Below are 144,179 nucleotides of genomic sequence, written 5' to 3'. Positions count from 1 at the left end.
TATCACTATATAAACCTTGGAGCAGAATAATTAAATCAGGGATGCTAAGGTTTCCGGAGTTTCCGCATCCAATTAAACAACGACTAGCAAATAATGCAAAGTAACGCAAAACAGGAAAATGTATGCTAGTGATTCGTGCATCGGAAACCTTCCTGGTTTCTCCTACAGTGATATTATCAATAAACCCAGCCACATCATCATGATGTGGTTCTTCTGTCTTGCCCTCAAAATGGACTAAACAAATCCGACAGAAATCAAAAAGTGACATCTCCTTAGGCTCATCATATAAATGAAATTCCACCGTAGGTGGTGAGTTCCTAGGATGAAAATAAAAGTTTTGCACAAAGGTATTTGTGAGTAAGAGATACTGATCGCATTAGTCATGGAGGAAAGCGGTGAGGCCTGCATTGTGAGCCAATTCATGAAAATCTTCATAGATACCGGCTGCTCTCAAGAAATCTTCAGAAGGCCATTCGCACGCCCGGATCTCCGCGGTGCGTGGAAAATTATACTTAGGCTTAGGTTCCTTTTCCTTTGAGCTTTGGCTTGATGAGACCCTCAATAATCTCCTCATCATTTTTCTGAAACAATCTGAAATTTTTAGTAACTTCAAAAATAAAAGTAAACCAAACTCAATAAAACTGATAGTAACTACTCCTACAAGTGCCTAGAGCCTATATCAAGCATTAGAACTACTTGGAACCATATAAATTTGACATGCAAGCTCAAGAACATGGTCACCTATGCAGCACAAATTTGCAAAGAATAGAGCACTAGAACAAAAACTAATTGGACCAATGGAGGAGTCACGTACCAAGGAACAATCTCCCCAAGCAGTTTTGCGAGAGGTGCTTTGAGCAAGGAGATCGAAAATCACAGCAAAAGTGGCTGGAACTCGTGCTTGAGTTGGTTTTTCGGGTTTGTGTGAGATAGAGGAAGAAGATGGGTGCTGGGATAAGTGGAGGAGGGCCACCATGGGCCCACGAGGCAGGGGGGCGCGCCCTATAGGGGGGGCGCGCCTACCACCCTCGTGGCCAGGTGGCAGCTCCTCCCGCGGTAATTTTTGCACAATAAATCCTCAAATATTCCCGAAAAACTCATATTAAATTGGCATGGCATTCTGAGGACTTTTATTTTCAGGATATTTTTATATTGCACGGATAAGTCAGGAAACAGACAGAAAAAAAATACTATTTTTACTTTATTTAATATAAATAACAGAAAGTATAGAGAGGGTACAGAAGTTTGTGCTTCTAGTTTCATCCATCTCATGCTCATCAAAAAGAATCCACTAACAAGGTTGATCAAGTCTTGTTAACAAACTCATTCCGATAATCATGAAATCGGAGAAATTTCGAATAACACTAAGTTACCTCAACGGAGATATGCACATCCCCAATAATAAGAATATCATATTTCTTTTTGGCAGTAGGAAGAGGAAATTCAAAACCTCCAAATATAATTGATGGAATTTTTCCAATAGAGTTGATACTATGAACTTGAGGTTGTTTCCTCGAAAAGTGTACCGTATGCTCATTACCATTAACATGAAAAGTGACATTGCCTTTGTTGCAATTAATAACAGCCCCTACAGTATTAAGAAAAGGTCTTCCAAGAATAACCGACATACTATCATCCTCGGGAATATCAAGTATAACAAAGTCCGTTAAAATAGTAACGTTTGCAACCACAACTGGCACATCCTCACAAATACCGACAGGTATAGCAGTTGATTTATCAGCCATTTGCAAAGATATTTCAGTAGGTGTCAGCTTATTCAAGTCAAGTCTACGATATAAAGAGAGAGGCATAACACTAACACCGGTTCCAAGATCACATAAAGCAGTTTTAATATAATTTCTTTTAATGGAGCAAGGTATAGTAGGTACTCCGGGGTCTCCAAGTTTCTTTGGTATTCCACCCTTAAAAGTATAATTAGCAAGCATGGTGGAAATCTCAGCTTCCGGTATCTTTCTTTTATTAGTAATGATATCTTTCATATATTTAGCATAAGGATTTGTTTTGAGCACATCAGTTAATCTCATACGCAAAAAGATAGGCCTAATCATTTCAACAAAGCGCTCAAAATCCTCATCATCCTTTTTCTTGGATGGTTTTGGAGGAAAAGGCATGGGTTTTTGAACCCAAGGTTCTCTTTCTTTACCATGTTTCCTAGCAACAAAGTCTCTTTTATCATAATGTTGATTCTTTGATTGTGGGTTATCAAGATCAACATCGGGTTCAATTTCTACATCATTGTCATTACTAGGTTGAGCATCATCATGAACATTATCATTAATATTTTTACTAGGTTCATGTTCATTACCAGATTGTGTTTCAGCATCAGACATAGATATATCATTTGGATTATCAGGTGGTTTAGCAATAGGTTCACTAGAAGTTTGCACAGTTCTATCATTTTTCTTTTTCTTCTTTTTAGAAGATCTAGGAACATCAATATTATTTCTTTGAGAATCTTGCTCGATTCTCTTAGGGTGGCCTTCAGGATACAAAGGTTCCCGAGTCATTCTACCAGTTCTAGTAGCCACTCTAACAGCATAATCATTTTTCTTACTATTCATTTCATCAAGCACTTCCTTTTGAGCTTTAAGTACTTGTTCTACTTGGGTGGTAACCATAGAAGCATGTTTGCTAACAAGTTTAAGTTCACCTTTAATATCAGCCATATAATCACCCAAACGTCTAATCATATAAGCATTTTCTTTTAATTGTCTACCAAAATAAGCATTGAAGTCATCTTGCTTATACATAAAGTTATCAAACTCATCCAAGCACTGACTAGCAATTTTAGTAGGAGGGACTTCAGCTTTATCATATCTATAGAGAGAATTTACCTTTACTACCTGTGTCGGGATATCGGAATCAGGAGGTTCTTCAGTGAATAAATAATTGAGATCATATGTTTCTTCAACAGGCGGTGAATTAAGACCATGTATTTCTTCAATAGGAGGTAAATTCTTAACGTCTTCAGCTTTAATACCTTTTTCTTTCATAAATTTCTTTGCCTCTTGCATATCTTCAGGACTGAGAAATAAAACACCTCTCTTCTTCGAAGTTGGTTTAGAGATAGGCTCAGTAATTGGAGCAGGAGTTGGCTCAGGAGCTGGCTCAGGAGGTGCCCAATTATTTTCATTTGTCAACATATTATTCAATAGAATTTCAGCTTCATCCGGTGTTCTTTCCCTGAAAAGAGAACCAACACAACTATCCAGGTAATCTCTGGAAGCATCGGTTAGTCCATTATAAAAGATATCAAGTATTTCAGGTTTCTTAAGAGAATGATCAGGCAAAGCATTAAGTAACTTGAGAATCCTCCCCCAAGCTTGTGGGAGACTCTCTTCTTTAATTTGCACAAAATTGTATATTTCCCTCAAAGCAGCTTGTTTCTTATGAGCGGGGAAGTATTTAGCAGAGAAGTAATAAATCATATCCTGGGACTACGCACACAACCAGGATCAAGAGAATTAAACCATATCTTAGCATCGCCCTTTAATGAGAACGGAAATATTTTGAGTAAATAGAGGTAACGTGATCTCTCATTATTAGTGAACAGGGCAGCTATATCATTTAACTTAGTAAGATGTGCCACAACAGTTTCAGATTCATAGCCATAAAACGGATCAGATTCAACCAAAGTAATTGTATCAGGATCAACAGAGAATTCATAATCTTTATCAGGAACACATATAGGTGAAGTAGCAAAAGCAGGGTTAGGTCTCATTCTATCTCTAAGTGATTCTTTGTTCCGTTTAATTAATAACCTCTTAAGCTCATATCTATCTCTGCAAGCAGAAATAGCAGCAGAAGATTCCATATCAAAAAGATAACCTTCAGGAATAACAGGCATATTTTCATCATCACTATCATCATCGTATTCAGATTCAATAATTTCTTTTTCTCTAGCCCTAGGAATTTGTTCATCAAGAAATTCACTAAGGGGCACAGTAGTATCAGGCATAGAAGCAGTTTCATCATAAGTATCATGCATAGCAGAAGTGGCATCATCAATAACATGCGACATATCAGAACGAATAGCAGAAGCAGGTGTAGGTGTCGCAAACTTACTCATAACAGAAGGTGAATCAAGTGCAGAGCTAGATGGCAGTTCCTTACCTCCCATTGTAGTTGAGGGATAGATCTTGGTTTTTGGATCTCTCAAGTTCTTCATAGTGTCCAGCAGATATAAATCCCAAGTGACTCAAAGAATAGAGCTATGCTCCCCGGCAACGGCGCCAGAAATTTGTCTTGATAACCCACAAGTATAGGGGATCGCAACAGCTTTCGAGGGTAGAGTATTCAACCCAAATTTATTGATTCGACACAAGGGGAGCCAAAGAATATTCTCAAGTATTAGCAGCTGAGTTGTCAATTCAACGACACCTGGAAACTTAGTATCTGCAGCAGAGTGTTTAGTAGCAAAGTAATATGATAGTGGTGGTAGCGGCAACAAAAGTAAAGACAGCAAAAGTAATGTTTTTGGTATTTTGTAGTTATTGTAACAGTAGCAACGAAAAAGTAAATAAGCGTAAACCAGTATATGGAAAACTCGTAGGCACCGGATCAGTGATGGATAATTATGCCAGATGCGGTTCATCATGTAACAGTCATAACATAGGGTGACACAGAACTAGCTCCGATTCATCAATGTAATGTAGGCATGTATTCCGTATATAGTCACACGTGCTTATGGAAAAGAACTTGCATGACATCTTTTGTCCTACCCTCCCGTGGCAGTGGGGTCCTATTGGAAACTAAGGGATATTAAGGCCTCCTTTTAATAGAAAACCGGAACAAAGCATTAGCACATAGTGAATACATGAACTGCTCAAACTATGGTCATCACCGGGAGTGGTCCTGATTATTGTCACTTCGGGGTTGCCGGATCATAACACATAGTAGGTGACTATAGACTTGCAAGATAGGATCAAGAACTCACATATATTCATGAAAACATAATAGGTTCAGATCTAAAATCATGGCACTCGAGCCCTAGTGACAAGCATTAACCATAGCAAAGTCATAGCAACATCAATCTCAGAACATAATGGATACTAGGGATCAAACCCTAACAAAACTAACTCGATTACATGATAAATCCCATCCAACCCATCACCGTCCAGCAAGCCTACGATGGAATTACTCACGCACGGCGGTGAGCATCATGAAATTGGTGATGGAGGATGGTTGATGATGATGACAACGACGAATCCCCATCTCCGGAGCCCTGAACGGACTCCAGATCAGCCCTCCCAAGAGGTTTTAGGGCTTGGCGGTGGCTCCGTATCGTAAAACGCGATGATTTCTTCTCTCTGATTTTTTCTCTCCGAAAGCAAATATAGAGTTGGAGTTGGCGTCGGAGGGTCAACAGGGGGCCCACGAGGTAGGGGGGCGCGCCCTAGGGAGGGGGGGCGCCCCCACCCTCATGGAAAGGGTGTGGCCCCCCTGGTCTTCATATTTGGCGAGGATTTTTTATTATTTTTTCTAAGACCTCCGGTGGAGTTTCAGGTCATTCCGAGAATATTTGTTTTCTGCACATAAAACAACATCATGGTAATTCTGCTGAAAAAAGCGTCAGTCCGGGTTAGTTCCATTCAAATCATACAAGTTAGAGTCCAAAACAAGGGCAAAAGTGTTTGGAAAAGTAGATACAACGGAGACGTATCAAGGGTTAAGGCAGATGGCATGGGTTCTACTTTTCGACGTAGCTTTCCGCTGCTTAAGTCTATTTGGTATTCGGCCCTTGTGGCTTTATCTATGCAAGACTTGACAATAATGGTCATAATTTGTGTAAGACGGTATGTATGGATGTAAGACTCTTGTTATTCAGCTTCTGTGTGTTAAGTGAGCATTGATCTCTGGGATCATTGTACACGTGCATTCGGTGATCACGACTCATGAGTCGGGGTCCCCACATGGATGTAGGGATTGATAGGTTGGGTGAGATATTATGCTTCCCCTGTATCCCCAACACCTGATGGCATAACCAGAAAGTTTCGGAAGTTTATAAGTGGGAATTCAAGTATCACGTAGGATATCTTTCCAACAGACACATGATACGATATGGGATCTATCATATGTTTGTTCCGGCTTATTCTGCAAGCCAATCCTTTGTTTCTGTTTTGGTTTGTGTTATTCGAGTTGCTTTGAAGTCAAGTGTTGATTCCATACCTTTCCTAAGTGGTGTTCTCATATTTCTATGAGAGTATTAATCCTTCTTGATCATCAAGGTTGTCTTTTCAATTCTTTCCAACCAGTGTGTGTTTCATCCGTCCCCAAGTTGCCTTTGTTTTCCCACCCACCCACCCCTTTTTCTTCAAGGAATCAGATGCTTTAATCAAGTTTCCTTTTATTAATGGGAAGTCTCTCCATTATTTTCCGTCAATGTTCTTACTCGGCAGTTCTCATGAAGATGCTCTAGAAGTTTATCATTCTTCATTCTTTTTCTTCTCCGGTGGATTAAATTCAAGCTTTGTCGATCATATCTTTTCCTCGTTTCAAATGTTTTCTCATGCTGGTGCACCTCTTAATCATCCACTTCTCGCTATTCAATTGTTCCAGAGTGCTGAAGATATCTCAGAAGATTCAAGTCTCCATTCTCAATTCGCTCAAGTTCTTTTAAGGATGTTATCTCATTCAAGCCGTTTAAATCAACCGGTGCAATCTCCCTTTCAAGTAATCATTGAAGGTGTTTCTTTTGAGTGGGGACTTAACCCACATGTCTTTTTCTAGGATCTTACCTAACTCTTCTTTTTCCGGAGTTATTCTCAAATTCATTTCAAAGTTTGACGTAAGAATGAATTGTCATCAGTCAAATGTCTTTCTCTAAGATCTTTCAAATTCTTCCATCGTTGGTTCAACCTTTCTAATTTTCATCCTGGAGTATCTCAACAATTCATGGTGGTCTTTCTCATCGTCATTCTCTACATTTGAAGACCGAAGAAGAGTTTCTCTTCGATCTTATCCGTTCTTTCAAAGATTCGTGGTTCTAGCTTCATGATATCCTCTCATAATTGTATTCGATTGTGAGAATTCTTTTCACCCTTCCGGAGCAATTCAAGAGTCTTTTCAGTTTGACTCTCCGAAGCCCATCATCTCAGAATTATTCATTCCAGCTGTCAGCTCTGGTTCTCCAAATCTTACCGGCGCATCATTCAAATATTCACTAATCAACTCGGGATCTCCTTGTTCACTTGTATCAATTTTCCTCAAGTATCTTCGTTCATTTTCTAATTCTTCCCGGCGATTCGTTCTCTTGTCTTCAATCATTTTCAATCCTTACGGTGGTTCGTTCAAGATTTCCTCTTCCTTTGCTATCATATCAATTCATTTGTTCTCGCTTAGTCCTACCGGTGGTTCGTCGAAGACTTCTTCAAGTTTGGCTATATCTCTTCAACCTTTTCAAGAAGAATAAGTAGTATGCCAAATCAGTTGCTTTTCATCAATCTAAATTGGTGAAGGATACGCATAACATAATTCTTATTCTTGCTTCATCCAAGTGATTGATTCGTTCTTCCGGAGTAAATTCACAATGAGTAAATTCTCGGTTCAAGTGAGTCATCTTTCTTTTCCAGAGTTCCAAGTTTTCCGCATTATCTCGCGCGAAGCTCCACCTAAATTATTGCAAGGCTTCACCTTGTGTTTTAAACTTCTTTTTCCTTTCGTTTGATCATTCTTTTGTTATCGGAGTTCTTCATGGAGGCTCTACATGGTGGTTCGTCAAGGATTCCTTTCATCCTTCAATTGTTCTTCAAGATTTCTCTCGAAGTTAAGATCCGCCAAGCTATACTCTAAAATAAACATCGTGCTCAACAGATGTTTTGTTGGAGGAGCTCAAGCATTCTTCATCGTGCATTCTGAAGTGCAATTCTTTCTACCTTATCTTTTGAGGTGGTGTTATGTCATTCCTAACAATTTCCTTTCATGTTTCATGATTCGCAAGTTGTTAAGAATGAGATATATTAAACCCATTTTTTCTCTTCATTCAGGAGATCCTTTGCAACCTATCAATCTCTTCATTGGAGTTATCTTGGGTTATATTTCACCTAAAGCCTTCCATTGGGAATGTTGCTCTTTGTGATGATTACCTATGATCCAAGTTTTCTTATCACCTCGGTGGAAGAAGCTTTCTATCTTTTCTACCTCTCAATCAGATCTTTTTCCCGTGAATGGTAGGTCGTCACCTCATAATTTTGAGATGTCTTTCATAAGCCCACACCAAGCTTATCTTTTCGTTGTTGGTTTTCCAACAACTCCGTTATAACTTTCTTGCAAGGTTGCTCTCTAAGGTCATTTGTGGCATAAGTTGGCATTTTCCTCTCCATTCTTTTATTCCAATGATCTATCTTCTATTTTCCCTTGCTTATTCCGTTTCAACTGGAGTGGCTACTTGTCCTTCCTTGTCGCTGGAGCTCTTCATTCATGTCTTGCAACCACGAGGTTCTCATAATGTTCCTTGTTCCTATTTTCTAACGGAGTGTTTTCAACTTCGTTCATCTCCGTTGTATTCTGTTCTCGAATTGTTTAACCTCTCAAGGTTCTTTGGTTTCACTCGTTTGTACAAGAAGCAACTTAGTTTCCCTCTTCTCTTCCTTTTCTACTTCTCTCCGGTGCCATCCTGGATCTCGGGACGAGATCCTCTCGTAGTGGTGGAGTGTTGTGACGCCCCAAGACCGGCCCTCCATATGCCTTCCATGGTTTCAGAGTTTCGTCGTGTGATTTGTTTTGCTTGTTGCATTCATCTTTGCATCTTTTTCATTACATCATGTCATCATGCCATCATTTTCTCAAAGCTAACTAAAACTCACTTAAATAAATTGCATGGATTTCTGATCCATTTAAATTTAGGGAACTCACATGGTGCTTTCTCTTAAAAACACACTCTCCCGATATTTAGGGAGCTATTATAAAATGTTCCACTATTTTGGAATTCACCTTAACATACTTGCATTTTAATTCTCATACCCATTCTATCTCAAGTTCTTCCTCAAACTTTCCCAACAATTCTTGCCACTTCTTATCGAGGCTCCTCTAAAACCTCATCAATTCTGGACCTCCCTCACCCACTTTCTATCCAAACCCATTTGAATTAAATTCAAATGAGTGTGGACTTAGTTTGCCAAAACCTCTTCCAACCATTTTTGGTAAAACCTTCATATTTTCTTGGTCCAAGGAAAATATCCCTGTTGGTCTAATTCTTTTTCTAACTCTATCTTTCTTTTCTCCAAAGTTCTCTTTATTTTTTTAAAATGGAAGCCCAATTCAGCTTTCCAGGCCAACCCCTTTCTTTCCTCTCCCTTTTCTCTCTTTGTTTTTCCCTGTTATGTGAGGAGGTCAGCAGCACAAGCCCACCTCCCGGGCCATTTGCTCCTCTCGGCCCGCAGCCTCCCGCAGCCTCCTAGGCCCAACAACCCAGTTCCTCTCCTCTAACCCTAGCACGGACCGATACCCCTACCCCTCTCTCTCTCTCTCTCGATCCCATCCCTCGTCTCCCTCCTCACGCCGCCAGGAGAACCCACGCCCGAACCCCCATCTTCATCGATCCAATCTCTCCCTCCGTCCGCCAGTGTCGGTGGGAAAGACACCTATGGGATCACAAGAATCCCTACTTTGGTTAGCGGGGCGCGGGGTCGTGAGAAGAGCGGATCAAACAGATAGCACACGGTTCGTTTATCCAGGTTCGGGTCGCGAGGATGCGTAAAACTCTACTCCTGCTTTGGTGGATTGTATATCTGTGTTCTTGAGCTAGCTATGTGGCATGAGGAGCTCCAAAAAGACGAATCCCTCCTATGGTCGCCTCGGGCCTCCTTTTATAGAAAAAAGGGGTTGCCAAAGTGGCACACAGGAGGTGGAAAGGGTACAGTGCTGCAAGGTTATCCTTCGCATCACATGACAAGGCGCATTTAATGCGTCTTGCTTAGGTGTCCTTGCTTTATCGGGGACGGGGGAGAAACCTATCTCGTCCGTCGCTCCTTCTTGTGTCGACATGCGCCCTGGCCAGCGACGCCTGCGATGCCATGTAGGTAGGCAGGCAGCTGAGGTGGCGCAGTGGTGGGTCTTCACGAAGATCTGCATGCCGCCACGCGGGTGCCTGCCCAGCTGGTTGGGTCGGCAGCTGCATGCATGCGGTGGTGGAGGTTTAGTCGGCGCGGGCCTGATGGTGGCCCTGCGGGTGTCCTCGGCAAGGGCCTTGCTGGGGATGTCTCCCGAATCCTTGCCCTTTGGGGGCAGTGGACTCAAGGGTGATTTGCTCCGTAGGCGCGGGACGAGTTGCCGCGGCAAGGGTCTTGCCGGGGCTGCTAGAACTGTCTCCCGGCAAGGATCTTGCCGGGGGAGTCCGCTTCGTCCCCTTTGCTCTTTGTGGTCTTGGCCTTGGCATCGTTCTAGTTCTCTTGAGCTTCGGTCTTACCCTGGCTCACCTCCCTTGCCTTGCTTGGTGTGGTGGTATCCGCGGCTCAGACTGCCCGTGCACAGTTATAGGGGTACAAAAACAAAAAGTGTACCCCTCTTTTTGTACACCGACAAGAGCCCCCGGGCCTGGGCCACACATAAGCGCAACGCGTTGTTGGGCTAGGCCCAAAAACGGTGCGCGGGCAGGCGGGGCGGTTTTTACCGCGGTAAGATTCTTTGCGCGCTGCGCTTCCCACGATTCCCGCGCGTGGCGCGGCATGGGGAGGCGCGTGTGACGTGGGCGGCATGCGTGGGGTTGGTTCCCACAGGCATGCGTCACATCGTAGTAAAGGGGCGGTTCGCGCCTTCCCCATAAACGGAGGGAGGCGTGGAGGCGCGGCCCATTTACTGAATGGGGCTGAGGCACGGTCTTCAAGGCGTCCACTCCCCACGATCACGGGGTGGGGAGTGGTCGTCTCACTCGTCCCCTCGGTTCTGCACGTCCGCCACGTGTCTCCCATGCGCCTGGGGTGGCAAACGGTAGAGGCGGGAAACCGGGCCGTCGCTGGTTGGGGCGGCGGGTCGGTCCTGGCTCCCTGCGCCTTCCGTATCTTGATTGGCCGAGCGGGGCGGCCGAGCCCCAACCCCGATCCTTTATAAAGAGCGGGAGGGGTGGATGGCGTCCCGCATTCTTTCATCATCTTCTTCCTTCCCTCCTAAGCTTCCGCCGTCGCCCGCCGTCATTGCTTCGCCATCCCCCTTCCTCAGTCCTCTAACTTTCTTAGCCTCCATGGCGCCCAAATCCACCAAGGGCAAGGGGGTGGCTAAGGGCGCTGGGACTGTGGAGCCGCCGGAGAGTGCGCTATTGGGGGACCGAACGAAATCCGCCTTCGTCTTCCCCTTGACGGTTGATGTTTGTGAGCTCCGGGCCTCCTTCAGGCCTCTATGGGGAGTGAAGACGGGGGGAGAGAATTCGGGACATCCGGCGACGCGCGTCATTCCTGCCGCTTGCGCCGATCCTGCCCCAAATCGGTATCCCTTTTTCGTCGATTATCTTTCTTGCGGGTTATGTCCCCCTTTTTCCGATTTTTTCTGCAACATCATGCACACCTTCGGCTTTCACCTCTTGGATTTTACTCCGAACGCGGTGGAGTGCATGGCTTTCTTCGCGCATCTTTGCGAAGGCTTTGCCGGGGTGCAGCCCAACACGGCACTCTTCCGCCATTGTTTCTCCCCTCAGATCCAACCGGGAGGTGCCGTCTCTGGTTGCGTCACCTGGATCCCAAGATCCAAGGGGGCGTACCCGGACGGTGCCGTGAAGGAGAGGTGGGAGGAATGGCGTGGCCGGTGGTGCTGGATTGAAGATGAAGACCAGCCGGAATTCTGCAAGGTCTGCCGAGTGCCGCCGGTCCGCGGCAGCGATTGGAGTGATGTCGACGTCGCCGACGGGAGGCTCACTGTCGCCACCACCAGGATTCTTCGGCTCACCCGGGCTGGACTCACCCTTGAGATGATCGGGGCGGACTTCATTCGTCGCCGGATCGCCCCGTTGCACAACAAGGGGAGGCCAGCCTGGCTTTTTACGAATCCGGCTGACATTATGCGACTCCGCCCCGGCCTCGACCACAATTTCACGGTGATGGCGCATGCCCACTTCTGCCAGCGGCTTTTTCAGCTTGATGTGGGTCGCGACGGCGAGGTCGAACGGACCGGCAAGGCCGGAGGGCTGCCGCAAAGGTCGGCAAGGCCATCAAGGGGCCGTTTTTCAAGTTGCCAGCGGGGGTGGTCCCGTTGTGCAATAATTCACGTCGGTCCGAGATCATCGCTATGATGCCGGACTGTAACGCACACGGTCCTATCCCGAGCTGGAAGGAGCTGAAGGATGCTGATGTGCAGCAATTCTTTGACACCCTGATCGAGGTGTATGTCAATGCTGACGCCGAGCGGTGGCTTATCATGGACACCACCCAGGCAGAGCTGGACTACATCGCCACTAGGGCGAGGGAGGCACATCTTGCCATGGAGGCCGGCAGCACTGGGGGTGTGGAGGACAAGGCCGCAACAACTGCGGAGGAAGAGGAGCTCACCCGGTGGGCGGCGGCCTTCGGGGAGGTTAGCAGCACCGACACGGGAGCTCCGCTTGTCGAAGATGCGGCCGACGAGTCGTCAGGGGAGGAGGATGTGGCGGCGGGCTCGACGCCAGCCAGGGGAAGAGGGCAAGTCCTGCGGCGGGCTGGCTCTAGCGAGCCGGTCCGGCCCGATAGGGCTGCGCGGCCTCAATTGACCCTGGAAGGGTCTGGGCATCATACGAGGGCCACGACAGTGAAGAGGATGACGAAGGCCGCTGAGAAGAAGAAGACAACTGCCCCTTCCCCATCTGGGCGCGCGCAAACCCTGCCTTCTTCGCCTCCTCTAGCAGATGTCGACTCGAATGTTGACGTGGAGCTCCCTTTTGATCTTGGGCCTCTCAGCCCGAAGAGGAAAAGGGGAGTGGTGGAAGAGGAGGAGATGGATGACGAGTAAGTACTCCGTTCCTTACTGCCATTTCCATTCCTCTGAATTAAGTCACTCATCTTGATCCGTTTTTGCTTTTGCAGGGATGCAGAGACATTGGCCCAGAGGGTGAAGAGGGTGAAGGCCTCGACGAGCAGTCAGCCTCCGGCTGGGGCTTCAAAGACGCCACTGGTGGTGTTGAGCAGCCCGGACAGCAGCCCCCGGCATAGCCCCCAGCGTAAGTTCGTCACCCTCCTCTTATTCGACACGTGGTAGGCATTCGATGCTATGGTGTTGACCTTGTCGGGTTTGCAGGAGGGGAGCAGCAGCAGGAGGAGCCGCAGAGGGCTACCCCCAACACACCACCCCCATCGACTACGCCGCCACGAGGGGCGTCCCCGGCAAGGGCATCAAGCACGGAGCCCACATCCATGGAGGAAGAGGGGAACTTGGGCGCTGGTGACTCTGCCACAGCATCAAATGCTGGCGGAGGGGGGGGGACTTCTGCTTCACAGCCTGGCACTGGTGAGTCGCCTGTCCTCCATCTCTGTTTTTTCCTTATTCTTTTTCTTGGCTTCAATGCTCCCATTACTACCCAGGCCCTCCTTCAATAGGTATGGAGGATGTGGATACTGTTGTTGGGAATATTGCTGAGGAGGCCGTGGCGGAGGCCGACAGGATTGCCACCGAGGGGGCCGCCAGAGATGCTGACGAGGCCGCCGCTGATGAGGCCGCCAAGGATGCTGCCGAGGACACCGCTGCGGGGGCCGCCAAGGCGACCGGCGAGGCTTCTGCCGAGGGCGCCAGCGGTGGGCCCGCCGGGGAAGCCGGCAAGGCCACCGCCGAGGAAGAGGTGGTTGATGATCAGCCTCCTTCCTCCTCAACCTCGGGCCCCGGTAGATACCTGAAGGTGGGCGACGATCTTTTCGTCCATCTTCCAGGGGCGTTAAGTTCCCGAGCGCCCGCCGAAGGGGAAGTCTTTGACGGCGAGGTGCTTGCCGCCACCAGGCTCGAGGTTGTCGATGAGCCGGGCATTGGCGGCGATGGTTCTCCAGAAGAGCAGCTTTTTCGTGCCATGGGGGCCAATTTCCGGAAGCTCCAAGCGCTCTACTGTGCTCGCCTGGACAAGGTCAAGTCCAGGATGGCAACGGTGAACAACGCGGAGGTGGACTTCAAGGCGCACATTGCTGAGATGCAGACCTGGTTTCACCAGACTCGCGAGGAGCAGAGGGCCTTTCAGGAGGAATTGGCCAAGCGCGATGTAGAGCTCACCATGAAGATGGCTGACATCGAGAAGGCCCAGGAAAAGGCGGCGAACTTGGCTGCCACGGCCGAGGCCGCCCGGAACCAGCATCAAGCCGCATTGGATTCCCAGGAAGAGGACCTCTCCATGCGTGAGGCGAAGCTTGCCGCAACGCTCCGCGGCAAGGATGAGGAGCTCGAGGCCCTTGTCATTCGACGGACTCGCGAGCTGGAGCAGAGGCACAAAGAGGCACTCGATGCCCAAGCTCTGGCCCATGCCGGCAAGGTGAAGGATTTGGAGGTAGAGCGAGACGAGCTGAAGGAGCAGGCCCTCAAGCTGTCCAACGAGAAGAGCACGCTCAACAGCGCCTTGGTAGAGGCGCAAGGAGCGGTCATCAGCAGGGCTGGGGAGCTCTTCGGAGCGCAAAACTCCATCAAAGATCTCAAGCTGAAGCTGGAGAATCTCGAGAAGATGTTGTCAGAGAGCATGACTTGGGAGGAGACCTTGACCAGGAGCCTGGAGGAGGAGAAGAAGCTGCGGGCAAACGAGGCCGCCTCCCACTAGGAATATGTGGCGGGCGAGAACAGATGGATCAGCCGTCTGGAGGACGTCGCCGACAGGGTCACCTCGCAGTTGGCCACCATGGGGATGCCAAACGTGAGGTATGCCCCTGAGCGCAGCGGGACCGTCAATGCCAAGCTGACCCAGTTCTTCGAGGGCGTCCTTGGAGCCTTGGCTTATCTTCACTCCAGCAGATCGGCCACGTTGGCCGGGGAGGCCCGGCGACTTTGCCGGAGGGTCGTGACCAAGGTCCTCACCAAGATGGCGTACTGGAATCCCGACCTTGACTTTGAGGCCGCTATGGATAGCTTGCCGGATGGTACTGACCTCACGGTGCTCAAGGAGCGCATCAAGCCCATCATCGACTTCATCAATGAAATCAAGAGGGTGGAAGGCCAGCGCCGGGATTAGGCATCCCGTTCTTCTTCGCCGCTGCGGGTTCTCGACCAAGACAAATTTTATCTTTAGTTAGAACCGCAGCAATGATGTGATGTAACATAACTTTTGCAGTACTCTTAATTTGAAGCACGTTATTTTCCCCGTTCAATTCCTCTTTGTATGCGCGCCCTACGTCGATTGGGTAGGCTCGCCGGCGCGGAAGCCCCTAGCGGCATTTTGGGGACGGATCTCCATGGCCCTGCTGGGTATGCGTGTTGCAGGACGAGCCACCTTTCCGTTCTGAACGCGGCCGCTCGAACTGTCGAGCTTGACTCGAGTCAGAATCGAGGGCGTTGTTGATTGCGGAAGGCTACTCTGCCATCCTTGATGCAGCCGCTTGAGCTGTTGAGCGGACTCGAAACAGGGCAAGGGCGTTGCCGATCGTGGGAGAGCCCCCTGGCGTGCAGGTTTCTCATACAAAGGCGTGACATCTTTGGGGGGGGGATAACCTCATATAAGAAGGATAGAACAAATAAGGGTTCAGTGCAACTTAGGTTCTGTTTGCAATCGCTTGAGTGCCGATCTTCTGGCCTCCTTTCTTCTCCAAGGGTCACGAAGATGAAGGAGTGCCGGGCTAACTGCTAAAGCCGATTCTCACAACTGCGTCCCCCAACCTGGCGCGCCAAAGATGTCGGTGGGAACGACACCTATGGGATCACAAGAATCCCTACTATGGTTAGCGGGGCGCGGGGTCGTGAGAAAAGCGGATCAAACAGATAGCACACGGTTCGTTTATCCAGGTCCGGGCCACGAGGATGCGTAAAACCCTACTCCTGCTTTGGTGGATTGTATATCTGTGTTCTTGAGCTAGCTATGGGGCTTGAGGAGCTCCAAAAAGCCGAATCCCTCCTCTGGTCGCCTCGGGCCTCCTTTTATAGAAAAAGGGGTTGCCACGGTGGCACACAGGAGGTGGAAAGGGTACAATGGTGCGAGGTTATCCTTCGCATCACATGACAAGGCGCATTTAATGTGTCTTGCTTAGGTGTCCTTACTTTATCGGGGACAGGGGAGAAACCTGTCTCGTCCGTCGCCGCTCCTTCTTGTGTTGACACGCGCCCTGGCCAGCGACGCCTGTGATGCCATGTAGGTAGGCGGGCAGCTGAGTGGTGCAGTGGTGGGTCTTCATGAAGATCTGCATGCTGCCACATGGGTGCCTGCCCAGCTGGTTGGGTCGGCAGCTGCATGCATGCGGTGGTGGAGGTTTAGTCGGCGTGGGCCTGATGGTGGCCCTGCGGGTGTCCTCGGTAAGGGCCTTGCCGGGGCCCCGGCAAGGGTCTTGCCGAGGCGCCTGCTATCATCCCCGGCAAGGTGCTTGCCGGGGGCCTTGTGGTCTTCCTCGGCTGGGATCCCGCCAAGGGTTGTCATCTCCTTAGTGCGTATCTGATCTTGAATGTCTTCACAAAGATCTGCATGCCTCCACGGGGATGTCTCCCGAATCCTTGCCCTTTGGGGGCAGTGGACTCAAGGGTGATTTGCTCCATAGGCGCGGGACGAGTCGCCGCGGCAAGGGTCTTACCGGGGCTGCTAGAACTGTCTCCCGGCAAGTATCTTGCTGGGGGAGTCCGCTTCGTCCCCTTTGCTCTTCATGGTCTTGGCCTTGGCGTCGTTCTAGTTCTCTTGAGCTTCGGTCTTACCCTGGCTTACCTCCCTTGCCTTGCTTGGTGTGGTGGTATCCGCGGCTCAGACTGCCCGTTCACAGTTATAGGGGTACAAAAAGTGTACCCCTCTTTTTGTACACCGACAGCTAGCCTCGCACACCCACGCACGCAGGCCGCAAATCCCACCGCACCCGATCACCTCGTCCTTCACCTCCATCCGCCACAGGCTTCCTCGCTGCATCCCCGCTGCCGCCTGACCTTGCCCGGCCTGCTCCTCTCTGCTCCTCTGCGGGAGTCGTCCCGAGCTCCTTGCCCTGCCGCATCGCCAGGGATGCCGAGTGCCACCTCGCAACTTCGCCGGCGACTTCAACATCCGCCCGAGGCCCCTTTGTCTCCTCCTCTTTGCTTGGCCGTCGCCCCGATGCGTCTTGTTGGACTGCACCATTCGACCGTTCCTGCCCACCTCTGCCTTGCCTTCTCACCAGAGATCGCGTCGTTGCATCTTCTTCACCTCCTGCCTCGAGCTCCACCCGCTGACCTTCTCTGCTGCCTTGGCCGCCGGCGACCGGAGCCGCCATGTGTGTCCTTCCTGTCCCTGCCGTCCCTGCCGCCGGATTGGGCCAGCTCCACCCGGCTCCTCTCACCCCGACTGTCCGTGCTCACCTCCCGCCGTAGGATCTCGTCTCTGCTTCGATCAAACGTACGAAGCTGTCGCCACCCGCTTCATTAGTTTCAGTACGCGAGCGTTGCTCGCGTGACCGCACTGTGAACCGCCTGAGTTCAACCACCTCTGCAGCCTCCTGTTGCTGCTTTGTGTATTTCTAGTTGCTGTTGTGGTTGACGCTAAGGTCGACCATCGAACAGGAAATAACGCCAAGTACCAGGTCAACGAGGACCGCCAAGTTTGTCTTCCACCGTCTCCGAAATCACCAAGTATCACGACGCCAAGTGCCCCTTCGGAACGCCAAGGTGGATCTCTACTGTTGACGAGGTTCTGATAAGACCGCCAAGTTAACGACTACCTCCATGACGATACAAGACAACTACAGTCGACGTGCATTTGGCCATGTACCACTACTGTTAGATGCTCGAACGACTACAGGCCGAAATGTCAAGTTCCTCGATGAACCGTGTACGACTACCGTTTCCCGTGGATTCGCATAAGTACCACGAAATTGACGACCCTACAAGTTCAACTACAGTTGCCGTGTACAACCACCGTCGCCTCGGAGACGTTGGGTAAATCAAGTTCCTCTCCGGAAAAGTACCACTACTTGTACGACGATCCGTGAACATCGTCCGCCTCAAAACGCACGTTTCGAAGGTATAACCGCCAAGTCGACCCGTGAATGAAACCATGTGTGATGCATGAGATGCTCGTGTTTGCACCATGCTCGAATTGTCGCTTGCACGTTGTTCCTCCTCGTTTCCATGCCGTCGTCTTGTGGGAACCCGGTGTAACACCCACAATGCGGCTATATCTCCCACGCGTTGGAGCACGACTTAGAGGCATAGCCGCATGGTAGTTTTGTTGCAAGAGGGGTAATCTTCACACGATCCCATGTACTGAATAAGAAAGGGATAATGAGTTGGCTTACAATCGCCACTTCACACAAATACAAGTTAAACATACATCATCCAGAGTACAATCAAGGTCCGACTACGGAACCAAAATACAAGAAGATAACCCCAATTGCTAGATCCTCGATCGACCCAACTGGGCTCCACTACTGATCAACCAAAAAAGACACAACACCACGAACAAGATCTTCATCGAGCTCCCAGTTGAGCTCGGTAGCATCACCTGCACTGGTATCATCGACACCTGCAACTGTTTGGTAGTATCTGTGAGTCACGAGGACTCAACAATCTCACACCCGCGAGATCAAGACTATTGAAGCTTATGGGTAGGATAGGGTAATGAGGTGGAGCTGCAGCAAGTGCTAAGCAAATATGGTGGCTAACATACGCAAATAAGAGCGAGAAGAGAAGCAACACATCGGTCGAGAAGCTAGAAGTGATCAAGAAGTGATCCTGAAACTACTTACGTTCAAGCATAACACATGACCGTGTTCACTTCCCAGACTCCGCCGAAAAGAGACCATCACGGCTACACACGCTGTTGATGCAATTTTAATTAAGTCGAGTGTCAAGTTCTCTACAACCAGACATTAACAAATTCCCGTCTGCCACATAACCGCGGGCACGGCTCTCGAAAGTTTATACCCTGCAGGGGTGTCCCAACTTAGCCCATCACAAGCTTTCACAGTCAACGAAGGATATTCCATCTCCCGGAAAGACCCGACCAGTCTCGGAATCCTGGTTACAAGACATTTCGACAATGGTAAAACAAGACCAGGAAAGCCGCCTGATGTGCCGACAATCCCGAATGGAGTCGCACATATCTCATTCTCAGGGCAACACTGGATGAAACAAGCTACGATTAAAACCAGCCCTCAAGTTACCCCGAGGTGGCCCCACATGCAGCTCGGTTCGGACCAACACTTAGAGAAGCACTGGCCCAGGGGGTTAAAATAAAGATGACCCTCGGGAGCGTGACTCCCAAGGGAAAAGTAATAGGTGGTGGTGGCAAATGTTAAAACCAAGGTTGGGCATTGCTGGAGGAGTTCTATTCAAAGCGAACTGTCAAGGGGTTCCCATAACACCCAACCGCGTAAGGAACGCAAAATCAAGGAACATAACACCGGTATGACGGAAACTAGGGCGGCAAGAGTGGAACAAAACACTAGGCATAATTTCGAGCCTTCCACCCTTCACCGAGTATATAGATGCATTAATTAAAATAAGAGATATTGTGATATCCCAACATATCCATGTTCCAACATGGAACAAACTTCAGCTTCACCTGCAAGTAGTAGCGCTATAAGAGGGGCTGAACAAAAGCGGTAACATAGGCAAACAACGGTTTGCTAGGAAGGTGGGTTAGAGGCTTGACATCGCAATATGGGAGGCTTGATAAACAAGTGGTAGGTAGCGCAACATAGCGACAGAACGAACAACTAGCAAGCAAAGATAGAAGTGATTTTGAGGGTATGGTCATCTTGCCTGAATCCCGATAGGAAGAAGAACGAGTCCATGAAGACGACAAATAGACGTAGTCGAACGAATCCTCACAATTCCGGAACGAAACCGAAGCTAACGAGAGAAGCAACCCGGAAAGAAACAAGCAACATGGTAAACACACAAGCATAAACATGGCATGATGCACAACCAAGGATGATGCATGTCCGTTTTAAATATGCATGGCATGGCAAAGTGCACAACCAACACTACAAGTTAAGTGGAGCTCAATATGCAACGAGTTGCATATTGACGGAACACCACATTCGATTATTTAGTTCACTCCCGTTTATGTACCCAACAATATTAAATGTTGTTAAACATGGCAAGAGGTGAAGCATAAGTAAACTAAACATTTAGGCAAGTTTAAATGAGGCCGGAAATAACAACAACCATTCCGGAAAATCCCCATGTGGATATCTAGAAAATGAAGCAAACAACAATTTAAACATTTTAAATGTTGTTATCATGATGCGGATGACATTTGCAAGTTTTATGCAATATTTATGAAAATGTTGATAAGAGCATGTTATGAAGCATTTGTCATCGTGGCGGAAACGAAAGGGATGCCACGGCAACGAATCCGAAAATGATGCCACGACAACATATCGGTTCCGGTAGCTCATGGAGATACTGATGCAAACGGAAGTGTGGCGGGAGCGTCTCATGCAAGGAAGGTGGGGTGATCCCGGTTACCAGGTGTGATAGCCTGGTTAGGGATGATAGACTACTGATATCAATAAGGAATTCCTTCTTTTCCGAGCCCATTTGGAAAGAACTCTAAAGTTAAGCGTGCTCAGCTTAGAGTAGTTTCAGGATGGGTGACCGACTGGTAAGTTGCTCCTGGGTGCGCATGAGTGAGGAGAAAGTGCGTAGAAAAGACTAGTGTTGATCTATGGGGCCAGTCTAGATCCCGCTAGGAGTAACGACCACCGGTGGGCGTGTCCAGGGCGTTACAAGTTGGTATCAGAGCCGACCCTCGCGGTTACATGGATGTTTGTGGACAGGTGCACGGTCACGTTGTGCATGGCATTTTTGACCCGTCGTGGCACACGGCATGGCACATGTGCCGGACTAGATGCACAAACGTATGTGCCAAGAGGGAATGTTCCTATGGCCCGACGAGGACGTCGGTTCCTCTGAGTGGGGGTGTATGTGATAGCCTAGCTTATTAGGGATGATAGACTACTCATATCAATAAGGAATTCCTTATTTTCTGGGAGCCCATTCGGAAAGAACTCTAAATTTAAGCGTGCTTAGCTTAGAGTAGTTTCAGGATGGGTGACTGACCGGAAAGTTGCTCCTGGGTGCACATGAGTGAGGACAAAGTGCGCTGAAAAGACTAGTATTGATCTGTGGGGCCAGTCTAGATCCCGCTAGGAGTAACGACCACCGGTGGGTGTGTCTAGGGCGTTACACATACCCTTCGATACTAGCCATAGATTCATCAAAATAAGCAAACAACACACGAAAAAAAGAATCTGTCAAAAACAGAACAGTCTGTAGTAATCTGTAGGTTTCGAATACTTCTGTAACCCCAAAAATTCTGAAATAAATTGGTGGACGTGAGGAATTTGTCTATTAATCATCTTCAGAAAGAATCAACCTAATCGCACTCTCCAGTAAAAAATGGCAGCCAATCTCGTGAGCGCTAAAGTTTCTGTTTTTTACAGCAAGATCGCAAAAACTCCCCCCCCCAAGTCTTCCCAAAGGTTCTACTTGGCACAAACACTAATTAAAAGCATAAAACCACATCTAAACAGTGGCTAGATGAATTATTTATTACTAAATAGAACCAAAAAGCAAGAAGCAAAAATAAAATTGGGTTGCCTCCCAACAAGCGCTATCGTTTAATGCCCCTAGCTAGGCATAAAAGCAAGAATAGATCTAGGTATTATCATATGTGGTATGCAATCCATAAGTGGCTCTCATAATAGATTCATAAGGTAATTTAATTTTCTTTCTAGGAAAGTTTTCCATGCCTTTCCTTATCAGAAATTGGAATCTAATATTCCCTTCTTTCATATCAATAATTGCACCAATCGTTCTAAGGAAAGGTCTACCAAGAATAATGGGACATGTAGGATTGCAATCAATATCAAGAACAATGAAATCTACGGGCACATAATTTCTATTTGCAACAATAAGAACATCATTAATCCTTCCCATATGTTTCTTAATAGTGGAATCTGCGAGGTGCAAATTTAAAGAACAATCATCAAATTCACGGAAACCTAACACATCACACAAAGTTTTTGGAATCGTGGAAACGCTAGCACCCAAATCACATAAAGCATAGCATTCATGATCTATAATTTTAATTTTAGTAGTAGGTTCCCACTCATCATGAAGTTTTCTAGGGATAGAAACTTCTAATTCAAGCTTTTCTTCATAATATTGCATTAAAGTATCAACGGTATGTTTGGTAAAAGCTTTATTTTGACTATAAGCATGCGAAGAATTTAGCACAGATTGTAACAAGGAAATACAATCTATCAAAGAGCAATTATCATAATTAAATCCCTTGAAATCCAAAATAGTGGGTTCATTGCTAAGTAAAGTTTTGACCTCTTCAATCCCACTTTTATTAATTTATGCATCAAGATCTAAAAACTCCGAATCATTGGGACGCCTTTTAACTAAAGTTGACTCATCTCCAGTCCCATCATTATCAAGATTCATATTGCAAAACAAAGATTTAATAGGAGACACATCAATCACTTTTAGATCTTCATCCTTATTATCATCAAAACTAGAAGAACATGTTTTTATAAATCAATCCTTTTTTGCACGCATCTTAGCGGTTCTTTATTTGAACTCATCAATGGAAATTCTCATGGCTTTGAGAGACTCATTGATATCATGCTTAGGTGGAATAGATCTAAGTTTCAAAGAATCGACATCAAGCTAATTTCTATCCACGTTCCTAGCCAACTCATCAATGTTAGACAATTTTTCTTCAATCAAAGCATTAAAACTCTTTTGCGAACTAATAAATTCTTTAATAATAGATTCAAAATCAGAGGTCATCTTATTATAATTTCCATAAGAATTGTTGTAGGAATTACCATAATTATTAGAGGAATTACTAGGATACGGCCTAGGATTAAAGTTTCCTCTATACGCACTGTTACCATAATTATTCCTACCAACAAAATTCACATCCATAGATTCATTAATATTCTCACTCAAAGTAGACAAAGCATATCATTAGGATAAGAAGAAACACTCTTATTAGCAAACAATTTCATAAGTTCGTCCATCTTTCCACTCAAAGCATTAATTTCTTCTATAGCATGAACCTTTTTACTAGTAGATCTTTCGGTGTGCCATTGAGAATAATTAACCATAATATTATCTAGGAGTTTGGTAGCTTCCCCTAAAGTGATTTCCATAAAAGTGCCTCTCGCGGCCGAATCTAAAAGATGTCTAGAAGCAAAATTCAGTCCAGCATAAATTTTTTGTATGATCATCCATAAATTCAAACCATGAGTAGGGCAATTGTGAATAATTAATTTCATCCTCTCCCAAGATTGTGCAACATGCTCATGATCTAGTTGCTTAATGTAACGCCCCGAGACCGATGTGCCAGGTGTCCTCTAGTTATTCGCTGTTGTTGCCTTGTCATTGCTTGCGTGTCATGCATTGCATATCATGTCATCATGTGCATTTCATTTGCATACATGTTCTTCTCATGCATCCGAGCATTTTCCCCGTTGTCCGTTTTGCATTCCGGCGCTCCGTTCTCCTCCGGTGGTCATTTCTACCTTTCTTTCGTGTGCGGGTGTTAAACATTTCCGGATTGGACCGAGACTTGCCAAGCGGCCTTGGGTTACTACCAGTAGACCACCTGTCTAGTTTCGTACCATTTGGACTTCGTTTGATGCTCCAACGGTTAACCGAGGGACAGAAAAGGCCTTGTGTGTGTTGCAGCCCAACACCCCTACAATTTGGCCCAAAACCCACCTAAACCTCCTCCATCATCTTGGTCGTTCGATCATGATCGCGTCGCCGAAAACCACACCTCATTTGGACTCTCCTAGCTCCCTCTACCTATAAATATGTGCACCCCGTTCATTTTCGCGGACGAAACCCTAGCCTCTTCTCCACCGCGCTGCCGGACACTTCTCCACCGCGCCGGACATGTCTGCGCGCCGCGCCGGACCAATCCCCGCCTGCCACGTCACCCAACCCCGCCGCCGGTCAACGCGCCCCGCCGCGGGCTGAGGAACCCAGATCGGGCCCTCCCGGCCCGAATCGCCGCCCGCCGCCGCCAAGTGCGCCCGCGCCTCCTCGCCAGGCGTCCCATGCCGCCGCTCGTCCTTCGCCGGCGTGCTCTGCCGCGCCGCCACATCGCTGCTTCGCCGCTGCTCCGGCCGCCTAGTAGCGCCTCCGCCGCCGCCATGGGCCGCCCCCGCCGCCGCTCGTCGCGGATCCGGTCGGGCCGGACCGGATCCGGCCGCCCTCACTTCTCCGGCGCTGCCCCGCGCCTTCCTGCCTTCTTTCCCATCTCCGGCGAGTCTCTCCGGCGAAGATCCGGCCGCTTCGAAATCCGTGCCAAACCCTAGATCTGGAGGTGGTTATTTCTCATGTTTCCCATGTTTCAAATGCACATGTTCATCGCATCATATCTCCGCATCCGTAACTCCAATTTGAGCATATAGCATATCGAAATGTTCGTCTCAGAGAATACATCATGTCATCTCATTGCATCATTTTCATTTGAGTTCATCTTGGTGCCCGAAATGCTGTTAGAAGAGTGCTATTTGAGATAATTGTCAGATCTGCTGCTCCAATTAGATATTTGTCATTTTTGCCATGATTATTGTGTGCATGATATGCCCATGAGCTCTACATGTGTTTTGCTATATGTTTTGCCATCTATCCAGAGGTGCAACCCATGTATTTTTGTGATGTGTGTGGTGACTAGCACAAGCTTGCAAAGTGAGGCACTTGGTAATGCTGATTCCAGGGACTTAGTATTTTCACTAAGTCTTTGACCTGTTTATCTCATATGGCCATATGTTCATGTTGATTCCTAGTGAACCGTGCCTCTTTTGAGGATGATCACTAAGGATGTTTTGTTAATCTTGTAGTGCTCTATCCATCCATGTCTTTGTTTGCAATTATGGAGCACCCTAGCTTGAGTCAATCGAGCTCTACTTTTGCTATTTCGTGAATCTGGGCAGATTGTCTACTTGTTAGCGATTTTGCCGAGGATGTTGTAGTTGATCCGTGCATGCCATGTTATTGTTCTTGCCATGTCTAGCTTGTATAATGTGTATTCTTGAAGGGTGTATGCTTAGATTGTCATGCATTGCTCTGTAGTGAGTGCATCGAGCTCGTAAACATGCCTACTTGATATCTGTTTCAGCATGCTCCAGTTTTCACCAAGTCTGAGAACTGATTATGTTTTTGCCATGTTCACATGCTTGCAATTGTATTTTCTGATCCCTTTTGGCTCAAGGTCACTAAGGGACTTTTGTTAAGATCTTTAGCTCCATGCCATGCTTTACTTTGCTATGATCAGGTCCTGTAGCATATTTTTTTCATGCTCCAAAGAGTGCTATCTGATCTGAAATTCCAGACAAGTGTTAATTTCACTAAGTGTGAGATCTGTTTACCAATTGCATTTTTGCCATGCTTGTTTGAACCTGTTAATGGATGAATTGGCCGTAGCTCAGTGTTCATCTTTTGTTAAACTTCATGAGTGGATCCCTGCCATGTATTTTGTTGCCATGTTTGAGTGCTGTAGCATGTTCATCTTGTTGCATTTAGATGGCTACTTGCTGTAAATCGCAGACCGGTGCCATATTTGAATTGTTTGCCATTTCCAAACCGTAACTCAGATTCCGACGTTCTTTATATTGTTTTCAAGCGATTTCATCTCATCTTTCCAGTGGCACACTTGGATTTCCAAGTTGAGGCCAGGTTCATTCATTCCTTTATAAATCATGCATATGCATCGCATACCGCATCCCGCATATCATACCATGTTCATGTGTTGGTTGTTTACTATGTTGTGTGCTTCTTTCCGGTGTTTGCTTCTTCGGATTGGTTCCGGTAACGTCGCGTTTGTGAGGACCCGTTCGTCTACGTCTGTTTGACTTCTTCATGGACTCGTTCTTCTTCCTTGCGGGATTTCAGACAAGATGATCATACCCTCGAAATCACTATTATCTTTGCTTTGCTAGATGCTCGCTCTTTTGCTATGCCTATGCTGCGATCCCTACCACTTGCTTATCATGCCACCCATATTGTTGAACCAAGCCTCTAACCCACCTTATTCTAGCAAACCGTTGTTTGGCTATGTTACCGCTTTGCTCAGCCCCTCTTATAGCGTTGTTAGTTGCAGGTAAAGATTGAAGTTTGTTCCTTGTTGGAACATGGAGATGTTGTTCCTTGTTGGAACATGTTTACTTGTTGGGATATCACAATATCTCTTATTTAATTAATGCATATATATACTTGGTAAAGTGTGGAAGGCTCGGCCTTGTGCCTGGTGTTTTGTTCCACTCTTGCCGCCCTAGTTTCCGTCATATCGGTGTTATGTTCCCGGATTTTGCGTTCCTTATGCGGTTGGGTAATAATGGGAACCCCTTGATAGTTCGCCTTGAGTAAAACTCTTCCAGCAATGCCCAACATTGGTTTTACCATTCGCCACCCAGCCTTTTCTTTTCCCTTGGGGGTCGCGCGCCCAAGGGTCATCATTATTTTAAACCCCCGGGCCAGTGCTCCTCTGAGTGTTGGTCCAACTTGTCAGCCGCCGGTGGCCACCAGGGGCAACTCTGGGCTGGCCTACCGGAAGTTTGGACAATCCGGTGTGCCCTGAGAAAGAGATATGTGTAGCTCCTATCGGGATTTGTCGGCACATTCGGGTGGTGTTGCTGGTTTAGTTTTACCCTGTCGAAATGTCTTGTAGAACCGGGATACCGAGTCTGATCGGAATGTCTCGGGACGAGGTCTATTCCTTCATTGACCGTGAGAGCTTGTGATGGGCTAAGTTGGGACACCCCTGCAGGGATTTGAACTTTCGAAAGCCGTGCCCGCGGTTATGGGAAGATGGGAATTTGTTAACGTCCGATTGTAGAAAACCTGAAGTTGACCTTAATTAAAAAATGCATCAACCGCGTCTGTAACCGTGATGGTCTCTTTCCGGCGGAGCCCGGGAAGTGAACACGGTGTTGGAGTTATGCTTGACGTTTTACTGGAGTTGTTGCCACCCCAGGCGTGTGTTGCCGTGATGGTATGTTTTCGGCGGGGTCTGGGAAGAGAACACGGTCTTGTGTTATGCTTGAACGTAAGTAGTTTCAGGATCACTTCTTGATCACTTATTGCTTCGTGACCATGCGTTGTTTCTCTCCTCGCTCTCTTTTGCGTATGTTAGCCACCATATATGCTAGTGCTTGCTGCAGCTCCACCTCACTACCCTTTTCCTACCCTTAAGCTTAAATAGTCTTGATCGCGAGGGTGCGAGATTGCTGAGTCCCCGTGGCTCACAGATACTTCCAAAACTAGTATGCAGGTGCCGATGAGTTCATGCAGATGACGCAACCAAGCTCAGGAGGAGCTCGATGAAGATCTTGTCCTTTGTGTTGTTTAGTTCTAGTTGATCAGTAGTGGAGCCCAGTTGGGGTCGATCGGGGACCGTGTCGCATTTGGGGTTCTTTTTTTATTTTGGGTTCCGTAGTCGGACCTTGATTGTAACTGGTTGATGTAATGCTTTATTCATGTAATTGTGTGAAGTGGCGATTGTAAGCCAAATATGTATCTCTTTCCCTTATGTATTACATGGGTTGTGTGAAGATTACCTCACTTGCGACATTGCTTTCAATGCGGTTATGCCTCTAAGTCATGCTTCGACACGTGGGAGATATAGCCGCATCGAGGGCGTGACACTTAAAGTTCATAATATCGTTTCTAAGATAGATGATCTTAGTGGTAGGAAAATACTTAGAGATAAAAACATCTTTGCACTTATTCCAAGAATCAATACTATTTTTAGGCAAAGAAGAAAACCAAGTTTTAGCATGATCTCTAAGCGAAAACGGGAATAGCTTCAATTTAACAATATCATTATCCACATCTTTATTCTTTTGCATATCACACAAATCAACAAAGCTGTTTAGATGGGTAGCGGCATCTTCACTAGGAAGGCCAGAAAACGGATCTTTCATGACAAGATTCAGCAAAGCAGTATTAATTTCACAAGATTCAGCATCGGTAAGGGGAGCAATCATAGTGCTAATAAAATCATTATTTTTGGTATTGGAAAAATCACACAATTTATTATTATCTTGAGCCATCGTGACAAACAATCCAACACACAAGCACACAAGAAGCGAGCGAAAAAGAGGCGAACGGAAAAAGGGCGAATAAAACGGCAAGGGTGAAGTGGGGGAGAGGAAAACGAGAGGCAAATGGCAAATAATGTAATGTGAGGGATAAGAGTTTGTGATAGGTACTTGGTATGTCTTGACTTGTGCGTAGATCTCCCCGGCAACGGCGCCAGAAATCCTTCTTGCTACCTCTTGAGCACTGCGTTGGTTTTCCCTTGAAGAGGAAAGAGTGATGCAGCAAAGTAGCGTTAGTATTTCCCTTAGTTTTTGAGAACCAAGGTATCAATCCATTAGGAGACTACACGCAAGTCACCTCGCACCTACACAAACAAATAAGAACCTTGCAACCAACGCGATAAAGGGGTTGTCAATCCCTTCATGACCACTTGCAAAAGTGAGATCTGATAGAGATAATAAGATAAATATTTTTGGTATTTTTATGATATAGATTGAGAGTAAAGATTGCAAAGTAAAATAGACTGGAAACTTACATGATAGAAGATAGACCCGGGGCCATAGGTTTCACTAGTGGCTTCCCTCAAGATAGCATAAGTATTACGGTGGGTAAACAAATTACTGTCGAGCAATTGATAGAAAAGTGCATAATTATGAGAATATCTAGGCATGATCATGTATATAGGCATCACGTCTGCGACAAGTAGACTGAAATGATTCTGCATCTACTACTATTACTCCACACATCGACCGCTATCCAGCATGCATCTAGAGTATTAAGTTCATAAGAACAGAGTAACGCATTAGGCAAGATGACATGATGTAGAGGGATAAACTCAAGCAATATGATATAAACCCCATCTTCTTATCCTCGATGGCAACAATACAATACGTGCCTTGCTGCCCCTACTGTCACTGGGAAAGGACACCGCAAGATTGAACCCAAAGCTAAGCACTTCTCCCATTGCAAGAAAGATCAATCTAGTAGGCCAAACCAAACTGATAATTCGAAGAGACTTGCAAAGATAACAAATCATACATAAAAGATTTCAGAGAAGAATCAAATATTGTTCATAGATAATTTTGATCATAAACCCACAATTCATTGGATCTCGAAAAACACACCGCAAAAAGAACTACATCGAATAGACCTCCAAGAAGATCAAGGAGAACTTTGTATTGAGATCCAAAGAGAGAGAAGAAGCCATCTAGCTAATAACTATGGACCCGGAGGTCTGTGGTAAACTACTCACACATCATCGGAGAGGCTATGGTGTTGATGTAGAAGCCCTCCGTGATTGATTCGCCCTTCGGCGGAGCTCCGAAAAAGGCCCCAAGATGGGATCTCTTGGGTACAGAAGGTTGCGGCGGTGGAAATAGGGTTTTGTGGTGCTCCTGGATGTTTTTGGGGTATATGGATATATATAGGAGGAAGAAGTAGGTCGGTGGAGCTGCGAGGGGCCCACGAGGGTGGGGGGTGCGCCCAGGGGGCAGGCGCGCCTCCCTACCTCATGGCCTCCTCGCTCCTTTCTTGACGTCTACTCCAAGTCCTCTGGATCACGTTTGTTGCAAAAATAACTCTCCCGAAGGTTTCATTCCGTTTGGATTCCATTTGATATTCCTTTTCTGCGAAACACTGAATTGGCAAAAAACACCAATTTGCACTGGGCCTTGGGTTAGTAGGTTAGTCCCAAAAATAATATAAAAGTGTATAATAAAGCCCATTAAGCATCCAAAATAGATAATATAATAGCATGGAACAGTCAAAAATTATAGATACATTGGAGACGTATCACGAACCAAGGTGGAGAACGATGGTGAGGCCTCGGATGGGAAGGAACATCAGCCGTGGAAGATGCGGCAGTGTAGTGGCAGGTGGAGGGGAGTACGAGGGAAACAACACGCAACTGAAGCTTACAAACGGTACTAAAAGCCCAAGGATTAATTGGTCATCAAATTTTTAGACAAAACCTAGATTGAACATGGCAGTAACATCTAACCCAACCACTCTTTTTCGCAGTCACAAACAAATGGATCGGTCTGATCCATAAAATCAACATCCCGTGCATAAAAATTTATTGCACGATGACTACAACTTGTTGTAAATAGAAGCCGAGCACGTTTAGAAGCCCATTTGTCCACCTGAAACTTCTTCTTTTGCTCTTCAACATGTCCGTCCATGAGAAATCTCTTGCGGTAAAACTTAAGCCTCAGGGACAATAGTAACCTCGCATTCAACAGGAAGAATGTGACAAAGCTTCTGTTTGCCTGGTTGGATGCATATCCTTCCATCGTTATTGTCCTCAAACGAATGTCATGAGAACCGAGAAAATCTGGTGCTTATTACGCCACTGATTGGTTATACGTTTTTGTCCATGTGCTTGCAGTACCTAAGTAGATATGAAGATTTGAAAACAGTTAAGGTCTGAAAAAAGAGTATGTCGAAAGAGAACAGCTGAACGGTTAATTCTAGTACAATATATATACAGTCTTTCAATGTGCATGAAATCATCACCTCCATACATAAATTCTCCAGAGACTGAAAGCATCCTAGCAAGCCAATAATTATGTTCAGATCATAACTATACATTCTGATATATAAGATCTTGATAGAATCCAGCATCATTGATAGGCTATCCATGGCCGAACTCTTCATTGAGCATATAACATAATATTAGTACCCAAAGTGTACTCCAAGATGATATAAAACTTATGCGCACAAATGAAAAATGCAGCTTATGATTACAAATGTGTAGATGATAATATACGGTACCCGAAAAAGTGAGGAGCCAAACACCAACTCTTTGTGATCATTAAACGGATCACGAATTACACCCAAGGTCTCTAGTTTGGGCGCAGAGACGACAGTTATTTGCGAAGGTTTATAACAATTATCAAGGAGCAACCTTTCAAGTGAAGGGGCATCTTCGATGATGAGTTGATGTCCTTCAAAACAAATTCCAATGCTTTTAAGGTGAGGAGACTTTATTTGGAGACAACTGATAGGGATTTCTATTCCCAAAACAATCAGCAAGCGCTCCAGGGCAGGGCAACTGGAGTGGATGATGCTGTGCAGCGAGGCCTTTGACAGATAAACCACCACAAGCGAAAGTTTTTTTAGCAGTGGGAGTCGAGGCATTTGTACCAGATCATCTGGTAGATGGCACCGGGCGAAGGTGGCGGGGTGGAGAGAGGAGGAAAACCGCGAGATGGACAATGGTGGTGTGGGCACGAATTCTTGGTATGTTTGTGGTATGAAACTTCCGTGGTAATGGTAGAACTCAAACTGCTGGAGTTTTCTGACTTCAGGGGATGTCAGCCAAGCGTCCACCGTGCCGGGTATGGACAGCAGGTAGCGTGTCGGGATGTAGAGGCGTTGAACGGGGCCCTGCTGGTGAGAGGAGACAATGGCTCTGCGGAGATCAAATTCAGGAAGGACATATATCTGATGACAGTTGAGATTGAGGGGCACGCTGCGCCATGATGTCTACTACACAAGCTTCTTCTTGTAGACGTTGTTGGGCCTCCAAGTGCAGAGGTTTGTAGGACAGTAGAAAATTTCCCTCAAGTGGATGACCTAAGGTTTATCAATCCGTAGGAGGCGTAGGATGAAGATGGTCTCTCTCAAGCAACCTTGCAACCAAATAACAAAGAGTCTTTTGTGTCCCCAACACACCCAATACAATGGTAAATTGTATAGGTGCACTAGTTTGGCAAAGAGATGGTGATACAAGTAGTATATGGATGGTAGATAATAATTTTTGTAATCTGAAAATGTAAAAACAGCAAGGTAACTAATGGTAAAAGTGAGCATAAACGGTATTGCAATGATAGGAAACGAGGCCTAGGGTTCATACTTTCACTAGTGCAAGTCCTCTCAACAATAATATCATAATTGGATCCACATAACTATCTCTCAACATGCAACAAAGAGTCACTCCAAAGTCACTAATATCGGAGAACAAATGAAGAGATTATGGTAGGGTACGAAACCACCTCAGAGTTATTCTTTCCAATCAATCCGTTGGGTTATTCCTATAAGTGTCACAAACAGCCCTAGAGTTCGTAATAGAATAACACCTTAAGACGCAAATCAACCAAAACTCTAATGTCACCTAGATACTCCTATGTCACCTCAAGTATCCGTGGGTATGATTATACGATATGCATCACACAATCTCAGATTCATCTATTCAACCAACACATAGAACCTCAAATAGTACCCCAAAGTTTCTACCGGAGAATCACGACGAAAACGTGTGCCAACCCATATGCATAGGTTCATGGGCGGAACCCGCAAGTTGATCACCAAAACATACATCAAGTGAATCACGTGATATCCCATTGTCACCACAGATACACACGGCAAGACATACATCAAGTGTTCTCAAATCTTTAAAGACTCAATCCGATAAGATAACTTCAAAGGGGAAACTCAATCCATTACAAGACAGTAGAGGGGGGAAGAAACATCATAGGATCCAAATATAATAGCAAAGCTCGCGATACATCAAGATCGTATCACCTCAAGAACACGAGAGAGAGAGAGAGAGATCAAACACATAGCTACTGGTACATACCCTCAGCCCCGAGGGAGAAATACTCCCTCCTCGTCATGGAGAGCACCAGTATGATGAAGATGGCCACCGGAGAGGGATTACCCCTCCGGCAGGGTGCCAGAACGGGTCTAGATTGGCTTTCGGTGGCTACGTAGGCTTTTGGCGGTGGAACTCCCGATCTATTGTGGTCCCGGATGTTTTTAGGGTATATGGAGATATATATAGGTGGAATAAGTACGTCAGGGGGGCCACGAGGGGCCCACGAGGGTGGAGGGCGCGCCCAGGGGTGGTGGGCGCGCCCCCTACCTCGTGGCCTCCTCGAAGCTTCCCTTACGTAGACTCCAAGTCTTCTAGGCTTCTTATGATCCAAAAATAAGTTTTGTGAAGTTTCAGGTCATTTGGACTCCATTTGATTTTCCTTTTCTTCGAAACCCTAAAATAGGCAAAAAACAGAAACTGGCACTGGGCTCTGGGTTAATAGGTTAGTCCCAAAAATAATATAAAAGTGCATAATAAATCCCATAAACATCCAAAGTTGATAATATAATAGCATGGAACAATCAAACATTATAGATACGTTGGAGACGTATCAGCATCCCCAAGCTTAATTCCTGCTCGTCCTCGAGTAGGTAAATGATAAAAACAGAATTTTCTATGTGGAATGCTACCTAACATATTTATCCATGTAGTCTTCTTTATTGTGGCAAGAATATTCAGATCCATAAGATTCAAGACAAAAGTTTAATATTGACATAAAAATAATAATACTTCAAGAATACTAACTAAGCAATCATGTCTTCTCAAAATAACATGGCCAAAGAAAGCTATCCCTACAAAATCATATAGTCTGGCTATGCTCCATCTTCACCACACAACAAATTTAAATCATGCACAACGTCGATGACAAGCCAAGCAATTGTTTCATACTTTTGATGTTCTCAAACTTTTCAATCTTCACGCAATACATGAGCGTGAGCCATGGACATAGCACTATAGGTGGAATAGAATGGTGGTTGTGGGGAAGAAAAAAAGGAGAAGATAGTATCACATCAACTAGGCGTATCAACGGGCTATGGAGATGCCCATCAATAGATATCAATGTGAGTGAGTAGGTATTGCCATGCAACGGATGCACTAGAGCTATAAGCGTATGGAAGCTCAAAAATAAACTAAGTGGGTGTGCATCCAACTCGCTTGCTCACGAAGACCTAGGGCATTTCTAGGAAGCCCATCATTGGAATATACAAGCCAAGTTCTATAATGAAAGATTCCCACTAGTATATGAAAGTGACAACATAGGAGACTCTCTATCATGAAGATCATGGTGCTACTTTGAAGCACAAGTGTGGTAAAAAGGATAGTAGCATTGTCCCTTCTCTCTTTTTCTCTCATATTTTTTTTATTTGGGACTTTTCTCTCTCTTTTTTATGGCCTCTTTTTTTTGGGCTTCTTTGGCCTTTTGTTTTATTTTCGTCCGGAGTCTCATTCCGACTTATGGGGGAATCATAGTCTCCATCATCCTTTCCTCACTGGGACAATGCTCTAATAACGATGATCATCACACTTTTATTTACTTATAACTCAAGAATTACAACTCGATACTTAGAACAAAATATGACTCTATATGAATGCCTCCGACGGTGTACCGGGATGTGCAATGAATCATGAGTGACATGTATGAAAGAATTATGAACGGTGGCTTTGCCACAAATACAATGTCAACTACATGATCATGCAAAGCAATATGACAATGATGGATCGTGTCATAGTAAACCGAACGGTGGAAAGTTGCATGGCAATATATCTCGGAATGGCTATGGAAATGCCATAATAGGCAGGTATGGTGGCTGTTTTGAGGAAGGTATATGGTGGGTTTAAGGTACCGGCAAAAGTTGCGCGGTACTAGAGAGGCTAGAAATGGTGGAAGGGTGAGAGTGACTCAACATTAGTCATAAATAACTCACATACTTGTTGCAAAAATTTATTAGTTATCAAAACAAAGTACTACGCGCATGCTCCTAGGGGGATAGATTGGTAGGAAAAGACCATCGCTCGTCCCCGACCGCCACTCATAAGGAAGACAATCAATAAATAAATCATGCTCCGACTTCATCACATAATGGTTCACCATACGTGCATGCTACGGGAATCACAAACTTCAACACAAGTATTTCTCAAATTCACAACTACTCAACTAGCATGACTCTAATATCACCATCTCCATATCTCAAAACAATTATCAAGTATCAAACTTCTCATAGTATTCAATGCACTTTATATGAAAGTTTTTATTATATCCCTCTTGGATGCCCATCATATTAGGACTAAATTCATAACCAAAGAAAATTACCATGCTGTTCTAAAGGACTCTCAAAATAATATAAGTGAAGCATGAAAGATCAATTATTTCTATAAAATAAAACCACCGTCGTGCTCTAAAAAGATATAAGTGAAGCACTAGAGCAACGACAAACTACTCCGAAAGATATAAGTGAAGAACAATGAGTAGTTGAATAATTATGCAACTACGTGAAGACTCTCTAACATTTAATAATTTCAGATCTTGGTATTTTATTCAAACAGCAAGCAAAGAAATAGAAAATGACATTCTAAGAATAGCAAACATCATGTGAAGAAGCAAAAACTTAGGATCAGCCGAAACTAATCGATAGTTGTTGAAGAAGAAAGGTGGGATGCCAACCGGGGCATCCCCAAGCTTAGATGCTTGAGACATCTTGAAATATTATCTTGGGATGCCTTGGGCATCCCCAAGCTTGAGCTTTTGTGTCTCCTTAATTCCGCTCATATCACGGTCTCCCTAAATCTCAAAAGCTTCATCCACACAAAACTCAACAAGGACTCATGAGATAAGTTAGTATAAACCATTGCCAAAACCTTATCATACTATACTGTAGCAAATCACTAAAATTATTATTCAACATTGCATACTAAATGCCTCTGCATATTTAATAGTCCTATCCTCAAATAGAATCATTAAAGAAGCAAACATATGCAAACGATGCAAACATAACAGCAATCTGCCTAAACAGGACAGTCTATAAAGAATGCAGCAACATCCATACTTCCCTAGCTCCAAAAATTATGAAATAAAATTCCCACTGTAGTAAATTTATCACAGCTTAATATTCAAAAGGTTTCAACATTTTATCACATTCTGAATTTTCTAGGGAATTATTGCAACAGCGGTAAACTTTCTGTTTTCAAACAGCAACATGTGGACTTCTAAAATAGACATAGTAAAGGCTATCAATGCCACTTTTATTGAAATAAAAGATGCAAACCATTTTTATAAATAACAGCAAGCAAATCTTAACAAAATAAATTGACGCTCCAAGCAAAACACATATCATGTGGTGAATAAAAATATAGCTCCAAGTAAAGTTACCGATGAACGAAGATGAAAGAGGGGATGCCTTCCGGGGCATCCCCAAGCTTAGGCTCTTGGCTATCCTTGAATATTACCTTGGGTGCCTTGGGCATCCCGAAGCTTAGGCTCTTGCCACTCCTTATTCCATAGTCCATCGAATCCTTACCCAAAACTTGAAAACTTCACAACACAAAACTTAACAGAAAACTCGTAAGCTCCGTTAGCGAAAGAAAACAAAACACCACTTCAAGGTACTGTAATGAACTCATTCTTTATTTATATTGGTGTTAAACCTACTGTATTAAAACTTATCTATGGTTTATAAACTCTTTTACTAGCCATAGATTCATCAAAATAAGTAAACAACACATCGAAAACAGAATCTGTCAAAACAGAACAGTCTGTAGTAATCTGGATCAAACGTATACTTCTGGAACTCATCAAATTCTCAGATAAATTTGTGGACCTGAGGAATTTATCTATTAATCATCTGCAAAAATAATTAACTAAATATCACTTTCCAAATAAAAATGGTAGCAATTCTCGTGAGCACTAAAGTTTCTGTTTTTTACAGCATGATCAACAAGACTTTCCCCAAGTCTTCCCAATGGTTCTACTTGGAAAAAAACTAATTAAAAGCATAAAACCACATCTAAACAGAGGATAGATGAATTATTTATTACTAAAAAGGAACAAAAATCAAGGAACAAAAATAAAATTGGGTTGCCTCCCAACAAGCGCTATTGTTTAACACCCCTAGCTAGGCACGATGATTTCAATGATGCTCACATAAAAGATAAGAATTGTAACATAAAGAGAGCATCATGAAGAATATGACTAGCACATTTAAGTCTAACCCACTTTCTATGCATAGAGATTTTGTGAGCAAACAACTTGTGGGAACAAGAATCAACTTGCATAGGAAGGTAAAACAAGCATAACTTCAAAATTTTAAGCACATAGAGAGGAAACTTGATATTATTGCAATTCCTACAAGCATATATTCCTCCCTGATAATAATTTTCAGTAGCATCATGAATGAATTCAACAATATAACCAGCACCTAAAGCATTATTTTCATGGTCTACAAGCGTAGAAATTTTATTACTCTCCACATAAGAAAAATTCTTCTCATGAATAATAGTGGGAGCAAACTCAACAAAATAATTATCATGTGAGGAATAATCCAATTGAAAACTAAAATCATGATGAAAAGTTTCGTGGATATCATTATTATTTATAGCATACAAGTCATCACAATAATCATCATAGATAGCAACTTTGTTCTCATAATCAATTGGAACCTCTTCCGGAATAGTGGATTCATCACAAAATAAAGTCATGACCTCTCCAATTCCACTTTCATCAATATAATCATCATAAATAGGAGGCATGCTTTCATCATAATAAATTTTCTCATCAATACTTGGTTGACAAAAAATATCATCTTCATCAAACATAGCTTCCCCAAGCTTGTGGCTTTGCATATCATTAGCATCATGGATATTCAAGGAATTCATACTAACAACATTGCAATCATGCTCATCATTCAAAGATTTAGTGGCAAACATTTTAATGCATTCTTCTTCTAACACTTTGGCACAATTTTCCTTTCCATCATACTCACGAAAGATATTAAAAAGATGAAGCGTATGAGGCAAACTTAATTCCATTTTTTTTGCAATTTTCTTTTAAAAACTAAACTAGTGATAAAACAAGAAACTAGAAGACTCGATTGCAAGATCTAAAGATATACCTTCAAGCGCTAACCTCCCCGGCAACGGCGCAAAAAAAGAGCTTGATGTCTACTACACAACCTTCTTCTTGTAGACGTTGTTGGGCCTCCAAGTGCAGAGGTTTGTAGGATAGTAGCAAATTTCTCTCAAGTGGATGACCTAAGGTTTATCAATCCATAGGAGGTGTAGGATGAAGATGGTATCTCTCAAGCAACCCTGCAACCAAATAACAAAGAGTCTCTTGTGTCCCCAACACACCCAATACAATGGTAAATTGTATAGGTGCACTAGTTTGGCGAAGAGATGGTGATATAAGTAGTATATGGATGGTAGATAATAGTTTTTGTAATCTGAAAATATAAAAACAACAAGGTAGCTAATGGTAAAAGTGAGCATAAACGGTATTGCAATGATAGGAAACGAGGCCTAGGGTTCATACTTCCACTAGTGCAAGTCCTCTCAACAATAATATCATAATTGGATCACATAACTATCCCTCAACATGCAACAAAGAGTCACTCCAAAGTCACTAATAGCAGAAAACAAATGAAGAGATTATGGTAGGGTACGAAAGCACCTCAAAGTTATTCTTTCCAATCAATCCGTTGGGCTATTCCTATAAGTGTCACAAACAGCCCTAGAGTTCGTACTAGAATAACACCTTAAGACACAAATCAACCAAAACCCTAATGTGACCTAGATACTCCAATGTCACCTCAAGTATCCGTGGGTATGACTATACGATATGCATCACACAATCTCAGATTCATCTATTCAACCAACACATAGAACCTCAAAGAATGCCCCAAAGTTTCTACTGGAGAATCACGACGAAAACGTGTGCCAACCCCTATGCATAGGTTCATGGGCGGAACCCGCAAGTTGATCACCAAAACATACATCAAGTGAATCATGTGATATCCCATTGTCACCACAGATACGCACGGCAAGACATACATCAAGTGTTCTCAAATCTTTAAAGACTCAATCCGATAAGATAACTTCAAAGGGGAAACTCAATCCATTACAAGAGAGTAGAGGGGGGAAAACATCATAGGATCCAAATATAATAGCAAAGCTCGTGATACATTAAGATCGTATCACCTCAAGAACACGAGAGAGAGAGAGAGATCAAACACATAGCTACTGGTACATACCCTCAGCCCTGAGGGAGAACTACTCCCTCCTCGCCATGGAGAGCACTGGGATGATGAAGATGGCCACCGGAGAGGGATTCCCCCTCCGGCAGGGTGCCGGAATGAGTCTAGATTAGCTTTCGGTGGCTACAGAGGCTTCTGGCGGCAGAACTCCCGATCTATTGTGCTCCCAGATGTTTTTAGGGTATATGGAGATATATAGGCGGAAGAAGTACGTTAGGGGGTCATGAGGGGCCCATGAGGGTGGAGGGCGTGCCCGGGGGGTGGGCGCGCCCCCCTACCTCGTGGCCTCCTTGAAGCTTCCCTTACATAGACTCCAAGTCTTCTGGGCTTCTTCTGATCCAAAAATAAGTTCCGTGAAGTTTCAGGTCATTTGGACTCCGTTTGATTTTCCTTTTCTTCGAAACCATAAAATAGGCAAAAAACAGAAACTGGCACTAGGCTCTGGGTTAATAGGTTAGTCCCAAAAATAATATAAAAGTGCATAATAAAGCCCATAAACATCCAAAGTTGATAATATAATAGCATGGAACAATCAAACATTATAGATACGTTGGAGACGTATCAGCATCCCCAAGCTTAATTCCTGCTCGTCCTCGAGTAGGTAAATGATAAAAACAGAATTTTCTATGTGGAATTCTACCTAAAATATTTATCCATGTACTCTTATTTATTGTGGCAAGAATATTCAGATCCATAAGATTCAAGACAAAAGTTTAATATTGACATAAAAATAATAATACTTCAAGCATACTAACTAAGCAATCATGTCTTCTCAAAATAACATGGCCAAAGAAAGCTATCCCTACAAAATCATATAGTCTGGCTATGCTCCATCTTCACCACACAACAAATTTAAATCATGCACAATGTCGATGACAAGCCAAGCAATTGTTTCATACTTTTGATGTTCTCAAACTTTTCAATCTTCACGCAATACATGAGCGTGAGCCATGGACATAGCACTATAGGTGGAATAGAATGGTGGTTGTGGGGAAGAAAAAAGGAGAAGATAGTCTCACATCAACTAGGCGTATCAACGGGCTATGGAGATGCCCATCAATAGATATCAATGTGAGTGAGTAGGTATTGCCATGCAACGGATGCACTAGAGATCACTGATGCGGTCCACCGGAGATTCTACCTGTTCCTCAGATCCGGGTGGGGGGGGGGGAGGGGCTTGCCGCTTCTCCCCGCGATGCCGAGTGCGGGATCTACAACCGGCGTCGCTGCTGGCGGGAGCCTCATCTTCTTAGCACTGGGGCCAGCCGACTCCATTTTCCTTGTGGGCATCGCGCCGAGCTAACGGGTTTGAGAAGAGTAGCCAGAGACAAGCCTAGTGGCAGTGAGAGTGGGGAAGGAGGGCTGTGGTTTTTTGTAGGAGTGGAAGAAGAGGAGCAGGCGTTTTCTGTACGAGTGAGGAAGAAGGTGAGCAGTTTTTTTGGAAGAGTGAGGAAGATGGGGAGCGGGGGGAATTGGGGCGAGACGGAAGCGTAAGTGGAAGCAAGGAGGAAGGAGGGTTTTCCTGGGATCGCCCCCTCTTCAGGAAATATGGGATTCTCCTCACAAAAAACAAAAACAAATGGGCTTTAAGATGGATAGGCTTTTGTATCGGCCCAGTCGGCTGCTCGTGTTTAGTACTGGAGGGACTTGTGCTAGAGGCAGCCCGAGACACTCTCCAGCTTATTGCCCATTCGAAAGAAAAAAAGAGACGCCTCCAGCTTATGGCTACTCATCGGTAACCTTTTTCAACTTGGCATCCACCAAATTAGAGGATGCGGTACTGGATGCAGACATTCACACTGGTCGCGTAGCACGACAAAGTGAGGTGTCAAATAATAGGCCTACAATATACTTACTAGATTGTGAAGGTTCAAAGGCTAGTCAACATTTACATTAAACTAAGCTTCAGAAGATATGGTATGCATACTAACATTCAGAAGAACAAAAGTTCAACATGTTTATGCATCTCAATGATTCACCATACTATAACCAATACAAAGCTGTGAGAAGGTGTGGAAATAAAGAAAATCAGTCGATGCTTCTCTGAGAAAAGGGCCTCCCTGCACACGCATTAATTTACTAGGCATGTTTGTTTATTCTCAATGTTGCGAGCACTTTGAGCATGTTGGCAACTCCACAGCTAGCTAGCTGCCTCATCTTGCAATTGATGCTGACACATTTGCAGCAAACACATGAGGCAATAGAGATGACTCAACATGATTCCATATTGTGCAGTTCCCCTGAAATCATCTTCATTGTCCTGAATCTGAAAAGATAGGAAAACAATAGCTATACTTAACGGTGTTGCAAAACAGTAGCACATATCAATAGCTCGGCATGACAAAACATGATCATCTGGACGGAGGGGATACTGACCTGCCTGAGGAAGATTATATATAATTTCACAAGTCCTTGGTTGATTTCCACCTTTGGCTGCACTTCTTGTTTGCTACTCCACACATGACAGGATCGTTCCGCACTGCAATCAGCAAGTCAACATACGAATAAGCTTATTTCATCTTGCGGTGGTGATTGTACCTAGTTACGAATGTAGGAATACCTGGAGCACCATGAGGTTAGCTGACAGCAGGTAGATGCAGCCATATAAGTTTTGTGCGGTGCTACCAAAATTGAGGTTTGTATCCCTTCCCGTTATGAGAATTCTTCTTGAAGTTGGTAGAATGTCACGGCTTGTTCTTTGCATCAAACTTGCCTTTCCCCTAAGATTTGTTCTTGTTGTTTTGGGGCTGGTTGGGCTGGAAGTTCTTCTCGTGTACCATGTGGGCACTAGAAGCTCCCTCAGCGACCCAAGCACGTGTGTATTTTGCTCTCGCCTTCTCTTCAAAATGAAGAGTGCTAATTGGATCCAAAACAGAAAACTCATGTCTCTTGTTTTTCAGAGAAGTAGAAAAATCGTTCCACGAAGGTGGAAGGTTGGCAATGATGGTCCCATCAACAAATTTGTCCGGCAACACGCACTTGAAGTACTCAAGTTCCTTAGCGAGTGACTATATCTTATGAGTCTGATGAACAACAGAGTGCTCATCAGTCATCCTGTAGTCACATAATTGCTCCATGACGTACAACTCCTTGCCAACGCCCGAGGCCCCAAACATGGCCTCGAGCGCAGCCCACATGTCTTTGCCGCTGTCAAATGACATATATGAATCCACAATGGAATCGTCAAGAACACTCAGCAGGGCGGCTTTGGAGAGGGTATCCATGTTCTCAAAAGCTTCCTGTTGTGTAGGATTAAGATCGTCCTCAGGCTTACCCTTAGTGGCGTCATAGCAGTACATGATCTTAAAGCAATATACTGCTCTTGTGCGCCACCTTTTATATTGCACCCCCTTAAAAGTAGGCGGCTTCAAAAGCGTAGCAAAACCACTCGGAGTAAATTGCCTATAATCAGGTTTTTGGATTGGATTGTTGAATATATGAGCAATTTACTATGAGATGTAATCCGAATCAATAGCAAATAGATCATGACGACAATTGCAAAGATCAAAGTAATGATGCGGACTATACCAGGAGGACAGAATCACATACTATACAGCGGGAGCAGAACCGCTGTGGTTGATGTTGTCAATCATGTCGTTGATGAAGAGGTTACTGAGCTCGGGGAAGAAGGCTGTCATTGAGGAAGTCGTCGATGGCAGCAGTCACAGGAGTGTGCTCCCCAAAAACCTGATCGCCCCTCTCCCGTACAGGATCACGAAAGGCGGGGTTCGGAGGACTACTGTCCCTTCTCGCGGTGCACGCTGGAAGGAGGGATGGAGAAGAATTGCGTGGCGGTGCTAAGATCTGGAATGGTGCGAAACCATATGATACAATGGCGGCTAGGCTAGAGCCTGTCAGGTCGGTCATGTGAGTAAGACCAAGTAGTACATAATAGTAGGCCTTTGGCCCAAACCGCACGTCCAAGTCAATAATAGCCCCAGTACTCAAAAGAATCAGAAACGGCTGAGTAATTAAGGCGTCCATTAATTATTAATTAATGACTTAATAAATTTTCCGACTCACTGTGGCGACCCGACCCGAATGGATCAAGCCTACTGTGCTCCGGTGTCATCCCTGGATCAGTAATGCTGACACCACACAGTACAGTGAAGGATTTATAGCAGAGTGGCAATCACACACTTATTACATCGTTGTCTCAAAGAGAACTTATTACAATAAATATGGCTTAAGGCCATCTAATGTCGATAACAGCGGAAGACTCAGAAGATAAATGGGTACATCAACTCCAACGGCATCACTGAGTATAGAACCACGACCTAAAAGCACCTTACTCGTCGTCTAAAAAGTCTGCAACATGAAAGTTGCAGCCCGAAAACGGGTCAGCACATGGAATATGCTGGCAAAGTAACACATAGAGAGTAATGGGATGAAACAGCTATACTATATGCATATATGGCTGGTGGAAAGCTCTATGGTTACAGTTTTGCGTAAAGCCAGTTTTTCCCTACTGCAAAGGAATAAATTTATTTAACTATCATGGTAGTTGTGAAACATCGAGAATGGTTGACAGCATTCCGATCCCAATTAAGTGAACAATTAAAACCCAACAACATTAATTAGAAGTAACATGATGAGATTCACATGATATTCAAGTACTAGATAATCAAGTTGTCCATAACCGGGGACACGGCTAATCATGATTAGTTTGTACACTCTGCAGAGGTTTGCGCACTTTTCCCCACATGACTCGGTCGCCTCCGTTTGTTTTCTCGCACTACATGGTGTTTGAGAAACGGATGACCGAGACATAGTCTTTCAGAAGCGCTTGCACCTTACATGTGGGGTAGACCGTACCACCTACAACCCCTACATCTGCTAGTCCACCCTGTAAGAGTTTGCACAACTTAGTCAACTATGCCAGAGCCCATAGTAGCATGTGGCTGCACACGGAAGTTTCTAGCATGAAAGATCTTATGATCCCTTTGAGCCTGGGTGGCGGTCCAAAATAAAACAGGCAAGTTCTGATAGACATCGGGTGCCTCAATCCACCCAGATGTGTGTTTAAGTTGCCACCTTAGATAAACCATTAAAATTATCAACTCACATCTGTCATGGATATCACTCACCCAATCCACGTCTACTAGCATAGCATGGCATAATAAGCGAACGTAGAAGTAACTCCCAAAGGTTTCATAATAAACAGGTAATAGGTACTACCTCATCTACTTCCCATCCCACAATTTAATTAGATCCTAATCATGCAGTGTGAGAAGATTGATCTAATGCAATAAAACATGGGTTGTAGAAAAGGTATGATCAAAGTGTTACTTGCCTTGCTGATGATCCGCGAGACCTAGGGAATCGAAGTAACAAGCGGCGCAATCCGGGTGATCTATCGCAGACAAACAACAAGCATACAATAAGTACTCATCTAATGCACAGGTAAAGCTCTAACAAGAGAACGAACCAGAAAGTTCAACTTAAGAACTCCGGTTTCCAATAAAGAACGAACCGAACAAAGAAATGGAAAACAAACGGCGGAAGAAACATCTCGGTTCTAGCAAGTTGAAACTAGGTCAAATTTTACCGGGGAAAAAACTTGTTTAAGTTGATTAGACGGAACGGCGGTTTTGAAACGAAACTCCAGGCGCTTGAATCACCTGATTCCGATAAACGAGCGAGAAGATAAACTAGAACGAAGATCGGATCTGAGATCGCGATCGTGGAATAAATCCGACGAAAAGAAAATGAAGAACGGTTAAACGAATGGACATTCGTTAACCTAGAAGAATCCGGTGATCACGTTCGTTAGGACGAACGGTCCGGCGAACGGTCCAAAGGCAACTAAATCGGAAAAGAAAACGAATCCGATCTAGGGTTTCGGAGAAGAAAACCGAAACGAAAAACCGATCTAGAAAACGAATCAGAAGAGAAGAAAAGAATCAGAACGATTAGAAGAAAACGATCCGAGGAAAAGAGACGCGGGGCAACCTCCGGCGAGGTCTCCGGCGAGGGGCTCTGGCGGCGTGGCGTAGGGCGGCGGCGTGGGCAAGGTGCAGCGGTGGCGCTAGGGCACAAGGGCGGCGGCGCGGTGGTGGGGTGTCGCGGCGGCGGTGTAGGGCGCGGGGCTTGATTTGATGGGTTTAGAGGGGGGGGGGGTGTTGGGGTATTTATATTGGGGAGGGGAGGAGAAAACTTGGGCTTTCTCTTTCCTTTTTCTGTTCCTTGTAGCCTGGTTACTCCTTGTAATCAGCTTGTTGTACTTGTTATATTCTCAATAAAGTTTTGATATGCTGTGGGGGTTTTACCCCACAGTTCACAATCAAAAAAAAAGAGTAGGAGAAGGAATCGTAAAAAAAAGGCAAACCGAGTCCTACTAGGACTCTAGGCGGCGGCGGCTCCCTCCTGCGCCAGGCGCGCGGCGCGCGGGATGGCCTGGCCGGCCGGCCTGCTGGCTGGGCCTTGGCCCAAGGCGCTGCGGAAAGTTTAAAAAAAAACGGTTCTGTGCGCGGAAAAACACAGAAAAAGCAATTCTACCGGACTCCAAAACTAATAAAGTAAATTTTCCCCGACTCCTAAAAAATGATTCGAACAAAATGAACTTTTCTCCGGGCCTAAAATGCAAGTTTTTGAAAACACGCATTTTTCCCTATCCAAATAAAATGCAAATAAAACTCCGGCAAAACCAAAACTTGATCTATTTATTAAATCTTCATTTTTCCTCAATTTTGGGAAAGTCATATTATTCCCTCTCTTATATTTTTGATATCGGAAAAATTATTGAAGATGAAATAAATAAATCAAATGATCCTCTCTTCAAATTCGAGAAAACTCTCAAATATGAAAATAACGAAATCTCCAACTCTCTCCGAAGGTCCTTGAGTTGCGTGAAATTTCTAGGATCAACCAAAATGCAAGAAAAATATGATATGCATGATGATCTAGTGTATAACATTCCAAATTGCAAATTTGGGATGTTACAAACCTACCCCCCTTAAGATGAATCTCGCCCTCGAGATTCGGGTTGGCTAGAAAATAGGTGAGGGTGGTCCTTGAGCAAATCTTCTTCTCTTTCCCATGTGGCTTCATCCTCTGAGTGGTGGTTCCACTGAACTTTGCAAAACTTGATAACCTTGCTGCGAGTAACTCTGCTGGCATAATCGAGAATCTTGACTGGCTTCTCCTCATATGTTAAGTCGTCCTTCAACTGAATCGCTTCAAGCGGCACGGTATCTCTTAGCGGTATCTCCGCCATCTCGGCGTGACATTTCTTCAGCTGAGAAACATGGAATACATCATGAACTCCTGACAGTCCCTCTGGTAATTCCAACTTATAAGCGACTTCTCCCATACGTTGCAAAATCTTGTACGGTCCAACGAAACGCGGTGCTAACTTTCCCTTAAATCCAAAGCGCTTAACTCCTCGAAGTGGGGATACTCGAAGGTAAACTCTATCTCCGGTTTCGTAGACTGTCTCCTTGCGTTTAGAATCTACGTAGCTCTTCTGCCTGGACTGGGCTACCTTGAGCCTATCGCGAATCAACTTAACTTTCTGTTCAGACTCTTTAATCAAATCTGGTCCAAAGAACTGATGGTCTCCAACTTCGTCCCATGACAACGGTGTCCTGCACCTCCTTCCGTATAAAGCTTCGAAAGGTGCCATCTTCAAACTGGTTTGGTAGCTGTTGTTATAAGAAAACTCCGCATACGGCAAGTTATCGTCCCAGCTAGATCCATAATCTAGTGCACAAGCTCTCAGCATATCTTCCAGAATCTGATTGACTCTCTCGGTCTGTCCATCTGTCTGCGGGTGAAAAGCTGTGCTGAACTCTAGTCTGGTTCCTAAAGTCTCATGCAACTGCTTCCAGAACTTTGAGGTGAACTGGGTTCCTCTATCTGATACGATACTCCTCGGAACTCCATGCAAACAAATGATCCTAGTCATGTATATCTTCGCCAACTTAGCACTGGTGTAAGTGGTCTTAACTGGAATAAAATGTGCTACCTTCGTCAAACGATCGACTACTACCCATATCGAGTCATAGCCTGCTTTCGTCCTGGGTAGTCCTGTGATAAAATCCATGCCTATCTTATCCCACTTCCATTCGGGTATCGGCAAGGGTTGTAACAATCCTGCTGGCTTTTGATGCTCTGCCTTTACTCTCTGACATACGTCACAAACTGCTACATATGCTGCAATATCCTTCTTCATTCCGGTCCACCAGAATGTTTCCTTCAAATCCAAATACATCTTGGTATTCCCTGGGTGAATCGAATATGGTGAATCATGTGCCTCTTGCAAAATCAACTTCCTGATCTCCGGGTCGTTGGGCACATACACACGGTCCTCAAACCATAAGGTATCGTGCTCATCCTCACAAAATCCCTTTGCTTTTCCTTCGCTCAATTTCTCTTTTATAGCAGCAATCTCCTTGTCAGATTTCTGAGCTTCTCTGATCTTATCCATCAATGTTGACTGAATCTCCAAGGCTGCTACATAGCCTTTCAGAACTATTTCCAAACATAGCTCACGAAGGTTTTCTGCTAACTCCTTGGGTATTTTCCCCGTTATTAGGGTATTGACATGGCTCTTACAGCTCAATGCGTCAGCTACTACATTAGCTTTTCCGGGATGGTAATGCAATCTCATGTCATAATCCTTGATGAGCTCCAACCATCTCCTCTGTCTGAGGTTCAACTCCTTCTGCGTGAAAATGTACTTCAAACTCTTGTGATCCGTGTACACCTCACAATGATTTCCAATGAGGAAAATGTCTCCACGTCTTCAATGCATGCACTACAGCTGCTAACTCCAAATCATGTGTGGCATAATTCAACATGAGGTTTCAGTTGTCGTGAAGCATATGAGACAACTTTCCCTTCCTGCATAAGCACTGCTCCAAGTCCTCGACGTGAAGCGTCGCAATACACCTCATAATCCTTGGTCTGATCTGGCAAAATCAATACTGGTGAGATAACCAAGCGTTTCTTCAACTCCTGGAAACTAGCCTCACACTCCTCAGTCCATTTGAACTTAGTATCCTTCTTCAACAACTCCGTCATAGGCTTCGCAATCTTTGAGAAATTCTCAATGAATCTCCGGTAGTATCATGCGAGTCCAAGAAAACTCCGGATCTCTCCAACTGTCGTTGGTGATTCCCATTCGGTTACTGTCTCAACCTTAGTGGGGTCAACTGCTATACCTTTTCCGGATATAACGTGTCCGAGGAATCCAACTTCCTTCAACCAAAACTCACATTTGCTGAATTTGGTGTATAAGTGATGTTCCCTTAGTTTCTCCAAAACCAAACGCAAATGTTCCTTATGCTCCTCTTCATTCTTTGAATAAACCAGAATGTCATCAATGAACACTACGAAGAACTTATCCAAAAACTCCATAAACACTTTGTTCATCAGGTTCATAAAATAGGCAGGTGCGTTAGTCAATCCAAATGACATAACGGTATACTCATACAGTCCATATCTCGTGGTGAATGCTGTCTTAGGTATGTCCTGCTCTCGAATCTTCAACTGATGGTACCCTGATCGCAAATCGATCTTGGAAAACACTTTAGCTCCTTGCAACCGATCAAACAGATCGTTGATCATTGGCAGTGGGTACTTGTTCTTGATGGTTACTTCATTCAATCCCCGATAATCTACAACCATCCTTAATGATCCATCCTTCTTTTCCACTAGAAGTACGGGTGATCTCCAAGGCGAAGAACTTGGGCGAATGTAACCTTTATCCAATAACTCCTTAATCTGATACTTAATTTCCACCAAATCCTTTGCTGGCATCCGGTACGGTCGCTTAGATATTGGGCCTGTACCTGGCAATAACTCAATCAAAAACTCAATGTCTCTATCCGGTGGCATGCCTGGTAATTCCTCAGGAAATACATCAGGAAAATCCTTTACCACTGGTACTTCTTTTTGCACAACTCCTGTTAGGCAGTTTACTTGTGTCCTGTTTGGCACATACCGGGATACATACTTGATCCTTCTTCCTTCTGGTGTGGTAAGAAAAATTGACTTACTAGCGCAATCGATGTTTCCTCCATACATCGACAACCAATCCATTCCTAATATCACATCCAATCCTTGAGATTCCAATACTATTAGGTCTGAGGGAAACACATAGTTACCAATCCTTAATGGTAACCGATCACACCATCGTCTAGCCATAAACTCCGCTCCTGGTGAGCTTACTAACATGGGTGACCTAAGGGCTTGGGTTGGCAGGTTATATTTATCCACAAATCCCCTTGATATGTATGAATGCGATGCACCAGTATCAAAAAGTACGAGTGCGGTAAATGACTTAACCAGAAACTTACCGATTACTGCTTCAGGCTGATCTTCAACCTCCTCCACATTAATGTGGTTCACCTGTCCCCTATTGAAAGGGTTCGGCTTTTTCCCAGAGCTTCCATTGCCATTTCCATTCTGGCCTTCAGGACATTCATTGGCATAATGTCCGGTCTTGGAACACTTGAAACAGGTGACTTGACTCAGGTCTCTCTTGGTTGGGGTTGATGGGGTGGTCCGATTCTGGCCGTTGCTTCCTCCATTCCCATTACCATTCTTGTGGCCATTATGGTTGTGCGAGCTACCTCCTCCATGGGTGTGCTGAAACTGAAATCCCCGTTTAGGGGCAAAACGGGGCTTCTGCTGGGCTCTAGAGTTATACTTCCCCTGTCCATACTTCCTCTTGCGGTTCTCAATCTGCTGTTGCTTTCCTTCAATCATGATGGCGCGATCTACCAACTCCTGGTAGCTGTTGAAACTTGCTACCATCAACTGCATGCTTAGCTCATCATTCAATCCTTCCAGAAACTTCTCCTGCTTAGCTGCATCCGTAGCAACGTCATCTGGGGCATAACGTGCTAACTTGCTGAAGTCGTCAACGTACTGGCCCACTATCCTTCCTCCTTGGCGTAAGTTGCGAAACTCACGCTTCTTTATGGCCATAGCTCCTGCTGAAACATGGGCAGTGCGGAAAGCTTGCTGAAACTGATCCCATGTGACAGTGTCAACTGGGTAAGTGGCTGTGAAATTCTCCCACCATGCTGCCGTGGGTCCTTCAAGCTGGTGAGCGGCAAACTTCACTTTCTCACCATCCATGCATCCTGCAGTGGTCAACTCCCTTCCTATCTTGCGGAGCCAATCGTCTGCTACTATTGGCTCGGTGCTACTGGAAAACACCGGCGGATTTAGCCTAAGGAAACAAGCTAAGTGGTCAACAGGTGGTGGTGGTGGTGGGTTGTTGTTGTTGTTCTGCTGGTTCTGGACTAACATTTGCATCAATTGATTCTGTCGCTGGATCAACTGAGTGAGCTCCGGTGGAAATCCATTGTCACGTCTCGGAGGCATCGGAGGGTTTAGAAAAGACGAGAATTGAGAATAGAGTGAGGTCTAAAGAGAAAACACTACCCAAATGCACATGAGCAAATGCACACAAAATCACTTCATTCAATCAAACAAGGGCTTACAAACGATCTAAAACTATCGCAAAAGTGCTCGAACTAATGTTTACATGGGGGAATACTACTACTATCTGGTGGTCATCTAGAAATTTGAACCGGTGGAAGACTCCATGATATCTGCTCCAGCTTCGTCTTCAAAGTCGGGTTCACTTGGATCCGAATCGGTGTCGTCGATGATGATGTAGTTGTCCGGACATGCGACGTACTCGTCTTCCTCCGTGGATGCTAACTTCCCCTTGAGTTCTTCAATCTCCTACTTAAGATCGCAATCGTGCCTTGCTAGAGCTACGATCTCATCCATGTAGTCTTTGCGTGTAGACTTCAGTTCTCCTTCTAGCTCGATGATCCTTGCCTTTGCATTCTTCAACTCTATCATATCATTGCACATCTAGTTCTCGTGGCGTCGAATGTGCTGGTTTAACTCCTGGATGAAAGATGCAATGGATCTATCCTTCTTGGTGTTGACTAACTCCCATTGTTCATCTCGGCGTCCGCAAATCTGGTAGATAGTGTCCTTGAGGTCTTCTTGATAAACTTCTCCAATGCGTCCTATGGTGATATGAGCTGCCATGCTCCTTCCCAGACTCCAGGTTGGTGCATTGAAAACACTATCTATAGGCTTCGTGATTGGCGCGAATGTTCTTCCCGGAACGTGAGCTTGAATCTTCCAGCGCTCCTCTTCAGGCAGAGTGGCGTTGAAGGTTCCTGTGAAGCTTGGTAATCCAATGTTCAGGTACTTGGTGACTTCCTTCAAGTGCAATCCAAAAGGTGTGCCTTCATCCGGTTGAGCGTACTTAATCTTCGCGTGCGTCATCCTAAAAGAGTAGAAAAGATGAGGAGTTAGAAAATGAGAAGAGAATGGTGATCTATGGCTTTAACTTAGTGGTCGTGTCCTACAGTCAGCGTGTGCTCTCATACCATCTCTGTGGCGACCCGACCCGAATGGATCAAGCCTACTGTGCTCCGGTGTCATCCCTGGATCAGTAATGCTGACACCACACAGTACAGTGAAGGATTTATAGCAGAGTGGCAATCACACACTTATTACATCGTTGTCTCAAAGAGAACTTATTACAATAAATATGGCTTAAGGCCATCTAATGTCGATAACAGCGGAAGACTCGGAAGATAAATGGGTCCATCAACTCCAACGGCATCACTGAGTATAGAACCATGACCTAAAAGCACCTTACTCATCGTCTAAAAAGTCTGCAACATGAAAGTTGCAGCCCGAAAACGGGTCAGCACATGGAATATGCTGGCAAAGTAACACATAGAGAGTAATGGAATGAAACAGCTATACTATATGCATATATGGCTGGTGGAAAGCTCTATGGTTACAGTTTTGCGTAAAGCCAGTTTTTCCCTACTGCAAAGGAATAAATTTATTTAACTATCATGGTAGTTGTGAAACATCGAGAATGGTTGACAGCATTCCGATCCCAATTAAGTGAACAATTAAAACCCAACAACATTAATTAGAAGTAACATGATGAGATTCACATGATATTCAAGTACTAGATACTCAAGTTGTCCATAACCGGGGACACGGCTAATCATGATTAGTTTGTACACTCTGCAGAGGTTTGCACACTTTTCCCCACATGACTCGGTCGCCTCCGTTTGTTTTCTCGCACTACATGGTGTTTGAGAAACGGATGACCGAGACATAGTCTTTCAGAAGCGCTTGCACCTTACATGTGGGGTAGACCGTACCACCTATAACCCCTACATCTGCTAGTCCACCCCGTAAGAGTTCCCACAACTTAGTCAACTATGCCAGAGCCCATAGTAGCATGTGGCTGCACACGGAAGTTTCTAGCATGAAAGATCTTATGATCCCTTTGAGCCTGGGTGGCGGTCCAAAATAAAACAGGCAAGTCCTGATAGACATCAGGTGCCTCAATCCACCCAGATGTGTGTTTAAGTTGCCACCTTAGATAAACCATTAAAATTATCAACTCACATCTATCATGGATATCATCACCCAATCCACGTCTACTAGCATAGCATGGCATAATAAGCGAACGTAGAAGTAACTCCCAAAGGTTTCATAATAAACAGGTAATAGGTACAACCTCATCTACTTCCCATCCCACAATTTAATTAGATCCTAATCATGCAGTGTGAGAAGATTGATCTAATGCAATAAAACATGGGTTGTAGAAAAGGTATGATCAAAGTGTTACTTGCCTTGCTGATGATCCGAGAGACCTAGGGAATCGAAGTAACAAGCGGCGCAATCCGGGTGATCTATCGCAGACAAACAACAAGCATACAATAAGTACTCATCTAATGCACAGGTAAAACTCTAACAAGAGAACGAACCAGAAAGTTCAACTTAAGAACTCCGGTTGCCAAGAAAGAACGAACCGAACAAAGAAACGAAAAACAAACGGCGGAAGAAACAACTCGGTTCTAGCAAGTTGAAACTAGGTCAAATTTTACCGGGGAAAAAACTTGTTTAAGTTGATTAGACGGAACGGCGGTTTCGAAACGAAACTCCAGGCGCTTGAATCACCTGATTCCGATAAACGAGCGAGAAGATAAACTAGAACGAAGATCGGATCTGAGATCGTGATCGCGGAATAAATCCGACGAAAAGAAAACGACGAACGGTTAAACGAACGGACGTTCATTAACCTAGAAGAATCTGGTGATCACGTTCGTTAGGACGAACGGTCCAGCGAACGGTCCAAAGGCAACTAAGTTGGAAAAGAAAACGAATCCGATCTAGGGTTTCGGAGAAGAAAACCGAAACGAAAAACCGATCTAGAAAACGAATCAGAAGAGAAGAAAAGAATCGGAACGATTAGAAGAAAACGATCCAAGGAAAAGAGACGCGGGGCAACCTCCGGCGAGGTCTCCGGCGGCGTGGTGTAGGGCGGCGGCGTGGGCAAGGTGCGGCGGCGGCGCTAGGGCACAAGGGCGGCGGCGCGGTGGTGGGGTGGCGCGGCGGCGGTGTAGGGCGCGGGGCTTGATTTGATGGGTTTAGAGGGGGGGGGGTGTTGGGGTATTTATATTGGGGAGGGCAGGAGAAAACTTGGGGTAAGGAACAAGAAAAAGAGTAGGAGAAGGAATCCTAAAAAAAGGCAAACCGAGTCCTACTAGGACTCTAGGCGGCGGCGGCTCCCTCCTGCGCCAGGCGCGCGGCGCGCGGGATGGCCTGGCCGGCCGACCTGCTGGCTGGGCCTTGGCCCAAGGTGCTGCGGAAAGTTTTTTTAAAAAAAAACGGTTCTGCGCGCGGAAAAACACAGAAAAAGCAATTCTACCGGACTCCAAAACTAATAAAGTAAATTTTCCCCGACTCCTAAAAAATGAGTCGAACAAAATGAACTTTTCTCCGGGCCTAAAATGCAAGTTTTTGAAAACACGCATTTTTCCCTATCCAAATAAAATGCAAATAAAACTCCGGCAAAACCAAAACTTGATCTATTTATTAAATCTTCATTTTTCCTCAATTTTGGGAAAGTCATATTATTCCCTCTCTTATATTTCTGATATCGGAAAAATTATTGAAGATGAAATAAATAAATCAAATGATCCTCTCTTCAAATTCGAGAAAACTCTCAAATATGAAAATAACGAAATCTCCAACTCTCTCCGAAGGTCCTTGAGTTGCGTGAAATTTCTAGGATCAACCAAAATGCAAGAAAAATATGATATGCATGATGATCTAGTGTATAACATTCCAAATTGCAAATTTGGGATGTTACACTCACACCACACTTAGAGCATGGTTAATAGTATAGCCAACATCCGGCTATATGAAGTTGACACATCATCTAGAACCAACCTAATACGTAGCCTGCTTACAATAGTTAGTCCCTTTAGTATAATACTATATCATTAATAATGGCCCCACCTTTTGTCTGAAAAAGTATGTGTAGTATGAAATGCCGGGCATGCAGCGGGCAGTGCCCTCGGTCGACGCGCCGCTTCAATGGCGGAAGCAGTGAGAGGTCGCGTCACCCTGATTTTCCATCAATGTGGAGTGGCAGGCTCAGCTAGCGCCGGGCGGGAAGGTTCCATTTTTGATTTAGTTGCTGTGCTGCTACCCTCTAATATTCGTGTGTGGTTGTTTCTAGAATAAAAAAGGAGGTACTCCTACTTATGTTACTCCTACTATGGCTAGCCTTGCGCTTGGCTCTTTGCCTCTTTTGGAAGTCGAACAATAATGGTGGTACTACGGTAGTACTTCTGGCAATCTAACACCAAATGAACTGCTGCACGTCCACCTCTTGTAAGCAAAAGCTTCTCCTCGTGTTGCAAGCCACTGCACACGCGTTGGCGAGGGAGAAGGCGTAGTAAGCAAGCTTCTCGTCGTTCTACGAGTTAACGGGACACATCAAAGTTATTTAGTACGTACTCTCTCCAAAAAGGGCTGACCATGTCATGGCTACAATCCCGTATTCCATCGTCGAGTACGCGCACTATTCACGTGCCATCAAGGAGAAAAAATATTGCGTTGTAGGAGTATGTGCCATCAAAGTGCATGACTCACTTACGCACTGCTTATCTGATTATCTCCATTTTCTTGCATGACACATGCACCTTGATGCTAGATGTTTCACGTGTTGGCAAAAGGATGAACAAAGCTCACGTAAAAAAAGAGAGTGGAAGAACATAGATTCCCGACGACCGAGAAGGAGCAAGGAACCTCACGGTGGAGTGTCTGCAAGGAACCTTGCATGTTTCCCCCTGTTTTTTTGCCGCCTGCCCACCTATAAACAAATAAAAGAACATGAACTCTTTGGTAACCACTAGAGACGATACATCAGGATGCTAAGTTGAAGATATTTTATTAGTTTATACTCCCATCTGTCTCGGTTTATAGGGCGTGCGCGTAGTTCTAGGTCATCGATTTGACTAACTAAATATGAGTTATATGTCACCAAAAGTATATCATTAGATTCTTAAGTGGATGTAGTTTCTAAACATATATTTTTCATCCAATATGATACATATTTAGCTAGTTAAATTGTCAACCTAGAACGACGCGCATGTCTTATAAACTGAGACGGAGGAAGTATTGATAACCATGCAAGAAGCCACGCATGTACATGATGCATGCAACCATGCATGTACACACGCCGACACACTAACTCATGCCGATCCAATTCATGCACAAACACACATAGCATGGAGCACACAACACACGTACACAACAGATGCATGCACACACACGCGGCCGCAGAATGCACGTGAATAACACATGCATGCGCACACACATGGCTGCATGGAGGCGTGCGCCATCTGCGGCGACGTCTGGTTCGTCGTGCTATGGCGAAGCTCGCACACAACGACGCCTACGCATCTCTTACAGCACCTCTTTGCCGTCATTGCTCAATGACTAGCCGGAGACGAAGACGACCGCATCCTCGGCCTTAGAGCTAGCACCGATGGAAAAGCACGCACGCTGCATGCACACGAGCACGTACGGAGTTCCCACAACATGGTGCGTCCCCAGTTGCCTCTAATCCTTCTGTGCACGTTGTCTATGAAGGCGACTGCATGCCTAATGATGATGTGGGTGAGATGTTCTAGGACTCAGATGATGACGAGGAAAATTATGGGGGGGGGTGTCTCCAACAGTGTTCCTCAACTCGCACCTCTTGCATCATGCTGAACGTACAGAGTTATGATTGATGTTCTTAGTCCTACTTAAAATTGGTACACTATATATATAATAGAAGAATAGAAGAAGAAGAAGATAGTATAGATATAGAAACCCGCGTGGAATGCGAGAAACCAACTCGACCACACACGCCCGTTCAGGAGCAGGACGTCGGCCAAGCTCCTCCTTCCACCATTTTGTCCACTCTTTTGGCGGCATCCGACGAGCAAGAAGAGCAGTTCTCCGGCATAAAAGCTGTCTGGGTGGCCCGCCAAGCCCGGCAGCTCGCTTCTCCACCTACCTCGCCTAGCCCGTCGGAGGCAGTTGCCACACTAAGCTAGCGCGTGGTTCCGCAGCTGGCCTCTCCAATACAACTCGAGGAAGAGTTCTTACTTGCTCCATGCTGGCTTGTCGGGGAGCACGGCGACACGGGCATTGTCGCTGCCCTCGACGCCACCGCGTCGTACAACACCTCTAGTGTCAGCCATTGCACCATCCGCTATCGATGCACGCGTAACCGCAACATGCAGGCAGAGAAAGAAGCCACCGCGGATGTCGATGAGGTGATGCGGCTACGCGGATGTGGACGATGTGACGGGCAGCACGTCCCCACCCGCTGCCATCATCGAGGAAAAGTAGAACACGGGAGGCCGCCGCCGATTGTATCCCATGAAGGCCACCGCCGAGGCAACGCCGGCGAATACAACCGGTGTCTTGCCCGATTCTTCTTCTGCCAGATGCTGGAGGAGGACAAAGAGATCGGGCAGTGACCATTTAGATTAGGTATTTTAATTCTACCAGACTGGTTGTAATGGGAGTATTATAGGTAGTATCATGCATGCCAACTGCTCCCTTCGTTCCTAAATATAGGAGTATTATAAGAGCATGGTTAATAGTATAACCAGCTGATGGCTACATGACACTGCCACGTCATCTATAGCCAACCTTGTAGCCTTCAAGTATAATACTCCCTCCGTCTAGGTGTCATCTTACGAAAACCAAATAATCCCAAAATACTTAGGCGCGGTGCATTAAATTCTACCTCGTTTCTTGTTTCTTGGCATATCAACCAATAAGAGATGTGGGTGTGCATGCTTTTAATGACTTGAGACTAGCAAACACGACATGCAGTGGTTAGTTCATTGCATGCAATGCTATTAATTAGCAAATAAACATTAAGTGCGAGGCTTTTCTATAGGTGGGCAGGCGGCGTAGGCCAATTCCTCTCCAAACACCAAGGGGGGTGGTTGAACCGAACAAGTATAACTTGTTTCTAGTGGGTACATTGACATGGCATCGAAAGGGTGTGATAGCTGACTCTTGCAAAATAATTAACTACCACGTTTCCATACATGAGCATTGGGCCCACTTGTCAGCATGCTGGATGGAGGAAGGAACACAAGACAAAATGGAGCGTGGAAGGGTGCGAATCGATTGGCTCACGTGTGATGACCACTGAAGCAATACACTCAAGTACTACGTTAAAAAATTAGTGCAAACATGGCCGGTTACACTGTGAGTAGGTGATCGTGCGCTTGGATCTTCGCCTCCTCCGAAATCGAACAATGATGATGGTACTACAGTCAATAGTGTACTACTAGTAAGCAAAGCTTCTCCTCGTTTGCATGTAGACCGGACACATCAAAAGTAGTCTCCAAAAAGTGTTGACCATGTCCATGGCTACCATCCCGTGCTCCGTCATTCAGTGTGTCCTTCTTGTTGTTCTGCGAGTTGACGGGACACATCAAATTTAATACTACCTCCATCCTGGTTTATTGGTCCCCATTGTATTTCGTGCCAAATTTTGACCATAGATTGATCTACCAAAATATTCATGCATGTCACAAAACATAATTACATTGAAAACTATGTTAAAATGTGATTCCAACGGTATATTTTTGTTGACATGCATTAACATTTTTTTAGTTAAATCTTTGGTCAAAATTTGGCACAAACTATAAAGGGGACCTATAAACCAGGATGGAGGTAGTACGTATTTAGTACTCTCTCCAAAAAGGGTCGACCATGTCCATGGCTACCATCCCGTGCTCTCACGTGCCATCGAGGAGGAAAAATATTACGTAGTACTAGGTGCCATCGTAGTGCACGACTCACTTACGCATTGCTTATCTCCATTTTCTTGTATGACACGTGCACCTTGATGCTAGATGTCCCGCGTGTTGGCAAAAGGATGAACAAAGCTCATGTAAAAAAAGAGTGGAAGAACATAGATTCCCGACGACCGAGAAGGAGCAAGGAACCTCGTGGTGGAGCGTCTGTACTCATAATATTTTATATTATTTAGCGATATAAAATCAATCAATCATCTCCATAGTAGACCGGAAGAGTACAAAACACGACAGCGCAGTGTAGTTACATCATACTGTACGTGGCCAACCCATGCTATCACCATATTTCTTGGCCTCCGTGCGACACCTAGCTCTAGTAATCCACCAGCCCGTATCGCTTCTTGCTCCTTGTCTCTCTCAAAGTGCGGCGGGCTAGCGTTTTGGCCGTCTATTGAGGTCGGTTAACTCATCACATGTTAGTGACATGCCAAGAGCATTCTAAAAAAATTACTATACTCTATTGTTATGCCAAGAAGAGGAAGTGCTTTGACCGACAGACCAAACGAGACAGGCGTGCCGTGCCGTGAGTGGGTCCAGTTTCTCGTTTTGAACTTGTTTGGTGTAGTAGTAACACTTGGTTTTGACTATTGGTAAGATTTTATATACTCCCACCATATTGTGCACCGTGACCATGGAAGAGCGGAAAACGAGAGAAATTAATATTTATTTGCTAATTAATAGCATTGCATGCAATGAACCAACCATTGCATGTTGTGTTTGGTAGTCTAAGTCACTGAAAACATGCACGTCCCACATCTCTTATTGGTGGATATGTCAAGAAACAAGAAACGAGGTGGGAGTTAATGTACCACGCCTAAGTATTTTGGGATTATTTGGTTTTTGTAAGGTGACTTATACACCTAGACGGAGGGAGTAGGGCCTAATGTATTCTTCGAGGATGCCTTTGACTATTTCTAAGATTTTATATAATTTGAAAATTATATCATTCGAAGATCCTTTCACGTTATGTTTTCAAAAAGAAAAAAGATCCTTTCACATACGAATTTGACTGTATGCTTTGAGAAACTTGCATGTCCTATACTGCTCCTGTTTAGATACTCTAACTTAGCTAGAGGTTAGACTAACTCATGACTAACCCTGAACTAACTGTATCCAAAGAGGTGTTTCGGTGACGGGGTTAGGTTGACAATAAATGCACTTGATGGAGAGAGAAAAGTGATCTTTCAGTGGGCCCAAGGAGGTACTTACTGTGGGAAAGGTGAAGTGATGGTTGCTTCACCCGAGCAACTTATTACTCTGGGAATATGGGACTACCAGCGGATTCAAGGAATAGAGAAATGATGGTTGCTTCGTCTGAGCAACTTACTGTGGCGAAGGTGGGGCTCTGTGATTTGACTGCTCACTAGTCATTACTAATGCGGTGCAACGACCTGGGTGAATCTTTCCCTGCAGTTGTGCACTCAATATTGCTGCACGGCAGGTGGAGCCGGATGAAGGATGTCCCACATGTCGGCGAAACTAAGTTGAATTGTTTCTGGCATTGCTATCAATCCTTCAGGATTTGTTTATATGTACGCATAATTTTAATGAAATTGTACTGTGATGATATGAAGGTTTCAACTTTGGTTCCCATAGGAAAAAAAGGTTTCAACTTAGGATTCATGTGTCCTCTTGCCTCAAGATTATCTCGTTACAACATTCCATCAAATACAAATGAAACTACCATGGCTGCTAATGCATCTCAATGGTTCGCAAATCAGCACCAATATTCACATCACAACTGAAGACAAAGTTGTGAGAAGGTGTACAAATAAATAAAAATATATAATTGATCAAACAAAAAAACGTAACATATGCAATGTGTGTGAAACAGAGTCATGGATATATCATATATAGAGGGAGCGATCCTGTAAGTGCATCTAGTGCCACCCCTAGTTGGTTTTGGAGTATTGACGAAAAACCTGGTTGAGGGACTAATGTGTTTGTGAGAATTGCAGGATAACACAGGTAGAAGTCCCTCATTGATTCGGTTTTGCTACCAGAGATGACCCCTAAAAATGAATGAAGACATTGAAGTCAAAGGTGGTATGTGAAGACATTCACATTGAAGACTATGACAAGAGAATACATTGCATGAACACTATGGAGCGCGAAGACTTAGTTGTTTAGTCGTTCTTTTTCTTCTTTGTTGAGTCATAGGAACCACAGTACTGTTAAGTGGGGTCCAAGTGAACCAGTCAGAATGACTGAAGTGATGCTTAACCAAATCCTATGTCTTTGAGTGAAGACTATGAGAGCAAATTCCAGAGTTGGATAAGTCAGCTTTGCTTGTAGCCCAAGTAAAGTTGCCGTGTGTGTTTGAAATCTGACCGTTGGAACATGTGTCAGTTCCTTAGTGACCAAGGGTCATTTTTGACAAATCAGGTCGGGCTGCCTAGTGGCTATAAATAGCCCACCCCCTACAACCATAAACGGTTGGCTGCTCAGAGTTAGTGCACGGCTTTTGTCGTTTGAGAGCAACCCACCTCGAAGCCTTTGAGAGAGAATTCCTTGCGAGGATAAAGCCCTAAACACCCAGAGCCAAAGAGTGTTAGGCATCACTTAAGTCTTCCTATCTGCGTGATCTGAAGACTTATTACACTTGAGGACTGTGAATCCTCCAGCCGGTTAGGCGTCATGTTCTGAGCATCCAAGAGTCATTGTGGATCACCGGTGAACGAAGTCTGTGAAGGTTTGGAAGTCGACCTTGAAGACTTACCAGAGTGATTGGGCGAGGACTGGGTGTCCTTAGCTCAAGGGGAATAAGGTGAAGACGAGGTCTTCTGAGTTGAATCTCAGCCTCCCTAACCAGACGTACAGTTGTCACAGCAACTGGAACTGGTCCAACAAATCATCGTCTTCAATGAGTCACTGGTTTCATCCTTCCCTTCCCTTTACTTACTGTTGGTCCTTGTGAAGTCATTGTATGATTGCTTTATCTTTTGTCTTCACTCAGTGACTGCTGGTTCTGATTGGCTTCACAATATCTTCCTACCTGATCTTTACCGCCTAGCTACTATTAGTCATTGTGCTTTCACTCCATTGAATACTTGACTATGGTTTGCCTAGTGTAGTCTACCTTCCGCTGCATGGTAATAGGTTTATTTCTATCGTTTGTCTTTGAAACTTCCATGTTTTGAAGACTTTCATAAAAATCGCCTATTCACCCCCCCTCTAGTCAATCACTAGCACTTTCAATTGGTACCAGAGCAAGGTACTCCCTTGTTCTGTGTGATTCGATTTAACTACCTGGAGTTTTAGCTATATCGACTACAGGGATAATTAAAGTCTCCCCTGCGTGCCCCGTCTTCGATGGAACTGAATATCCCTACTGGAAGAATAAGATGCACATGCATCTTGAAGCCATTGATGTCGACCTATGGTATGTCGTCAAGAATGGCGTTCCCAAGGCTGATGAAGGTGTCACCGCTGCTGATGTCAAGAAGTTCGTTCAACTGGACTCCACTGCCAAGAACATAATCTGTGGTCATCTGACCAAAGGATAGTATGGCCGCGTGAGTGCTTTGGAAACATCTAAGCTAGTCTGGGACTGGCTCTCCAAGGTCAACGAAGGCGTCTTAACCCAGAGAGGTCAGAGAATTAGTGTCCTTTGCAACCTCTTCAACCGCTTCAAGAGAAATGACAATGAGAATGTCCAGCTCATGTTTGATCGACTCACTGACATCACAAATGAGCTTCAAGCCCTCGACACCACTGAGATCACCAAGCATGAAGTCATCAAGACCCTCTTGAGATCACTTGACAGCTCGTTTGACACCCTAGCCCTGATGATTCAAGAACGTCCTGACTTCAAGACACTCGATCCGTCTGACATACTTGAGAGGCTCAACACACACTAGTTTCAGCTTTCTGAGAAAAGAGACATCTACGGTCCCAACTATGGGCGAACTCGTGTCTTGAAGGCAAAAGCTGTCTCCTCATCTGAAGAAGAATCTGACAGCAGTTCTGATGATCCTGAAGACATTGGAAAGGAGCTTGCTATGCTTGTGAAGAAGTTCCAAAAATTCACCAAGAAGAAAGGCTTCAGAGTGTCTTCACGATCAAGCTCAAGGAATGATGAAGCTTCTGCTCATGACTACAAGAAGAGAACATGCCACAAGTGCAAGAAACCTGGCCACTACATCTTTGAGTGTCCACAGTGGGACAATGAGAACAACAACAAGAAGAAGAGCAATGAGTACGACTCTGACGACAAGAAGAAGAAGAAATACTTAAAGTCTTCTTCCAAGCCTTCCTCAAAGTTTTCATCACACAAGAAGAGCTCATCTGGCAAGGCACGTGCATTTGTTGGCAAGGAAATGGATTCAGAGGAGGAGTCCGCTTCTGAGGAGGTGGAGGTGGAGTCTGAGGAGGAGTCCGATTCTGGCGTTGCGAGTCTGGCTACAACATACGTTGCCAAGTCCATCTTCAACACTGAAGACAATGACTTCATCACCGACACCGATGCAAATGACAAGGACTACTCCGCTCCTACCTACTGCTTCATGGCACACAGTGCCAAGGTAAACACACGCACTACTCACTATCAAACATCTAGTGAAGATGACTCTGATTGTGGTTCCAAACCCAGCTACAAAACACTTGCTAAAATTGCAACTGAACAACAGAAAGCTATGGAACATATTCAAAAACTGTTAGACAAAAGCGATGACCTGTTAGACATAAAAAATCTTCATGTTAAGTATGAGGAACTTGAAAGTCGTCATGAAACACTCTCAACAACTCATGAAAAGCTTTCCTATGATTATCTTCAAAGGAAACAAGATCTTGAGAAATTGAGAGCGGCTCATGAAGATCTTCAAAAGGAAAATGAGTCACTTCGCGCCAAACAGATCAGTTCCGCCCAGGAAGGATTTGAACCACCATGTCTTAAATGTATTGAGCGTGACAACGCTACTTCTGTTGCTGGTTGTTCTACTGCTGCTACTATTGCAATATCTTCAACTGCTGATGTGCCAACTAACCCCTCTGCTGAGGATGCCACTGCTATTGCTGATGAGAATGCTAGGTTGAAGACATTGCTTGAAATAGGGATGTTCAAAAGTCTCAAAGGGCATCAGACACTATGTGATGTCCTAAAAAGGCAGATCTTGAACCGAAACCCTAGGAAAGAGGGTGTTGGGTTCGAAAGGAAAATGAATGCTGATGGCTCTTACTGGAAACCTGAGTAGTACCCCAAAACCACATGGGTTGCTGCAAAGGGACCTTTAGTGGATCCATCCACCCTATCTGGCTTCACTTGTGCTAATCTCATTGTTATTGATGAATCCTTTGATGCAAACTATAAACTGTTTAAGAATCAGAATGGTGAAGTGTTTGCCAGGTATATTGGTACTAACTGCAGGAATGGGCCGCCTATGAAGAAGGTCTGGGTGCCGAAAAGGTGTTTGGAGAATCTTCCTGTGAATGTCGTCATGACCCCACAAGTGAAGAAGACAAACCCCAGACCACAGGCTTCATATGGTCCAAAGTCTTCATACAGACAGAGGACTCACCTGAGTCGCACTAACGCAAATGTTTTGCAGGGAAACCTTACCCAGGCCTATGAATATGAGCGCGTTTCATCAAACCGCCATGTTCATAAGACCAAAAACTATTCTACTTATTCTTATGAGTACTATTATTCACCTGCCAGACTTTTTGCTAGGGCTCCAAAGCCAAAGTTCTCAGATGCTGCACTTAGACTCATTGCTTCGAAGCCACCCTTGAAGATATGGGTGGCTAAGAAAGCTTAACTCTCTTTTGCAGGGAAAGGTCTCCAGCCAAAAACCAAAATCGTCTGAAGCTATTACTGGGGACCTTAAACATCTTGTAGGGCGCAAGATCAAATGCCCAAATGGTCTTATTATGTATTTTGTTCCTGAGTCGCTTGCTACTTGCCCTATCAGTCCTAACCTCGATCTAAGCTTTCATAATCCACTTGCCCGTCAAATGTTTTTGCTTCACAATTCTCTTCGTGAAGCCTATCCCCCTAACTGCACTGTAGGGTACGACACCAGCTGCTTCAGAATGGATTATTGATAGTGGGTGTACTAATCACATGACTGGCAAGCGAAGCCTTCTTATGGACTCAACCTTACATCCATCTGACAAAAGTCACATCACATTTGCTGACACTAGTAAAAGTAAGGTATTGGGTCTAGGTAGAGTTGCAATCTCAAAGGATCAACACATGGATAAAGTCATGCTTGTTGAATCCCTTGGTTTCAACTTAATGTCTGTCTCAATGCTTTGCGATTTAAACATGAATGTGATGTTTGGAAAATATCGTTGCCTTGTTCTAATGGAATCTGACAAGTCTCTAGTGTTTGAAGGGTATCGGAAAGATGATTTGTATGTGGTAGATTTCTCAGCAGGTCCACAGCTTGCCGTATGTCTTCTAGCAAAAGCTTCAGAATGCTGGCTTTGGCATCGGAAGCTAGGGCATGCTGGCATGAGGAACTTGCACACTCTTGCAAGAAAGAAGCATGTCATAGGCATCGAGGGCGTCAAGTTCAAGAAGGATCACTTATGCGGTGCCTGTGAAGCAGGAAAGGTGACGAGGGCCAAGCATCCCTCGAAGACAATCATGACAATGACTCAACCCTTCGAACTGCTCCACATGGACCTTTTCGGTCCCACTCATTACTCAACTCTTACTATTACTGCTTGTCTCTATGGCTTTGTCATTGTTGATGATTATTCAAGATATACTTGGGTGCATATAATCCTATACAAGACTGAAGTGCAGGATGTCTTCAGACGCTTCGCCAATCGAGCAATGAACAACTATGGCGTCAAGATAAAGCACATCAGAAGTGACAATGGCACTGAATTCAAGAACACTGGCCTAGATACGTATCTTGATACTTTGGGCATCACACATGAATTCTCAGCTCCGTACACGCCACAGTAGAATGGCGCCGTCGAACGCAAGAACAGAACACTTATTGAGATGGCCCGGATGATGCTTGATGAATACAAGACTCCAAGAAAATTCTGGCCTGAAGCCATTGATACTGCGTGCCATATCATCAACCGTGTTTATCTTCACAAGCTTCTGAACAAGACATCCTATGAGCTCCTTACTGGCAAGAAGCCAAATGTCAGTTACTTCAGAGTATTTGGTGCCAGGTGCTGGATCAAGGATCGACATCACACTTCAAAATTTGCACCAAAAGCACATGAAGGTTTTATGCTTGGATATGGAAAGGATTCGCACTCCTACAGAGTCTTCAACCTCTTTCACTATAAAGTGGTTGAAACTGTGGATGTGTGGTTCGATGAGACTAACGTCTCGCAAAGAGAGCACCTGCAAAATGTGCTAGATGAAGTTCCATCCAGTGAATCAATCAAACTTATGGGAACTGGAGAAATAACACCATCTGAAGCTCAGCCTGAAGAGGAACTTATCATCTCCGCACCTGATCAACCTGAAGACAATGCTCAGCCTGAAGACAATCCTTCTAATGATGACAATGATCAGCAAGAGAAAAATCTTCGTCCTGTACATCCTCGTGTTGCAAATGAAGTACAGATTGAGAGAATAATTGATAGCATCAATGCACCAGGTCCACTCACTCGTTCAAGGGCAACGCAGCTAGCAAATTTCTGTGGGCACTTCGCATTTGTCTCAATATCTGAACCCAAGAAAGTTGATGAAGCCTTCATGGAACCTGAATGTATTCAAGCCATGCAAGAAGAGCTTCAACATTTTGAGCTGAATAATGTATGGGAAATGGTTAAGCATCCTAATCCTCGCAAGCACAATATAATAGGCACCAAATGGATATATTGCAACAAGCAAGATGAGCATGGTCAAGTTGTCAGAAACAAATCTCGTCTCGTTGCTCAAGGATACACTCAAGTTGAAGGGATTGACTTCGATGAAACATTTTCTCCTGTGGCTAGGCTTGAAGCCATACGCATACTGCTGGCCTATGCAAATCATCATAACATTCTTTTGTATCAGATGGATGTGAAGAGCGCTTTTCTCAATGGCAAGATTGAAGAATAAGTGTATGTTGCACAACCGCCTGGCTTTGAAGATCCAAAACATCTTGACATGGTGTACAAGCTCAACAAGGCACTGTATGGCCACAAACAAGCCCCTCGGGCTTGGTATGACACACTCAAAGACTTCCTAAAGAGCAAAGGCTTCAAACCTGGTTCCCTCGACCCCACTCTCTTCACGAAGACATATGATGGTGAACTGTTTGTGTGCCAAATATATGTGGATGACATTATCTTCGACTGCACCAATCAGAAATACAGTGAAGAGTTTGGATATATGATGCAAGAGCAACATCAGTTGTCCATGATGGGTGAGCTGAAGTTCTTCCTTGGTCTTCAAATACGTCAGCAACGCAACGACATCTTTATATCTCAAGAGAAATACCTCAAAGATTGCCTGAAGAAATTTGGGATGCAAGATTGCAAAGGCTTCACGACGCCAATGCCAGCCAAACATCATCTGGGTCCCGACGACAATGGTAAAGAGTTCGATCAAAAGGTATACCGCTCCATGATTGGTTCCTTACTTTATTTATGTGCATCTAGGCCAGATATCATGCTTAGTGTTTGCATGTGTGCCCGGTTCCAAGCGGCAACAAAGGAATGGCATCACTTAGCAGTGAAGCGAATTCTCAGATATTTGGCTCACACACCAACACTAGGATTATGGTATCCAAAGGGCTCAGAGTTTGATCTAGTTGGATTCTCAGATGCTGATTATGTTGGTGACAAGGTGGATCGCAAGTCTACATCAGGCACATGTCATTTTCTAGGACGATCACTTGTATGTTGGTCTTCAAAGAAGCAGAACTATGTATCTCTCTCCACTACTGAATCTGAATACATTGCTGCTGGATCTTGCTGCGCTCAGCTTCTCTGGATGAAGCAAACACTCAAAGACTATGGCATTCATCTGAAGCAAGTGCCACTCTACTGCGACAACGAAAGTGCCATCAAGATTTCTAACAACCCAGTTCAGCACTCAAAGACAAAGCACACTGAAATTCGTCATCACTTTCTTAGAGATCATGTTATGAAGGAAGATATTGACATCATACACGTCAACACTGAAGAGCAATTGGCAGATATCTTCACCAAGCCCTTGGATGAGAAGAGGTTTTGCAAGTTACGGTGTGAGCTAAATATCTTGGAATCCTCAAATGTCCTGTGATCAGGCACACATCCTAACACTTATGCATGTTGATGACTTAGATTTGCAACACACGAAGTAAAGTATATCTTCAATCAATGAAGACTTACATTCTGAGTGTGAATACATTAACGTGGAATTTGACTTCGGAACGCCACGATAATTGTGTGCCGTGTCTGGGTCTAATACTTCCTATATGGTGGGTAACGCCACCACCAAATTCTTCTGTTTGAAGTGTTTTACCCATGGCGTTACATTTGCTATGTCTTCACATTTGGTTTGTCTTCAATTTAAACTTGTCTTCATGATTATCTTCACTATGTTGACTTGATTGTCTTCTGATATATACATACTAGTGTTCTGTCCTCTACAGCATTCACTTATAGCTACGTCTTCCTTGTTGAATCTTTTGAACTAAGTGAATGTGATCGGACCCTAATCTCTCTATGCTTTCTATCTCAAACTCTATCTGTCCAAATCATATGCATTCTATTGAAACTGTCGAATGTCTTCTCTGTGTCCTTGTCAGCAGAAGATACAGAGACAAACATTAAGTCCGTTTTCAATGCTAATTCCTTCACCTGAAACCCGAAGAAGTGGGAACGACCACCCAACAATCCAGGCATGCGTGGGAACATGGGACAACCTCCGATATGTTGCATGATAGCCACGTGTCCTTCAGATGTGAATCGCCAGGGGCACCTATGTAATAACACTGTGCCGTCCCTCTCCCTATAAATACATGCCTCACCATAGTCATTATCCCTTCTTCCACTCTCGCACAAACACTAGCGCCACCGCTAGCCCTCGACGACGCCGGCGATGAAGCGCTTAGCTGCCGCGACCTCACCGACGCCGTCTTCACGCCGGCCGCGGACATCGTCTTCTCCGCCGTCACCGTAGGTGTCCTCCGTCGCCAAGTTAGGGCACGGACGGTCAAACTGCTCGGCCTCATCTCCCACTCCGTCTAGCAGTTCTTCGTGTGGTAAATAAAACTTCCTTTTTACGGCCCCTTTGATCCTACAGATTCATCACTTTCTACCACAAGCAGTTTCTGTTCACACAAGTTGGATCTATTTCATACTGCATCTCATAATATGCCTAGTATGTTCACTTATGCTTCACAAAGTAGTTAGATTCCTCACTTGTACTAATTCGTGGATTCGTACAAATCTGGAACCAACTCTCTATATATGAGTGAATGTCTTCGCACTATGAGGTCAATGTCTTCTAAACTGATTTATCTTCAAAATCTTCTGAGAATGCATATGACCTCTTCCCCTTCCCTCGCACCTTAATGCTGTCACAGGTACATGTCCGTGGGAGAATCCCTTGGTTCTCATAGTCTGCATTCATTTGTAGAATTCTTACAGCATCATATAAATTCTCCCGAAGCCAGTTCCTGTTTGACCTTTGAAACCTTTGAACGTGTTGAAGCCATTCAGTTTGAAGTTCATGGCTACAGAGAAATCAGCAAGGAAGGGTGGCAGACAGCATCGAGGGGGAACATCAAGAGATCTGCCTGATGACCTCTCAGAGCTGTACAAGACAGATCCAGAAGAGGATTACAATCAGCGCAAGACACGAATCCAATGGATTCGAAGATACTGGGTCGAGCAATGGTTCAAGTACAGGTTTGTGACCCAGGAATATGCTGAGAAGAATGCCATCAAGAGACCATGGGGAGACATTCTATACAAAAATCTTCAACCTAGGTCGAGAGCTGAAGCCATTGAACAAGGCTACTATCTTTGCATGGTCCGTGGACCACAGCCTGCAGATGCAGACCCATCGTCATTGCTATGGTGTGTGACGACAATCTGTTCAAGCGCAACTTCAAGTTTGCCAAGAATTCGGATAAGCAAAACAAGAAGTCATTAGGACTAGACTTCAACCCTGGTCCTTCTGCTCCCCGTGCCGACGGCACCCGCGAAGCTGAACCCAATCTTGTTGGGCCCTTCTACAACCTGGAAGGTCTCATCACTCATATCATGGTTCAAGGGACATCCGTGGATGAGCCTGCAGATGACGCTAAATCTGATGAAGCGCCTACACCACCAAAGCCAAAGAAATTGAAAAAGCCTAAAGCTTTAAAGCCTGCTCCTGCACCAAAGGTCCTACAGGCGAAGCCTCTGGCCACTGCACCTCCTGAACACAGTGTGCAGTCTGAAGATTTGCCATGCATCTCCAAGCCCTCCAGAGTGAAGATGCCCATGCAACCCACTAACCAAGAACTGACTGCTACTGCTATTCTACGCAATGACGTCATTGATCTGTCCAGCGATGAAGATCTTGCAGATGATGCTCTTGAGCAACTGATTAAGAGCAAGGAAGAAGCAAAAATCTTCAATGATTTGCCTCTCTTTGATGTGACAATCATCCACAACTTCATTGATGAGTGGTTTGAAACCCCCAATCTCAGCTTTGACGATCTGCAACTTCCAATTGGCCTCAGCATCTCTTTCACTGGCGCCATTGCTTCTGAGCTAGCTCTAGCTCAGCGCATCGTTGAACTGAAGCAAAAGATCGACTATGAGAAAGCTCAGTTCAAGCAACACATGGCAAAGCTCAGCGTTCAAGATGTCAAGAACTTCAAGATTATGCTGCACGAGCTCAAGGAAGCCTTTCTCAAGAAACGCAAAGAAGCTAAAGGTTCTCGTGAGCGCATGAAGAGTCTGGCTGACAAGTGCGTGCAAGCCTACAATGAAGCTGAAAAGTGCAAGGCTCTTGGGCATCCTGGCATCGATCCCAGGATGGCTGCAAAGAAGAAGAAGAAGCCAGCTGTGGCCGAACCCAAAGAAACAAGGCAGGAAGCACATCCCATTGTCTTCCCAGCCAGTATGACAGGCTCGAAGCCTAAGGACCCCCCAGTGGCTTCAGAATTAAAGAATACAAGGGCTGCCGAGGCTGAAGCCAGAAAGAGGAAACATCCTGAAGCTTTTGATGTCGCTGCCTCCAAGAAGAAGCGCAAAACCAAGAAAGATCGGGCTGCTCCCACAGAGCCCCTTATTGTTGAGCCCATCTCGGTTGCTCGTCCTGCTTCTTCGCATCAAGAACGGCGGATGGTAATTCATGAGCCTTCTTCCACAGAGGCTCTTGAAGCTGAAGACATTCCAGCAGTTGACCCCACCGCTGCTGAAGACATTGGTCACCATGACAATGTTGAAGATGATGAAGTCCTTCCTCAGATCGAGCACCAATTGGTATCATCGCCTGTGCTTACGCACAGCGAACTCATCAGCATTGGTCGTCCTCTGACGCCAACTTCTCAGGATGCATCGTGGGCTAATCACCCACAGAAACAAGACACTCCAAGCTCTCCCCAACCGCAAGCTACCCCATCAGTGCAAGATGCTGATGACTTTGAGGCCCAGCACACTCCATCTCCACAAGCGTCGCCCGCATTACGCAGGCTTCACAAAGGACCAAGGCCCCAAGTCACTCCCACAATGCATGTATCTGAATCCGAAGCCAAAATGGCTGAAGATATTCCGGCTGCATCAGCCGATGAAGAAGAAGAAGCCCCAAGAGTTACAAGAGTTGCTACACCCCTGTCTCACCAAGATGTTGTTCTCGAGGAGAACGTGACCGACCCTCCAGCTTCTGAAGTGGAGGTCAACAACCCTGAGGTGGCCACCAATATTGCCGCTGACGCCAATGATGTTGTCATGGATGAAGCCAGTACGGCGCCAGAAGCCAATGTGGCACCAGAAGTCAATGCAGCACCTGTAGTCCAAGCACCTAAAGCACATGTGGCCCCTTAAGCCCATGAAGACAATGGCAATGCCCCGGTTCCCCCTCCAAGACCTCACACAATGGAGCTGACATTTGATCGTGGTCAGCCAGTTATGGTTCGCTGGCCCATTCTGACTCCTCCGCCTGCTGCTGGTCCACAATTTGAGTACCACATTGAGCACAGGCCTCAAGTCCAAAAGCCCAAGCCAAGACTCCCACGATTCCCAGGCACTGCCACTTCACCTGGAGTCTTCAATGCGAATGGCTTCATGGCACATAATACCTTCTTCAACATCTCCAAGAACCCCTATACCAGACCGCACATTTCCTCAGATCGGTTCTGGAGCTATCAGCAGCGCAACTACTATTCCTGTGTCTTATACAATAAAGGGCACATATTTCCACATATGCGCCTCAACTCTGAAGGTATAGCTGGACTGCCCTGCCTTGAAGAAGCATTGGATTGTTTCAGAGATGCTGGTCTGTTGCAGTTCGTCATTGACAAGGAGCACTGGAACAAAGAATTGCTGCTTCAATTCTATGCCACTCTTCATATTCGAGGCTACAACAGGGATCCGAAGACTTGGGTCCTTGAGTGGATGACAGGCAATGTCCATCATGAAGCTAAAGCTCTTGATATCATTGAGCTCACAGGCCTGCACACTCCTGGTGAATACTATGAACCAAGTTGTCAACAACATCAAAATGCCTTGGAAAGCATCTTTCAAAAGCCAGAACCCAACATGAGTCAAATGCTGAGCATGATGAAGCCTCTGCCTCATGACGCTGAATACCCATCTGAGTTCTTTGTTGAAGACCTAGAGTACCTGCCTCGCACCATTTACCACATCATTAGGAAGACTCTATGGCCTGTCAAAGGACACTCATCTACAGCGAAGCTTGAAGGAGCAATGAAGACTTTGGTTTTCTATATCTTCAATGGCATCAGCTTCAATGCTCAAGACTTCTTCATCAGGCAGTTGGCTGCGTCTGGCTCCGATATCTTTGGGTTGAAATTCTATGCTCCATGGGTCATGCGTCTGATCAAGCGTCACTCAGCCTTCAACTATCAGCCGTCTGCGTGCAATAATCTTATATTCTTGCCCGAGGTTGATCTGTCAGTTGAAGCCATTTACCCAGAGCCTGCTCAGGATCCCATTTATCTTCACAATGCTGATCACCAAAGCTTCACCCAGCCCATTGAAGGAATTCCAGCAGTGTCTCGTTTTTATCCCCTTGCTGGAAACACACGTGCCCCTCGTTCTCAAACTGATGCCACTGGTAGCACCATTGCACAAAGGCCTCGATGACGATCTCGTGTCCTAAATGACTGAGAGCTTCTAGTCGCGCTGCATCAGAAACAGGACAAACATCACGAATGGCTTAAGCGTCAGATGCAAAGCCTCTTGGTGGATGTCAACCGCATTCGCAATCTTGCCACCAAGAATGCCTTTGTCACTCACGAAACCTGTCGGAGGTCGTGGAAGAGTTTGACCCTACTCAGTGCTGAAGCTGATCTGCATGACGATGGCTTCACCGAACACTTCAAGTTTGACTCAACTCCTCCCAGAAATGCTCACTTGCGTCGGACTCCCTCAATTGAAGACTCTGAATACTCGTCCTCAGCTACGACCGTAAATGTCAGAGTCATCGATGACCAAGATGGTGCAACTTCACCTCCTCCAACTTCAGCGCGTGTCGACACTGCACCAAGTTCCTCTGCACCACCGTATCTCAACGACGACCCTGCTGCCTCGCCTGCACCTCATGGGAACGAGTAGGTGCTCTATGTCTTCAAACCTTTTTGGTCCTCACTGACAAAAGGGGGAGAAGCATATGAGTTGATAGTCTTCAAGCGGGTCCATATGGGTGGTTAATTTACTTTTTGCTACTTTTGCCAAGTGCTTACAACTCTTGTTTTAGATACATTTGGTTCTTTGAGTTGTAACACTTAAACTCGATGGTCGTCTGCTACTTATTTGCTATTCTGTGATGCGATGATAAATTGCGCATGCGCGACGATAAATTCCGCACTTAGATCATTTTGCAGACGGCCATTTTTCATTATGCATGTCATTATCTTTGTTACATCATATCTTGCATAATGACTTGTCATCATAAGTTGAATAGGATCTCCACAAGTACAACCTTCCATGTGCATTTGCATTCCAAAAGAAAATTACTTATATGCACATCTTCAGGGGGAGCCCTTGCAACTTATGAAGACAATACCCTATCCTTTACAATTTCACATATTTTATTCCCCGTTGAGAACTTCAACCAGTTTGTCATCAATCACCAAAAAGGGGGAGATTGTAAGTGCATCTAGTGCCACCCCTAGTTGGTTTTGGGGTATTGACGACAAACCCGGTTGAGGGACTAATGTGTTTGTGAGAATTGCAGGATAACACAGGTAGAAGTCCCTCATTGATTTAGTTTTCCTACCAGAGATGACCCCTAAAAATGAATGAAAACATTGAAGTCAAAGGTGGTATGTGAAGACATTCACATTGAAGACTATGACAAGAGAAGACATCGCATGAAGACTATGGAGCGCGAAGACTTAGTTGTTTCGTCGTTCTTTTTCTTCTTTGTTGAGTCATAGGAACCACCATACTGTTAAGTGGGGTCCAAGTGAACCAGTCAGAATGACTGAAGTGATGCTTAACCAAATCCTATGTCTTTGAGTGAAGACTATGAGAGCAAATCTTGTCCAGAGTTGGATAAGTCAGCTTTGCTTGTAGCCCAAGTAAAGTTGCCGTGTGTGTTTGAAATCTGACCGTTGGAACACGTGTCAGTTCCTTAGTGACCAAGGGTCATTTTGGCCAAATTAGGTCGGGTTGCCTAGTGGCTATAAATAGCCCACCCCCGACAACCATAAATGGTTGGCTGCTCAGAGTTAGTGCACGGCTTTTGTCGTTTGAGAGCAACCCACCTCGAAGCCTTTGAGAGAGAATTCATTTCGAGGATAAAGCCCTAAACACCCAGAGCCAAAGAGTGTTAGGCATCACTTAAGTCTTCCTGTCTATGTGATCTGAAGACTTATTAAACTTGAGGACTATGAATCCTCCAACCGGTTAGGCGTCGCGTTCTGAGCATCCAAGAGTCATTATGGATCGCTGGTGAATGAAGTATGTGAAGGTTTGGAAGTCTACCTTGAAGACTTACCAGAGTGATTGGGCGAGGAATGGGTGTCCTTAGCTCAAGGGGAATAAGGTGAAGACGAGGTCTTCTGAGTTGAATCTCAGCCTCCCTAACCAGACGTACAGTTTTCACAGCAATTGGAACTGGTCCAACAAATCATTTTCTTCAACGAGTCACTGGTTTCATCCTTCCCTTCCCTTTACTTACTATTGGTCCTTGTGAAGTCATTGTATGATTGCTTTATATTTTGTCTTCATTGAGTGACTGCTGGTTCTTATTGTCTTCACAATATCTTCCTACCTGATCTTTACTGCCTAGCTCCTATTAGTCATTGTGCTTTCACTCCATTGAATACTTGACTATGGTTTGCCTAGTGTAGTCTACCTTCCGCTGCATGGTAATAGGTTTATTTCTATCATTTGTCTTCGAAACTTCCATGTTTTGAAGACTTTCATAAAAATCGCCTATTCACCCCCCCTCTAGCCGATCACTAGCACTTTCAGATCCACGAGAAGAGAGTGGAGGGATCATCGGCGTAAGATATCGATAGAATCAAAAATAGGGATGAAGTGTGTGGCTGCACGATCGATAAAGAGTGCCATCAAATTTGTATTTTCCCACATCAAAGATACAGGGCGGCTGGCCTACTAGAATTTGAGAGGGCAGAGGTGCAGTTTTTCTCTGTGGCATGGATACCTACCAACAACGTTCAACTATTGGTGGGGGGGGGAGGGGGCAGAGAACTAACTATAGAGAGGTAGATCGACTAGTATATGTGTGGAGAAGGAGAGAGACCTAGCTATGTATAGAGGGAGATCGATCGGCATCCATGGATATGTGTAGCAGAGGAATAAGGTTGGGAGAAAGACAAAGGTAGAGTGTCGGAGGGTTGGTGGTGGAGTGGTGTCTCACAAATGGTGGGAGAGGCCTGCTAGACAAACGGAGGGTACGAGTGCAATATCAATAAGAGAGGGCACGGTTGTCTATCTCTCTATGCACGTGCATGTGAGAGACGGGTCGCGAGGTATGCAAGGATTAGGGAGACTATATGGTTGTGGTAAGCATACATAACTACATAGGAAGATCAACCATCGTGTGTCCGAGAAAGGGAGAGACATAACTAGTGAGGTAAGTCTATCGGTGCGTGGGGAAAAAGAATTATAGTCGACCTAGCTATATGTAGGAAGATCAGTATGTATACATGCATGCATGTGTTAGAAGAAAATAAGGTCCGGAGAGACAGACAAGGGGAGAAGGGTGCGGCTAGGAGGTGGTGCGAGAGGCCTACTATGTCGAGGGGGGAGGAGTGCGCGAGTATGAGATCGATGAAAAGAGGGGCGGGAGTGTGCACATGTGTGGAACCGTATTGGACATAGGGGGCATGGACGGTGAGAAGATAAGAGGGGAAGTATGTGTTTGTTGTAGGCACACTTGGCTAGAGAGGTATATCGACGGATGTGTGCCGGAAAGGAGTCGGGGGGCCTACACACCGCGGGTGAACGACCTACAGAGAAATAACGAACGTGCGCAATGGAGGGGACGCTGAGGGAGGGTGAGGGGGGTTGGGTGGGTGGGTGTGTGCATGCACGATAGAAAATTAGCGCTAGCTAGCTACAAAGAGAAGATGATCGTGAAGGTGTTAAAGACAAACATAAATCATAATTCATTATAAAAAAGTGGATACGAATACTTGAAGAAGATATCATAATGTAGAACATTGATTATAATTTGGGCTAATGTGTGGCTTTTGCAGCTCATGGCTAAATACTTGTCATAATGTAGGGGGCGGGGCACTATACTTTGTCTGATAAACACGGGGTACGTATGGAACATGGTTTAGATTATGAATATCTAGTTAGTACATCTAATGTACTATTATTTGGAATCAACATCAAGTGTATTCAAAAAATTGAATTCGAGTTCATATAGTACACATAGTTCATATCTATCTCTATAGTAATCATGTGGTGCGTTGCTAAGGTAATACACGAATGATTGTTGAAGTTGGCAACAATCATGATTGTAGATTCTTATTAAAATAGAGAAACGAATTCAAATTCAATTCGAATTGCAGCAGTAGTATAGACATTTGGAATGCACTAAAATGTTGGCATGAGTAGGTTACATGCATTATACAGCGAGCGAAAAAATTTAATTGGACATAACATGGATCCATACTCCCTCCTTCCATCTATATAGGGCCTAATGCGTTTTTAAGACTGCCTTTGACTATTGACAAGATTAATAGTACATGACATGCATAATGTGAAAATTATATCATTGAAAGCTCCTTTCACACATGAATTTAACGGTGTGCTTTGTGTAAGTTGCATGTCATATATTATTGCTCTAATATTTGGTTGGTCAAATTTAGCCTCGAAAAACACATTAGGCCCTATATAGATGGAAGGAGAGAGTAGCTTTGAATAGCATTTGTATAGTAAAACGGGACAAGACTCTCTCTTTGTGTGGTGTGAATAGTTTTATTTTTTTGTTTTTTCGTTGAGGGAAGTGCGAATTGATTTGGTACGTCCAAGTACAACATTACACATTAGGCTTGTCCCTAAAATTCAACCCGCGCCTTGTTATATCCTGAAAATTCAGATATCCTGCTCCCAAAACTGGCGCCTTCACAACCCGCGCCTTGCTATCCCGAAATTACAACACGCGCAAAAACTCCCTCCAGTTGCCAAATCCCGACACGCGAAATCCCCCTTCTAACCCTGAGTCGAAAGGGCCACTAGTTCATATCGGCGGGGGTACTTTTGTAACACACCCTACATTTTGGACAAGTGCGTCCCTAAGTCATGGTTCCCCCCTCCCATTGCCTCCTTTTCCCCATTCAAAATCTGGCCGCCATAACCTCTCTGCTCTAGCCGCGAAACCCCACCCTCCTCCGTCGATCACCTCACCGCTGCCCAGCCAGAGCCTCTTCCCCGACGACGTCATCCACCGCAACAGGTCGACGTCCCTCATCCGCCTCCCCGAATGAGGATCTGTCGTCCATCCCGTCATCCCGCCGGTTCATCCACCCCGTCCTCCACCTCCAAGGAGCTGCTCCGACGATCGCCTCGTTTATCGTGGATGCTCCATCCCCACAGCGCCGCCTTAACCTGCTCCACTGGAACCGCAACATCCTTACCGACTCCTCAGACGAAGCCGAGGCCTACTCGGTGCCACCTAAGAGGTTGTACACTCATCGCATCGCACCTTCTCCTTAACTCGACCTCCCGGTGCCGACGGTGCTCCATCCCGCACCCCCATGGAGCAGCTACCTCGAAGCCGGCACCGCGGGCGACATCTCCATGGCGGCTCTTCCCAGTGCAAGCCCCCTTCGGCGGTGGCATCCATACCAGCTGGATCTGGTGCTGTTGCTCCGACTGTCGCTCGGTTGCTCTTGCTGCTACTGCTGCTCCGGCTTTCACTCTCTCGCCCAGCTGCTGCTGCTGTGGCTCTCGCTCACTCGCTCGCGCTGCTGCTGCTCGGGCTCTCACTCGATCGCTCGCCCAGCTGCTGCTGCTTCGGCTCTCGCTCACTCGCGCTGCTACTACTACTCTCCCCCCTTGCTCGTGCTGCTGCTCTGCTCCGATTTAGCTACACTTCAGTCGACTGAATCGACTTTTGGGTCAGTCGATTTTCAGGGGGTGGGGGGTCTCGCCGGAGTTAAGGAAGAACCACCCGCAGCGGGGAGGGGGGCTCGCCGGAGAGGTACCCCACTATCTATCTTAGGGTTCTGGGTGGGGTGCTGCTCGTCGGCGGTGGGGGGGGGGGCGATGCTGGGGTGGTGGCGTGGGGATCGCCGGAGAAAATCTTGGCAGGGGGGGGGCTAAAGGGTTGGCCGAGACGACGGCGGACCGGAGGTGGGGAGTTGTTTCAAGGCGGCGGCAGACCAACGGTGGGGAGTTGTTTCGGGGCGGCGGTGGACTGGCGGTGGGGAGTTGTTTCGGGGCAGCGAGGCAGCGCGGGGTTCGGCCGCTGGTGGCTGGCGGCTCAGGGGGGTGCAGGTTGAAGATGAACTGCAGGCCCTCCCTAAACTATCCCATGTGAAGTTCCTCTCTGCTACCATTGCGTTCAGTTTCGACAGTAACATTTAGATTCCACAGTAAATTTCAGTTTCGACAGTTAAGTTAAGAGTCAACAGTTTTTACCTCATCTGTTGTAGTCAGGTGGTTTTTGGTGATGTAAATATTACATCTATCACTTTTTGGTAATGCATTTTACATCATCTATTGGAGATGCTATTAGAATCCCACTTGAGATTAACGACGTCTGTCTTGTGCTGCTTCAGCCAAGACGTCTTACGGCTCACCGGAGCTACTCCAATGATGGAACGATCCATCACAACAGAGGAGTGCCCCGAACGCCATCTACAGATGCCTCAGATATTCCTCTACACCTCCGACAGCCACCTCTGCCTCAACTTCTTCAGCGACCAACCCAATGATGCTGAGGTCGACACGGCTACGACAAAGAGGTTGTACACTTGTCGCATCACTTATTACTCTACATTCATGTCAAGTTCAGAGCCACCTCTGCCTCAACTTCTTCAGCGACCAATCCTATGCATGAAAACAAGACCAAGTGCATTAGTGGCAGAATAACATTCTAACTGTACACGCTTTCATATGGTTTCACTTTATTTTGGCCATGTTTCTTTGCATTTCTCTGCTCCTCCAATTCCTATGAACCAAACACCCAAGTTGATAGAAATCATGTGTTCGCAAACGCTCTGTTTCCCATGTTCATTCCTATCCTATTCTGCTGTTTTTCCTCCTATCCCTGCATTTTTAGAATCATGCAAGCCAAATGAGCCCTTACAGAATTACTTTAGTTACAGGTAGGTGTCGAACAAAACTTTGTGTGGTTTGTCCTGCTCCTGCCGCGACGTCGTCCACCACACCTGAGCTGCTCCATCGAAGAATCATCCACCAAACCAGACATCACGACTCATGACCGTCTTTCGCCGCCTCAGATCTCCTTCCCTACCGCCGGCACCCACCGCAATGGCATCACCATCGCCGACTCAGCAGATGAACCCGACGAGTACACGGGTCCACAAGAGAGGTCACACTCTTTTGTTTCTGCTTGTGTTATACATTACTTAATATTACCTACTACTTTATTGTCATGTTCACCTCTTAGACTCCAAGTCAGGTCCAAATTGATGTTCAAACTTGAGTTCTAAATTAGTTCTGGGGCACATATCGAGGCAGCAATGAGTAGTATCTCTGTCTAATATCTGGTTCACCTAGGGTATGCCTATGTTGTTCATCTTGGGTAGGAAACAAATAGTAAAGCAATCATCAGCTGTTTTTTATTAAATTAAAGCAATCATCAGCCTGTTATCATTCTTTTTGGATCCATCCACTGGTTGTTACCATTACTCTAGATTTCTGCATTCTCTCCTTACATAATGTCACTATATTTTTTTGTATGCATGTCAGATATTGTACACAGTCATGCTGAACATGTAGAGAAAAAGAGAAGGGTTTTGCGCAGCAATACAATGTCATGCAGACATCGCTCCATGGTGGGTTCAATGGCAAACCCCCCCTCTCCAGATTGTAATCCAGAGGAAGATATCTGTTCTAAGGCGGATTCAGACACAGCTGACCACTCCTATTTACCCCCGAAGGTGTTTGCTCTAACTTGGCATGATGATGTTAGTCATGTCATGCATATGTTGCCTTGCAGTGCCTACTTTCGACTGCATATATGTCATCTGCTTAGTTTAGACATGTTCTGTAATGCCACTTGTTTAGTTTCAATATCATATATGGGAATTATGCAGTCTCATGTCTTTTAGCCAGCCATAATATATGTGAAATGTGCAATGCCATCCTGTTTAACCAGGCATCATATATTTGAATGATATCTAGCCCATCCTTTTCTTCATTAAATTTCCATTTGTCGACAATGTTTGTACATTAAACTACTCTTCCTGTGAATCAGCCATTTGAGTGGGTGATGGAAAAATCTGGAGTGAAAACAAGGCCTTTAGAGCAGACAGTGCTACCTGTTGAAGCAGATCTCTTGTTGGGTCCCGATAGCTCCTCAGAGATGGATTAAGAGACAAATGACCAGTCCTATTCCCCCACCGAGGTGTATGCTCTAACTTGGCACGGTTCTACTGCTCATGTCATGCATATGGTGTCTTGCATTGCATAGTTTAGACATCATATACACAATATTCAACACCCTATTCTTAGTTCAGACATCATATATGTGAATGCCCTCCGCTTAGCATATAAATCACATATGTGAATTAAATCATGCGATCCTGGTTACTTAGATAACATGTATGTGAATTATGTCATGCGATCCAGTTTAGTTAGTCATCATATCTTTGAATTATGTTATGCTATGCTATCCAGTTTAGATAGACATCATATATGTGAAATTATGTCATGCTATCCATTTTAGTTAAACAATATACATGTCAATTATTTAATGCCCTCTTTTTTCCACACTATCTATTGCATCTGTCTCTCATACAATGTCTGCACATTCAACTATGTTTCCTGTTTATCAGCCATTTGAATTGGAGCGGGTGATGGCAGTATCTAGCAGAGTAAAAACACGGTCTTCAAATAAACAGTGCTACCTCTTGGTGTAGATAGCACCCCGGTTGTACATGCACAAGAACCAGCCCTACCACACATAACCCGGACTCTCGTAGATTTTACCCCTACTGCGATGGACAGAGAACCAGCTTCACCCAATCTAACCCCAACCCCAGCAGATAGTAACCTAGTTCCTGTTGACACAACACCATCTCCACCATAGAGCTCCCAAACAAGAGAAGTTAGTAAGGCAGCTCCAGTGCCCAAAGTGCCAGTACTACCACGGCAAACCCCAACTCCACCAGTTAGTACACCTATTCCTGTGGAGGAAGCACAACTAGCCATTCATAGTTTAGCATCTATCGCATTTGATGTTGTTAAATCGTATGTGCGCATCTTCCCATCATGGAAATATTGTACTGAACATGAAGGAAAATGCCAGTTGCAGGTGTTTGTCTAGGAGTTATGTGTAAGTAATGTTATTCATGGCAATTACTTTGCTTTCTCCCATACATTCTACCTCCATGATGGTTATAATACAACAATTTTTCCCATTTTCTCTATAGAGAAGGACCGATTTGGAAACTCAGGATGAGGTAACCTGTGCTAATACCTCTGCTATCTTCAAGAATGCTTGGTGGCAGTATCGGAATTACCTGAAGAAAAGGTACTTCATTGGTAAAGAAACTCATCAAATTCCCTTACGTTCTCCTGAGACACATTTACTGGATGATGACTGGGAACGCCTTGTTCTTTACTGGTCTCGAACCAAGAATGTGGTAAGGTCTATGAGCTCATTTTATTTTAAGTACTATATGCTTGCATCTTACTGTACTTTGTTCATGTAGAACACGTGCTTAAACCTGAAGGACAACTGTTCTCATTTAAGATTCCATTGCTATCATGCATACTGCTTTGCTCCTGTATCACTGTATTTACTCATACAAACTTATTTTTAAATTGAACTATCCGATGGAAACTCCAACAGCACAACAGGTATGTTTACGCATGTTTCTTTAACAGGTTTTCTCTTATAAATAGCTATGTTGATTTCAATTTCAATTGTGTATACAGTTGGTTTCTCATATCATGCACACTACTAGCATCATAACAGGGCCAATAGTGTTGTTGTACATGTAGACCCGTGGTACCCATCTAAAATCTTGTTGTGCCGTTTAGTTTCCCACGCTTTGTATTCTTTCAGTGCTGCTTTCTCTTGAATTGATATGATTTGAACCGTGTCTCTATTTTGATTTGGCAAGACAATGCAGTGACCATAGGACATAGATATATGTTTGTTTGATGCTTTTATAATGTGCTACTTGGCAATAGAAGACTTGGTAGTTTAATCTTGTCCACCTTAGTAATGAACTGGTTCACCAAAATGAGTTTCATATACTAGTACATGCTAAACCTATTATTTGTCTGCTTGTTTCTTCTTTTAGAATGCTGACAGAATATTGGGGAAGAGTGCCTTATTAAGCAATGATAAAGGAAGTAATGCAAACAAGGTTCAGGATCGTGACACATCCTTGTTGGTCTCCAACAAAGCTGATAAAACAGCTAAGGAAAACTATCTTGAAGACAGTGAGGCAACCCCAAAGTCCCGTCTTGGTTTACTGTTCGAGTTACTGGCCACTACCGCTTGCACAAGCTATTCAAACTCACTGTATGAATCAGTTTGGTTTCTTGAGTCTCAACTACAAGCTGAAAGACATCGATTAGCTGTGCTACGACAAGAAGTGCAAGGACTGCGGAAGTCCCTGGAGCATTCAGATGCATACTTTCTGGTGCAACAGCAAGCGTTGGAGGATTTTAGCGCCAAACAGGACAAAGCTAATAAGCTTGCTAAGCTTATTGCCAGCATGGTGGATACCCAGGATAACATTTCTTGAGCTCTTCTGAAGTTGTTTTAGTTATGGACTTGTTTTGCTTCCGCGTTTATTTGCACTGGTGCCCAATTTTGACGGCCAGTGTATGTAATATGCTGCTTTTTTACCTATATTTGCATTGGTGGCGAACTTTGATGCCCAGTGGATGTAATATGTGTAATAGCTATAATAGGCTAGCATTAGTTGCTTGCTTATTTATTTCCTTATTGTCTTGTTTAGTTGTTTGCTTGTAGTCACTACAGTTCTTTTTCCGCATTTTTCTAGTGGCCACAATAACCTATTTTTGGTAACTAGGCCACAATAATCATGGCAACACACGGACTATTGTAACCATGGGCCTCCTGCGGGTCGTAGGATCCATGGGCCTTCTACGGGCCGTAGGATCCATGGGCCTTTTACGGGCCGTAGGATCCATGGACTTTCTACGGGCTGTATGATCCATGGGCCTTCTACAGGCCATACGATCCATTGGTCTTCTACGGGCCGTAGAATCCATGGGCCTTCTACGGGGCATATAATCATTTCGCCAAACATGGGCCATACTATTCGTGGACCACAACGGGCCGTTAATAGGCCGTATTTGATAACGCTATGAAAACAGCCCAACAAGTTAATGGGCCACAAATGGGCCAAATGTAACCACAGGCTGTATTTGGCCCCAAACGGAACATGCCAGTAACGGACCGCATCTAACCGAATTCTAGAAATGAGCCAAAGAATAAATGGGCCCTTAGAAGGCCGAAAGTTAACACGGGCTGGAAACGGCCGACAGAATAATGGGCCGTTAATGGGTATAAAGTGATACACTGTTCATTATGGGCCAGTTTCATCTCGGGCCTTTAATGGGCCGAGAGTTACAAAGGGCCTCATATGGGCCGAAAGACATCATGTGCCATACATGGGCCAGAAGTTACAACGGGCTGGAATCATATTGGACGGCCCAGATGAAGATACTGGGCTTAATTCCGATAGGCCATAAAGGGCCGGTAGTTAGCGGGCTGTAAACGGGCTATATACAAACATGCCGTTAACATGCTTTTCATGGGCCGACCCATTACCTTTTGACCAAGTCAAACGGGCCAGCCTTTTCACCGGAATGGGCCCCTGTTGGGCCGTGCCACGTGTCGACGTATCATAGGCTGTCGGCATTCTGGGAATGGGGGTCCCCAGACTTGCCTGCCTGCGGCCCACGGCGTGGCTGAGCTAGCAGGTCTGTATGGCCCATCTTCATTGACGAGGTATTCAAGACCCTCGCGAGGGGCCAAGCCTCACGAGGCGGACGATGCAAGACCTCCTCAGGAGCGGCCTCGCCAGGCAGGCTCACGAGGGGCGGAGATATCAAGGCAAGGCAAACCTCACGAGGTCCTCGTGACATGAGCCATGACGATCGAGACCAGGCGGGCGCCAGCGCGCGCATCGTCCTTGTTTCCTCTTTGGTGCCAAGGGGGCAAGCGCAGGCATGGAGTATCGAGGCATCAAACAAAGGTTTCTATATCAGTGCAACAAGACGAAGACCAGCAGGATGGCAAGATGGAGGTCACCATGGAGCCCAAGACGACGTCACCACCAGAGCGTTTTGCACGCGAAGACTACTTTTGTCAGGATAAGCTGTACTAGCTGTCCCCTTTCAAATTGGCCATTGTTGGATCCCTTCCCGCTCAATATTTTGGGAGAGGACCAGGGCCTATATAAGTAGAACTAGCCACCACAGTAGGGGGGACGCAAAAAAGAGAGAAAAGGGAGGACTGATTCAGAGGCATCTCACCCTCACAAGTTCGCCAAGCACAAGAATACATCAACCTCAGGAGGCTGTTCTTCCCCTTGTACTATTCATCATCAGCCCAAGAGGCAATCCACCACCACCACACTGGAGTAGGGTATTACACCACAACGGTGGCCCGAACCAGTATAAATCTTGCGTCTTTGTGTTGCAAGTTCGTGGAGTTCATTCGCGAGATCTTAGCGAGCTAGGGCGTGGATCGATAGGGAGAAAACCTTCGCGCGCACCCCAGTGTTCGAACCTCGAGGGTTTTGCCGGAACCCGTGATCTGACATTTGGCGTGCCAGGTAAGGGTGCACCGAAGCTTCCTTCCGTCGCTCCGTGCCCCGTTGCTCCTTCGTCTCCATGGCAGACGCGCGCCGCGCTCATACTGAGCGCCAGGCTGCCCTCACCGCCCACGTCGCTCAGACGGCTCCCATCGGCGGGCCACCTTGCCGTTCCCCGTCGCCTGCCGCCAACGCTGCCACCGGCCCGGCGGGGAACGAGCAGCAAGCATCCTCGCTGCACCCCTCGGTGCGGCGGGATGGCTGCACCGCCACTCCATCACTGACCCCGGCCAGTTCTTCTTCCCATGCACGTCGCCCTCCCATGGACACACGGGACGCACTCCTCATGGCGCACAAGCTCCTGCGCTACCAACCGGTCGACGACCTCTACGAGGACTGGCTCTATAGCATCGCCGAGCTTGTCCGCGCCGCAGGGGGCTCCCCTGCGCCATCCCTCTCTCCGCCTCGCCCTCCGCCAGCTACGGGCGACGTAGCTCACGGTGCCCCTCCACCACCTCTGCCCCAAGACGGCACCCTGGCGCCAAGGCGCGCGACTCCACGACATGACCCGCCGTGTCCCGCGCTAGCGTGTGAAGAAAGAGGCTGTCAAGAAGTCCCTCGACCGCAAGAAAACGCTTCGCCGCTCCTCGCGCCACTGCACCAGGACCGGCTGCGGTGGCAAGACCGCACGCCACCTGTAGCGGTAGGGCGCGAAACCCATCAAGACCAAGCTCCACCCCCAAGGAGGGCCCCCGTGGCCACAGCCGGCTGCCGTGCTTTCACCCCCAAGCTGCGTAGCATCACCTAGCCGGGCAAGTTCAAGCCGGATCTGCCTCCTCGCTACGACGGCACCCTCGACCCCATGGAGTTCTTGCATCTCTACAAGCTGAGCATCGAAGCGGCCAACAGCGACGAGAAAGTCATGGCGAACTGGTTTCCCATGGCTCTCAAGGATGGCGCCCGCTCCTGGCTCCTAAACCTGCCACCGGGCTCGATCTCCTCCTGGGACGAGATGCGCAACTACTTCATCGCCAACTTCCAGGGCACTCGCGACCGCCCACCGGCCGCGGGTGACCTGCACCACGTCAGGCAGCAAAAGGGAGAGACCCTCCAGAAGTACATCCAGTGTTTCAACAACGTCCGCCTCAAGATCCCCAAGGTGACGGACGAGGCCATCATCTCTACGTTCTCTGATGGCGTCCGTGACGTCAAGATGAAGGAAGAGCTCTCTATCCCCGAGGAGCTGTGCACATCCCTGGAGTTGTTCAACCTGGAGACCAAGTGCGCAAGAGCTGAGGAGGGGCGCCTCTCCCTCCTCGAGCTCCCAGCCATAGACCCAGAGGAGAAGAAAGCCAAGCCCAAGGACGCGAAGTGCAAGGGAGCAGCCATGCTCATAGCGGAACCAGACACCAAGCATGGCAGAGACCAACCAGAGTCATCCAAGAGCAGCTGTCCGTTCTGCGTCTTCCACAACCTGAATACCCACAACACCAGCGACTGTCAAGAGCTCAGAGCCATTCGTGAAGGACGCTTCGGTCGATGCCCCGAGCATAGCGACCGGGGCTACGGCCGAGGAGGAGGACGTGGTGGCGGACGCTGGGACGACCGTGGCCCGCGCCAGGAGTGGCGCGACCGGCCTCGTGAGGACCACTAGCAGGATCATCCTCACGAGGGCGCCTGGAGGGATCAGCCTCGTGAGGATCGTCCTCAAGGCAACGCCGGAATCCCTCCACTACCGCCACCGCCAAGAAGGAATGACGAACACCAACAAGACGAGGGGGCTGGGGGCTTCCAGGAACCGCGTGCTATCGCTTGCATCTTGGGTGGAGCCCAGGCCCCAGCCTCGCAGCGTATCTTCAAGCAGTTTGCTCATGAAGTGAATGCAGTCCTCCCCAAGATCGAAGCCACATGCTCGCTCAGATGGTCCCAGTGCCCCATCATGTTCAACTCGACGGATCAGCTCAAGTGCGCATCTACTGCTGGCGCCCTCCCGATGCTTTGCTCCCCAGTCATCAGCAACGTGCAAGTTACAAAGACCCTCATCAACGGCGGCGCAGGGCTCAATGTCCTGTCCGTCGACACGTTCGACAACCTCGAAGTGCCATATGACCAGCTTCATCCTACCAAGCCTTTCTCAGGAGTGACCGACGGTTCCACCACACCGATAGGGCAGGTCCGCCTCCCTGTCACCTTCGGGGAACGCCAGAACTACCACACCGAGCTCATCGACTTCGACACCACGCACATCCGTCTGCCGTACAATGCCATCCTCGGGTATTCATCCCTAGCCAAGTTCATGGCGGTGACCCATCACGGCTACAATGTCCTCAAGATGTCGGGAAGCGGCGGGATCATCATGGTCCCATGTGAAGAAAGAGATGCGGTGTGCTCCCTCGAGCATGCCTTCCAAGCTGCAGCTATCGACGACCCCGACAGCAAGGGTGAGGGCCCTCGTGAGGTCATCCCCAAGAAGAAGCAGCAGCTGTGCCGTGCAGGACCTCAGGAGGGTGGCATCAGAGCTGGAGCCTCGTCAGGATCAGTGCCCATTCCCCGGGCGCCCCCTCCATCACATAGGAAGGCGCGCCCGGCACCCTTCTCCGGCAGGGCTCGGGGGATTTCTTCTGGAAGGCCTCAGACCTTGCCCACATCATGAGGGAGGCGCTTGGGCACCACTTGGAGGCGTGCTTCACGACACGTTTCCCTCAGGAGGGCATAGGGCAAGGATCGCCCACCGTTCATGAGTTCATCACCAAGACCACCCAGGAATTGCAAGACGCAAGGGCCATGCGCGGCGACCGCCAGTCACGAGGCGCAGCTTCCCATCCAGGCGAGGATGATGGGCTGCGCGTCTGCATCGACATCCCAGGGCTCAACAGGGCCGCTTCTCAGGAGCTTTTCTGGCCTTCGCGCGTGGGACGCTGCGAGGGCCCACCGCACAACTACATTCGCATGTCCTTCGGCCTGCCGAGCGTGTCGTCTGCCTACCAGCGCAACTTGCGGTGCATCCTAGCCGCTCAGGAGGCCAGGCACCACGCCGTCCTGATGGAGATGGAGACGGTCCTCAAGGAACCACCCGAGCCCCCAGAGCCTCCTGAGGCTCAGGGCCCCGGTGGCTCGTGAGGAGCAACCCCTTCGCTGCGCACCTTCAATGGCCCCAACTCTCCTTTGTCAACATAACCAGGTGACATTTTCCAAGTTCATTTAGCTGGGAGCGCCCCTCGGGCTGCATCATTCCCAGGCCGCGTGGGGTCCGTCCCTGTGGCATGTATCCCTTTTTATGTCTTTAGCATACCTTGTTGGGAGCACCCCTCGAGCTGCATCATCCCCAAGCCGCTCGGGCATGACCCAGTGGCACGTATCTCCCATGCACTTACTTAAGCCTACTACTCTCATGTTTAATATACCTATGATTACTACTTGCTCGATCGCCACCCATCATGAGGACCGCGCGCCGGTCGTCTTTCTTCAGGACCCTTCGCATGAGTAAGTTGAGCACGACGTCTGTGCTCGGGCCCGTCCCTGCAGCGTCGATAAATCAACGACTAATCTCTGTCTGGCAGGCCGGCCCCGTTTACGTCACCTCCTGCGGTTGTTGGTGCTTGGCTTTCTCACGTGATAACCTTAGGAGATTCGTTCGGCACAGGTTGTCTGACCACCTTGCAGGACCAGCACAACGAACAAGAACCAAGACCAGGCGCAACCCGCCTTGAGGTAGGGCCTCGCGAGTCCCGCGCTGGCTCACGAGTGCCCAGATACACCTCGTCTAGCCCTGCCATGCAAACCACATGTCAGGGCGGGGCTGTACATGCCCCGGGGGCTCTTCACAGAGGGAGCCCCCCTCCCACGCACAAGTGGAAGCACCATGCTCCGCGCTGGCCATCGACACTACCGAGGAGCATTGTGCCCATGCACAAGAGGAAGCACTATGCTCCGCGCTGGTGATAAACAACTGAGGGCGGCTTCATGGTCGTACCAACCTCAGGGAGCCCCAGAGCTCAGCGTCCAGCCTCACCACAACGCCTCCCCTCAGGAGAGCCGCGCGAGGGGGCTGGGCACGGGGGCTACGCCTGGGTCACTCCCAAGCGTACGCCACCCAACCAGGTCTCCCGGACCTAGGGGCTGCGCTCGGGTCACGCCCAAGCGCACGCCACCCAACCAGGTCTCCTGGACCTGGTCGTCGCATGCCCCTCCCAAGCCGAGCCTTGGCGAGGGCAAAAGTATAGAGATTGTTTGCATGTCAAGGGGGACTCCTGAGCATTGCAACTCAGGAGCCTAACTGGTCACGTAGCCCCTCACTCCTTGGTCTGTCCTGGTCTCCAGTCGGCCCAACGGCGGTTGCGGTATGCACGGGGCCGGGCTCTGCCGACATAGAACATTAACCTATCCTTGCGTACTCTCCCTGTAAGCTGTTTGCGCATCAAGGGGGACTCCGGAGCATCGCGACTCAAGAGCCTAACTAGTCACGTAGCCCCTCACTCCTTGGTCCGTCCTGGTCTCCGGTCGGCCCAATGGCGGTTGAGGTATGCGCGGGGCCGGGCTGTGCTGATGCAGAACACAAAGCAAATAGGAAGAACATCGCAAAATCTCGAAGCAAATATTACAAGACATATTGTCCTCACAATATCAAATGAAAGTTTTAACGCCTCCACGAGGCCTGATGCGTATTGCAGGAATGAAACAGGAAAGCAGCCGAGGTCACCCCTGGACACCGCCATCGCCTGCATAAGGTGCTCCTCCCTTGGTAGCGTCGTCTTCACCTGCACCGCCAGCTGTAGGATCGGTGGCATCGCCGGTCGAGGGCGCAAGGACGAAGCCACGGAACTTCTTTAGCAGGGCCTCCACCTGACCTTTCACGGCTGCGGCGGCGGCCGCACAATGTTCATCAGCTACATGCTCCAGCAGCTCGTCGAGACGAGCATTGGGGTCGCGAAGGTACAGATAGCTGAAGACACGCGTCAGCGCAGCTGAAGAAAGGACACGAGCCTCAGCCTCAGCCATGGGACCGATGCCCTCCACGATTTCCTCAAGCGCCTTCACCAAGTGGGGAAGTAGCTGAGCAGGGCCATCCTCGTCGGTGGCCAGCGGCTTCTCCAGGCCCTTCTCGTATAGTGACTTCAGCGCCACGCTGGACCTCTTCTCAAGAAGAGAGAAGGCCACGCGATCTTCGGCCAGGACCTTCGCCTTGGCATCGAGCTCGGCCTCCCTCGCCTTCGCCTTCTGCTCTAGCTCCTCTAGTCGGCTGCGCTCCGTGGCCTGCGCCTTCGTCAGCTCCCCCAGCTCGGCTTCGCGGCCCTTGATGGCGTCCTCCCGAGCCTTCATCTCCTCCTCCTTCGCTTTGCAGTCACGTGCTTCCTTTGCGCACTCTTCACGCAGGCTCTTCAGCTCACCCTCCAGCTTTCGGCAGTGGTCGCGAGCGGCCTCGGGGTCCTTCAGTGCCGCCTCGCAATCGGCCGCAACTCTGGCGCCGGCTTGCTTCTCCTTCTCGAAGGCCGCTGCAGCCTGGCTCAGTGACGCTCGAACTGCTGAGTCAGAGTGAAGCCAGCCAGAGGCCAGCTCGAGGTGCCCGGCCACTAGGTGCGGGTCCGCGCCTAGGAGGTCTCCCGCAGCTTGTCCATCCCCGAGAAGACACGCTACAAGACTACAAAGGGAGCAGAAGAATTTGGGGCTAGAGGCGCAGCAGGAGGAGGAGGCGACATCGTTACCAGAGCCTGGAAGATCGAGGGCTCCGGAGCCCTTGGGACCTCATCAACCGAGCTGGGTGCCGGCACTTCCGGAGCCGGCGGGGCCATGGGGGCTGATTCCTCCTGCCGATGCTCCTCTTGGCCTCGTGAGGGCGACCGGGCTGGGGAGGTGCAGGTGCTGTCGCCTCTCTTGTTTGCAGAGGGGGGCACGGCCGCGGCATCGTCCTTCCTCTTCTTCGCTGAAGACACCGGCCTGATCAACCAAGGGCGAATGTCAGAAAATAGCAAGTACAAGCAGGAACAAGACGAAGCTCGAAGCACTTACTGATCCACTGCGACATAGTCCACCTTCCGCTTGGGAAGCCTGAAACCCGAAAGTGTCGGGGCCTGAGGAGTGGGCACACGGGCTCCGGGGGCAGAAGACGGTGCAACAGAAGGGCCGGAGCCGACCCTAGGAGGTACCAAGTCGGACGAAGCATCTCGAGAGACCAACGACGATCTACCCCTTGTTAGGATGAGGGGCAGCTCCCTCTCCTCCTGGCAGGCGTCGACCTCGGCGTCGTCTGGTAGAGCACGGAGGATGTCGGCCTTTCTCAAGGGGGAGTTCTCCCCCATCTCTTCGGGGGTCTCCTCTGAGTCCTCCCCCTCTTCCTCCCCATGGGACTCGTCAGAAGACACCTCCACCGACTTCGGCGTTGCAGAGGCCCCAGCGAGAGCCGGCGGCACCAGCCCGCGTGCATCAAAGGTCGGCCTAGAGGCAACGAATTTCTCCCATTCCTTGCGATGGAACAAAGGAACAAAGGAGCTCGGCGGGTACTCTTGGTTATCCCCAACCAAGAGGCGCAGAACTGCAGTCAGCTCGTCTTCAGGCAAGGCCACCGGCTCAGACGAATCTTGTCTTGTCGCAACCAGATTTTCCGGGTATAAATTTCCAGAAAATGGCCGTCATGCTCACCAGCCCCAGGATTACCGTTAGCTGATGAGGCACCAACTTGATACAGAAATTCCAAGAAAAAATACAAAATATGTAGTACAAGACCATTCTGGCCTGTGAGTACAACAATTGGGTTTCTAGTGATCGATGGCAGAAGTGGTTTGTGAGTCGTCAGTGTCTGTGGGACTCCATTTCCCACAGGAACAGCTGACCAGGTCAACTCCTATCTTCGCCAGGCTGCTATCACCGTCGCTTAGTTTCCGGGATGTCATCGCAACGCTCCTCTCCAAGCAGAAATCTGGCCAAGACAATAGCCAGGGACAAGCCAGTGAGTACTTTGAATGTACTCGCAAACATTATGAACACTGGGATAATATAGATGATCAACATACACTGAAATATTCTATGATCACATCGTCAATCATAAATAAAATCTTGGTGCATGCAAGCAGGTTACTTATATGCAACAGGAATAGGTAATGACAGAATAGTAATAAAATGCACCGATCGGATGTCTGAAGCGACGTCTCGAAAGGATAGTAAAAGTGAGCATGCCTCAATCGGGCGTCTTAGCGACACCACAAATAGGGCTTATAAGGTAAATAAATATCAAGCATGCCACAGTCGGGCGTCTGAGCGACACCACATAAAGGGCTTATAAGGTAAATAAATAACAAGCATGCCACAGTCGGGCGTCTCAGCGACACCACATAAAGGGCTTATGAATAAAATAACAAGCATGCCACAGTTGGGCGTCTGAGCGACACCACATAAAGGGCTTATGAGAAAATGGAATAACAAACATGCCACAGTCGGGCGTCTGAGCGACGCCACATAAAGGGCTTTTATGAAAATGAAATAACGAACATGTCACAGTCGGGCGTCTGAGCGACGCCGCATAAAGGGCTTATAATCATAGTAAATATCCAGGAGGTGGTACCGTCCCAGGGATATTCATTATTTCAAACAGTGCAAACGGTTAGTGCATAATGATAATAATCATAACCATCATATATCACAAGTCATAATCAACATTCGGGTTAATAGTTTCTCCTTCGAAGACCGACACTAAGACCGACACTTGACCCATCCCAGACTGTAATACTTAACCATGGACACGGCTATTCGAATAGGTTTAATATCTCTGCAGAGAGTGTACTCTTTACCCACGAGTAACGGATTCCTTTAGTCCATCGGACTAATTCCGTCTACGGTCTTTTAATTGAAACACACCTGACTTGCACACACCAGCTTTTACTCGTGTCTGGAATCACCCATGACACCTGTTAAGCCAAACTCTAAGTGGGGAGGCTACAACCTCGAGTAGCATGGGATCAAATTTCTATTGCGCGCTCTAAGGGGTGCCCCCCTCTCGGTCCCAACCGGATACACCCATGCCCCCGGACCAGGTGGCATGCCTACTGGCTACAACCGGTATCTTCCACCATGGCCTCTCTATACGGTGTGTGCCAAGACAAGGGTTAACAACTTACTGAACCATACCCCACCTATGGTAGGGACCAGTGGCAGTACGAAACAAGTATGGGGGTTACCGGAACAAGACTCGATCTATGGCCGACTCAGGAGGCTTATGAGTTCCATGCATGACATGTATATCAAATATATTTCAACCGACGAAATCACCACCCATTATACCTTACTATGTCATACCGGACATAACCGTCCCGACGGGGACCGGCGACAAGCTCACTCCTACCCAAGGCAGAGGCTTTCCCGGATTCCTTTCCGGCATGCATGCAAGGCACATGAGGATGCTTACCATCACAAGTATATTCATTTCCAACAGCGAGGAAATCACTAATATGTATTCATGCAAATGATCGCATCATCACATAAAATAACGAGTTCTCCGAAATAAGGTGGTGTTATAATCGTGTCAACCAACACATCAAAAATATTATGCCAGGGTTCAAGATGCTTTCCTTCATGGTGTGGAGAGGTGGGGGTGCTCTCTCAAACTTTTGGAAGTTTTCTTCCTCTCTCCAAAATCCTATTTTCAATAAATTTGAATTAACACACCATTTCAAAACAGCACAAAAAAGTTGTTCGAATCTTTTTCAAATAAATATGATAAAAAACTAGACAAAAATTTAAAGAGGACAGAAAAAGAATCAATCAAAAATCATTTTCTGTTTAAAAGTTATAAGAGTTTTAATCTAGGGACTCATATGTAATGAAACAGAAAGTTCCCAGGGGCTAACTTATAAAAACAGAAAATGCTTCGATTGAGAGTACGCCGGCCCAGAGGGGAGACGCATTTTGGCAGAAGACGTTTTCAGAAAACGGTTCGTTTAAAAGATCAGAGAGGCTGACAGGCGGGTCCCGCCCGTCAGGTTTGAAATTTCAAAAAAGGCGGCAGAGCTCGACGGTGCCTGAGAGCTGGGGTGGTCGCCGGCGGCGATCCACAGCGAGGCAGGGTGATCGGGGGTTACCTTCGTGATCAGTGCACCTTTCCGCGTCTGTGGGTGGTGGTGGTCGTCGGCGAGCACTGTGTCGACGGCGGCCCTTGCTCCGGCGGACGGCGGTTCGGGCAGTCGTGGATCTCGCCGGAGGGAGCTGCGGTGTTCAAATTGGAGTGGGGGTTCGCCTACTGGAGGTGGTACGGGGCTACGGGCAAGAGCAGGGCGGCAGAGGAGTTCTCACCAAAGAGAATGTTGCCGGAGCCCGAGGCGGACGGAGGTGGCCGGAGTCGAAGAAGAAAGGCCCCTCGAGGCTCTCCCAGTGGCTAGGCGGGGTCTAGTGAGGTGGTGGAGTTGTGCGGGGGCAAGAGCAAGCTCGGGGGTGCTATTTATAGCCGGCCCGAGGCGGTTGCCGTGAACGGATAAGTCCGGCAGGTGATTACGGCGGCGCTGTGGCGGGACGGTCGGCTTAGGAGCTTGAGCATCGCCTAGGTGGAGCAGTGGTGCCATTACAGGGTCCAACTCAGCACGGGAGGGAGGGTTACGGCCTGCCCTCGACGGAACGGCAGCACGGCCCGTTGGCGGCAGAGAACGCGCTCTGCGCGTGCCAGGCCACGGCGACGGTGCTGCATGCGTGCGCTGGCAAGGAGATGGCCACGCGGAGCTACCAGGAGGGTTGGGCGGCGCCGAACGGCGTTCTGCCGTGGTATTGCCCCCTGTCGGCCGTTACGGTGGTTCTGCCGCCGCAAAGCACGCCGGCGCAGGCGGGCCAGGGCGCCACCGACGCCAGGAAGGTGCCAAGCGCGCGTGTGAAGCTCCAGACAAGAGGGAGGGGCTGCGAGCATCGAGCCAAATGCACAGTGGGCATGTGACTGAAGTTCTATCGGGGAAACGACACTGAAACTCTGAATTTTTCTGAAAATGCAGGGAAACAGTGCCGGCCAGGTGTTCGATAGAATGATTCTGGCCTCTAGGGATTTTTCCTTGAGCTGATTTTTGGTGGAGTGGTCTCTCATTGCACCTGGAGGCTGCCTGAATTTTCGTAGAATTTTTGGAGAAGAGAAGATATGAATTTCACCAAATTTGACAAATCTGGTCCAAACTTGCAGAGGCTGAAACTTGAAAATTTTGAAAAGAAGAAGAGTGGATCTTGATGGTTATAGGTTGTGGGTGCTAAGCACTATCCAGAGGAGTTGGTTTGAGATCAAAACTCAAAGGAAATTAGGTACTTGCTTTGCAAATCACCTAGGCTTAAAATAATTGACAGAATTGTTTGGGGGAATAGAATAAATGAAATAAAATCCAAAAATGGGTTGGACTTGTTGGAACAGAATGATTCACTCAAAAACTTCAAATAACATCATTGGGTTTTTGCATAAAGTTGAATCATAAGCTACTACCAACATCCCATAATTTTGGTGGAGGCTAGAAAGAAATATTTAAATGGGTTGTAGTGCAAAGTTGCACTCTAGACCAGAGAAGAAAAATTGATGCAGAGCTCAAAATATTACATGAATAAAAGATACTTTTGCATAAAAGTGATTTAAAAACATCACATGACATCTCCAAATTTTGGTTGGAATTTTAAGTGAATTTATCAAATGGTTGTAGTTCAATTATGGCCATATAACCTTGGAAAACCATTTTTCAAGAAAATAAAGATCAAGCAAATTAATTATGTAATTAGTTCTACTAATAAAAGAAGAGTTTTTCTTGAGAGGTTAAACAAGTCCAATAACATATTTGAAAAGTTTTCATTTTGGGGGAAAACTCCATAATAACAAGGGAGAAAAATGGTTCAAAAAAATCAAAAGGGAGCCCAGAAAATAAAAGTTTTAATCTCCTGGCAAAATTTTAATTAACAAGCAAAGTTAAAATTTTGGGGTGTCACAACACTACCCCCCTTAAGAAAAATCTCATCCTCGAGATTTGATAAGGGTTGTTTTTTTTTGAAAATATCTTCCCTGTTAGTTGGAACCAAAAAGCTTACTCATAGCACAAACTTTGTGTGCCGGGGTTGGTTTTTGGTACGCTCGAAGTAAAATGCAACCGTTCACCGATGTACACAAGCATGGTAAAAAAATCGAGGCGCTCAAGCAAACATCATTCAATCATGGCGACACACAAATACAGGGCGTGGCCGTACTAAGGCTCGGTACTAATCGAGTAAATTAGTCTACCTCGTTCATATCCAAGCGGGTGTGCCTTGTGGACGCCGAGGCTTCTCCATTGGCTTCATCGTCGGGGTTAGCTGGAGGGGGTGGAGGAACTGCAGGGTCGGGGTAGCGATGATGACCATCGCGGGGATTGTTGGCCACAATCCCATTGGAGTGTGTTCCCAAAAGGCGACGAAGCGCTTCTGGGGTCATCAAAGCGCCTTGGTTGATGGCTGGGGCTGACCTCAGGGTCTCGATCGGTTGTCCAAACAGCACGACTGGGTTGTCGGTGTTGGGCTCGTTCTCTTCTCTCGCCGGGGCTCGACGAACCAGCTTTCCACGAGCTGCGATTAGATCAATGGTGATTTGATCGAACAGTTCCTCTAGTGCACCTACATAGCGCACTGGATGCAACAATGCAGGATCTATCTCGTGATCTCCGTTGACAACTCGGGGTGGTCTACCGTACCCTTCACGTCTGGGGTAGTAGTGGAACGAACGACAGTTAACTCTGGGCAGCAAGTGCCGCAGATGAACTATAGCCTCTCGAGCAGCTAGTTGGATGGCTTGAGGCTCAAAGGAAGTTGTCCTTCCGGTGAACCTATAGGGCCGTTCTGGTGATAGACCCCTACCATAGACATGCACAGTGGCCCAGAATTGATGGCTCTCGCCGCTCACGGACCCTTGGTACACCACATATTCTGGGGGTTCTTCTAGCGCAAAGGCACAGCGGGTGAGGTTTGCTAGCACGGTCACAAAACCTCCAAGGTTGGTTGCTGTGGTCTCATTGTGGACGATGGGTCCTGGCATTTTAGCTCAGTTTGGGCAGAGGCTGTGCTGTGTTGGGTTGAGGCTAGCATGCCCTTTTATAGAAAAGGGGATGGAGTCTTCCTTCGCACGCTTGCGAAAAAGACTATTCAGGATTTGGTCACTGCCGCATGATTGACCGGTTAGGCTAATAGGTTGGGCACCGACTGCCAAAAAGTGTCGGATCCCGGTGTGGCTATCTTGCAAGGGAAGCTTGCCTGGGGTTTGGCTGAGGTCTGGTGGGTTGGTTTACCTAAGTTTATTGACCTGGCTAAGATAGGATTAGCCAATGGTCAGCCTGGCTCTGATACCAAGTCTGTCGCGACCGGATTTTCCGGGTATAAATTTCCAGAAAATGGCCATCATGCTCACCAGCCCCAGGATTACCGTTAGCTGATGAGGCACCAACTTGATACAGAAATTCCAAGAAAAAATACAAAATATGTAGTACAAGACCATTCTGGCCTGTGAGTACAACAATTGGGTTTCTAGTGGTCGATGGCGGAAGCGGTTTGTGAGTCGTCAGTGTCTATGGGACTCCATTTCCCACAGGAACAGCTGACCAGGTCAATTCCTATCTTCATGAGGCTACTATCACCGTTGCTTAGTTTCCGGGGCTGTCATCGCAATGCTCCTCTCCAAGCAGAAATCTGGCCAAGACAATAGCCAGGGACAAGCCAGTGAGTACTTTGAATGTACTCGCAAACATTATGAACACTGGGATAATATAAATGATCAACATACACTGAAATATTCTATGATCACATCGTCAGTCATAAATAAAATCTTGATGCATGCAAGTAGGTTACTTATATGCAACAGGAATAGGTAATGACAGAATAGTAATAAAATGCACCGATCGAATGTCTGAAGCGACGTCTCGAAAGGATAGTAAAAGTGAGCATGCCTCAATCGGGCGTCTTAGCGACACCACATAAAGGGCTTATAAGGTAAATAAATATCAAGCATGCCACAGTCGGGCGTCTGAGCGACACCACATAAAGGGCTTATAAGGTAAATAAATAACAAGCATGCCACAGTCGGGCGTCTCAGCGACACCACATAAAGGGCTTATGAATAAAATAACAAGCATGCCACAGTCGGGCGTCTGAGCGACACCACATAAAGGGCTTATGAGAAAATGGAATAACAAACATGCCATAGTCGGGCATCTGAGCGACGCACATAAAGGGCTTATATGAAAATGAAATAACGAACATGCCACAGTCGGGCGTCTGAGCGACGCCGCATAAAGGGCTTATAATCATAGTAAATATCCAGGAGGTGGTACCGTCCCAGGGATATTCATTATTTCAAACAGTGCAAACGGTTAGTGCATAATGATAATAATCATAACCATCATATATCACAAGTCATAATCAACATTTGGGTTAATAGTTTCTCCTCCGAAGACCGACACTAAGACCGACACTTGACCCATCCAAACTGTAATCCTTAACCATGGACACGGCTATTCGAATAGGTTTAATATCTCTGCAGAGAGTGTACTCTTTACCCACGAGTAACAGATTCCTTTAGTCCATCGGACTAATTCCGTCTACGGTCTTTTAATTGAAACACACCTGACTTGCACACACCAGCTTTTACTCGTGTCTGGAATCACCCATGACACCTGTTAAGCAAAACTCTAAGTGGGGAGGCTACAACCTCGAGTAGCATGGGATCAAATTTCTATCGTGCGCTCTAAGGGGTGCCCCCCTCTCGGTCCCAACCGGATACACCCATGCCCCCGGACCAGGTGGCATGCCTACTGGCTACAACCGGTATCTTCCACCATGGCCTCTCTATACGGTGTGTGCCAAGACAAGGGTTAACAACTTACTGAACCATACCCCACCTATGGTAGGGACCAGTGGCAGTATGAAACAAGTATGGGGGTTACCGGAACAAGACTCGATCTATGGCCGACTCAGGAGGCTTATGAGTTCCCTGCATGACATGTATATCAAATATATTTCAACCGACGAAATCACCACCCATTATACCTTACTATGCCATACCGGACATAACCGTCCCGACGGGGACCGGCGACAAGCTCACTCCTACCCAAGGCAGAGGCTTTCCCGTATTCCTTTCCGGCATGCATGCAAGGCACATGAGGATGCTTACCATCACAAGTATATTCATTTCCAACAGCGAGGAAATCACTAATATGTATTCATGCAAATGATTGCATCATCACATAAAATAACGAGTTCTCCGAAATAAGGTGGTGTTATAATCGTGTCAACCAACACATCAAAAATATTATGCCAGGGTTCAAGATGCTTGCCTTCATGGTGTGCAGAGGTGGGGGTGCTCTCCAAAACTTTTGAAAGTTTTCTTCCTCTCGCCGAAATCCTATTTTCAATAAATTTGAATTAACACACCATTTCAAAACAGCACAAAAAAGTTGTTCGAATTTTTTTCAAATAAATATGTTAAAAAACTAGACAAAAATTTAAAGAGGACAGAAAAAGAATCAATCAAAAATCATTTTCTGTTTAAAAGTTATAAGAGTTTTAATCTAGGGACTCATCTGTAATGAAACAGAAAGTTCCCAGGGGCTAACTTATAAAAACAGAAAACGCTTCGATTGAGAGTACGCCGGCCCAGAGGGGAGATGCATTTTGGCAGAAGACGTTTTCAGAAAACGGTTCGTTTAAAAGATCAGAGAGGCTGACAGGCGGGTCCCGCCCGTCAGGTTTGAAATTTCAAAAAAGGCGGCAGAGCTCGACGGTGCCTGAGAGCCGGGGTGGTCGCCGGCGATCCACGGCGAGGCAGGGTGATCGGGGGTTACCTTCGTGATCAGTGCACCTTTCCGCGTCTGTGGGTGGTGGTGGTCGTCGGCGAGCACTGTGTCGACGGCGGCCCTTGCTCCGGCGGAGGGCGGTTCGGGCAGTCGTGGATCTCGCCGGAGGGAGATGCGGTGTTCAAATTGGAGTGGGGGTTAGCCTACTGGAGGTGGTACAGGGCTACGGGCAAGAGCAGGGCGGCGGAGGAGTTCTCACCAAAGAGAATGTTGCCGGAGCCCGAGGCGGACGGAGGTGGCCGGAGTCGAAGAAGAAAGGCCCCTCGAGGCTCTCCCAGTGGCTAGGCGGGGTCTAGTGAGGTGGTGGAGTTGTGCGGGGGCAAGAGCAAGCTCGGGGGTGCTATTTATAGCCGGCCCGAGGCGGTTGCCGTGAACGGATAAGTCCGACAGGTGATTACGGCGGTGCTGTGGCGGGATGGTCGGCTTAGGAGCTTGAGCATCGCCTAGGTGGAGCAGTGGTGCCATTACAGGGTCCAACTCAGCACGGGAGGGAGGGTTATGGCCTGCCCTCGACGAAACGGCAGCACAGCCCGTTGGCGGCAGAGAACGCGCTCTGCGCGTGCCAGGCCACGGCGACGGTGCTGCATGCGTGTGCTGGCAAGGAGATGGCCACGTGGAGCTACCAGGAGGGTTGGGCGGCGCCGAACGGCGTTCTGCCGCGGTGTTGCCCCCTGTCGGCCGTTACGGTGGTTCTGCCGCCGCAAAGCACGCCGGCGCAGGCGGGCCAGGGCGCCACCGACGCCAGGAAGGCACCAAGCGCGCGTGTGAAGCTCCGGACAAGAGGGAGGGGCTGCGAGCATCGAGCCAAATGCACAGTGGGCATGTGACTGAAGTTCTGTCGGGGAAACGACACTGAAACTCTGAATTTTTCTGAAAATGCAAGGAAATAGTGCCGGCCAGGTGTTCGACAGAATGATTCTGGCCTCTAGGGATTTTTCCTTGAGCTGATTTTTGGTGGAGTGGTCTCTCATTGCACCTGGAGGCTGCCTGAATTTTCGTAGAATTTTTGGAGAAGAGAAGATATGAATTTCACCAAATTTGACAAATCTGGTCCAAACTTGCAGAGGCTGAAACTTGAAAATTTTGAAAAGAAGAAGAGTGGATCTTGATGGTTATAGGTTGTGGGTGCTAAGGACTATCCAGAGGAGTTGGTTTGAGATCAAAACTCAAAGGAAATTAGGTACTTGCTTTGCAAATCACCTAGGCTTAAAATAATTGACAGAATTGTTTTGGGGAATAGAATAAATGAAATAAAATCCAAAAATGGGTTGGACTTGTTGGAACAGAATGATTCACTCAAAAACTTCAAATAACATCATTGGGTTTTTGCATAAAGTTGAATCATAAGCTACTACCAACATCCCATAATTTTGGTGGAGGCTAGAAAGAAATATTTAAATGGGTTGTAGTGCAAAATTGCACTCTAGACCAGAGAAGAAAAATTGATGCAGAGCTCAAAATATTACATGAATAAAAGATATTTTTGCATAAAAGTGATTTAAAAACATCACATGACATCTTCAAATTTTGGTTGGAATTTTAAGTGAATTTATCAAATGGTTGTAGTTCAATTATGGCCATATAACCTTGGAAAACCATTTTTCAAGAAAATAAAGATCAAGCAAATTAATTATGTAATTAGTTCTACTAATAAAAGAAGAGTTTTTCTTGAGAGGTTAAACAAGTCCAATAACATATTTGAAAAGTTTTCATTTTGGGGGAAAACTCCATAATAACAAGGGAGAAAAATGGTTCAAAAAAATCAAAAGGGAGCCCAGAAAATAAAAGTTTTAATCTCCTGGCAAAATTTTAATTAACAAGCAAAGTTAAAATTTTGGGGTGTCACATGTCTTCTTCATCTCCAAGCTTCCACAAAGGGCGCGCGCGTGCCTGAAGTGGAGCAATGCGCAGCGTCAAGAATTCCTTTAGGAGCATGGCCCCCGTCACCTTGGCCGCCTTCGCATTGCCCGGCTTCAAATCGACCATCTGCTCCAACACCGATGACTCCCACTCGCCGGTAAGCTCTACACGAGACCACCCCTTGTCAGACTGGGGTGCCTCCGTCGGCAGTTCCAAGCATGGATGGACGCCCTTGGCACTCATCATGACCCATTTGGCCCTGATGTTGTCAACCCTCGTCCCGGTGTTCGAGATCGAGTTGGCCTGGCCGGCCGCGATGAAGTTGGTGCACCCGAAGATATGGCCTCCGGTGAGGCGGAGGAAGAAGAAGTGGCGCAGCAGTGCCATGGATGGCATCACGCCCAGGTATGCCTCGCAATAGTAGGCGAAGATAGACAAGAGAAGAATGGAGTTGGGATGGAGATGCAGCGCCTGCAGCCCGAAGTGCTCGAGGACCTCGAAAAAGAAATCAGAAAAGGGGGGAACCAACCCGGCGGCGATGCTGCTCGTGAAGAAAGGGAAGAAGGTGCTTCCCTCAGGCTCCGGCGCGTCAGAGGCAAGCCGGAGCTCCGTCTTCCCCCTCTCGTTGCTCTCCCCCGCTGTTAGCAAGCGCGTGGCAGCTAGGTTCTTCTCCGTGATGTTGGGCACATCGAGGGCTGGCTTGAACCAAGCCGGCACCGAGGAGGACTTGACCTTGCACGGCGCCATTGGTCGCAGATGCGGAGCGAGGTTGGAGCAGATCTGGAGGTTTCGGCAGCAAGGAGCGAGAAAGGGGATCTGGAGCAAGGCGGGGAAGAAGCAATGAAGGCAAGCACTATCCGCGCCAGCCTTTTTGTCAAGATGGGCAGTTGCCGAGGCAGCGTGGGGAAGCGGAGACGCCCACGTCCAATCAACCGCTACGCGTCAACCGATGGCACATGCTTTTGGGGCCCGCGGCGCTCCGTGCTTGACCTTTGGCTTCGCCTCGAAGCCAATCCCGAGCACGCCTTGGGCCCCGGGGCTAGTGTCAGCGTTCTAAGAACGGGGGTCCCCGGACTTGCCTACTTGCGGCCCACAGCGTGGCTGAGCTAGCAGGTCTGTACGGCCCATCTTCATCGACGAGGTATTCAAGACCCTCGCGAGGGCCAAGCCTCGCGAGGCGGATAATGCAAGACCTCCTCAGGAGCGGCCTCGCCAGGCAGGCTCATGAGGGGCGGAGATATCAAGGCAAGGCAAACCTCGTGAGGTCCCCGTGACGTGAGCCATGACGATCGAGACCAGGCGGGCGCCATCGCGCGCAACGTCCTTGTTTCCTCTTTGGTGCCAAGGGGGCAAGCGCAGGCGTGGAGTACCGAGGCATCAAGCAAAGGTTTCTATATCGGTGCAACGAGACCAAGACCAGCAAGACGGCAAGACGGAGGTCACCATGGAGCCCAAGACGGCGTCACCACCAGAGCCTTTTGCAGGCGAAGACTACTTTTGTCAGGATAAGCTGTACAAGCTGTCCCCTTTCAAATTGGCTGTTGTTGGCTCCCTTCCCGCTCAATATTTTGGGAGAGTACTAGGGCCTATATAAGTAGAACTAGCCACCACAGTAGGGGGGACGGAAAAAAGAGAGAAAAGGGAGAACTGATTCAGAGGCATCTCACCCACACAAGTTTGCCAAGCACAAGAACACCTCAACCTCAGGAGGCTGTGCTTCCCCTTGTACTGTTCATCATCAGCCTAAGAGGCAATCCACCACCACCACACTGGAGTAGGGTATTACACCACAACGGTGGCCCGAACCAGTATAAATCTTGTGTCTTTGTGTTGCAAGTTTGTGGCGTTCATCCACGAGATCTTAGCGAGCTAGGGCATGGATCGATAGGGAGAAAACCTTCACACGCACCCCAGTGTTTGAACCTCGAGGGTTTTGCCGGAGCCCATGATCCGACATAGGCGCCTCCTGTCCAATGAGTGTATGACATCTGTCCCCACGGTGAGCCAACACGTGTTTCCTCTGGCCAATGAGAATTCTACATGAGGAGAATCCCCATTGGTCCGGGCTGTTAATGGGTTGTCGGATCCAAAACTGGACCTGATAGCTTAACAGCGACCTGTTACGGTGGATGCCATGTGTCGGTCACCCTTGACGAAAGCACTTCTATGACGCACGATTTATCGTCATGGAAGTGGACACTTCTGTGATGATAATTTTGGTAATGTCATGGAACACTTCTATGACATCACAGGTATGACTATCTTGATTCTATCATAAAATCATCGTGGATGTACATGCATGATAGAAACGTGACCTACTGTGACAAATACGTATCATCACGGAAGTGTATTTTTTTGTAGTGTGTGTCTCCAAATTATGCTGCATCAGGTATGGGCTTGTACATGTTGGCCATTGAGTTGTGATCTTTCCTGGGTTTTCCGTACACATCAAGATCATCTTCACTTTCCTTGGGAGCATTGATAAGCTTGGACCACTCCGAGATTGATGACTGGTACCTGGTGCCCTCAATCATCCACACAATCTTACCATCAGGGTAGAAGTGGGCAGTAGAGTAGAACTGCATGATCATCTCATCGTTCCATTTTGTCAATTTCTATCCAACAAACTTATCAACTCTATTCAACTTAAAGCTCTCATGCACATGGGGAAAATAGCCTTCATTGTCATCAATGTATTCCCAGTCAATCCATTTCATGTCACATACTATGGGCTTCTTGTCCAACAAGACAGTCTCATAGAAGTCCTGCAGTTCTCTGGTATGAAAACGATAGTCCACAGCAGTTCTTCTCCTTGTGGCATATGGATCATTCTGTCTACATAGTCTCGGACCATGATCCTTCCTCAACTTCATGTTTTCTGCCAGAGGATGATCATCATTATGATCTAGGATCTTTTGCTTCAATTTCCTGAGCACTAGTGCCTCATCATCTTCCTGAACCTCAGGCACTGGGGCCTTATTCTTCTCTGCAGCTGAGATATTCCTTGTGGATCTCTTTGGAGCACTTGACTTGGGTTCTTGAGCTAGAGTTGTGGGCTTGGGGACAGACTTGGGATTTGAAGGAGAAGCACTAGTCTTGATAGCATCTACCATCAACTTCTGTGACTTGGCGGGAGGTGCAGTAGGTTCTTCCTCCTCCTCTTGTTATTATTCCTCATCCCTCATCATGGATGGTCTTCCAATCACTCTTGCAATGGCCTTTCTGACCCTTTCCTTCCTCTTCTTCCCACCAGCAGCTTGTTCTTCCTGTCTAGGCTCGAGTGTAAATTGCATATTCTCTTGAGTTGAAGCTCTGGCTTTGGAGATTGGAGTCTTCTTTGTAGGAGCCTTTTTGGACAGGTCTGGTTGTCACTGGCTTCTGACATCTCTACAACTGACGTTGTGAATAGATGGGTGTGGGTAGACTAGATGAGCATCACAAAATACAGCTGGTTTTGGAAAAAATTGAGACAAAACCTTAACTTTAGTTTTATGCAGAAAGCATTTCGGAGCTACTGATTTGATAATCTCTGTGACACCGAAGCACTAACAGAGTTTAAACATGCAGTTTCGGTCAGACCGAGACGCGGTTCGGTGACTCCGAGATGCTAGGGTTTCATTGAGAAATTGCTTTCGGTCTCACCGATTAGTATGTTTCGGTCAGACCGAGTTGTACTTAGTGCAATGGCCAGGCCAATCGGTGTGACCGAAAATGTCAATTTGGTCGGTCTGAGATGAGTTCGGCGGAAACCGAACCCTAAAATTTTGCATAAAATCTATTCTAGAAGGTGATTTGTGTGGATAAGAAGCTTTCAATCATGGCAAGAGTAAAGGCATTTGCTTTGTGCAGTTAATCGAAGTAAGGGAATAGCACAAAGGGCCGAACCATACCCTAACTTGGCGGTGGTTCGGTACGGCGGCGGCGATGTCCGTTGACGGCGGCGGATACCTGCAACGACGACGCACAGGTGGAGACAGGGACGATCCGGAGATGAAGGGGCAGCAGCAATGGGGTGCGGGAGCAAAGAGTTTGAAGGATTTTCCAAACGTTCGGTCCGCGATATATATGCCCATATGCCATCGATGGCGTCAAGTGGAACATCTCGGTGGCACCGAGATGCAAAACTGCTTGTAGTTTCTACAACTCGGTGAGACCGAATCGTTCTAATTGGTGGCACCGAGGTGAAAACGTAGATCTACTTAATGGTTTCGTGAGACCGAATAGGAATGAGTTGGTCTGACCGAAATTCACTAAGAAGTTTTGGAAGTTAGCCCTTGATGGATCGGTGGCTCCGAGTTCTCCTCACTCAGAGGGTCCGAAAATGACTTGTTCAAATTTTGTGATGTAACATGAATAGAATTTAAGAAGAGAACAAACATAGATAGCTAGAGGGAGTACTTAGGAATTCTTGTCCATCCATTTGGCAGAAGAAAACCAAAAATCAAAACAACAAATGGATGTCCTCGAATGGAGAAAATTATGCAGCCAACATGCTCACACAATAAGATAGCAAATAAAATATGTGACAAAGCATGCACATACACTCTAGCATCTATCAAGCAATGGGCGATGACTAGGTCATCTATATATGAGTATATTGACTTAGGAGTCAAATGAGAACATTTGATCATAGGTCATACTCATCGTTTAAGCACAAGTGGGGTTACCACTTTTACATAAAGCATTGTTGTGTTCACACCATTAGAGTTGCTATAACTCACCTTTTAGAGCAAAGCTCCCCCTAGATGTGATATCCCCCCTAAGAGGGATGAGCTAACCTTGGGTTTTGTCGATGATGATTTCATGTAGATGTTGAAGATGTGGATGCTCAATGTTGATGTAGATCATTTGAGCAATCCATTGGAGTGTTGCACTTTCAATACCTACATGGGTTAGTCCCACAAGGAACATACAAGGATATCCATAGACATAGAGTGAAACACACATATGATGATGCCCATGAAAGCATTAGGTTACCTTGTCCCCTGTCTTATCAACAAGAGGGTTTGTGACTCCATGAACTAGTGCAAGATATGAAAGTTGATTGCACATGTCCTTGCCAAAATGAATATGAGTGAAGTATGTTGGCGGAGTCACCCTCAAGAACACTCTAGTTCTTCTTCTTTGGGATCCACATCAACTTGATGGGAATTCTTGGTGTTTTAGTCGTACTAGATGAAGCGTAACTTAACGTAGTCTTGGGAACCCACTTGACCATGGCCTTAGCATCTTCTTCAAATAAATCAATCTCTTCATGAAGCTTGTCCTTGCCTTTTAGCTTGTGGTCTTGTGATGGAAGATCATCTTGAGCTTGTGTTCCCTTGAAGGAAGTGGGATCATACTTCTCTTGTTGAGGAACAAACTTTGTCTTGGGGTATTGATCTTCTTCCCACTTAGCTCCATTGGCATTGATCTTTCGTTGAAAACCAACACCTTGATTCTTCTGGTGCCTTCCTTGCTTGCGTACAATTTCCTCAAATTGCTTGCTTCTGGCAAGGCTCTTGTAAACACCTTTCTCTATAATTCCCTTCAATAAGCTACTTTCTTGCTCAAGTGTAACTTGGCTAAGAGAATCATTAGTGGAATCAAGAGAACCTCTAGAAGCAGCAATATTGAATTTAACATGGTTATTGTTACTACTAGAGGAAGAATCTTTCTTGTTCTTAGTGCTATATTTTACTTGTGGCATATAAGTAGACAAGAGGAGACGTTTGGCAAGATAAGAAGAACTCTTCTTTTGAAGACCATCATTGATAGCTTTTAGAAACTCATGCTCTTGCTCTAAATTTAGCTTCTCGAAGCATAGCTTCTCATGAGTCCTTAGGAGCTCTCTATGACACTCTAGAGTTGTTTCATGAGCTAACTTGACAGTGTTTAGTTGTTTAGTTAGACGCTCAATCTCCTTCTTATCATTGTCATTAGTTTCATCTTGATTAGCATGAACACTAGCAATTTCATCATAGTTTTCATCACTAGTGTTGTCAACAAGTAAATCATCATCACCTAGCAAATCATCTTCATCACTATTGAAATCAACATACTAGGGGTGTGATACCTTAGGGCCTTTAGCCATGAAGAATCTTCCAATTCCTTCATTTGGCGAGTCAAATATGTCATAGGAGTTGGCTGACACAAGTACAAGACCGACAACACATTCATCTTGAGTATATTCGGAGTCGGAGTGATAGCTTCTCTTCGAGTAGTTTCTCTTTGATGTCTTCGTCTTGTGTAGCTCTTTGATTACTTGTCCCTCCTTTCCGAATCCTTGATGACTTGTCCCTCCTTTCCGAATCCTTGCTTCTATGAGAGGGTCTTCGTTGATAACGATAATCTCTACTCCTTCTCTCTCTTGGTGGTGATTCATCTATTCTACTTCTCCTTTTTGGTGAGTCTTCTCTTTTCTTGTAGGGAGCCGTACACTCGTTGGAGTAGTGTCCAGGTCTTCCACAATTGTAGCAATTATGATCATGACTAGAAGGTCTTTTGTCATTGTAGGATCTTGACTTGGAGCTTCTCTCTTTGCTTCTATTCTTGTAGAACTTGTTGAAGTTCTTCACCATTAAGCTCAATTCCTCATTGGAGACTTGTTTTTCACTTGATGTTGTGGGAGCATCACTTGAAGCTTTGTAAACACCACTTGACTTGTTGTGGAGCTCTTCCTTATCCTTGAGTGACATCTCAGGAGCAACAATTCTACAAATGACTTCCGTGGGCTTGAGATCTTTGTAATTGGGCATCATTTGGATAAAGGTGCACACGGTATCATATTTTCCATCCGAGGCTCTTAGGATCTTCTTGATGATGAATTTGTCGGTCATCTCTTCGCTTCCTAAGCCGCAATCTCATTTATGATGAGAGCAAGCCTAGAGTAAATCATAGCAACTCCATCACCATCCTTCATCTTGAACTTGTCAAGTTGACTTTGAAGCAAATCCAATTTGGATTCCTTGACGTACTCGGTACCTTCATGCATATCAACCAAAGTATCCCAAATTTCTTTTGCATTCTCAAGGCGGCTGATTTTGTTGAATTCTTCGGGGCACAATCCATTGAAGAAAATATCACAAGCTTGAGAGTTGTATTGCAACATCTTGATTTCTTCCACGGACGCTTCATGATCCGATTCTTTTCCATCCTCGAAGAAATCACCTTGAAAGCCAATGCACATTAGCCCAAACGGGAGGGGTGGGGTTATGACCAAGAATATGCATTTTCATCTTATGCTTCCAACTAGCAAAATTAGTACCATCAAAGTAAGGACCTCTATGGTGGTAATTTCCCTCGCTAGACACCATACTCTCCTATGTTGTGAAACCAAGTCTATGATCAACAAAGCTATGGAAATCAAGGCAAATGGAGATCAAAGCTCTGATACCACTTGTAGGATCGAAAGTAGGTCTAGAGTGGGGTGTGATTAGACTACTTTACCAAATAAAAATCTAACCTTTTTCCCAATTTTAGTTGTGGGTAGATTTTAGCAATTACCACAAGTCAAGTAATCAACCTACACATGCAATTCTAAGGCTGTAGCAACGGAGAGTAAAACATTGCATATGGAGGTAAAGGGAAGGGTTTGGAGAGTGCAAACGCAATGCTGACACGTAGATTTTTGGCGTGGTTCCGATAGGTGGTGCTATCGTACATCCACGTTGATGGATACTTCAACCCACAAAGGGTAATGGTTGCGCGAGTCCATGGAGGGCTCCATCCATGAGGGTCCATGAAGAAGCAAACTTGTCTATCCCACCATGGCCATCTCCCACGAAGGACTTGCCTCACTCGGGTAGATCTTCACAAAGTAGGCGATCTTCTTTCCCTTACAAACTTCTTGGTTCAACTCCACAATCTTGTCCGAGGCTCGCCCAAGCGACACCTAACCAATCTAGGAGACGCCACTCTCCAAAAGGTAATAGATGTTGTGTTAATGATGAACTCCTTGCTCTTGTGCTTCAAATGATAGTCTCCCCAACACTCAACTCTCTCTCACAGATTTGGATATGGTGGTAAGGTGATTTGAGTGGAAAGCAACTTGGGGAAGGCTAGAAATCAAGAATCTTGTGGTAGGATTGGAATATCTTGATATCAACACATGAGTAGGTGGTTCTCTCTCAAAAAATGTATGCTGGAAGTGTAGGCACGTTCTGATGGCTCTCTCTCATATGGAGAAGGGGGCTGACAGGTATATATAGCCTCCACACAAAATCCAACCGTTACACACATTTGACACAACTCAGTCAGACCGAATAGAAGAACTCGATGAGATCGATTTAGTTCAAAATTTGAACGTTAGGAATCTCGGTGGGACCAACTGGAACAACTCGGTGGAAATTATGTGCCAGGGCTTAGGGAAAATATCAACTCGGTGGCACCGATTGCATCAACTCGGTGAGACCGAAGTGAAGCAATAAGGCAATAGAGAAGATGCCAAGCCAACTAGGTGTGACCGATCGCAATTTCGATTAGACCAAAATAATTGCAATAGGCAACAAAGTATTGGCAAGGTCATCTCGGTGAGACTGAGATCCGTATTGGTGTGACTGAATTGTTAGGGTTTCTGGCGGTGGCTATGTCAAATGAACTCGGTGGCGCCGGATAGGAAATATCGGTGGGGCCGAGTTTGACTTTGGGTTTTGGACATATTTGGAATGAGAAAGTGGTTGAGGGCTTTGGAGCAATATTACTAAGCATTTTGAGCAAGCAAGCCATTAAGCAACACCTCATCCCCTTTTCATAATATTGTCTTTCCTATGGACTCAGTGTTATCTTGGATCACTAAAATATAAATGAAGAGTCTTGAGCTTTTGCCAACATGTGTCCTTAGCATTTTGAGGGCTCCACATCTCTAGTCCATGCCATGCCATTCATTGAACTCTCTGAATTAAAATTGAATGGATATTAGTTCCATGAGCTATATGTTGTTTTGAATTACCAAAACTTCCCGGGGATTTGTTGCCCTTTCAGGTAGGCATCCCACCTTTCTTCATCAACAACTATCGTCTAGTTTTGGTTCAGCCTAAGTTTTTACTTTGTTCACATGATATGTGCTATTCTTTTAGTCCCCTTTTATTTTGTTTGTTGTTTGAATAAAATAGATATGATCTGAAATTCTTGAATGAGAGAGTCCTCCCATAGCTACTTAATTATTTGACTACTCATTGATCTTCAATTATATCTTTTTTGGAGTAGTTTGTCACTTCTCTTGTGCTTCTCTTATATCCTATGAGTAAACTGTTGAATGAATTTAATATTCTGATGTTGAAATTATATTTGCTTCAGGTGCTTGTCCGATGGGGAGTAATGACTTCACATATAAGAAGTATAAGTGGTAAAATTTATTGAAAGTTATTAAACACAACATTGGTCACTTGAAAAATTCATGAAAGAATATTGAAGGAAGAGAGATTTCACATATAAATCTACTATCTTGGACATCTTTTATTATTGCGATCCCCCATTAAATATTCTATATCAAATAGTTGATGCTGGACAAGGAAGACAACGTAATGAGTTATGTTTGCTTATATTCACATAAAAGTTATATTGTCATGGATCCTCTAATATGTGGTGCTTGCTTAGGATCTTTTGCTAGCTAGAATTCACATTAAGTAGGGATACTACTTGTGCATCCAAAACCCTTAAACCCAGTCTCTTGTTATGAGCGTCCACCATATCTACCTATGGATTGAACAAGATCCTTCAAGTAATTTGTCATTGGTGCATAAAGCAATAAAAATTTCTTCTAAATATGTATGATATTTTATTGGAAGGGAAAATAAGCTTTGTGCGAACTTGTGATGGTGAGGAAATAAAAGCAACGGACTGCCTAATAAAGGTCGCTATCACACGAGGTAGTATAAAGTGATGTTCCTTTCCATTAAGAGCTTGCACATCCAAAAATAAAAAAGCGCATGACAACCTCTACTTCCACTACTAGAAAAAGGGCTATAGATGGGATTGACACTAATGGCGCACCAGACAAGCGGTGCACCATTAGTATATACTAATGGCGCACCACCTTTTGATACGCCGTTAGAGTTGAAACTACTAATGGCGCACCTGGCCCAGGGTGCGCCATTAGTATCCATTTTTTTTGAACTAGTGCGCCTGTCCAAACATACTAATGGCGCATCCAGACACAGTGCGCCATTACTAGTTCTAACTAGTAATGGCGCACCTGTCGGAAAGTGCGCCACTAATGTTGTTTTATATTATATTTTTTATTCCTTTTTTTCCAAAACTACTAATGGCGCACTGTTCCACCGTGCGCCATTACTAGTTTAAACTAGTAATGGCGCACTGTGGAACAGTGCGCCAATAGTATGTTTTTTTTGCAAAACTACTAATGGCGCACCACTAGAAGGTGCGCCATTAGTAACCTGGATTACTAATGGCGCATTTAGAGTTGGTGCGCCATTAGTAAGTGGGCAGCAACAAGATATTTTGGACAGCCTCTCCTACCCACACTCACTTTCTCCCCACTTCATTCTCTCCACCTCCTCCTTGTCTCGGGTGCCTCCTCTTTTTCACCTCATTTCCACCATAGATTCATTCAATTTAAGTGGTTAAATTACCTTGTTTTGATAGGTAAGTAAGGGGGGAAGCTATATTTATGTTGTTCTCCCTACAACAATGTGCACATGCACTTTTTATGGCCTAGCTACATCTATGTATGTTCGTGGTGTTGCATATGTTTGTGGTGTTGCATATGTGTTTGTGTTTGGAGGTGTACCGGTATTTGAAATGCGATAGTTGCCAATATTTTGCCGGAATGTTGATTCATTTCCGTTTCGGCGAGAATTTTGGCATTAAGCATTCTTTTTGGTCCTATTTTTAGGGAAAGTCATGCCAAATTTTTTCTTGGTTCTAAAATATCGTTTTGCTCTACCCCGCAGGCGACCATGGTCCGCACGATGACCGAAGGCATCGTGAATAGGTTTTTGAGGTCCGCGAAGGCCGAGATGCTTCAAAAGAACGAGACGGAGATAAGATGTCCGTGTCGAAGATGCAAGTTGAAGAGCCTTATTGCGGACCCGGATTTCGGGCAGGTGCGGGACCACCTACTCTTGCGTGGCTTCATGGATGGCTACCGGTGGCAAGGTGATGAAGATGACTACGAAGTCGTCCATGGGGGCCGGGCAAGAAATGAGGAAGGGCAGCAAGACAACCACCGCGGCTCGGGCAGGCGAGAAGACGAAGAATCCCCAGGAGATGATCATGACGGTGATGCTGTACACAGTCATCATGTAGAAGATGCAGGACATGATGATGAGGAAGATGCCGGAGCAGACGACGGCATGATCATGAAGATGATGATGCCGGCGGAGCAGACGACGCTGGACCATCGATGGGCTGGGTGCCGGACCCTCATATTCAAGAGCTGCTTCTCAAGCAGACGGATAACGCAAGAGCTGCCGTCCGAGAGAAAGCCAAGATGGATCAACTTGAGTTAGACGCGGTTACTCCATTGTATGAAGGATGCAGGCCCGAGGATACCCGCCTGAAAGTAACGCTCATGGCTCTGGAGATGAAGGTAAAACACAAAATGACCGACGCATGCTTCGACGAGAACATGTCATTCTGGCACGAACGTCTTCCCAAGGGGAACAAGTGCCCGACCAGTTTGGAGGAGGCGAAGAAAATCGTGTGTCCTCTGGATTTACCGCACGTGAAATACCATGTGTGCATGAACAATTGCATCATTTATCGGGACGAGCACGCGGAGTCTACCATATGTCCGGTGTGCGGCGTCACTCGATACAAGAAGAGGAAGAAAGCTCCTCGAAAAGTGGTGTGGTACTTTCCGATCACTCCTCGTCTGCAGCGGTATTTCGCGGACCCTAAGGTAGCAAAGCTCCTGCGTTGGCACGCGGATAGGGAGGAGAAGAAGCGAGAAGATGACGCAAATGATCCGGAGATAGATAAAAAAGACAAGATGCTGAGTCACCCTAAGGATGCGAGCCAGTGGCAAGCGTTGAACTTCGAATACCCAGAATTTGGGAAGGATCCAAGGAACATCGTGCTGGGCGCGAGCACCGATGGAGTCAATCCGTTTGGCAGCCAGAGAAGCACACATAGCACCTGGCCTGTGTTTGTGTGGATGTACAACCTTCCCCCCTGGTTGTGCATGAAGAGGAAGTACATTCACATGAGTATGCTAATTAAAGGGCCGAAACAACCAGGGAACGACATCAATCTGTATTTGGGGCTACTGAAGGAGGAGCTAGACACACTGTGGAAAACGCCAGCCAATACGTGGGACGCCGCAGAGAAAGAATATTTCCCTATGAGAGCCGCACTGCTCACCACGGTGCACGACTATCTCGGTTACGGATATCTCGCGGGGCAGGTAGTCCACGGATTTTCTGGATGCGTAAGGTGCATGGATGACACAACGTATCGCCAGCTAGATAGAGATCCCGGGTCTTCGAAAACCGTGTTCATGGGACATCGAAGGTGGCTTCGCGACGATGACCCGTGGAGGAAACGCAAGGATCTGTTCGATGGTGAAACCGAACCCCGAAAACGCCCGTGTACGAGGAGCGGCGAGGAAATAGACAAGCTGTTGAAAAATTGGAAAGACTGCCCACTGCCGGGAAAGAAGCAAAAGGCGCCAGAGCCAGGAAAGAAGCGAAAGGCGCCAGAGCCGCTGCTGAAGGTATGGAAAACGAGGTCTGTTTTATGGGACTTGCCGTACTGGAAGATCCACCGTGTGCCTCACAGCCTTGATGTCATGCATATCACGAAGAACGTGTGCGAGAGTCTGCTTGGTACCCTGCTCAACATGCCAGAGAGGACCAAAGATGGGCCGAAAGCAAGGGCAGACTTGAAATCAATGGGCATCAGGCAGGAGCTTCACGCTATATATATGATGATGACGATGATGAGGCGAAGCAGGACACAGAAAGTCGTCGCAAAGGCAAGAAGACCTTGCAATTTACATTATTTGCCATTTGTCTCTCGTTTTCATCTCCCCCACTTCACAAAAAATTTCCTTTTTATTCGCCCTCTTTTTTGTTCGCCCTTTTCTCGTTCCATGTTTTGTTTGCTTGAACTCATCATCATGAGTGACTTTGGTATGGCAGAAACAGATGATGGCCTAACACCTAAAATTGGACGATCTGGCAAGATGCTAAAACTTTTTTTGGGGAAAGGGAATGTTATGGGAAAAGAACATATCCAAGAATTTTTCAATTGTGTTGGAAATTTGACTTTTGATGAAGCTCCTATACTTAAAAGAACTAAACCTTATGAGGCTATTTCAGCACTAGTTCTGAAACTTGAAAATAGATTTATCCATACCCATCCTACCTTGCAAAGATTGTTTTATAAGATACATGTTATAAAAGATCCTAAAGCTAGAAAGATAGCTACACATGTTCTTATGAATGAATTTGATCACATAGTACGGGAACCTAGGGAAATTTTTGATTTTTATGGTATGAGCCATGAAAAACCGGTGATAGATGAGATCCTTTACAATAGTGACTATATGTTGAGACATTTGCTTGGAAATAATCAAATTTTTGATGAGAACCTTAAAAAGGAAATCCGTGTTTTAGATGTGATCCAACAAGTTTTCAATGATGTTAATAAACCAATATTCTTGGATTGTGGCTGGAAATCAAATGGGGTACATAGATCGGCAACTTTATAATGCTAAAATTTCTATGGATAACATGTTTCAAGTTATTTTTGCAAAACCTCCTGACAAGAACACATCTATGGAAAATAAGAAGAAAGATGACAACAGTTGAATCTATGCATTATGCCTAGCTAGGGGCGTAAAACGATAACACTTGTTGTGAGGCAACCCAATGAATAAAATTTTTTTTTCCTTTTTCTTTCTGTTCTTGAGTGTTTGCACAATTATACCTCTATTATTATTGTGTTTTTCATGTTTTAATTAGTGTTTGTGCAAAGTAAAGCCTTTGGGATAGCTTTGGTTGATAGTTGATTTGATCTTGTTGAAAAACAGAAACTTTTGCGTCCAGTAACAGAATTGTTTAAATTCATAGAAGCGAAAAAAAATCTGAATGTTTTACAACAGATTGATATACAAATTACATCTGTTGTCCTAATTTTTCAGAATTTTTGGAGTTACAGAAGTTTGAGTAAAATTCGCATCTTTATAGACTGTTCTATTTTTGACAGATTCTGTTTTCTTTGCATTTTGTGCTTGTTTGATGAATCTATGGTTTGTATTGGAGGGTATAAGCCATGGTAAATTTAGAATATAGTAGGTATAATGCAAAAAAATGTGAATGGGTTTTCAACAGTACTTAAATGTAACACCCTCGATGTGACTATATCTCCCACGTGTCGAGGCACGACTTAGAGGCATAATCGCATTGAAGGCATATGTCGCAAGTTAGGCAATCTTCACAACATCCCATGTAATATGATAATAAAAGGGGAGATAACATAGTTGGCTTACACTGGCCACGTCAATCAAGTACATAAATAACATTACATCATCCAAACACTCATGGCCCGACTACGGCGCCAAAATAAAAGAGAACCCAACATGCGACACGGTCCCGATCAACCCCAACTGGGCACCACTACTAATCATCAGGAAAGGAAACATAGTAATGTTGAGAGTCCTCGTCGAACTCCCACTTGAGCTCAAGCGCGTCTCCTGGAGCAGAGTCATCAGGCCCTGCATCTGGTGTAATAGTAATCTGTGAGCCACAGGGACTCAGCAATCTTGCACCCTCGCGACTATGTGATGGTGAAAATATGAGGAGCTGCAGCAAGCGACTAGCAAGTATGGTGGCTAACTTATTCGCAAAAGAGAGCGAGAAGAGGAGGCAAAGTGTGAGCGAGAATCTAGAGAACAACATACGCAAACATTACTCCAACACCGTGTCCACTTCCCGGACTCCGCCGCGAAGAGGCCATCACGGTAACACACTCAGTTGATTCATTTTAAATAAGTTAAGGTTCAAGTTATCTACAACCGGACATTAACAAATTCCCATCTGCCCATAACCGCGGGCACGGCTTTCGAAAGTTCAAAACCCTGCAGGGGAGTCCCAACTTAGCCCATGACAAGCTCTCACGGTCAACGAAGGAATAGACCTCCTCCCAAGACGTTCCGATCAGACTCGGTATCTCGGTTATTCAAGACACTTCGACAGGTTAAAACAAGACCAGCAACACCGCCCGAATGTGCCGACAAATCCCGATAGGAGCTGCACATATCTCTTTCTCAGGGCACACTCAGATTGTCCAAACTTCCGGTAGGCCAGCCCAGAGTTGCCCCTGGTAGCCACCGGCGGCTGACAGGTTGGACCAACACTCAGAGGAGCACTGGCCCGGGGGGGGGGGTTAAAATAATGATGACCCTTGAGTCTGCAGAACCCAAGGGAAAGAAAAGGCTAGGTGGCAAATGGTAAAACCAAGGTTGGGCATTGCTGGAAAAGCTTTAATCAAGGCGAACTATCAAGGGGTTCCCATTATAACCCAACCGCGTAAGGAACGCAAAATCCGGGAACATAACACCGATATGACGGAAACTAGGGCGGCAAGAGTGGAACAAAACACTAGGCGAGAGGCCGAGCCTTCCACCCTTTACCAAGTATATAGATGCATTAAGATAATAAGATAATATAATGATATCCCAACAAGTAAATAAATGTTCCAACAAGGAACGGCCTCCAATCTTCACATGCAACTAGCAATGCTATAAGAGGGGTTGAGCAAAGCGGTAACATAGCCAATCAACGGTTTGCTAGGACATGGTGGGTTAGAGGTTTGGCATGGAAATTTGAGAGGCTTGCAAGCAAGTGGTAGGCATCGTAGCATTGGCATAGCAAAAGAGCGAGCAAACTAGCATAGCAAAGATAGTAGTGATTTCGAGGGTATGATCATCTTGCCTGCACAGTTGTCAAAGTTGACTGGATCCTCGAAAGCAAACTCAACAGGATCCTCGTTAGAGAACTCGTCTCCCGGCTCTACCCAAACAAGACAAATAAGCAACAAGGACACAATCAACCACGTGCAAGACTCAAACGATATGATGCAATGATGATATGCTATGCGGGATGCGATGCGGGATGCATAATGCAAGATATGATAGGGAATGCATGAACCTGGCCTCAACATGGAAATCCAAGTGTGCCACTGAAAATATGAGATGAAATCGCTTGAAAACGATATAAAGAACACCGGAATCGGAGTTACGGTTTGGAAATGGCAAGCGATTCAAATATGACACCGGTCTGCGATTTACAGCAAGTAGTCATCTAAATGCAACAAAATGAACATGCTACAGCACCCAAACATGACAACAAAATACATGGCAGGGATGCATTCAAGATGCTTAACAAAGGTCTAGCACTGAGCTACGGCCAATTCATCCAATAACAGTTTAAAACAAGCATGGCAAAAATGCATATGGTAAACAGATCTCAGACAGTGAAATTAACACTTGCCTGGAATTTCAGATCAGGTAGCACTCTTCGGAGCAACAAAACTACTTCTACAGAACCTGAACATGGTAAAGTAAAGCATGGCATGGAGCAACTCAAAGAGCTTAACAAAAGTCCCTTAGTGACCTTGAGACAAAAGGGATCAGAAAATACAATTGCAAGCATGTGAACATAGCAAAAACATAATCGGTTTCCAGACTTGGTGAAAACTGGCACATGCTGAAACATATCTCAAGTAGGCATGTTTACGAGCTCGATGCACTCACTACGGAGCAAGTCATGATAAGTTAAGCATAAATCTATCAAGAACACACAAAATACAAGCTAGACATGGCAAGAACAATAGCATAGCATGCATGGATCAACTACAACAACATCGGCAAAATTGCAAACAAGTTGACAATCTGCCCAGATTCACAAAGTAGCAAAAGTAGAGCTCGATTGACTCAAGCTAGGGTGCTCGATAATTGCAAACAAAGACATGGATGGATAGAGCACTACAATATTAACAAAACATCCTTACTGATCATCCTCAAAAGAGGCACGGATACTAGGAAACAACATGAACATATGGCATCATGAGATAAACAGATCAAGGACTTAGTGGAATTGCTAAGTCCCCGAAATCAGAATTAACAAGTGCACCACTTTGCAAGCTCTTCCTAGTCACCACACACATCACTAAAATACATGGGTTTCACCTCTGGAAGATGACAAAACCTTAACAAAACATATGTAGAGCATCAGGGCATATCATGCACACAATAATCATGGCAAAAATGACAAAAAGCTAAATGGAGCAGCAGATCTGACAATTAACTCAAGTAGCCTCCTTCTAACAGCATTTCGGGCATCAAGATGAACTCAAATGAAAATGATGCGATGGAATGAAATGATGTACTCTCTGAGATGAACATTTTTATATGCTATATGCATGAATCGGAGCTACGGACGCAAAGTTACGAGGCTATGAACATGGGCACTTGGGCTAGGAAAATCCTGGGGACTTGGTGAAAAAAATCAACCTAGGGTTTACTGTTCATCGGATCCGGATCCAGATCGGCGCATGGGAACCGAGGCACGCCGGAGCACTGTTCACTGGGGAGTCACCGGAGTTGGTGGGGCTTGCCGGCGCGAGGGGAGGAAGAGGCCGAAGTGGCCGCGGCGCTCGCCGGCGCTGGCGGCGGCCGGAACGGGGCGGTGAGGCGGCGGTGGTGGCCGGCGTCGAGTGGCGGCGGTGTCGGCTTCGGCGACGAGGTGGCGGGCCGGCGCCGGCGCGATGGAGGCGGAGGAAGGCAGCCGGCTACGAGGGAGATGGAGGCGCGGGCGGCGGCGCAACCGGGCGGCGGGGCGAGGCGTCGTGGGCCTCGGGGGCCGGCCTTGGGCTCCCGGGCCGCGCGGTGGGAGGCGGCGGCGGCATGGACACATGGCAGCCCCTCAGTGGCTGCGGGCGGCGGTGGCGTTTGTCCGGGCTGGGACGGACATGTCCGGGCGCGCGAGGGGTGGATCTAGGGTTTCGGAGGTAGAAGAACGGGAATCTCGGAGGGGGTCTATAAATAGGCATAGAGGGAGGTAGGAGAGTCCAAATGAGGTGCGGTTTTCGGCCACGCGATCGTGATCGAACGCTCTAGACGATGGAGAGGGTTTAGGGGGGTTTTGGGCCAAATTGGAAGGGTGTTGGGCTGCAACACACACGAGGCCTTTTCGGTCCCTCGGTTAACCGTTGGAGTATCAAACGAAGTCCAAATGATACGAAACTTGACAGGCGGTCTACCGGTAGTAAACCAAGGCCGCTTGGCTGGTCTCGGTCCAATCCGGAAATGTTTAATCCCCACACACGAAAGAAAGCTATAAATGACCACCGGAGGAGAACGAAGCGCCGGAATGCAAAACGGACAACGGGGAAAATGCTCGAATGCATGAGACGAACACGTATGCAAATGCAGTGCACATGATGACATGATATGAGATGCATGACAACGATAACAACACATGGAGACAAAAACCCGAACCCGAGAAAATAAAATAACTTAACGCCGAAACGGCAAGAGTTGGAGTACAAATTGGGAAAGTTACATCCGGGGTGTTACATTAAAGCAAAGATTGGTTTTATTATATTAACGGATCTCATGAAGGTTTTGTTAGGGTTTGTGTGATTGACATTTTCAAGTTTTGGGTGGGATCACAATGGATGAAGGAATAAGGAGTGAAAAGAGACTAAGCTTGGGGATGCCCATGGCACGCCAAGTTAATATTAAAGGAGAACCAAGCAACTAAGCTTGGGGATGCCCCGGAACGCATCCCATCTTTTTTCAAATGACCATCGGTAAATTTACTTAGAGCTATATTTTTATTCGTCACATATCATGAGTTTTGCTTGGAGCGTCTTGTACTATATGAGTCTTTGCTTGTTTTTCTTTTTAGTTTGTCTCACCTATCCTTGCTGGACACACCTATTTGAGAGAGACAAATTATTCTATGATTTGTTATAATTGCTCTGTGTGCTTCACTTAAATTTTTTGAGCTATGGAATTGCTCTAGTGCTTCACTTGTATCTTTTTGAGCACGATGTGCTTTAATATTTTTGAAGATATTCTCTCATGCTTCACTTAGATTTATTTGGGAGTTAGTAAGTTTTTGAAGAAATTCTCTCATGCTTTACTGAAATTATTTTGAGGGATGAACATTTTTATGCTCATGTTCTTCACTTAAATTTGTTTGGGCTTATCAAAAGCAATTGCAACATACGAAATTAGTCCAAAAGTGATAGACATTCAAGAGGGATATAATAAACACTTTCATGAAGATCATTGGAAAAAATAAACTTGACTCTTCGTAATAGTTTTGAGATATGATGATAGTGATATGTGAGTCATGTTGGTGAGTAACTATGTTTTAGTAAGAATATTGGTGTTAATGTTTGTGGTTCCCTATGGAAGCATGGAAGTCAATAGTTATGCAATGAAATTTCATCTTACTTGTGGTGCATTCTTCGGTGTTAGTTATGGTCAATACTCGCTTATGTGAATTTTCGTTTCTTGGTTGGATGCTTCTCAATCTATTTGCTATCCTTCATTTGTACTAAGTAGAAATGCTACTTGTGCATCCAAAATCCTTAAACCCAGTTTTGCCATATGAGTCCACAATACCTACCAATATGCGGGTTTTCCTTGCGGTTCTAAGTAAATTTGTATATGCCATCTCTAATTTTCAAAATGAATTTCCTTTTTATGTGCTCGTACCTCTCATGAAGCGGTAGGGGGTGGCCAATATTTTCCATGCTAGATGTGTTATTATCAAGATGAGTGTTTATTCACTTGTCATTGCATGAGTGTACGACGGTAATAGGGATGCCCAATCCTGAAATGAAAAAGAAATTTACTTTATGTTGTCCAACAATAAATTCCTTGGAAAGTGTTGGACGGTACCCGTGGATAGGCTAGTCGTGGAATGTGAAAGTATTTTTTTTGAACCGGGCTAGTCCCCTTTCCATTAAAGAGATAACAGAAATATAGTCAAATCCGAGTCCAAACGAAAAGGGAAAGGGAAAAAGCGAGTTCAAGCACTTCAGGGAAACCTACTTTGGGCGCTCGCAATCGAAACGCCCACTACGAGGCAAAATCCATGAAGCACTATCATCACACAACAAACAGTAGCAAGTTCAGAGATCATCACAGCGTACGCAGAGGCGACATAACATGAGTGCAGACCAAACAAAATGACTAAGTTCTCTGGGAACACAAAGACACTGTGATTTTTTTCCAGCTTCGGCAGGCGGTATGCTAGAGCATAGTGTCTTGGCATCAATCACTCCATGGTGTCACCAATGTACGCAGTCGCGCAGAGTCTCATCATCTCCTTAGCATTTTCCTTCAGAAGCATCGCGCCATGTCGCAGCTTCGTTCTCCCTACGCCTTTCAGAAGTCCTGCCCAATAAGATAAGTGAACACAAGAAGGGAAAACAATGTCAAAAGGAGATGACATTTTCTTAAACTCAAATGTAGCCTGATTTATGCGATTCCAAATAGCCCAGCACATGGCTTCTAAGCCCATCGTGAAGTAGCACCCCCTTGGGGAAGGAAGGCATAACACCAGGGGTAAAACTAACATAGATTATTGGGACATAGGTCTGTACCAAGCACTGCCCCAACTGTACGCCAAGCTACCCTTGCCACAGGGCAAAGGAAGAATAGATGCAAATATGTTTCTCTGCAATCAAAAAAAGAACAACCAGGGTTGCTAGCCCAGTTTCTGAGTTTCATAACATCTCTAGTGAGAATAGCATCTTGAAAAAGTTGCCAAAGGAAAATATGGATTTTGACAGGTAACTTAGCCTTCCAAATCCATCTATAGTCGCAACCAGCCAGGTCTTTCTCTAAGTAAGAATACACATATTTGGTCGTGTATTTGCCTTTTGGACCAAAAGCCCACTCAATTCTATCATGACCAACCAAGGGCTCGAGGCTATCAATGACGTTCCTGACCCCCTCAAACTGGTGAGCCAAATCCGCGTTCAATCTGCGTTTGAAAACCTCCCCACCGATACGATTCCTAAACTGGACAATCGTATCATCCGGATAGTTGGCAATGCTAAACAGATCCGGGTAAACAACACATAAAGATGGATGAGTGCCAATAGGATCATGCCATAGTCTAGCAACATTGCCAACATTGACAATCACTTTCCTCCAAGCCATATAAACCTCTTTAACTTTGAGCGAGGCTTTCCAAATAGGGGAGTCATTAAACTTGGCTTTGACACTGGCCACACAATTATTCCTAAGGTATTTCGCTCTTACTACATCTTGCCAGAGCCCCTCCCTAGAATGTGAAAGTATGGTGGAAAAAGAAACAAACTTTATTTTATGTTTGGGAACTGCCTATGATATATCTAGCATGGAAAGTGTTGGGAATTACTTGGTCGTTTTTGTTGACGGGAAAAGTATGCCTCTCAAAATTTTTATCTCTCAATTTAAGCTTTGAGCTCTGGCACCTCTACAAATCTCTGCTTCCCTCAGCGAAGGGCATATCTATTTATTTTATGCAATTTTTTACTTGAGTCTCCATCTTATTTTATAAAGCACCAACTAGGAAGCACTATGATCATACTTGAGCATTGGATGTAGCTAATATGCGAGTGTGTTTCGTGAGTTGATCAATGATTGAGTATGATGGGCTAGGGATAACTTTCTTTAGTGTTGATATTTTGAAAGACATGGTTGATTATTGATATGCTTGAGTACTGAAATCTTCATGTCAAAACTAGACTATTGCTTTGAACCATCTAAAAGTCCAAATGTCCATGCTACAAAAGAAAAGAATATGTGATGAACATGTTAAGCAGCATTCCACATCAAAAATTCTATTTTTATTATTTACCTACTCGAGGACGAGTAGGAATTAAGCTTGGGGATGCTGATACATCTCGAACATATCTATAATTTTTTATTGTTCCATGCTATTATATTATAATTCTTGGATGTTTTTCCATCATTTTATAGCAGCTTTATATCATTTTTGGGACTAACCTATAGACATAGTGCCTAGTGCCAACTGCTATTTTTCCTTGTTTTTTACTTCACAGAATATCCCTACCAAACGGAGTCCAAATGCGGCGAAACTTGTTGGTGATGTTTTTGGACTAGAAGACAACTTGGGAGCCAAGGAAGCGTATGAGGGAAGGCCCGTGGGGACCATGATACACCAGGGCGCGCCCAGGAGCCCAGGCGTGCCCTGATGTATCATGGGGCCCACGTAGTGCCAATGCACCGCCTCTCAGCTCTATAAATACCCAAATATTCCAGAAACCCTAGGGGAGTCGACGATACACAATTCCAGCCGCCACAAGTTCCACAACCAAAAGATCCAATCTAGAGCCCTTTTCCGACACTCTTCCAGAGGGGAACACAATCATGGAGGGGTTCATCATCCTCATTGGTTGTCGGGTGGTAGGTGCGACATATGCCAACGGATGGCTTATCATTGTGGGAGCCAGTAAGACGTCGCCGGTGCCTGGAAACGGGATAAGGCGAAGACATGCACGCCGGCGGATCTTACCCAGGTTCGAGGCTCTCCGTGGAGATAACACCCCTACTGCTGCTCTGCGGGGTCTCCGCATGATCACTAGATGGACAAGTAGCTACACAATGCTCCTTGAGCTGTTCGGTGGGAGGAGGAAGAAGGGCACGGCTAGCCTGCTTCTTCTCATTGTGTGGTGTCTAGGACTAGCAGGGGGTCGAACCCTTTGCATGGGTGCCCCGGGGGGTTTATATAGGCCTACCCCCCGGGGGTACAATGGTAATCCGACTGGGCGCGGGGCCCAGCCGTCTGTGACTGCGTTCGCCGGCTTCTGCGCCGGCTGCTGGGGCCCGCCGACTGGTGGGTCCCGGCGGCTGCCGGCCCCTTGGTCGACAGGCAGGCCCCACTGTCCAGGGCCTGGTCGGCGGCTGGTTACTGTTGCTCTATCTTGGTGACACGGGCTTCGTCGTGGTAGGCGCGGCTACAGTGCCGCCGCCCGTTGGGTGACCGCTGTAGCCTCACTGCGTCTTGTCGCTTTAATGGGGCGTCTCCTTCGAGCGAGGTGGCAAGCCGGCTGCGGGGAGCCGGCTCTGTGTTGGGCCGACTGGGGGGAGGCGTGACCACCTTCGGGTGTCTCTCTGCCCGAAGGGGCCCACCGTCTGTGGGCCGCGCTGGCGGCCCGTCGTGGGTGACACCAGGGTCAACATGGCAACAGTGCCGCGCCAGACGGGTCATGCCCACTCCGTACGGCGCACTGTGCCAGGCGTGCTCCGGGATTCGGGGGTGGCAGGCTCCACTGTAGCCACGCCCCGTCACATCGCCGCTAGGTGGATGCAAACTTTGAGGGTACGGCCTTGACCGCTTTATGGGAGCCGGCTTCTTGGAGTCGGCCTTCTCGCGGCCGGCTTCCCGAAGTCGGCCCTCCCGTGGCTTTCTTCATGAGGGCTAAAGTCGGGCCGCCTTCCGAAAGCCGGCCTGGATGACAGCCAGCAAGGGGAAGGCGGCACCATGTCTTGAGTTCTTGAGAACCGGTTGGGCTCGTAATTTTTTCAGAAGGGACAGGGGAAGCCGGCTAGGCTACCCATGGCTATTTACTCCGACAGTAGTCCCCGAAGCTGATTGAGCTTCGAGGCGGACAAAGTGACGAGAAGCTTGGTCAGCTTCCTATCCTGAAGAGCCGGCTTCGCTGGTGTACGCCGATTTCGGGGAGCCCCACGTCTTGTAGGCGGGAAAGGGGTCGACATGCGTGCTGACCGCGGGCCCTCCCGCGGCCACGTGGCAGCGAGATCCTGCCAGCGCTCGCGCGCGACGGGACGCCGCCGCAGGTCCGGGCCCACCACTCCTAGGCCTCGGCCCGAGCGCTGATCTTTTGAGGCCCAGGTGGACCGCTCGCCTTCCCGTGGCAATTTTATTTCGCCATTAGGGCGCAATAAGCGCGGGTCGTGGGGGAGTGGGCACGATCGATCCCCACGCTTCCCCACGCCGCGCCTCCTCGGCTCCGCCACGCGAGCCTATAAGTAGGGGGAGGAGGGGGAGAGACAGAGGTTCGCACGCTCTCTCTCGCTCCGCCCCCCTCGTCCTCCTCTCTTCCTTCTGTTGTCGCCGCAGCCTCCCGTCTCAGCGCCGTCGTGCCGCCACATCGTCTTCCTCCCATGGCGTTGTTGAGCTCGTGGGACGGCTCCAACGTCCATGAGGACCACGTTGAGTTCCTCCGGCAGACTCGGCGCCTGCCCGACGCCAACCTCGTGCGGGAAGCCTGGCGCCGGAGACGGAGATTTCGCCGGCACCGGAGGAGGGCGAGCGGGTCGTCCTCCGCTCGCACTTCCTGCGCGGCTTCGGCCTTCCGGCGAGCGGATTTCTGTGCTCCTTCCTCGAGTTCTACAACCTTCAGCCGCATCACCTCACGCCCAATGCGGTGATGCTACTGTCGGCCTTCGTCTCCCTCTGCGAAGGTTTCTTGGGGCTGCTCCCCACGCTGGAGCTCTAGGGGGAGTTCTTCCAGAGCAAACTCGGCACCGTCGTCGCAGGCGTGCCCGCCCCCTGCGGGGCCTTCATCGCCATGAGGAGGGCGGGCGAGAACAACCCGTTCCCGCCCATCCCCCTGATCCAGTCGGTGAAGATCTGGCAGAAGTCATACTTCTACGTGAAGAACATCGCCGAGCAAGGAGACCACGTCAACCTACCGGCTTACGTAGCCGGCCCGCTGGCTGGGAGGCAGCCCTCATGGAGTTTCCGGTCCCGGTAACTGTCTCAGGCCGGGAACGCCGCCGTCTCCCGGCTTCGGGTGATGATCCAGTCGGAAAACCTGAGCGGGGCCGACTTGGTGGCCGCCTTCGTGGAGCGCCGGATATCTCCTCTCCAAAGCCGGCCCCACATGATGTGCCAGATGAGCGGCCGCTTCGACCCAAGCTGGCTGAGCACCAGGGAGATGCCTCATGCGGAGGTATCGTATATGGTAAATTACATCTCCAATTGCAAGCTCGCCGAAGACTGGCGATACGGCAAGGCGCCGTATTCTCGCGCCAACCCTCCGCCCGTGGTAAGCCTTCCTCTCTTTCTTCTTTTCGTTGGTAGCCAGCTCTATGATGGCCAGCTTCTGATCAGTCGGTTCTGCTTAGCAGAACCCCCTTCTCCCGCCGACGACCGGTGCAGCGGGGATAGAACGCCAGTATGCCCCCGACCACACGGCGGATGACGTCGACGACCCGGATTTGGGGGCGGCCGCCATGGAAGACACCGTCGTGGGGGACGACGCCGAGCCCGGGGGCTCAAAGCTTACCGCCAGCTTCGAGGACTGGCTGGATGATGCTGAAGCCGAAGTCGCCCCGCGTCGCCAGCCGGCGGCCGACCATCAGGGTGCGGGCTCGTCCATCGCGCCGGCTGCCGGCGGCGGCGCACAGAAGCGCCGGGCCACTTCAGGCCTCTTTGGCAGTCGGCTGCAGAAGTCCAAAGCCTCCACCGCGGCGACCAAGTTAGATGATGTGTTACGACGTGTACTTCACCGCCAAGAAGCTGAACCCTACTTTCAAGAGCATCCCGTCACGGTCGTATGCACCGCCCCGCTGGCCGAGATCATAGGCAGCCGGTACGCATCCGGCCGGGTGGCGAAATGGGCCATCGAGCTGGCCCCTTACACAATCTTCTACCAGCCCCGCACCGCCATCAAGTCCCAAGCACTGGCCGACTTACTCGTCGACTGGGCCGAGACCCAGTACCTGCCGCCGGCTCCCGACTCCACCCGTTGGCGCATGCACTTCGACGGGTCCAAGATGCGCACCGGCTTGGGAGCCGGCGTCGTCCTTACCTCTCCCAAAGGCGACAAGCTCAGATACACGCTACAGATCCACTTTGCCGCCTCCAACAACGTGGCCGAGTATGAGGCGCTCATACACGGGCTCTGGCTTGCCAAAGAACTCGGCATTCGCCGGATCCAATGTTATGGCGACTCGGACCTGGTGGTCCAGCAATCATCCGGCGACTGGGACGCCAAGGACGCAAATATGGCGAGCTACCGCTTCCTGGTCCAACAACTCAGCGGATACTTTGAAGGATGCGAGTTCGTCCACGTACCGTGAGCCGACAACGAGCCAGCCGATGCCCTGGCTCGAATAGGATTGCGATGCCCTTCTCTTGCTCGACGCACCGTTGGAGGACTCCAGTGACACTACGTTTGACGAGTTCGCTGTTGACGATTGTGTATGCTCCGGCTCGACGTTGGACTTGTCTTGCCTCTGTTTCGTCAGCCGGCAGATCTTGGTTTACTACGAAGTTGAGGATGGACTGAGCCCATGACGGAGCCGCGACTTCTCCTCCTGCCAATGTAGCTACTGCCACCAGGGTGGGCGGGCTGGGTGGTGAAATGCTGGAGTCGGCCGCCGGCTGTTGTGCTGGTGCAGTCCCTGGGCCGGCTACCGCAGTCCCTGAGCCGGGTGTGGCAGTCCCCGAGCCGGTTGCCGAAGTCCCCGGGCCGGCTACGGAAGTCTCGGGGTCGCCTGCTTGGTTCTTCGAGCCGGACCCGGCCGCGTCGGGGTCAGGCGGCACGAAGATGGAGTCGGACTCTGGAGACGGCTTGATAGATGGCTTGAGGAGGCGTTGTAGAGCGACACGGGTTGGTATTGCTTGCCGAGTAGAGCCTATTCGAGCCAGGGCATCGGCTGGCTCGTTGTCGGCTTGCGGTACATGGAGGAACTCGCATCCTTCAAAGTATCCGCTGAGTTGTTGGACCATGAAGCAGTAGCTCGCCATATTTGCGTCCTTGGCGTCCCAGTCGCCGGAAGATTGCTGGACCACCAGGTCCGAGTCGCCATAACATAGGATCCAGCGAATGCCGAGTTCTTTGGCAAGCCGGAGCCCGTGTATGAGCGCCTCGTACTCGGCCACGTTGTTGGAGGCGGCAAAGTGCATCTGTAGCATGTATCTGAGGTTGTCGCCTTTGGGAGAGGTAAGGACGACTCCGGCTCCCAAGCCGGTGCGCATCTTGGACCCGTCGAAGTGCATGCGCCAATGGGTGGAGTTGGGAGCCGGCGGCAGGTACTGGGTCTCGGCCCAGTCGACGAGGAAGTCGGCCAGTTCTTGGGACTTGATGGCGGTGCGGGGCTGGTAGAAGATTGTGTAAGGGGCCAGCTCGATGGCCCATTTCGCCACCCGGCCGGATGCGTCCCGGCTGCCTATGATCTCGGCCAGCGGGGCGGTGCATACAACCATGACAGGATGCTCTTGAAAGTAGGGCTTCAGCTTCTTGTCGGCAAGTACACGCCGTAACACATCTTCTGGTAGTGCGGGTAGTTCTGCTTTGAAGCGGATAGCACCTCGCTCAAATAATACACCGGCCTCTGGACCGGCTGGGCTCGGCCTTCTTCTGGGCGTTGGACTACGATGACGGTGCTGACCACTCGGCTGGTTGTGGCGATGTAGAGGAGCATGGGCTCTTTCTCAGTCGGCGCCGCCAGGACGGGCGGCGTGGCCAGCATCTTCTTCAGCTCGTGAAAAGCTTGGACGGCCTGGTCGTTCCACTCGAAGTGAGTGCTCTTCTTCATGAGGCGGTAGAGGGGGAGAGCTTTCTCTCCGAGCCGGCTGATGAAGCGGTTCAAGGAGGCCAAGCACCCGGTGAACTTTTGAATGTCTCGAAGCTTGGTGGGGATCGCCATTCTCTCGATGGCCCTGATCTTCATCGGGTTGCATTCGATGCCGCGTTCGGAGACCAGGAAGCCTAGGAGCTAGCCGGCTGGCACTCCGAACACGCATTTCTCGAGGTTGAGCTTGATTTGGAACCGGCGTAGGTTCTCAAACGTTTCCTTGAGGTCTTCCAGCAAGGTGCCGCGCTTCTCCGTCTTCACCACAATGTCGTCCACGTAGACGTGAGCGTTTCTGCCGAGTTGCTTGAGGAGGCACTTCTGCATGCAACGCTGAAAAGTGGCACCGGCATTTCTCAAGCCGAATGTCATAGTCTGGTAGCAGAAGGCTCCAAATGGCGCGATGAAGGCGGTCTTCAGGCGGTCGTCGGGATCCATCTTTATCTGGTGGTATCCTGAGTAAGCATCCAAGAAGCGCAACAGCTCGCATCCGGCTGTGGAGTCTATCACTTGGTCAATCCTTGGCAGGGCAAAGGGATCTTTGGGGCAGGCCTTGTTGAGGCTTGTGTAGTCTATACACATGCGCCACTTGTTGTTCTTCTTCAGCACAAGGACCGGGTTGGCGAGCCACTCTGGAAAGAGAACTTCCATAATGAAGCCGGCTGCCAGAAGCCGGGCTATCTCCTCCCCTACAATCCTGCGTTTCTCCTCCCATAGTCGGCGAAAGGGTTGTTTGACTGGCTTGGCGTCTTCTCCGACGTGTAGTTTGTGCTCAGCGAATTTCCTCGGAACACCCGGCATGCCCTTGGGGGACCATGCAAAGATGTCCCGATTCTCACGGAGGAAATCGGCGAGCTCGCCTTCCTATTTGCTGTTCAGGTTTGCCCCGATGACGGCAAACCTCTCTGGGTGCTTGGGGTCAAGAGGTATCTTCTTCGTCTCCTTGGCCGGCTGGAAAGATCCTTGAGCATCATGTTCCTTGGGGTCGGGGGACACGGCCGACTGCTTGCCGGCTATGGCCACGACTCGGTCCAACATCTTCTTTTCTTTGGCAATCACAAGGGACTCGGCCAGCCGGCTGCTGGCTGCTGCGCACTCAGAGGACTTCTTGTAATCGCCGGCTATGGTGATGACGCCTTTGGTGCTTGGTATCTTCATCTTGAGGTATGCATAGTGGGGAACTGCCATGAATTTGGCCAAGGCAGGTCGGCCAAGCAATGCATGGTAAGGGCTCTCCAGGTCCACCACTTCAAACCAGATCGCTTCCCGGCGGAAATGCTCCTTGTCCCCAAAAAGTACATCAATCTTGATCTTGCCAATGGGGGCGCAGGACAGGCTGGGTACGATGCCATGAAACACTGTCCGAGTAGGCATGAGCTGCTTCGTCTTGACATTTAGCTTCTCTAGGGTGTCACGGTACAGGATGTTGATGCTGCTCCCGCCGTCTATCAACACACGGGAGAAGCGGGCGGCACGTCTGTCCGTTGCAAGGGTGGCTTCTAGGACCAATGCATAAGAACCGGGAGACGGCATCACCTCTGGATGGTCGGCCCGGCTCCAGCTGATGGGCTTTTATGACCAATGCATGTGTCCGGCGGGGTTGGCAGCGACCACGCTGACTTCCTGGTGCTCTCGGCGTCTACTGCGCCGGTCTTCGGGCTGGCTTGTAAAGACGATGTAGGTTGCTTACTCGTCGGGGAATTCGTCGTGCACGGCTCCGACTGCGGGCCGAGCGGCCGGAGGCGGCGGGGCCGGAGGCGGCGCGGCGGCAGGCGGAGGCGGCATGAGCCCCTCGCCTTTGGAGATTCGGGTGAGCCAATGGCACTTCCGGGTTGTGTGGTTGGACGGCTTCACGCCGCTGTGGAACTTGCAGGGGGCGTCGAGAGTTTGCTCGTAGGAGAAGGCCGGCTGCCAAGGCGGCCTGCCGCCCTTGGGCTTCTTGGGCGTTGGTCGCCCTTCAGGCGGCACGTCTTCAACTGTGGCCACCTGCCGACTGGCGGGAGGCGGCGCGGGGCCCTTGCGCTTGTGGTCGTTCGAGTGTGGGCGTCTTGGGCGCCAGGTTGAGTACTTTCCCGGACGCGTCTACCCGAAGCTCGGTCTTCATCGAGGAGTCGGCGGTGGCGTACTTGTCCGCTATGTCCAGAAGCTCGTCGAGGGTAGTCGGCTCGTCGCAGAGGAGCTTGTGCTTGAGGAGGGTGCCTTCTCGGCATCCGGCTGTGAAGTATTCTATGGCTTGCACCTCGTGCACCCCTTCGCAAGAGTTGCGGAGCTCGGCCCAACGCGTGAGGTAGTCGCGAGTGGACTCGGCGGGGCCTTGTACGCACAAGGAGAGCTGTCTGGGCTTGGGAGCCCGCTTGTAGGTGCTGGTGAAGTTGCGGATGAAAGCTTTGGTGAAATCTAGCCAGCTGTTGATGCTGTGCGGTTTGAGGCTGTTGAGCCAGGTTCGCGCCGTGCCTTGCAGCATGAGGGGCACGTACTTCACGGCAACGTGCCGGTTGCCGTTGGCTATGCTAACCGCAGTGGAGTAGTCAATCAGCCAGTCTTCCGGCTTCACAGAGCCGTTGTACTTGGGCGTGTCTCTTGGGAGCGAGAACCCTTTGGGGAAGGGCTCGTCGCGGATGCGGGGGCCGAAACAAGGCGGGCCGACATCGTCTTCTTCTTCCAGCGCCAGGGATCGCGCCAGGCGGTCGATCCGATGGCGGGCGTCGTTCTCGCCGACTCCTTCGCGGCGACCTAGTCGGCCGCTGAGAGTCGGGTGGACCACTGGCGGCGGGGTGGGATATCTCTCTCCACGGGGTCGAGGCGGAGGCGGGTTGCCCCGCCATTCCATGGCTCGGGGATGGCCGTCCGCGTCTCGCTCGATGGAGATTCGGGTTTGTCTTCGGCTGGCAGCCGGCTCTTTCTCGCGCCGCGCACGGTCTCTGCCCGCAGTCGGCGTCCGGGACGTCGTGCCGTGATCTCGGTGCGGGGGAGGGCTTTCCGCGCGGGTGTCGGCTTCGTGCCGCTGCGCGGCTGCATCGATCAGCTGCTGGATGCGTCGGGCCATGTGGGGAAGTTCTTCGCCCCCCAGTCCGTCTAGCTCGTCTACGGCCGCCTGGGCGGCGCGCAGGTTCTCAAGTGGAGTGGCATAGACTGGGCGGTTGACTCCTAACGTGTCGGCAATGACGGCGCCGCGTTGCTTGACAATGCCGGCCCGGCTTGGCCCGCCCGGGGCCGGCGTGCCGAAGGCGGCGCGGTCAGCTTCGCGCTGGTAGGCCTCAGTGAGGCGTCTCATGGAGGCCAGCCTCTGGCCCTCTGCGAGGAGGGCGAGGCGGCGCCTCCAGTGCTTCGTCGTCGGCATCAGCCGGGAGGGGGGTGGACAAGTCGTGGGCCGCCGCATGCGGGGCGTCGTGGGCGCTCTCGTCGGCCGGGCCGCCGTGGCCGACAACCATCACTTCGGTGGTGACAGCGTCGTAGCCACCGGCTTGGGGAAGCGGGTCGTTGTAGATCGTGACGTTGGTGGGGAAGGTGTCGTAGGAGGCCGTGTCGGAGTCGACAGGCATCGGATCGGTGGAGCCAACCGACTCCAGATCCACAGCGGGCTCACTGGAGACATGGAGCTGGCCGAGGAGGTTGGTGAGGTGGTCGGTGCCCGCATCAGAGGCGAGCTCGTCGAAGATGAGGGTCTTGTCGAGGAGATCAGCGAGGCTGCTCGCTGCGCAGGTGTTGGTGACGCCTTGCAGCGCGTCATGGCAAGCGCCATCGGGCGTGCTGGGCTGGCTACGCTCGCGGGGGAGGAAGGGGGTTCCCGTCCAGAACAGGTCTCCGGACGACGGTGCACCTGGCCCCACGGTGGGCGCCAAATGTCGGGTGGTAGGTGCGACATATGCCAACGGATGGCTTATCATTGTGGGAGCCAGTAAGACGTCGCCGGTGCCTGGAAACGGGATAAGGCGAAGACATGCACGCCGGCGGATCTTACCCAGCTTCGGGGCTCTCCGTGGAGATAACACCCCTACTGCTGCTCTGCGGGGTCTCCGCATGATCACTAGATGGACAAGTAGCTACACAATGCTCCTTGAGCTGTTCGGTGGGAGGAGGAAGAAGGGCACGGCTAGCCTGCTTCTTCTCCTTGTGTGGTGTCTAGGACTAGCAGGGGGTCGAACCCTTTGCATGGGTGCCCCGGGGGGTTTATATAGGCCTACCCCCCGGGGGTACAATGGTAATCCGACTGGGCGCGGGGCCCAGCCGTCTGTGACTGCGCTCGCCGGCTTCTGCGCCGGCTGCCGGCCCCTTGGTCAACAGGCAGGCCCCACTATCCAGGGCCTGGTCGGCGGCTGGTTACTGTTGCTCTATCTTGGTGACGTGGGCTTCGTCGTGGTAGGCGCGGCTACAGTGCCGCCGCCCGTTGGGCGACCGCTGTAGCCTCACCGCGTCTTGTCTCTTTAATGGGGCTTCTCCTTCGAGGGAGGTGGCAAGCCGGCTGCGGGGAGCCGGCTCTGTCTTGGGCCGACTGGGGGGAGGCGTGACCGCCTTCGGGTGTCTCTCTGCCCGAAGGGCCCACCGTCTGTGGGCCGCGCTGGCGGCCCATCGTGGGTGACACCAGGGTCAACATGGCAACAGTGCCGCGCCGGACGGGTCATGCCCACTCCGTACGGCGCACTGTGCCAGGCGTGCTCCGGGATTCGAGGGTGGCAGGCTCCACTGTAGCCACGCCCCGTCACATCGCCGCTAGGTGGATGCAAACTTTGAGGGTACGGCCTTGACCACTTTATGGGAGCCGGCTTCTTGGAGTCGGCCTTCTCGCGGCCGGCTTCCCGAATTCGGCCCTCCCGTGGCTTTCTTCATGAGGGCTAAAGTCGGGCCGCCTTTCGAAAGCCGGCCTGGATGACAGCCAGCAAGGGGAAGGCGGCACCATGTCTTGAGTTCTTGAGAGCCGGTCGAGCTCGTAATTTTTTCAGAAGGGCCAGGGGAAGCCGGCTAGGCTACCCATGGCTATTTACTCCGACATTGGTGCTCCTCCGATGATGCGTGAGTAGTTCACCATAGACCTACGGGTCCGTAGGCAGTAGCTATATGGCTGCTTCTCTCTTTTTGATTCTCAGTACAATGGTCTCTTGGAGATCTATTTGATGTAATGACTTTTTGCGGCGTGTTTGTTGGGATCTGATGAAGTTCGAGTTTATGATCAGATTTTTATCCATGAATATTATTTGAGTCTTCTTTGATCTCTTATATGCATGATTATTTATAACCTTGTATTTCTTATCCTAATCTTTGGTTTAGTTAGGCCAACTAGATTGATTTTTCTTGCCATGGGAAGAGGTGCTTTGTGATGGGTTCGATCTTGCGGTGTCCTATCCCAGTGACAGAAGGGGCAGCGAGGCACGCATGTATTGTTGCTATTAACAACAACAAGATGGGCGTTATTCCTACAATAATAGATCTTGTCTACATCATGTCATCGTTCTTATTGCATTACTCCGTTTCTCCATGAACTTAATACACTAGCACTGGTACGCGTCGGTGCTATACAAATGGTTTTTAACCCCTTTCCACGACGGCATTTGGAACCGTTGCCAAGTGAGTGTGGGCGATAGGGGGTCCTTCCCACACGACCCAGAAACCGTCGGGGATGGGCGAGGTGCTACTGACGATCGCCATGGAATAAACGTATGGGAAGCCACCCCAGTCCCACATGTTACATCTCGACGTTACGTTTCTGATCAGAGAGACATCCCAAACGATTATGCCACTGTAGTCATGTGAAAAGTGGACATCAACATTTAATCTGCCGATATGTTTGTGATAGGTACGTTATCGCACATGGTTCAAGAATGTAAAATGTGTGCGGTGCCTCTACTAATGCCAACGTGTCCATTTTCATAACTGTGTGTGATTGGTATTCCTATCACACATGCACACTGGTTTGAAACGTTTGCCGTATTACTATGAATCGCACACGCATATGATACAAAACCGTGTGTGTGTTCGTCAGGCATCACAAACGTTTGACGTCAAAGAACCACTTGTTCTCTCTTTTTTTCATCGCACACGTTATTTTCTTTCTAACCATGTGCAAATTATTTTATTAGCTCCTGTATATTTTTATTTTGGCTTGCAATTTATTATTTGAATTGGAAATTTTGAAATATGAAATGTGCAGTTCAAATTATCAGCACAATGGTTCAACAACAAATCCATAAATAAAATTTTTAGTACAATATGTTCAGTAATTATAGGATTAGACAGCAATTAACTATGATGAACCACAATATTTAAAGGCGGTAAAGGTGAAGAGATAAGTGCAATCATTTTGACTGCCGATGGCGTTGAAGAAGCGAAATGCCCATAATGTGCCTTCCTGCATGCCTTAGGGACGAACCACTTTTGTCCAACCCCTTGTGACGATCGCCCGCCTTCAGGAAGACTTCTAGAGCATTATCGTGGTAGCATGAATTATATACTTTAACCTTAGTTGCCTCCACTCCGGTCATGTAGTTTGCAAGGTGATCATCAGTAAATAGCTTCGGAAACCACTAAAAAGAGACAAATATCAGATATTGAGGTCTAATAGAGTAACTTGTTGTGGGCAGGGGGAAAAGGCAACACACTACTTACCAGCCTAAAGTTCATTGTTGTCTTGGACAAAGTGTAAATAAAGTGCTTAATTCCAATGACCTGTTTCTTTCGCCTAACAATCCTTCTTAGTTTCCTCACTTGACGCTTGTTCATGAATATCTCATTGCCCCATATGCAAAAGGGATCCAAGCGTGGATCACTACCGCTCATATATGTACCTACAAGCAACCAGTAAATGTTAGAAGCTAAACTGAGATTGCAGAAATGATGTAAAATACAACTACCTACGTTCCTAAGTACAATTATTTTTTTAGAGATTTCAATATGAATTACATACGGATGTATATAGAATTATAGATATAGTTTCGATTAGAATCTAGATTCACTCATTTTGCTCCTTGTGTAGTCTATATTGGAATCTCTAAAAATACTTATTGTAGCGATCCGACCTCAAACGGTCAAATCTCTGTGCATAAGTGTCATCCCTCGATCGGTAATGCTGACACACACGGTACTTCGAAGGATTTATAACAGACTAGCAATCACACACTTATTACATCGATAATCTCAAGAGAGAACTTAATACAATAATATGGCTTAAGGCCATCTAATTAAGATAACAGCGGAAGGCTTGGAGGATAAAGTGAGTCCATCAACTCCAACGGCATAGATGAGTGCACGACAACGACCTAGCGCACCTTACTCTTTGTCTGAAAAGTCTGCAACATGATATGTTGCAGCCCGAAATGGGTCAGCACATGGAATATGCTGGCAAAATAACACAGTAGAGCAATGAACAAGAAAAGGCTATCACTATATGCATATATGGATGGTGGAGGCTCTATGGTTATAATGTTTTTGCGAAAAGCCAATTTTTTCCCTACAACAAAGGAATATATTTTTATTCAACTATCATGGTAATTGATAAACATTGAGAATGGTACCCCCATCTCAATCCCAATTAAAAATTAATTAATAACCCAACAAATTAATTTAGAGTGATGAGATCAACATGATAATCAAAGAACCAGATACTCAAGATGTCCATAACCGGGGACACGGCTAACCATGATTAGTTTGTACACTCTGCAGAGGTTTGCGCACTTTTCCCCACAAGACGTGATCTCCTCCATTGAATTTCTCGCACTACATGATGTTTGAGAAACAGATGACCAAGACACAGTCTTTCAGAAGCATTAACTCTTTACGCTAGGTAGACAATACCAACCTACATCCCCTACATCTGCTAGTCTACCACTGAAAGAGGTCATGCGACATACTCAAATATGCTAGAGCCCGTAATAGCTTGTGGCTGCACATGGAATTTTCTAGCATGAATAATCTTATGATCCCTTTGAGCCTGGGTGGCGAGCCAGAAGGACATCACTGGTATATCCCCAGGTGCCCACAACCAATCCACCCAGATGTGTATTTAAGTAGCCACCTTAAGTTAATCATTAATTAATAATCTCACATCTGTCATGGATACACTCAAACCCAATCCACATCTACGAGCATAGCATAACAACATAAGCATAACATAGAAGTAACTCCCAAGGGTTTGATAATAAAAGGGCAATAGGTTCTACCTCATCATCTACTTCCCAAATACCCACATGTTAATCACATCCTAATCATGCAGTGTTTGAGGATTGAAACTAATGCATAAAAATCTGGGTAATAAAGGGGTATGATCAAAGTGTTACTGGCCTTGCTGACGATCTGCAAAACCTAGAGACTCGTAGTAGCACGCTTCGCACTTCAGGAATTCTATCGTAAACAAACAAAAGCATACATAAGCACTTAGGCATAGATGCAAGCGTAAAACTCAAATAAGAAGATCGAATCTGAAAGTTCAACTAAAGAGCTTCAGTTTGCAAAAAGAATCAATCGAATCGAAGGTACGAAACTCAAACTACGGTCAAAAGAACTTTGAAGTCAAATCTGCTTGAAACCAAATTTTAAATTGTCAAAACCATGTTCAACTTGTTAAACTGGAAAGAGGACGTCGAGACGAAGATTTTGGCGTTGGTTTCACTGGATTTGGACGAACGATTGAAAAGTTACGAGGGTTTGAAGATCATGGGCTAATGTGCGATAAAAATAATCAAAGATAGCTCACAGCGGGCGATGTGAGGTGGCACGGGTGCGAGGCTGTGGAGGTGGGGCGAGGTGCGGTGCGGTGGTGGAGCGGGCGCTGCTGTTGCTGCTTGCGGTGGCGGCTGGCGAGGCAAGGTGGGGAGGGGCCGTGGCGGCGAGGGGTTATAAAGGCCTCCGGGGGGGTGGTCCGACTTGGGGGAGGGGGTGGCGGCGCGTGTCCGGGACGGACATGGTGTCCATGGCGGCGGCGGCACTCGGGAGTCCGCTCCCGAGCCGGAGCGGGAGGCGGCGACGCGCTGGGCTGTGGCCCGCTATGCTGGGCCGTTGGCCCAATCGGGCGATGTGGCTTTTTTTTAAAATGAATTCCGTTGAAGGAAAAATCCTAAATAAATATATAAAAATTCTAAAAATGCCACGAACAATTTTCACCGTCTAAATAAAAAATTTAGAACAAAGTGAACATTTTCTTGGCCTAAAAATGTAACTTTGAAAAATGCATATTTTTCCTAATTCGAATAAAATAGCAATAAAAATCCAAATAAAATTATTTATTTGATTTTAACATTTTTCCTCCAATGTTTCCTTTAGTTTGGGGAAGTCATTTTATCTCCTCTCTTTTATTTTTAATATTGGAAATATTATTTGGAGAGAAAAATAATTAAAACCAAAATGATCCCCTTTTCAATATTTGAGAAAAATTCAAATATGAAAATAAGCAAAATCCCCAACTCTCTCTGTGGGTCCTTGGGTTGCTTAGAATTTCGAGGATCAAAACCTAAATGCGAATAAAATATGATATGCATATGATGACCTATGTATAACATTCCAAATTGAAAATTTGGGATGTTACAAAGCTACCCCCCTTAAGATGAATCTCGCCCTCGAGATTCGGGTTGGCTAGAGAATAGGTGTGGGTGGTATTTCGATAGGTGTTGCTCTCGTTCGCAGGTAGCTTCATCCTCGGTATGGTGGCTCCACTGAACTTTGCAAAACTTGATAACCTTGTTGCGGGTAACTCGGCTGGCAAACTTGAGAATCTTGACACGTTTCTCCTCATAAGTCAGATCACTATCCAACTGAATTGCTTCCAGGGGCAATGTATCTCTCAGAGGGATATCGGCCATCTCAGCATGACATTTCTTCAACTAGGAAACGTGAAACACATCGTGAACTCCTGACAGTCCTTTGGGTAACTCCAACTTGTAGGCCACTTCTCCCATCCGTTCCAAAACTCGGTATGGTCCTACAAATCTCGGGGCTAACTTTCCCTTAACTCCAAAGCGTTGAACTCCTCGTAGAGGTGACACACGATTTCATAGACTACTTCCTTGCATTTTGAATCTGCATAACTCTTTTGCTTGGACTGAGCTACCTTCAGTCTGTCTCAAATCAACTTAACCTTCTCTTTGGACTCTTTGATCAAATATGGTCCAAACAACTGACGGTCTCCAACTTCATCCCATATTAACGGTGTCCTGCACCTCCTTCCATACAACACTTTGAAAGGTGCCATCTTCAAACTAGCCTGATAACTATTGTTGTATGAGAACTCTACGTAAGGCAAATTGTCATCCCAACTAGATCCATAATCTAGCGCACACGCTCTCAACATGTCCTCCAGAATCTGATTGACTCTCTCGGTCTATCCATCTGTCTACGGATGAAAGGCTGTACTAAACTCTAGTCTGGTACCCAAAGTCTGGTGCAGCTGATTCCAAACCTTTGAAGTAAACTGGGCCCCTCTATCTGATATGATGGTCCTCGGAACTCCATGCAGACATACAATCCTGGTCATATATATCTTGGCCAACTTCGCGCTTGTATATGTGGTTCTCACTGGGATAAAGTGAGCCACTTTGGTCAAACGATCCACTACTACCTAGATAGAATCATATCCTGATCGGGTCCTGGGCAATCCAGCAATGAAATCCATGCCAAACTTGTCACACTTCCATTCGGGTATCGGCATAGGCTGCAGTAATCCTGCTGGCTTTTGATGTTCTTCCTTCACTCTCTGATATACATCACATACGACTACATACTCGGCAATATCCTTCTTCATACCAGCCCACTAGAAATGCTCCTTCAAATCCAAATACATCTTGGTGTTTCCGGGGTGTATCGAGTATGGCGAGTCATGAGCTTCCTGTAGTATTAACTTCCTGATCTCGACATTATTGGGTACATAAACACGATCCTCAAACCATAAGGTGTCATGCTCATCTTCATGAAAACCTTTGGCTTTTCCTTTGCTCATCTTCTCCTTTATCTCGGCAATCTCTTTATCATCCTTCTGAGCTTCTCGAATCTTCCCCAATAATGTTGGCTGAACTTCCATTACTGCGACAAAACCTTTGGGGACTATCTCCAAATGTAGCTCCCTGAGATCTTCGGCTAACTCCTTTGGTAATCCCCCGCTTACGAGGGTATTGGCATAACTCTTCCGGCTTAAGGCGTCTGCTACAACATTGGCCTTGCCTGGATGATAATGCCACTTCATGTCATAATCCTTTATAAGCTCCAACCATCTCCTTTGCCTGAGATTCAGCTTCTTCTATGTGAAAATGTACTTCAAACTCTTGTGATCCGTGTACACATCACAACGATTTCCAATAAGAAAATGTCTCCAGGTCTTGAGTGCATGCACTACAGCTGCTAACTCCAAATCATGCGTGGCAAATTCAACTCATGCGGTCGAAGCTGACGTGAGGCATATGAAACCACTCTTCCGTCTTGCATAAGTACACCTCCAAGTCCTAAGCCAGAAGCGTCGCAATACACTTGAAAATCCTTATGTATATCCGGCAAAATCAGCACCGGGCTGTAACCAAATGTTTCTTCACCTCTTGAAAACTTGCCTCACATTCATCTGTCCATTTGAACTTGGTGTCTTTCTTCAAAAACTCCGTCATGGGCTTCGCAGTTTTAGAAATATTCTCAATGAATCTCCGATAATATCCCGTGAGTCCAAGAAAACTGCGGATCTCTCCAACTGAGGTGGGTGCCAACCACTCAGTGACAGACTGAACCTTGGTAGGATCCACTGCTATACCTTCTCCTGATATAACATGGCCCAGAAATCCAACTTCCTTTAACCAAAACTCACACTTGCTAAACTTGGCATACAACTAATGTTCCCTGAGCTTCTCGAGAACTAAATGCAAATGCTCCTTGTGCTCCTCTTCATTCTTCGAGTATACCAAGATATCGTCAATGAACACCACAACAAACTTATCCAAGAACTCCATGAACACCTTATTCATCATACTCATGAAATAGGCAGGGGCGTTGGTCAATCCAAATGACATAACTGTGTACTCATATAGCCCGTACCTTCTGGTGAAGGCTGTCTTGGGTATATCCTGTTCTAGGATCTTCAACTGGTGATATCTTGATCTTAGATCGATCTTGGAGAATATTTTAGCTCCTTGCAGCTTGTCAAACAAATCATTGATCATCGGCAGTGGGTACTTGTTCTTGATCGTCACTTCATTCAATGCACGATAATCGACAACCATTCTCAAAGATCCATCCTTCTTCTCAACCAAAAGCACTGGTGCTCCCCATGGTGACGAACTTCATCGAATGTAACCTTTCTCCAATAACTCCTTAATCTGCTTCTTTATCTCCTCCAGATCATTTGCGGGCATCTGGTATGGTCTCTTCGATATCGGTCCGGTGCCTGGCAACAACTCTATCAAAAACTCAATGTCTCGATCCGGCGGCATGCTTGGTAGCTCCTCTGGAAATACATCCGGATAATCCTTCACTACATGTACTTCCTCCTGAACAACTCTTGAGAGGAATTTACTAGGGTTCTCCTTGGCGCATGCCTGGATACATACTTAATCCTTTTTCCCTCCGGGGTGGTGGCCAGAATTGACCTACTAGCACAGTCAATGTTTCCTCCATACTTCGGCAGCCAATCCATGCCTAGTATCACATCCAATCCTTGTGACTCTAGAATTATTAGGTGTGAGGGGGAAACATGGCTACCAATGGTTAAGGGTAACCGATCGCACCATCGGTTGGCCATATACTCTGCTCCCGGTGAGCTTACTAGCATGGGTGACCTAAGGGCTAAGGTGGGTAGCTTAAACTTGTCCACAAATCCCCTTGATATGTATGAATGCGATGCACCAGTATCAAAAAGAATGAGAGTGGTAAATGACTTAACCAAAAACTTATCGATAACTGCGTCTGGCTGCTCTTCAACCTCCTCCATGTTAACGTGGTTCACTTGTCCCCTGTTGAAAGGGTTGGGCTTCTTCCCAGAGCTTCCATTGCCATTACCATTCTTTGCTTCCGGTCACTCATTGGCATAGTGTCCAGTCTTCCCGCACTTGAAACAGGTAATGTGACTTTGGTCCTTCTTGCCGGGTGTGGCTGGGTTAGAGTGGCTCTGATTGCTACCAGCTCCATTCCCATTTCCATTCTTGGGGCCACTATGGTTATGCGAACTTCCTCCATTGTGCATATGTCCTCCAAGATTATGGGTATATCCTCCCGAGTTCGGGGTAAAACAAGGCTTCTGCTGAGCTCCTGAATTGTACTTCCCTTGTCCATACTTCCTTTCGCGGCTCTCAATCTGCTGCTGCTTCCCTTAAATCATAAGATCCTTGTCTACCAACTCCTGGTAGTTGTTAAATGTTGCCACCATTAACTGCATACTCATCTCATCATTCAGCCCTTCCATAAACTTCTCCTGCTTATCGGCATCTGTGGCCGCATCATCTGGGGCATAACGGGCTAACTTGCTGAACTCATCCACGTACTGCCCTACAGTATGGTTTCCCTGGCGTATGTTGCGAAACTCACGCTTCTTCATGCTCATAGCTCCAGTTGAGACATGTGTGGTGCGGAATGCTTGGTGAAACTGCTCCCAAGTGACATTGGCTATAGGGAAAGTGGCTGTGTAATTCTCCCACCATGAGGCTGTGGGTCCATCCAATTGATGTGGGTCAAAACACACCATCTCAACATCTGTGCAACCTGCGGTGGTCAACTCCCTTCCAATCTTATGTAGCCAGTCATCAGCAACTATCGGCTCGGTGCTACTGGAAAACACCGGCGGCTGCAACCTCAGGAAACGAGCTAAGTTGTCAACTGGAGGTGGTGGCGGTGGGTTGTTGTTGCCTTGGTTCTGGACTAGTAACTGCATCAAGGTATTCTGCTGTTGGATCAACTGCATGAGCTCCGGTTGGAAGGCAAACCTGGGGTCACGTCTTGGAGGCATCTCATGGGTTTAGAGGGGAGAGATTAGAATAGAATGATGTCTAGTGAGAAAGCACTACCCATATGCACATGAGACAAACACACTCATATCACACCAAATCAATTCAAACAAGGGCATACAATCGATCTAACTATCGTTACAGTGCTCGGACTATTACTATATACATGGGGGAATACTACTAATAATATGGTGGTCGACTAGAAATTTTGATCGGTGTAAGACTCCATGATATCTGCTCCAGCTTCGTCTTGATAGTCATCATCACTACTGTCGGGGTCGAAGTCGGTGTCGTCGATGATGATGTAGTCCTCGGGATGGTCATCATCTCCTCCTGGCGCGGGGTCTCCCATGAATACTCCTAGCTTCCTTGTCAGGTCATCATTCTTCTCCACTAGTATTGCAATTTCCTCCTCATATCCGTCGCATGTATACTTGACTTCCTCTTCTAGCTCCCGGTTGCTGGTCATCACCTTCTTCAGGTCTATCATGCTTGCGCACATTTGGTTCTCCCGGCGACGAATGTGCTGGTTTAACTCCTGGATGAAGGCTGCAATGGACTTGTCCCTCCTGGTGCTGATCATCTCCCATTGCTCATCTCGGCACCCACATATCTGATAGATGGTGTCCTTAAGTTCCTTGTGATAAACTTCGCCGATGCGTTCCATGGCTATGTGGGCTGCCATGCTCTTTCCTAGACTTCAGGTTGGTGTGTCAAAGGAAAACTCTATGGGCTCAGTAACTGGCGTGAATGTCCTTCCTGGAACTTGAACTTGAATCATCCAATGCTCTTCTTCTGGTAAATTGGCGGTGTAGGTCCTGGTGAAACTTGGTATTCCGATGTTCAGGTACCTAGTGACTTCCTTCAAGTGTCGTCCAAAAGGTGTGTCTTCATCCAGTTGTGCAAACTTGTTCCTTGAGTCTGCCATCCTATAGGGTGGAAAATGGAGAGGAGTCAGAAATGAGTAGAGAAGGGTGAACTATGGCTCATCTTAGTGGTCGTGTCCTACAATCAACATGTGCTGTGATACCATCTTGTAGCAATCCGACCTCAAACGGTCAAATCTCTGTGCATAAGTGTCATCCCTGGATCGGTAATGCTTACACACACAGTACTTCGAAGGATTTATAACAGAGTAGCAATCACACACTTATTTCATTGATAGTCTCAAGAGAGAATTTAATACAATAATGGCCATCTAATTAAGATAACAGCAGAAGGCTTGGAAGAGAAAGTGAGTCCATCAACTTCAACGACATAACTGAGTGCACGACAATGACCTAGCGCACCTTACTCTTCGTCTGAAAAGTTTGCAACATGATATGTTGCATCCCGAAACAGGTCAGCACATGGAATATGCTGGCAAAATAACACAGTAGAGCAATGAACAAGAA

This window comes from Triticum urartu, chromosome 6A (genome assembly GCF_056163025.1).
Source record: "Triticum urartu cultivar PI428250 chromosome 6A, HENAU_Tu73, whole genome shotgun sequence".
In the NCBI taxonomy this organism is placed as follows: domain Eukaryota; kingdom Viridiplantae; phylum Streptophyta; class Magnoliopsida; order Poales; family Poaceae; genus Triticum; species Triticum urartu.
The sequence above is the reverse complement of the archived record's forward strand: the minus strand, read 5'-3'. Positions refer to the sequence as shown.